The 144,179-nt window shown below is 38.9% G+C and overlaps 2 protein-coding genes and 1 long non-coding RNA gene across 5 annotated transcripts; 2 read left to right on the plus strand and 1 right to left on the minus strand.

Annotated features, from left to right (window-relative positions):
• Nucleotides 1-20,207: 20,207 nt before the first annotated feature.
• TSPAN13 (tetraspanin 13) lies at nucleotides 20,208-53,073 on the plus strand. Its single transcript, XM_035020678.1, has 6 exons — nucleotides 20,208-20,453; nucleotides 43,664-43,831; nucleotides 44,494-44,574; nucleotides 45,253-45,366; nucleotides 46,653-46,766; nucleotides 51,998-53,073. The coding sequence occupies exons 1-6, from the start codon at nucleotides 20,391-20,393 to the stop codon at nucleotides 52,070-52,072; spliced, it is 615 nt and encodes a 204-aa protein (XP_034876569.1). The 5' UTR covers nucleotides 20,208-20,390; the 3' UTR covers nucleotides 52,073-53,073.
• Nucleotides 53,074-53,510: 437 nt separating this feature from the next.
• Nucleotides 53,511-61,743, plus strand: LOC118020833. The gene is made up of 3 exons (XR_004682021.1): nucleotides 53,511-54,848; nucleotides 59,422-60,866; nucleotides 61,416-61,743. It is a non-coding gene; the product is annotated as an uncharacterized LOC118020833 (long non-coding RNA).
• AGR2 (anterior gradient 2, protein disulphide isomerase family member) lies at nucleotides 60,135-71,692 on the minus strand. Of its 3 annotated transcripts, none has more exons than XM_035020679.1 (8): nucleotides 71,528-71,691; nucleotides 68,846-68,991; nucleotides 68,534-68,597; nucleotides 68,367-68,419; nucleotides 66,924-66,997; nucleotides 64,769-64,832; nucleotides 62,347-62,430; nucleotides 60,135-60,429 (listed from the first exon to the last, which is right to left on the minus strand). In XM_035020679.1, exons 2-8 carry the CDS (start codon nucleotides 68,982-68,984, stop codon nucleotides 60,380-60,382), a joined length of 528 nt encoding a protein of 175 aa, XP_034876570.1. In that variant the 5' UTR covers nucleotides 68,985-68,991; nucleotides 71,528-71,691; the 3' UTR covers nucleotides 60,135-60,379. The 3 variants fall into 3 exon arrangements, with proteins under 3 accessions (XP_034876570.1, XP_034876571.1, XP_034876572.1); XM_035020680.1 differs by having other exon boundaries at nucleotides 60,326-60,429; nucleotides 71,545-71,692; XM_035020681.1 differs by lacking the exon at nucleotides 71,528-71,691 and adding an exon at nucleotides 71,347-71,478 and having other exon boundaries at nucleotides 60,340-60,429.
• Nucleotides 71,693-144,179: the final 72,487 nt, after the last annotated feature.

The following is a 144,179-nucleotide window of genomic DNA, read 5'->3' on the forward strand; positions in this document are numbered from 1 at the left end:
TCTGGGCAAACAAGCACATGCTTTTTTTTTTTTTTTTTTTTTTTTTTTAAAGATTTTTTATTTATTTATTTGAGAGAGAGAGAATGAGAGACAGAGAGCACGAGAGGGAAGAGGGCAGAGAGAGAAGCAGACCCCCTGCTGAGCAGGGAGCCCGATGCGGGACTCGATCCCGGGACTCCAGGATCATGACCTGAGCCTAAGGCAGTTGCTTAACCAACTGAGCCACCCAGGCGCCCCCCAAGCACATGCTTTTTAAAGGAAGATAATCTATCAAAAATAGACTAGGTAAAAGTACACAGATTACTAGGAAACCTCAGTGCTACACCTACCCAGTTAGGATCATGTCTAAAGTTTCTTACAATCTTGATGTCCTCATCTTCAGCTCTTCCCTGTTAGAGCCAAACTGGGAATCATGAGTATTTATCAATCTTCCAGTCAAGAGAATCCCATGGATACTGATACCATGTAAAGAGGAAGCTCCAGGGCGCCTGGGTGGCTCAGTTGGTTGGGTGGCTGCCTTCGGCTCAGGTCATGATCCTGGAGTCCCAGGATCGAGTCCCGCATCGGGCTCCCTGCTCAGCGAGGAGCCCGCTTCTCCCTCTGACCCTCCCCCCTCTCATGTACTCTCTCTCATTCTCGCTCTCTCAAATAAATAAATAAAATCTTTAAAAAAAAAAAAAAAGAGGAAGCTCCACTTTTAATCATTTGTTTAACAAATATCTAGTGTTCGATGACTAGGAGACCCATACTGTGATCCATGGTGGGCACTCAGCACTAAGGAGACAGACCTAGTCTGTGACTTTGTGGAACTCAAGTTTTACTGGGAAAGAAAAATATGTAAATACAAAAATGAATACTTAATTGCAATGATTGGAAATGGTTTGAAGGAAGAATACAAGGTGTTAGAACATTTATTAGATGGACCTAATTTAGTATGAAGGTAACATTTAACTTGAGAAGCAAAGGGTGCATGGAATTTAGTCAGGCCAGCATGACAGGGAGGTGGTGCAGGGAACAGGGACATGGGGTTGGGGGAGAAAAGATGGGAGGATGGATGGTTCTGGCAGAATGAACAATGATCCTGCATGAAGGCCACACAGGAGATCAGATTCAATGTGGCCTAGAAATAGAAAAAGGAAAAAGGTCAGTGAAGACACAGAAGCAGGGGGAGTTAGGGGAGAAGGTTGAGAAATGAGCCTGTAAAAGTAGACTGGGCCAAATTAAACAATTTGGGTTTTATTCTTAGAGCAAAAGAGATATCTTTTTTTTCCAGCTTCATTGAGATATAATTGACACAGAACATTGTGTAGGTTTAAAGTGTGTAACATATTGACATGATACATTTATATATTGCAAAACGATTACCACCAGAGCATTAGTGAACACCTCCATCCTATCACATAATTACTATTCTGTTTTCATGGTGGGAACATTTCAGGTCTGCTCTCGTAGCAACCTTTAAGTATATAATACAGTATTATTGGCCCAAACCACTATGTTGCACAAGGATCCTCAGAAGTTAATGTTATAACTGCAAGTTTGTACCCTTTGACCAATACTTCCCCATTTCCTCCATTCTGACCCTGGTAACCATCAAGTCTAAGAGAGATCTCGAAAGCTCTTGAGCAAGAGTGAGTTCTAACCAAATTTATGTGGAGGATGAATTGTAGGAAAAGAAGAGCGGAAGAAAAGAAGATGGTCCAAAGACCATCCTAGCAACCCAGGTGCATACAAGGGGTACTGAAGCACTGTGAAGACAAAAGGGACCTGGGGAAGGAGACAGATTTCCCAAAAGTAAAATCAGCAGGACTTGATGATGGAATGTGGGGGTAGTGTGAGGTACAGCAAGATGTCAGGAGGTTTTTCGCATGAGTCAGTGGCGATGATGTTTGCTTGCAGTGATGAAGGTACCTTGGAGGAGACAGCAGACCCAAGAAGAATGAAGTTGAATTTTGGGGAGGTATAAAAATCAAGAGTTAAGTTTGAAGTAAAACAACACATGTAGTTAAGTGTGTAAGTCAGAAGAGAACTGTGGTCATTTAGACAGTGTTCAGTATGACAGGAGACTAGCTGATCACCTAGGGCAGAGGTACTCAATTCTGGATTTTCATTAAAATCACCTGGAGGGGTGTGTGTGTGTGTGTGTGTGTGTGCATTTAATATGGACGTCCAAGACCCAGTCTGAAGCAATTGGCTCAAAATAGATTGAAGTGAAACCCAGAAACCAGTATGTTCAAAAGCTTTGGGGTGCCTGGGTGGCTCAGTGGGTTAAGCGTCTGCCTTCGGCTCAGGTCATGATCTCAGGGTCCTGGGATCAAGCCCGGTGTCAGCGTGGGGCTCCCTGCTCAGCAGGGAGTCAGCTTTTCTGGCTGCCCCTTCCCCCACCCCCACTTGTGCTCTCTCTCTCTCTCAAATAAATAAATAAAACCTTAAAAAAAAATGTGAAAGCTTCCTCAGGTGATTCTAGTAAGCCACCAAAATTAAGAATTACTGGCTAAGATGAGCAGAAAGCTAAAATTAAGTTGTTTTTCACCTTATGTTCAAATTTTCTCATCTTGTGATAATGATATCTTCGTGCTAACATCCCTTAACTGATGATAACTTCATTTCCTCACAGACGGTTTCTTTTGTCTCCATTATCCCCGTACCTGGGTTTTCACTCTTCCCTAGCGCTTGGATTAAATCTGGGGTCTAACAAAAACAACCACATTTTACAATGGAAAAAATCAAAATCCAGGACATCATCAGTGGGACAATTTGAAGGTTTAAGGATCTTCGGAACAATGACTATTCAGAGGTCTCCTTAGAGAATGAATGCCTGTGGATGACATTACCAAACACAAGAATCACGGGGGAAAGAAAAATGCTCTTGCCATGCTGTGTCACATCTCTTTTCAAAGGCAAACATCTCAGATGCTGGGGTATCTTTACTCATTCTAAAGAAAAGGTGGACAGCCTCAGACTGTGCCAGGACTTACTTACCCCATCACCTCCGCTCTTCAGTCACTGCAACCGAAAGAGTAATTTTCTGCCTGGTGAGCTGCTGTGGCTTGAAAATTTAAGTATAAATAACAAGTGTCAGAAAGTCTTTAATCAGCAAATTAGCATTTCAAAAGATCAAAGATAATAGACCTTGAAGTCTCTCTCTGCTCTATAGAGCTGTCACCAGGCTAATAGTTTAGATACTCCTGTCTCCTTCCTTTCTGTCTCTTCATAGCTGTCCTGTGGCTCAGAGTGTGGCACCCCCCCCTCCCCCCCTGCCAGTTTAAGGAATGTGCTGCTCATTCCTTTTCCCTTTGTGGTTTTTCTATGAATGTCTTTTTCTATTTTCTGTTCTTGCCCAGTTGTCCTTCCTCCTGTACCTTTCATGACACAAATATTTATTGTCTACTTTGTTTTAGGCTCTGTGCTAAATTCTGGATATTTAACAAAAAATAAAACAGATATGAGCCTTGCCCACGTATGTATATATCATGTTTGCATTTTCCCTTTCCTTCAGTCTGTCTACTTTTTCTTCCTATTTTGTTAAAAAGAAAACCCCAGGCTCAAAATGGCATCCGGTTAAGGCCCCAAGTCAGTAAACCAAGACTTAATACCTAACTTCACTGCAGTTCCAACCCCCCAGAAATGTAACCTTTAACTAGCCAACATGGGAAGTTCCTGGTCAGCACGAGGAAATGTACTGATAGTTCCCTTCTGTTTCCCTTAGGAGGGCCACCCTGCCTACAACAATGGAATCTTTGCTAATAATTTCCTTTTTTTTAACTCCCTCTCTACCTTCAGAAACCTTTCCTTTTCTGTAGTCCTGGAAGCTGCCCTCTACTTTCTAAAAAGGATGCTGCCTGATTCATGAATCAATTAATTAAGCCAATTAGATCTTTAAAATTTACTCAGTTGAACTTTTGTTATTTAACTTCTTACATCTACATTAACTGGCTATAATGTGGCATTAAATTCTTTAGAAATGCAATTTATGTGTATTGAATCTAATCTCCTCCCTTTCACTGTGCCATGTTTTAATGCTTTTTTTCCTTCAAAAATTAAAATAGTCACTGAAGCTAACTGAGCAGAGTCTGGGATCTTGTCTGGTATTCAAGCACATTAATAATTCTCAGTAAAATGTGTTAAAATTATTCACAGCAAGTGGAATAAATAAAAGACTACACTTAGTCTCATGTCATTTTAGGTTGTTTTGCTACAGAAAGAATCTCTGCACCAGACTTAAAACAACTTTATAATTTTCAGAGCTTTTTAAATTTTTAGAATAAGAATAAAGGACTTTGGATTTGCCCAGCACATGCCTGCCCGTAGTAGACATTCCTAGAAATATGTGTGGAATGAAATTTCAACTACTTTATTTTCTTGGACACTAAAATAAAATATGTACATCACGTAAAGATAAATATAGTTAAAAATAAGAGGCTTGATTCTCTCTGTTGAAAATAAGAGATTTTCCTCCCTTTCTTTTGCCAGAAAAGTTGTAATTGGAAGTACTTCTCCTCTCTTTGAAATGCATAGAAATTCTTTTGAAGACTAGATTGGCACTTAGTCAGTGGTATGACAGAGAATGTGTTTTTCAAGGACCTGGGAGTCATCTCTTTGAAATGTGAACATCAAGGGAGATAGGGCCCCTCTCAGGTTCCATGGGATGATGGTAGCCTAACTTAGGTGGGCACCTTGCTCCAAGTTGCAAAACTACTTTCTGTCATAAAGATATATGTTTTTCTTCTTGATAAAGCCTATTAGCTAACATAGATGGTCCTCCCATTACCAGGTAAAGTTAGGATGAACTATGTGTGACAGATGGTGCGGTCACATCTTCTTAGTTGAGGACTAGGTATTATTTTTCTTGCAAATATGCACATGATGGGTTGTGTCTGCTTAGCTCCATAAAGGCATCTGAGTCCTTTCTGTTCTTGCGGTCACTTAGAGGGTTGCCTATGACGTGTTTCACATCCTGGTTTAATGTTTATTCAGTGACAACAACAAAAAAGATGTTTCTCTACTACCTTTGTGGAGAGGATTTCTGGGTTGAAAGAGGATTTTGTTTTTAATTCTATTTCCCCAACAATTTATACCATGATATAGTAGCCACATTTTAAAGATAATGTTCAGGGGCACCTGGGTGGCTCAGTTGGTTAAGCTTCTGACTCTTGATACCAACTCTGGTCTTAATCTCAGGGTTTGAGTTCAAGCCCTGTATTGGGCTACAATGCTGGATGTGGAGCGTACTTAAAAAATAAAGAGAATGTTCAGCCAATTTTAACTCCTTCCTAACAAAATGTTTGTTTGTTAATGATAAATTTCAATTAATGGTAAAGTAACTCCTTGCATAAAATAAGGGCAGTTGATAGGTGCCACTTGTAAAAGTCATATGTGTACCTCTTAAATATTGCTGCATAAGTCAGAGACTGCTGGGATGGAGTGGGTAAGGAATGATATTTGAGTAAAATGAAAGAAAAGATAAGGAAATTTTCTGAAGTCAGGAACAAAAGGTAAAGAGAGAAAAGGAAAGGATCAGGGCTGAGCTTGTCTGAGAGGTTATTTAATGAGTATGATGGTTAATTTTATGTGTCAACTTGACTGGACTATGGGAGGCCCAGAGGGCTGGCAAAACCCTATTTCCTGGTGTGTCCCCAAGTGTGTTTTCAGAGATTAGCATTTGAATTGGTAGACAGAGTAAAGATCTACCTCACGAAGGCGGGTGGGGGTCATCCAATTGTTTGAATGCCTGAATAGATCCGAAAGGCAGAGGAAGGTCAAATTCACTCCTTTTGCTGGAGGTCGGACATCCATCTTCTCTGGAACCTTGCACATCAGCACTTTTAGTTCTCCAGTTTTCAGACTCGGACCTAGATTTAAACCATTGGCCCCTCTCTGATTTTGGGGTCTTTGGACTCAGACATACCATTGGCTCCCTTGGTTCTCAGGCCTTGAGACTCAAACTGAATTATACAAGGGCTCTTACTGCTTTTCCAGCATCAGACAGCAAATAATGGGACTTTTTGGTCTCCATAATTGTATAAGCCAATTCCTATAAATAAATCTCCTTCTCTCTCCCTCTCTATGCTATTGGTTCTTTTTTTTTTTTCTGGACAACTCTGACAAATACAACAAGCCTCATTACAATGTTCCTGTAGAGTTATCAATTTTAATTCAGTTAAGATCACAAACACATGTGTTCTCATGTAAACTTCGTTTTATCCAGGCCTTTGAATGAAGTTTAATTGGTCACCTCACTGCATATATTTGAACTTGCTGTAACTATTGTAGACCTGCAGGTATTTTCTGAATTTAAAATTCAGAAATATCTTTGGTTGCGCAGAGAATACTTGACTCAATGGCCTTATGAAGACTTATGCAAGCTCCTGTGTCTGCAAGTTCAGAGGAAGTACAGGGCTTCAGGATTGACTAAATCCAGTGACTCAGGCTATATTTCTTTGTTATTCTATTGGTTGTGATTTCTTTGTGTTACCATCATCCTCAGGTTTATCACGGCATGTTTGCTTTACATCTGCCTACTATGAAAGGAAACTTTTGCCCAACTACTTCAAGCAAGACTACTGAGATTCTCCTTAATCAGACCATTTTTTTTCACATGTCTACATCTGAATCAGAGCTGCTGGCCAAGGGAGGCTATTAAACCACCAAAAACTCATCCTTGTAGATAGAGTGAGATTACCTTCCTCTGTGTTACATGTGCTGCTTGGGAAATTAGTGTATACTTTTATCAAGGGAGAAGGTAGTTGGAGTAAATGGATACTGGGGAGGTACGCAACCCATAATGCATAGTATAGGCCAACACATGTCTGTTACATAAAATTGTACAATGTGCAATCTACCAAGGAACCCAGGAGTTTGCCATACTAGATTCTATAAGGTTGTTTTAAAAGAGATTTTATTTATTTTTGAGAGAGAGGGAGAGCATGAGTGGGGGTGGGGAGGGGGAGAGGGAGACACAGACTCCCTGCTCAGCAGGGAACCTGATGTGGGACTTGATCCCAGGATCCTGGGATCATGACCTGGGCTGAAGGCAGATGTTCAACTGACCCAGAGCCACCCAGGCGCCCATGTTGTCCTAGATTCTAGAGAAGACTCAGGGTATGCCTGCTTTGTGTATCTTCTCATAGCAGTATTATCATACTTGCAATGAGTCATTACCATGTGACATGCCTGTGGGTGACAGGCACAGTGCTGACTACATTTGGTTTTCTGGGCAACTTCATGGTCCCTTGCAGTAGTTACTTTAGAAGATGATCTATAAGAAGTGGCTGGGGCATTTAAGACGGGGGTAAGTTTGCCATGCTCCCTCTTCCTGTGCTATGAGAACCTTAGAAGCCTCCATATTGGGATACTCACATCACTAGAGGATAGAGCCTCCATGAACCCCAATCAGGTTACAGTACAGAGCAGAAGGCTCTTCTGTCTCTGATGGGACAGCCTGAGCAACAAATAAACTTTGGTTTCATTAATCCATGAGATATCCAGGTTAATGTTACCACATTATAACCTAGCCTATCCTGATTAGATATTATGTCATTATTACATCATACATGGGATTATCTGAGTACTATTATAACTTTCAAGTGTTTTTATCTCCTATTTATCATGCAATATTTATATTGGTGGATGTCAACTGCTGGTTTATTGAAACATTTTCTCTTTATGGTCCAATCTTTGTCGCTTTTAGAGCTATAAATTAATATATAAAACATCCTTTCCTTACCCAGCCTTGCCACTGGGTCTATAGTTTAACAACAGAAGTATATGTTATTTTTATGACTAAAATTAAGTTTTTAAGTCTGAGTTTCATGGTTAAGGATTCAGTAACTACTATAAGAGTCCACTTAAGAGCACAAATGAGTTACACTGAAAATACTGCTTTGTTGCTCCTAAGTTGAGAATATATAACAAGGTTTTATATTCACATACTGCTTTCACATTTTTAGATTTTTTTCTTTGTTTTATCTTGTTTTCTCTTCACTGTGATTTAATGAGGTATTACAAGAAGAGTATAATTGCAGGTTATAGATGAGTAAACTGAGGGTCAGGCTTAACCAAGGTCTAATCCGTGGCTAAAACAAGATTTATAGACTCCCAAATCAGTGGTATTTATATCATGCCACATGTCAAAACCACTTCTCTAAATATAATAGTCGTATTTCCTATGATTTTCTAAAAAAATGAGGCAATAATTAGACTTACTTTTAGCAGCATAAACTTATTTACTGCATTTTGCCTTAAGATAATTGGTTAGAACTGGAAGTTTACTTTATGCTTGCTAAGAAACACAAGAATGATTGAAAACTCTCTTATTTGTGCTGTTTTGTAAGTAAACTCCAAATCTAAAACTATGTATGTCTAGAAATTAGCATTGGAATGTTTTATTATACAAATGTTAATTATGAAAAGCATTTATTTTCCGACTGAAAACATAAGTTTACAATGAACATACTTTAGGACCTGGCAGCGTAGTTAGCATTATGTATTAGATATTGTGGGTGGGGGGGACAAACCCACCCTCAGGCCCCATGAGTCACTAGACAGATTCAGAAAGGCTGCTATATGCATGGTTGTGGTTTCTTACAGTGACAAGATACAGACTGAAATCAGCAAAGGAAAAAGGTACATGGGGAGAGGGCCAGGACTAATCAGGTACAAGTTTTCAAGAGTTCCCTCCCAGGGTTGTCTCACAGGGACACACTTAATTCTCCCAACAATGATGTGTGACAACACATGCCAAGTGTTGCCAACCCGGAAGCTCACCTAAGCCTCCATGTCCAGGGTTTTTATTGGGGTTCAGTCACATAGATGAGCAGTCCAGTGTGACTGACCACAACTCAGACTCCAGTCCCTCCCCTGTCCCCATCTCCTGCCAGAACAAAACAGGCATTTACTATAAAAACAACATAGCCCATGGCCTCAGACATACAAACACACTTAGGTAAGCTATTCTAAAGGCTCAGACCATCTCTGAGAAACTGGTCCAGGGCAGTCCTCAAGACTGGCTTTTCTTTGGAATGCAGGGTTTGAGTGACTCAGGCCTGCACAAAATAATGAATCCTTTTGTCCCTAGATATAGATTGGGACCTGGAATTAGAACAAAGCAACTCTACTGTGTGCCCAATAACGAATCCCTTACAATCCCTAAAACCTCAACTTTGTGATCCTTAAAATGGAGTAAATAACATAAAATATTATAATGATCTCATTGGAGTATCATAAAAAACAAGTGAAGGAATAGGTAAAAATAAGTTTTATAACTTATACTTTATTCGGGTGATTATGGAAAGTAGGGGCTAGAAATCTTGTAATAAACACGTGATAGTGTCAATGTTTTGTGCATTTGTTTATTCATTCCATATGCATGAACCGAATGCCTAGAATTTGCTGAGACTAGGAGAGAACAAAATGTTAAGCTTTACTAATATGCTTCTTTCTCTCACAAAATTTATGATATATTAATAAAGCATAGGGAGATAGGTGAAAAGACCTGGGAACATTGTGATAAAGATGGCAATGGGGCTGGTAGATGGGGGTTGCTTCGATGAATAATGTGACCAGGTTAGTGGTGTCCAGCAATTATTCCAATTATTCGATTCATCTAGTCAAGGGACAGTGAGCAGAAGGTGCATGGATCCCTTCTGACTGGAGACTTTAACGGCAGGTGTATGTTCTCCAGGCTCTTGGGTCACTGCATGGAAGACAGCTGTTCTGACTTCGAATTTTGCATGTGTGAGCAGGCTAAAGTCTGAAGCGAGGAGGCTAGTTTTAGACGCTAGCACGGCAAACCTTAGGAAAGCTATCCTGAATGGATAGAGAGGCCGGGGATGAAGGGTGGGGGTGGGGTGGAGAAGAATATAAATAAACCTTTTCGCAGGCTTTGGGAGGGATTCTAGCAATGTGTTCAAATAGTTCAATGTTTTTGTGAAATTTGCGAACATACGATATTTTAACCCTAATCAGCTGACTCTCTCTACGCCAACTTCCCTCTCTGTTAATCTGCTCCTTCTTGTTGAATGGTTTTGTAGAAGCTGTCAGCATATTTGGATTGAGTTAGGGGAAGTGGAGTTGGGGATATATTTAGTTTGGGTTTAGTGTCAATAGTTTTGTAGCCTGCAGCCACTTCCATATGTAGTTAGTTATTCCATATATATTTCATATATAGTTTAGCCAGTCCTGTGTAGGAATGGCTTCCAGGAAAATTCATATTGAGACGGTGTCACCTCACCCCATGAAACATGAAGGTGCAGTGCCAGAAGTCATAGTGTCTTACGGATTTATCCTATAGAACCCAGCACAAAAAGAATATGAAAAACAAAGCTTGTGATGTATGGGGCCAGAAGTCTGTAGAAAATTTTTTCAATCATCAGATATGTAAAATTGTAAATGGAAGATTTTGTCTCAGCCACACCTCATCAAAATGGAAGTTTTCTCCTATCAGAGAGAATTACATAAAACTCCTGATATTTCACTACACATGGATATCAATGCAAACTTATTGAGTGTTGTCAATTCAAGAGTATTTAAGATCATGGAATGCCTTGAAATGAAAGAAACTTGTTAGGGGGTAGCAGCTAGCATCAAAGATCGTCCCCAGTGCCTGGTGGGGGCTGTGACCTTGTATAAGGGCTAAGTCTCCTCCCCTGAAATCGGGGTTGGCCATAGCAGGGTTTTGACCAATAAAGTATGGTAGATCTGATGGAGGTGACTTCTGAAGCTACGTTCTAAGAAGTCTTGCAGCTTCTGCCTGGATCTCTTGGAAAGCGTACTCCAGGAGCAGCAATACGTTGTGTAAGAAGTCCAATTACCCTGAGATTGCCATGTGAGGAAGCTCATGCTAGTCAGGTGAAGAGCCTGCATGCCCCACCTGCTTCCGCCATCCCAGCTGAGGCTCCAGACATGTGGTGAGGAAGTCATCTTGTATGTTTGGCCAGTCTGAGCTTTCAGATCACTCTTAACATTTGCCTCCAACTGGTAGCAGCAGGATGAGAAATCTCAAGTGAGAAATGCCAAGCTGAGTACACTGTGGTATAATTAAAGACAGCCACAAAATCTTTGCCACACTCCTATCAAGAGTTTGGGTCTATTTCCCTCTTCCCTTGAATTTGGCCTGGCCTATGACAGCTCTGCCCAGTAAGTCCAGTGGAGGTGATACTGTGCCAGTTCTGAGTCCCATCTTTAAGAGGATTGTTAGTGTTCATCTTGCTCTTAGAGCACTGAGCCACTATATGGTAAATTCAGAGAGACCGCATGGAGAGGCCCTGAAATGACATGGAGAAAGGATGTCCCAGGTGAACCCCAGCCTGTAAGGATGGACCCTCCAGACCAGTCTGGCTGCTACCTGAATATCGCCAAATGGCCCTGTCAATACCATATGGAGCAGAAGAATTGGCCAGCCAAGCCCTGCTCAAATACTTGACCTATAAAATTGTGAGATATAATAAAACGGTTATTGTTTTAAGCTATTAAATTTGGGGGTAATGCGTTCTGTAGAAGTAGATAATGATGAGAGGTTTTCCACAAATTTATATAGCATTACCAATAATGAATTGTGACTGTAAGTTGTAAAGCAGAAAATGCTCATCTAAATTATTCATAATAAAAATAAACTTCAATCAACCATGCTGGAGGAAGATTGAATTACGCTTCTATCCTTTTTGTTGAAAATGCTACAAAACGGTTGTCATATAAAGAAGAGAGTAAGTAGACAAAATATAGGGAAAATGTATTATAGAGTTGTATAAGGTGGTTAATAAAACAATATTTTTTTGGCATTTTGTGAGGTTTGTAGTACTTATCATTTATTTTAAAAATTTAGAATTTGTTTTCTTTTTCCATTTTAGACAATTATTTTTTTTATACCTAAGTTCATTTTTTTTTTTTTTTTTGGTACTTTGGTATTCTTTTTCTTAATGAGTTCCTCCAAGTTTTCAGAAAACTGAGGTCAAAGGGAAGATTTTACAAGCTTCCAAAGAGAAAAAAAAAAACAAATTATCATAAGCAAATTATCAGGAGGGGCGTCTGGGTGGCTCAGCCGACTGAGTGTCTGGCTCTTGATTGATTTCAGCTCAGGTCATGATCTCAGCATTGTGGGATCAAGCCCCGTTCAGGCTCCATGTTCAGAGTGAAGTCTGCTTGAGATTCTCTCCTTTTGCTCCTCCCCATGCTTGCACTCTCTTTCTCTCTTTCTCTCTCTCTCAAATAAGTCAATAAAAAAAATCTTCAAAGTATCAGGAATCAGAAAGACTGTGGACTTTTCAAAAGCACTGCAAGATAAATTTATTAGAGAAAGACCTTCAAACTTACAAGGAGAAACAATTTCCAACCTGGAAGTCAGTATACTAGGAGCTATTAATAAAATGACAAAGAAGAATGAAAATATTTTCTGACCAGTGTATAGTCTCAGAAAATTTACCATGCTCCCTATTTCAGGAAAGTTTTAAACAACGTGTGCCAGTATATTTAAACTTGTGTAAACAGGATATGACCTAACTCTGGCACACTTTTAATTCCCAAAACTAGGTCTCTTTGCCCTAAATTGTACCTGGTAGACTTTGCCAAAAATATCATGAAGACACAGTTGGCACTTTATGGCAATAACTGCTAATATACAAAACCCTCTGATGTGAAAAGACAAGGGTCAATTTATCAGCTCCATTCCCTAAAAAACAGTTACCGTGCAAGTGAAAAATTTGTGCTAGAAACCAATTTTGAAAAATACACATGGTTTTACGATTTTTTTTCTGGAATAACAAGAACATTGTTTATATAATAAAAAATCTGAGATTACTTCAGGTTGTAAATTTTTCTCCCCTCCTCCACTATTTCACAGTGTAATCACAAAGGGATCCTCTAGGACCATTACTCACACCCCAGGAGTGCCCCTTTACCATTTTCCAATCACTCTTTCCACACATACCTCCTCAAATTCTTGATTCTCCTGACATTTATGGTTCTCAATCCCTTGCTTTTATTTCTAGTTTGACTCTTTGGCACTCATCTCTAAATATTGCATTAGAATTGGTGTTTTTGAGCTTTATATAAAAGGAATCATACAATATACAGTCTTGTATTTCTACTTTCTTTTAACCCCGTGTTTGTAAGACGTATGCTGTATTTTGTTCACTTTCAGTTTGAAGATAGATTTCCATTATGTGATTGTAGCATGATTTCATTATCCATTTCCAGTATTGATGGATATCTGAGTGTTTCCAGCTTGAACGATTTCTACTGTACCAGGAGCTGCATTATACTATATCAGTCTTACTTTTAGAACTCATAAGCTGTTTATAGATAAGAGGCAAAAAGATACTTTTTTAAAAAATTTAACATTTGTTCACCCTTATAAATGTCCGGTTTCCTTCTATTTTCCTCAAACATAATGACAGCTTATTGAAATAAATTCAGTTGACCCCTTTAATTGCATCTTTTCCTATTCATTTTTACCTATTGTTCTCTGATATATGTGTATTAACTAAGACAGTATTATTAGCTTTCAGATATAAAAATTATGCATTTACTGAAGTAGCCTTTGGACTAAATAAATACAATACATGTGGATTTACAATACTCAAAATGGAAACAGATTCAGGCCTTAGAATCAATACAGTAGATTTCCAGAAAGTTCTTTCAGGTGTGATGGAACCTTAAAAATATCAGTTCATTTCAAATTGTACTCTCATTGGTACATCACTAACATAGCCCATGAAAAAAAAATTTGGAAGGGAGGATGTGGAGAAAACAGAGGCAAAGAGTAAGCGGATTATCCCCTCCTGAAAGCTGATTGTACCCCCTCATTAGAGGCAGCTGATCAATGGTCTGGTTGGATTTGTCTGGCCGTCAAGCTGGATTTGCCAATTAGGCCCTGGAATTGTATGTAATGCTACCATAGCTGAATATGCCACTAAAAATAGTCGCAGAAATTCAGAATTGAGATTTTAATGCCATAGCATATGACAAGATGGTCCTATATATGCATACTTTTAGTCCCGTTGACATCAAATGGAAGGAAAAAAAGAAGTTGGTAAAAGCCAAAAAAAAAAAAAAACCTTCAAGTTTAATTTGTGGTCAGAAGAAAAAATTTTCTGTAAATGAATTGTTATTTGAAATCCTTTGACATTAATAGTGAAACATCCTGCATAGCAAAAGGGAATCAATATTATTGTAGGATGGAAGAATATGTTGTATTCAATTGCTAAGGTCTGGCATAACATCAAAAAGGGTAACACAGGGAAAATAGCAGAAGAGATAGACTTGGAACAAGAGGAGCAGCTATTGATCAGCTTCTTTGTCTTATTCTTGGCCAAGTAACTCCCTTGTTATGCTTCACTGAATCCAAAAGATTACAAATCATTTCAAAGGAAAGATTCTGCAGTTCTTTCCTTTATTTGTCCTGCAGACAGAAGAATATCAGAGGAATAATGGATGAAAAAAAATGTGTAATAAAATATCTATTGGTCATTAAAAATCATTTACCTGGATCAATTTTAGTTAAAACCATTGACAGACATTTTAAAAATTGGCATTTGATATATTTAATAATATTTCAGGAAACATACAGGGGTTTAGCATAGCAAGGTGTACTGTAGTTGAAGTGATTTTAATTTGCTATATCACAGATATTTTATGTGACTATAAAATGTGCATGAACAATTTCATGTTTATCTAATTTCACGTTTGTATATCTGAGAAGCCCAGGAAGTCTTTTGGTAGAGCAGTTAACAATGCTGTACAAAAGCTTAGGAGTCATTTTGCTTAAGATTTATTGAACACAGGGCGCCAGGGTGGCTCAGTCGGTTAAGCAGCTGCCTTCGGTTCAGGTCATGATCTCAGGGTCCTGGAATTGAGCCCCGCATCGGGCTCCCTGCTCCGCAGGGAGCCTGCTTCACCCTCTCCCTCTGCCTGCAGTTCCCCTCGCTTGTGCTCACTTCCCCTCTCTTTTTGTCAAATAAATAAATAAATAAATCTTAAAAAAAATTTATTGAACACAATGAAGTCCTTGTATTGAATTATTAAAAAAAATGTTGACCTTAAACTTGAATGGCAAAAAAATAATAAAAAATTAAGACAATGTCAAGCTCAATCTAAACCATGAAGAGTTTTTATTAAAATTTTTTAACAGCCTTTTTTTTTTTTTTTTTTGGTAAACTCTACACCCAGCATGGGGCTCGAACTCATGACCCCAAGATCAAGAGTCACATGCTCTACTGACAGAGCCAGCCAGGCACCCTCATGAAGAGTTTTTAAATGTTTGTTAAAACCTGAAATGGATTACCCAGAGGAAGTTAGAGAATTTCCTTCCCTGATAAATGATGAGGACTGAAAAATTGAAAGATGTTTTGAAATGTGACTACAGAAATATTTTTAGGGCATAAGGGGAAAATGTATTTAGAATTATTTTTCAAGAAAATGCACATCTCAGATCTATTGTGGACAGCATAATTGAAGCTAGTCTCAATGTTATACTTTGATATCCATCATTGCATTTATGCTGATGTTTCCAGCCAATGACTGAGTATGGTAGGGATACTGAGGCAGCTACATTCCAGGGGAATGTGCTAGATTTTTTGGACATCTGACCTTGGCTCAATGACACTCTTCTGGCCTTGCCAAATCTTAAAACTTCCCTGAAGTCTAACATCTTTCTCTCTCCCTCCTCCTTCGTCTTTCTTCTTCCCTTCTGCCTCCCTCTCTCCTTCCTCTCTCTTCTTTTCTTCCTTCTCTACTTCACAGAGGTCAGAACTCCATTATGTTCTCACAACTTCCTGTAACTCCTAGGAAAGCTCACAGATGTGTCTTCCAATAAATTTCTTGCACATCTCTTCCAGTCCTGGTGTCTGCTTCTCAGAGGAATTGGACTAATGCATAAGAATGCTGTTTCCCTGGCTCAAAAAAAAAAATTAATTAAACAAAGGACTAGGAGGAGAAAGGAGTGTACCAATCTTCTGAATTGTTAAAAAATTATTTCATATTAAAGATTTATTTAAGGACCAAGACATTACATGTAAGACTGATTAAATTTAGTTTATCTTTGTTACTCCCATTTAAAAATTCTTAAAAACAGTTTGCTTAGGAGACCCAATTTTTAAAGAAAATAAATTTCAGTTATCCATTCTATTGATTTTATGGCCAAAGATAAATTTATCATATAAACATAAAACTTCCTCTTCCACTTAATAAAATATAGTCTCTTATCTTAGTCTCCATTGAAACTCTGAGAATTACAGTCCAATGTCCTGTTCTTTTTCTCACATAAACAAAGGTAATTTGTAGGGTGGCTCAGTCCGTTAAGCATCTGACTCTTGGTTTTGGCTCAGGTCATGATCTCATGGTCTTGAAATTGACCCCATGTTGGGCCCTATGCTGAACATGGAGCCTGCTTGATTCTCTCTCTGCCCTCCCCCCAACACTTGCACTTGCTCTCCCTCTCAAAAAAAAGGAGGGGGGACAATTTGTCAATAAAGTGGCAGTTTGGAGGCATAATATGGAAAAAGGACATTACTTGTGGCAGATTTTATTTTTCAAAGATACACTGCAGTGTTTCCCATATATGAGCTCCTCTGTAATGTGACCTTGCAACCCTCCCATCATAGGTGGAGTCTGTGTTCCCCTCACGTTGAATCTGGGCAGGCTCATGTTCCTTGGATCAGTAGGGAATGGTGGAAATGACCATTCTTAGATCTGTGGGTTGATATCTGTTACTAAGTTTAGAAGATTCCTAACCATTATTCTCTTTATATATGTCTTCTGTCACATTTTCTTTGTCTTCTCCTTCTGCACACACACTACTCGATTTTGTCCCACAGATAACAGAGGCCCGGGTGCTTTTTTTTTTTAACTTTTTATCTTTGTGTTTTAGTTTGAGTAATTTCTTTTGACCTGCTTTCAACTGATTTTTTTCTTCCATTTTATCCAGTTTGCTTAAATCACATTTAAAAATTTTTCTGAGTGTATTTCTCATTTCATTTAAATTTTTTCCAACAATCTTGATTTCTGCTGAACTTCCCCATATGTTCCTGCATGTTTTTCACTGAATCCTTTAACAAATTTGTCACACTGAGTTTTCAGGACCTGTCTGGTAATTCTAACATCAGGATCATCTCTGGGTCTGATTCTATTGACCATTTCTTCTTTTGACCATAAGCCCCAATTTTTTGATTATCCACATCTTTCATAATTTTTGATTATGTGTCAGATGGTATATATAAAAGAACTATTGAGAATGAATTAAGGAATATTTACTCCCAGAAAATGGTACATGCCTTATTCTATCAGGTTGCTACTCTGGGTGCCTAACTCAGTCTAAACTATAGTTGAGCTGGGTCAGAATTTGTTACAATTTTAATTAAATTCAATCAGCCTTGGCTTCAAATATTTTTGAAGGCATGATCAAGACTTTTCTTCTACAGGAAGGAGGCCTGTGTAGAGAGCTCTTGTACCTTATGCCCAGTCACCAGCTTTCTGAGCCTTGGAAGGTCTCTGTGCTTTACAACATAGTTGTTAACATTTTGTTTGCTGGGGAGTGGTCTTGGTTCTCCAGTCATGTTCATTCATGTCCTTGTGAGATTTCTCCTTATCCTGCTGTTCTGTCTCAGATTTGGAGGGCTGTTACAGTATACCATAGAGGGATTTTTCTTAGTCTTCAGCAGTCAATGCCTTGGATTAAAGACCTGGATTGCTCTGTAGGGGTCTTTCTCACCTTTCCTGTCCTGACCCCAGCTGTTAACCACTATTTTTCTTTTTTGGTATTTGGGAAAGATCTGTGAATCTTGAGATAGTTGAGGAAAGAGCACTCTTCTCTGACCACAGACTTTGTTTTTGTTTTTGTTTGTTTGGTTTTAAGATTTTATTTATTTATTTGATAGAGAGCAAGCACAAGCAGGGGGAGCAGCAGGGAGAGGGAGAAGCAGGCTTCCTGCTGAGCAGGGAGCCCGACATGGGGCTTGATCCCAGGACCCAGGGACCATGACCTGAGCTGAAGGCAGCTGCTTAACCGACTGAGCTACCCAGGCGTCCCTGACCATAGACTTTGAAACATGTAACCCTTGTACTAAGTGAAGGTTCATGGGTTAAAGCTGGCAAGTAGTTGTTGACTCATTCTGTGGCTGGGGCCTCCTGGAACTGTCATACTAGTTCCCATATGGGCATTAAAAGATGGTTAAATGATCAACTAGTTTCTCTTTGTCTCTCATTCCATGCATTCTGCTTTCTGCAACCAATGCACACAAGATAAAAGCAACTGTGAACTCTTCTTCCTAAGAATGTCTTATTTCTCCCTGGATTTTAGTTCTTTTAGGTGTCTTTGGGTCTTCAGTTCTCTGATAGTTTTTTTTTTTTTTAACTGAATTTGTAGTGTTTCTGGCTCATTCTTGTTAGGATGGGACTAAATGGTCTTTTATAAATCCTAAAGAGAAATTCATTATGTTCATTTTTTTTCTAATTTGTAGTAGTTCCTTGGTTTTCTCTATTAAAGCCCATAACTCTTCTCAGACAATGCTTCTACAGCTACAGCTCTTGCTAGACTTTTGTAATTGTTCCCTAAATTGCTGTTCAGACTTAAGGGAAATCGCAACTACCTGTTCTTGCTAGATCTGAGCTGCTCCACTATCCTTTGTTGGCTTCCTTTAAACTGGTCCACACTTTTAAAAATAATCTCTTTACTAAACTCTTTTTAATTATGCTATTTCAATGAGCTATATCCTTCCTGCTGGACCCCTCACCAATATATTGGTGGCATTTCTCTGAGATAAAGAAAGAGATTCAACCCACACGGAGATAGGTGAGGGTATTGTGAAGAAGTCAAAGAAGAGTTGCCATGGTTGGGGGAGCAATGAAGTGGTAGCAATGTTGGCAGCATCCAGGAATGAGAAGAGGAAAAATAGATCTCCCTGCTAGTACCTCTTTAATAAGTCTCTGGCTTTTTAAAATGGAAAGCTGAGCAGCAATGTATTGGTTGGGTTGGAAGGTCATTTTCCAGATTGATTTTTGGAATACTTCTGGGTATGTACAAAAGGTTAATGTGGAATACAAAAGCTAAAGAATCAATGGAGCCTTCTTGGTGTGGTGGGGTTTGGAGAGGTAAGGAGAGGTTAGAAGAGGGAGCAGAAAATTAAACGAACACTATTTTGATCAGCTGCAGTGTTCTGTTTAACACATATTTAGCATTTGCTATCATATAATTTACTCAACATGAACCTTTAGGCTTCACATAAGTATCTGAACATTTCTTCATATAAAAGGAACCTTTTTTTTGGTAGAAGGTACTAGGAAACAACCAAGCCTTTATTGGCTTAGTTTACTGCCTGGAACATAGCAGGTATTAAAAAACTGTTAGATTTACTAATACTAGCTGATATGTATTGAGCACTTACATTGTGCCAGGCACTGTGCAGAAAGTGCTTAACATAATAACTCAATTTATGGTTGGGGAATCTGAGGATACAAGATGTATTTCCACAGTAGACAATAGTGTTAATGGACTGACTGAGGTGAAGACTTATCATTTAAAAAATTTTCATAATCCCTACTGGTGAAAAAAGAGAAGCTTATTGAAATTCAAGATTGAAAGACAAAGATTATCTCTCTTGATTTTCTCTTGCATGCACATATTCATAGTTATTAGTATTTTGCAAATCCCCGTAGAATAAATTTGACCTGACAGGAGTCACATTTATAGGCCATGTACTTGACCTATTTTCTAAGAGTAGCAGAGATTTCATTCTCTCCTTTTATTCTTTCACTTATTTTCTTCCTTTCATTTTCCCCCACTTCATTGTCCCTTTTAAATCTTTCACATTCATTAATTTATTTCTCCGCTTATTCCTTCATTCAAACAAGGCCAGGTGCTTAATTTTAAAATCTCATTCAAAATGGTGCCACGTCATTCACCAGGGTCAAGAACCGAGAGGTGCTGTCATATTTCTCTCTGCCAGCGTGGATCTCCGTCGAGCCCCGCCCTCTTCTCCTCACCTGCTCCTCAGGATACGACCGCGAGGCCACTGTCACACGCTCTGCCCTCGAGCTAGGTCCCCTACGGCCTCCGCCCCCTCCCCCTCGCCCCCGGGCCGCCCCGCCCCTCCCGGCTGCCTGCTGGCGGAGCGCATTTATTTGCATATTTCCTACCTTTGTTCCCTGCCGGCGGCCAATCAGCGCGCGGGGCGAGGCGGGGGGGCTGGGCGGGGCTCGGGCTCCGGCTCCGGCTCCAGCTGCGGCGGCCGCAGGTTCCAGAGCGGGTTCGAGCCGCGGCGGGCGCGCAGCGCACTGCAGCCCCAGCCCAGGGCCCCCCACCCCGGCCTCGGCCAGGCCCCACAGGCAAGGACAAAGAGGCTGTCCCGGAGGCTCCGCCCGAGCCACGGTTACCTGCGGTTGCGGGCACCACAGGCGCCAAGATGGTTTGCGGGGGCTTCGCGTGTTCCAAGAACTGCCTGTGTGCGCTGAACCTGCTCTACACAGTGAGTACCCTGAGCCCGTTCCTCCCCTCCCGGGGGCTTTCCACCTGCTCCGTTGCTCCTCGGTTTTCCTGCCTGACCAGCGACTCTGACTTCATTCCGCACCCCCTTCCCGTCTTCCCACGCTCTGCGCGCCCCTGGCCTCCCCATCAGTGCCCGCCCGAGACCAGGAGCCGGCGCTTGTCGCAGTCTCTTCCTCTACCTCATTGTGAAGCCGGCGTCTTTCTGGCTCACTGGCCGCGTCTCTGCCACATTGCTCTACCCCGCCCCCTCACCCACCGCCTTGTTTTTCAGTCATTTGACCAGACCTTCCCATCGCTATCCCTTCTGATACTGCCTCCTGGCTTCCAAACCCATCTGGGGCGGGTTTGGAGGCGGGAGAGCCGCCTCAGGTTTGAGGACAGTTTTGCAAAAATAGCGTGGTCTGAAACTGACAAGGCAGCATATGGATAGTGTGCATCTGGTTAGCTCTACGTGCTCTTGTGATTTGAATTGAGGTCACCGAGTAGGTTCACAGGATATCCGCAGCTTCCGAAGTTTGTTTCATTGCTTACATAAAGGGTTCTCTTTTCTTTTCTTTTTTTTTCTTGTCAGTTTGCTCATACTGGATGCTTTTTCCATGTGGTCTCCCGTCTTATTAATATCCTAACTCCATTTTAAGCGAAATCTTCCAGTAAATAAGCAAGCCTCCACCCAAGTCATTTCTTTGCTAACAAGCGTGGGCCTTTTGGTTTTAAGGTGCAGTCTATCTCTACGATTTTTGAGGCGCAATTCTGGGCGAACAGGAGAATGGGGGAGCAGGCTGAGGTTTATCGATTGCCTACCACAACCCAGGATTTCGTTTCTCGTTCTGACAGCCATCCGAGGCAAGGGCCATTGTCTACATTTTATACGTAAGATAACAAACCAAAAAGGGTTTTTAATAAGTTCACATAGCTGGTAGTTGGTGAGTGAGGAATAGGACCTAGACTGTGGGATCCAGATCTTTCCCCAGGCTTCTCTCCCAGGTGGAAGAAACTTCTGTCATCATCCCTCCATCCTTCTCTTGCTCCCTGGCGGTTTGCAGCACCCATCCTGAAAGCAAACCCCCCTCCCCTGCATTAGCAGAGAGCTAGGCCATCTGTGCAAGCTTAGGTTACATCCTTGGAATGGAGAGGATGCCTTGTGGTCACCAACAGGAGAGCGAGGCTGGATCGTTTTACCATTACTGTTCCTTTGTATTTGAACATGCTTGCAAAGCTCTGAAGGCGAGACAGTGGAATAAAGTATGCTTTTCTGGCTAGTTAGTAGGAATCTAATCAACTTGGTCACTGATAGTAGACATGGGGGGAGGGGAATTGTAAAACACCTGGTGATTCAGCTCCTTGTAATTGGAGAGCTGTGTCAAGTTTCCAAGCAAAATCCACCTTTGTCTCATCTGAAGCATGTTGATCATATTGATTGTTTATTAAGTGCTGACCAATTCTCCAGGTATTTTCTTTTATTAGCATGAATGGCCTACTTAGAACTTCAAATTCACCATTTTGTGTCCTGACTTTTGCCCCGCCCCCATGATTTAGTCATCTGTTCACCAGACATTTAGCCTTACAATGTCTGCTTACAGTAGAAGGTCTACTTTGCATGCTTACTTGACTGAGAGGTCTATATAAATTAATGTGCAATATATATATAACACAGTTAATTTATATAGATTAATGTGCAATATATATTAAAAGGCAAGTTATTTTTAAGTCTAGTTGTTTTCAAGATATGTCACTTATAGTTGTGTTTACTATGTATCAGGAAAGCGAGGAGAAAGGTGATTCTAAAGGAACATTTTAAGACTTTTATAGCTAATCCAACTTATTGACCTTCAAAGTGTATTCTATTGATTTTAATAGCTATGCAGTAAACCTCAATTAATTAGAAATTCACAAGGTTATAAAATGGTTAGCATCCTTTTAAATTCTAAACTTTTTAGATAAAAAGGATATTTCTTAAGATGAATTAATGTCTACTTATATATTGTGAACAAGCTTAAATAAGGTCAGCAGTTTAAATTGGAGGTGAATGAAAGGTAAAAGTTGGACTGTCTTAAATGGATGATGAAAATGAGCCACTACTCTTACTTAGATTCTGTATCTTCCCTCGTCTGTCCCTCAACAATTTAAGATGAGAAATGTGAAGTAGTCGGGGGCAGGGTTGAAGTTGAAGACTTGGGAGACATTTCTTTCTAAGGTACAAATAGGTGGACCTTTTATAGGTTCCAATCCCACCAGGGTAACTACCTCTAAAATATGCACAGAGTTGCAGGATTGAGTCTGAGGTCATTTCTAAAAGTGTTAGTAAAGCCAGGATTGCATATGGGAGTAGCAGGTAAGGCCACGGCCGGCAGGACTCTAGGAGCCAGACTGTCGACATGCTCAGGTGGCCTGTGGATGAGCCTCAGATGCAGAATTCATGATCGGGCCAGAAAGCCTGTCACTAAAATAGCATGGAAGGAACATCCCCCAAACTTGTCATGGACTTCTGGTCATTAGCCAAAGGTGCAGTTGATTCTTGTTATTTATGGTTTGGTCATTTTAATCAATAGAATCCCTAGTACTCAATAAGTTAGTGTAGTGAATATAGACTATTTATAGATATGGTAGGAAGAGGAGAAGCAGAATTCTCTTCCTTGTACCTTCATGGTGTTGTAAGAAAGAGACTGGCTTCAGAACTTTAGTATATTTCAAGAAACTGAACGTTTCTTTACTCAATAAATATTTATTTATTTATGACAGGCACTGTTCTCAGTTTGGGAAGACATCAGTGAACCAAACTGGGCTTTAAAATCAATATGGCTTTATGAAGCCTCTTTTTTTTTTTTTTTTTTAATTTACTATCTTTTCTCCATATGACCTCAGGAGCTTTATTTAGTCAATAAACATTTGCCTAATGTGTATACTCTGCTGAGAACTGTGGGAAGTAATAAACACATACAAAGGCAAATACCTGCCTATTCTGGGAAAACAGGATCTAGCTGGGATTCATGGAATGGGAAAATTAAATGTTATATAAGGGAATGACTGACTTTAGGTGCCTTAAAATTTAGGACGAGGGGACATCTTTGTGGGTTAGAGAAGTTGGGGGAGTGAAGAAGGTACAATGAAATTGGAGAAAATGTAGAAATAGCATGTATCTTTTTCAAACTCCTTAAGATATAAATGCAAATGAAAATTACTTTGGGGAAACGGTCTATTTTATGTTTAATAGTTTTTTTTCAGAATACTTTTGATTGAAAATGTTTTGACAAATAGTCACAAAAAACTTTTTAAAATTGTATGTATGATTTCTGGGGAATTTTAAGAATATGAAATAAAGGTTATTCTAAAATATGTTAACACTTAGAAGATGTATAACTTATGTCCTTGTGCTTCCTAAGCAGAGAAGAGACTTTTAGGAGTTGCACTGCTGATTTTTAATATATGTATTAAGTATTACATATATAATACATATTCCTTTATATGAATAGTTTTAATTGAGAATGTAAAGAACATAAATAACTGCTCTTAAAATGAGAAGGGTCATTTCAGAAGTTTGTTTCTTTTTCCATATTCATTCTCCTGAATTCTTTCCAAGTTTGTTTTATTGATTTTTTTTTTTTGCAGTTTTTTTTCCTATACCTTTGCTTGCTTTAGGAAAAATCCCCATACAGCATCAAAAATTATACTGATTTACATCCATTCCCAGACCCTGATTTATAATAATTTACATTTTAATATCTCTGAAACTGGATTGTCTTAAAACAGATAAAACATACCATATGTAAAGGTAAAAAAAATTATCTCTGCAGTCTATAGGGAGAGAAAGAATTGGGTTCAGGAAGAAAACTTAAGTTTGAATATCAACTCTACAACTTGCTTGGAATTTAACCTTGGGCAAACAGCTTACTTTATTCAAGCTTCAGTTTTTCCATTTATAAACTGGTGATATATTTCATTCTTCCCTCATGAGTTTTTAGGATAAAATGGAAAAATGTGGATAAATGCTTTGGATGCGCTACAGAAAAAAAAATTAAGTTGTTACAGCTTCAAGAGGAAAAAGTTTATTTTAAATTTCTGAATTACAAACCTGCTTGTGATAATGAAGATTTTTAAGCTATTGGGATTTCTAGCCCTTAACGCTAGCTGGTGTTGACTCAGGCAGGCCCTATGGAGGCAGGAGTTCATACCCTCAAAGTCGTAATATTAATCTTTTATTGTATGAAAAAAATGACTGAGGTACAGTAAGTAAAAATATGGAATGATTTACCTGTACATTTTTCTGAGTCCCATTCTGGTTATTAGAGTGCTGGAAAACTATAATTTTGTTCAGTGTTAACTCCAAAATAAATGAGAAACACTAGTACTCCAGCCAAAGAAAGATCTCCTCATTGCTGTTACTTCCAAATGATTGCACTGATGTCATTTTTCAAAATTCCGATCATCAGTTTTCAAATTATTCTTGTTTAATATTTTCATGTGTGGTTAGGTTTATGTTCTTTCTCTCTGTGTTCTCGTTCAAACTACTAATGAATTTAAAATATCTAAGTGGTTCCTGGTTATTTTCTTGCATTTTGATTTAAAAATGATTCACTATTTATAGAACCTGAGATTTTCATGTGATGCTGTTGTGCTGATATTTATAGTCTGCCGTTTTGCCAAGTTTGTTTGTAAAATTTCCCAACTTTTGATTTAAAGACGGTAACAAAAATGTGCTATTTATGCCATTTCTCACTTGAAGTGAGGTTATTGACTTTCATAAAGTTTAGCGATGTAAGAGGTATTACAAAGAAAGAAACAATTCATTTTGGGAAAAATTGTATTTCAGCCCATATTCAAAGTGTGAGATTTGAATATTTCAGTGGCTTGATTTACATACAGTTTTAAGTGGTTTTAAAATGGGCCGTTATCACTTCAAATACATTTGAAGGACTGGTAAAGGCAGGTTAGGTTTAGATCCTCTTTGTTCATGTCACATTTCATCTGAATTTATACTCCACATTATTTTACCACTGTAAAACGAGTGATCCAAACCCATTTGTGATAATAGATGAAAACTCTTGGAGAATCAACCCAAATTCTTTAGCATGCTCTTCAAGATCTTTCACCATCTGCCCGTCCCATCTGCAGCCCTTGACATCTTTTAGCCACAGAGAATTCCCCACACAAAATGCCCTTTGTTGCCCTTCTGTTTTTGCTGATCCTCTGCCCTCAACCTAGAATACTTGCTCTGTGTTAGTAAAGTTACTCAAATAAAGCCTCTTATTTCTTAAGTCAGAAGGCATTGCTTCCTTACATTTTTACGCGGGAATCTTACTATTTGAGTTCCACTCCAGACTAATTCAGTCAGATCTGGGGAGAAAGGGAAGACATGTGATTATTTTTTTCCTACCTAGTTCTAAATTACAGTGAGGGCTGAGAGTCAGTATTGTAAGATTTTGTTTTACTTTGTCTTTGCCGTTGACCATCCTGAGTCTCCATATCGTAGATAGCTTTGTGTTTGGTCTTTACGCCACCTAGACCATTAACCATTTTTTTGTTGTTGTTATTGTTGGCAGAGATCATAGCTTTCTCTTTGTTAGATCCTTCAGTGTGTAGCATTTTCTTTAAAACAAAACAAAACAAAAAAAACCCCACAAAAACCAGAAGCTATACTCCCTAAATACTCCTGAGTTAAATTTACAGAATTGGTTATTCCCTTTTCACCAGGGGCAAAACATACCTAATGAAAACTTCATAAACATGATAAAATGATTATAATATTGAATCATAAAAAATGATTAAATACTAGGGGTGCCTGGGTGGCTCAGTTGAGCATCTGGCTTTTTTTTTTTTTTTAAAGATTTTATTTATTTATTTGACAGAGAGAGACACAGGGAGAGAGGGAACACAAGCAAGGGGAGTGGGAGAAGCAGGCTTCCTGCTGAGCAGGGAGCCCGAAGTGGGGCTTGATCCCAGGACCCTGGGATCATGACCTGAGACAAAGGCAGATGCTTAATGCCTGAGCCACCCAGGTGCCCTGAGCATCTGACTTTTGATTTCGGTTCAGGTCGTAATCTCAGGGTCGTGAGATGGGGCACTGTGTTGGGCTCTGTGCTCAGTATGGAGTCTGCTTGAGATTCTCTCTCTCCTCTCCCTCTGCTGCTCCCCCTGCCCTCATGCTCACTCTCTCTCTCTAAACAAATAAATAAAATCTTTAAAAAAAAAAAGATGATTTATTCAAAGTTAAATCTAGAAGGCAGCCAAGTATTTTAAAACATTAAAGTTAGCATTGGGTTAAAAAATAATAAGTAGGCATTACTTTTATATATCCCTGGTAGGATCTAATATGTTTCTTGAAATACTCTTTCATCCTCTGTTGTTGGCCAACCTTTCATACACTTCCCAGGTTTTCCTATAACGTTTCCCATGGACAAATCCACTTCCTATAAAATTGTACTCTAAATCATAGTTGGCTAGGGTTTTTTACCTTATTAGTCTAATACATTATTTTTAGTCTTATGTAAGATGAACCCAGATAATGTTTTCTTTTATTCATTCCAATAATAAATATTAATTGAACATCAAGAGCAGTAAACAAAACCAAAATGTGCTGCTTTCATGGGTTTTACGTTTATGGGATGCAGTAGATGGTAAGTGAATAAGTAAGTAAATTATACATCGTATGAAAAGGTAAGAAAGTGCTGTGGAGAAAAATGGAGCAAGAAGAATGAAGAGTGGTGAGGCCGTGGGTGGATAGGGGAGGATAAGTACATATTTAATATATGGCCAGGATTGCCCTGCTTGGGAAGACAACACTGGGACAAAGATTTGAAGGCAATGAAAGACAAATATCTGGGAAAAGTGTTTCAAATAGATGGAACTTTGAAAAGATAGAGGAAGGAGAGTATGCCTTTTATGCAAGGGACAGAGATGAGTCCATTATGACTGGGACAGAGTGAGCAGGGGGTGGAGTGGTGTAGGATGTGAGTCAGAGAAAGTGTGAGATGCAGATGATGAAGGGCCTTGAGACCACTGGAAGGATGAGAGCTTTTATACAGAGTGAAAAGGGTAGCCATTGGTGGCCTTGGGCCTGATTTTTCATTTAAAAGATTGTCTGGCTACTGAATTGAGAATGGATTATAGACAGCCACAGTGGAAGCAGTGAAATCATATGTAAGGCTACCGCAGTAATTTAGGCAAGAGATGTGGAGAGCTTGGACCAGTGTGATATCAGTGTAAGGAAAATAGTCCAATTTGGGGTGTATTTTGAAAGTGGAGCCAGCATAATTTTCTGATGGATTGGAACAGGACATGAGAAAAAAAGAGGAGCCATGGATTACTCATGTTGTATGGCCTAACCAACTGGCAGGATGGATCTTCTATTAATAGGAATGGAGAGACTGTGGGTGGAAAAGGCTTTGGGAGGAAGAAAAGGGGTTCGATATTAGATGTGATGCCAATCAGATACCCAAATGTAGATGTCACATGGCAGTTAGGCTGACAACAATGGAGTTCAGGGGAGAGTAGTAGCTGGAAGTTTAAATCCTGGGAGCCATCAACATAGAGAATGGAATTTAGGGTTGATGCTGGATGAGATCCACAAGTTAGTGAGAATAGATAGAGAAGTGCACTTCACTCTGTGGAGTGAACCAAGGACCCTTTTACAATAAGAGCTTCAGAAGACAAATGGGAACCAGGAAAGGAGCCTGAGAAGGTCAGAGGAAAACCTGGTGGAGGTCGGTGTCCTAGAAGCCAAATGCAAGTCATTTTAAGGAGGCAGAATTGAACATCTGTCTCAAATGCTGCTAAGTAAGATGGGGACTAAGACTTGGTTCTGGAATTGATCAATGAGGTCGTTGGAAAGAGCATTTATCCTTCTGCTTTTCATAGGACAAACTCTGTGCCCCTCAACAGTATGGACAGGGTCCTCATCACTTTTCCTTTTTTGACTGCCCAACACAGCCCTGGCATATGGTTGACATTTAGTTAATTGAATGACAGAGTCGGTGCAGGGCTGTTGCACCCGTAACCCCACTTCTTGTCTCCCAGAACTGCCCCACAGCAGGCAGGAGTAGGGGGCGGTTGGCACTTGGTTGGCAGCTGTGCGTGCCACCTCGAACTGTTATTCTTGGAACATGACAAGTCAGGATCCCTTACTTTTGAATTCTTTTATATAACTTCTTCTTAGCAGATATTATGTAACATGTATATGTGTTTTGTGCCTGGTAAGTAGAAAATCTGCTTGGCACCATGGAGAACATAAGGAAGGAAAATATGTGACAATGGCATGTGAGGCTTCTTTGTGTCATTTGAAGAATGAAAATGAAACAAGGAACTCAGGTCCTGGCTTCAACACTAAATGTCTGGATATTTAGCAATATCTAGATTATTTATAGAATTTTCAAATTTCTATCCAGATGTTTGGCATCATAGAAACACATGCTTGATCATCGCTGAGTTGTTCTTCAGTTTTCCACACTGGGCAGAAGTTCAGAGGGAGAGTTTAGTGTTCAAGTGTAATTGCTCATGATGAATGTTGAAGCAGATACAGGGAAGACGGTCTGGGGCCTTTGCTTTCTTCATGTGTCTGTGGATGCTGGGGTACGTTTTGGTGGTACAGTCCCTCTGAGTCTTACTCCTGTTTTAAATTTCTTATCCTCCACTGGTATAACTTTTCTCTCTTATTTTAGTGCTGACAAAATATTTTTGAATAATTTAATACAAAATCGAATCCAGTTTTGTCAAATGTTCTATATTCCTCTTTCATCCTCAAAGCAAATCATTTACCCTGGTAGAATTCAGATGCTAAATATATATATATAATATATATATATATTTTATTTTATATTTTTTTAAAAATAAAAAAAAATATATATATAGAAGTAATGAGAAATATTTTAAGAATAGTTCAAGTTGGGGCACCTGGGTGGCTCAGATGGTTAGGCTTCTGCCTTCTGCTCAGGTCATGATCCCAGGGTCCTGGGATCGAGCCCCACATCGGGCTCCTTGCTTGGTGGGGAGCCTACTTCTCCCTCTCCCTCTGCTGTTCCCCCTGCTTGTGCTCTCTCACTCTGTCAAATAAATAAATAAAATCTTAAAAAAAAAGAATAATTCAAGTTTCTCTTTGCATTTTGTTTTGAAATGTGGATATTTGATGGAAGAATGAAAATGGTTTTTATAGGTTATATAGAGAAAGAATAATCTGGGACATTAGGCTAAATTTCTTTCCCCCAAATATTATATTGGTTAGGGAAGAAGCATTTACCTGTCCTTAAAGCATCATGAGCAATTTCATGAGCTCTTTGATTCAGCAGTGTATTTTGAGTACCTCTTCTGTACCAGGCACTTAGCCAGGTGCTAGCAGTATCAGAATAATATGTGCTTTGCTTATATGGCACTTAAAGTATAGAAGGCTCGTTGGAAGAATTTGAAGTATGGCTGGAGGTGGGGAATAGTGGCTAATGAATTACCTCCTGCCGTAATCCAGGCTCTTCGTACCTTGGATTTGTTAGCCTGGGATTTGGACTTTATTCTCAGATTAGAAGCAACAGATCACTAGCCTGGGAATGACCAGATCTTACTGGCTTTGGAAAAAGATCAAAGACCACCATATTAGGAATAGAATCCAGCTCTAGGTAATAGAAACCCAGCTATCCCTGCTTTAAATAGTAAGCTTTATTATTTTCATGTAAGTAAATGTTCAGAAGTAGGTAGTCCAGAGCAGAGGCATGATTCAAGGATCTTATCAAGGTCCCAGTCATCATTGTTTTCCTGATCTACCATTCTTGGCGTGTAACTTTCTTCCTTTCCACCAAATCGCATTGGCAACTCTAGGCATTATGATTTGTTCCATTCCCGAAGAAGGAGGATACCGTAAAATGCTTTTCCTTGGAAAGGTGTGTCTTTTGTTGAAACAGTTTTATTGAGGTATTGTTTACATACCATAAGCTGCACATGTTTACAGTAGAAATTTAGTAAGTTTTGATACATACGTAAACCTCTGAGCCCCATGGCCACATTCAAGACCTTGAACATATCTATTGCCTCCTACAGTTTGCTTATCCTCCCTTGTAATCCCTCCCTCCTGCTCCACAACCCCTGCTCCCAACCTGCAAGCAACCACTGACCTGCTCTGTGGTAGAGTTTAGGCTGGAGTTAAATTTGGTAAGTCTAGAGATGGTGTTTGCAGACAGAAGATCGTGTAGGGCATTTCTCTGGATCACTGATTTACCTTCTTGTTTTGTCCTTGAAGTTTCCAGGAGGTCTTTTCAGCTAAAAGGAAGTGCTCATATTTTTTAAAAGCCTACATTCAAGGTGAACGACTTAGAGTTAGTCGAGGTAGGGAAAGTGGTTTCGATTGTGAAGGTAGACAAAGTCTCTGCGAGTTGGAAGGTATTAACAAATTTATGATAAACACTTGGAAGATGAAGCTTGTATTAACCAGAATTCTTTATGGGTTATAGATGAGCTTAGAAGAACACGTTTTTGAGAGAGCACAAACTCTTGAAAGCATACATAGAATTGGGACATCCAAACAGTTGGATTGTCAAGTATGGCTGGATCAAGGGGCTCAGAAAAGGTCAGAACTCTCTTGCTTCTTTTATCTACTTCTCAGCTCAGCTTGACACTGCCTAGATTCTTTTTGAAGATAGAACTTGCCATGTGCCAAAATGACCACTGGCAGAGTCAATTTTAATTGTTCTTATAGCTTGGTATGCCAGAGGAACCCATTTATTTTTCTTTCAATATCTTTTCATTATGGAACGGAACAACTGATTGACACCATTGGTTTATGGACCCATCCCATGGACCAATCACTGTGGATAGGAGGATGAGCAACCATGATTGATTGATAGGCCTGTGTTGTGTGTCTCTGCTGCTAGTGGTCAGATGGGGCTTGTGAAACACCATGATTAAGCGGTTTACAAGAGATGAATGTGCTGGATTGTAAAGGCAACATGCATCTATTACAGAGGTCATTCCTCTTCTGGGTAGTAATTTGGTTCTTCTATTCCTCATTCTAGAATATTCTAGCAACTTCATCATTTTAAAAGCTTAGCGTAGTGGTTTAATATTTTAACAAACACCTGGGGGCGCCTGGGTGGCTCAGTAGTTAAGCGTCTGCCTTCGGCTAGGGTCGGGTCCTGGGATTGAGCCCTGCATGGGGCTCTCTGCTCAGCAGGAAGCCTGCTTTTCCCTCTCCCGCTCCCCCTGCTTGTGTTCCCTCTCTCGCTTTGTCTCGCTCTGTCAAATAAATAAATCTTTAAAAAACAAAACACTTAAGCTAAATTATAAAGATCATTATGCACAACATATTTTTTTCTTTGTTCTGTAATGGCGTCGCATGTATCCACAAATGGACAAATACATGCATGCTTACTAGTTTTGAACAATTTTATGTGCTAGAGTACTGCTGAAGATAAACACTTTTCATTCTTGCTCCCTTACTCCGGGCAGGGCACTGTGCGCTTTTGTGTGAATATAGGTGTATGTGACAACATTTCTGGATTGGGTGAAAGGAAAATAAAAGCACAAAATGAATTTGGTAGTTGACAAATGGAAAAGTCATATGAGTAGAAGACTTAACGGTTCTTTTGATACATGGTTATGTATCCAGGTCTCCTAGAGAGTAAGTTAAAGAGATGCTGTGCAAACCAAGGATCTGGCTACAAAGCAAGAACTGTGTCTTATGCATGGTAACATTGTCGTTAGTATTATATCTCAGTGTTAAAAATTACTTAAATATAATGCCACGCACTATGATACGGTTCCACAGGGAGAAAAAAAAACGCACCAAGCACGGGTGCCTGGGTGGCTCAGATGGTTAAGCGTCTGCCTTTGGCTCAGGTCATGATCCCAGGGTCCTGGGATCGAGTCCCGCATCGGGCTCTCTGCTCCTTGGGAGCCTGCTTCTCCCTCTGCCTCTCTCTCTCTCTCTCTCTGTCTCTCATGAATAAATAAATAAAATCTTTAAAAAAAAAAAAAAAAGCACCAAGCAGAAAGTTTGCCACAGTTCTGCCTCTGTGTCATTGGCGTGTAATTTTGCTACTCTGATTTATCACCTGTAAAATGGAAGGAAATAGATGACTGGCCGGGTAGGGTTGTGCCTTGGTGTTCTGTGAATTTCTGCTGACTCGTGAGCCCTGCTTGAGTGTTGCCATGCCCCTTCCACTAGCACCTTCCTCACAACCCATCCCCGCGTGAACTGTTTGCTTCTGCCCCACCACCTCCTTTCAGGGCTTGGTTGGGCAAAGTCATGCCAGTTGTAGATACTTTACTAATCCTGCTTTGGTGTGTCTTTTCCATTACAGCTCCTCTAATCTCTCTTTTTAGAAGCTCTACTTCTCTTTGTTTTAAAGAGAAAACAGGAAAGGTTGGTGCTTCCTGCTCATAAAAACATTGCTATCAACGAGTTAATAGATCCATAATCTGTTTTTATCAGTATTTCATCTCCCAAAGGAAGGAAACTATTTGTCATAGGTCTAAATTTACTTTCTATTACAATTGGTCTCATAGGAAACTGTTGTTATTATTGAACAAAGGATTCTTGCAGTTCCTTTGTCTACCAAGTTCTAGTGACAAACTTAGGCTTTTTAATTATGCAGTTAGAATTAATTTTATTGGAATCAGTAATTTTTAGATCACTAGTTTGGAAGACTTCGTATAGCTCCATTCTCTTCAAAATTACAAACCAACCAGAACATATAATTACCACTACTCAGAAATAAATAGTTTCATTACTATCTTTAAAGGGCTTCTTTACAGTAAAAGTTAAAGAAACTCTGATAGGCAAATTTAATTAAAGGCCTATCATAAACCTTTGGGTGCTATTTCTAATTTTAAAAATTAATTATGAATGCTTGAGGGCTTCGTGTTGCAATGTGTTAGCAACATTAGCCACAGAGAACGTAACATTTATGTTGTTTTCAATTATTTTATTAAAAAAAACCTAATGTATTTTGGGGGTTTATCAGAAAATTGACTAGCCCAAATAAATTTATGTTTGGGCAGTTTTACTGTTGTAGTTATAATTGCAGAATTTGTTTGGGATTGGACAGTTAAGTCAATGTTCTCTCCCACCTTACAAATGAGAATGTGTATTCGTGGGTGTGCCAACATACCTGTGCTTGGGAGTTGGGTGCAAGAAGGAGAGACAGGGTGGTGTCTTTTTCACACATGAGACCATCCAAGTGTGATTGATCCAGAACTTGGCTTTCTGTTGTAAACAAGTGGAGATACAACAAATCATTGGTACTGTCTTCAAGTATATACCGCCTTCATTCGAAAGCCTTTCTTTCTCCTAACTGGGAGCCCATCATAGGAGAGAATGTGGACAGTCCTTGAAGATGTGCAGATGAAAGTTAATGTGAAATATTTGAGAGATGAATGAGAATATCTTGATTTCTGTGGCTTTTTTTTTGGGAGAATAGTAGAAACAAAGGCTAGATGAGGAAAGTTGGACCAACTGACAGAGGAAAGCAAAGCAGGAGAATTTAGACTTAGCGCCATGGTAGGAAAGGGGCTGTTAAATTTTCAAGGCTGGTTTTAATTGGGAAATATTTCATGTGCAGAGAAAATACTGTGGGAACCCAATATCTTGGGAACCCAACAGGCTGATTCCCCAGATGCCAGTGTTTTTGCCACATCTCCCTGTTTTTTAGAAGTTCGGTGTTAGACAGCGAAAGGCCCACTCCATCCCCGTTCCCATTTTCCCCTCTCAGAAGTCGTCACTATCCAAAAATCAACATCTGTCATTTCCGTGCACGTTTATATACTTATGACAATTTGACCTATACCACAAAGACTATAAGGTGACTTTTTGTGGGGCATCTGGGTGGCTGAGTCAGTTAAGTGTCCGACTCTTGATTCCGGCTCAGGTCATGGTCTCAGATTCATGAGATGGAGCCCTGTGTCAGGTTCTGTGCTGGGCGTGGAGCCTGCTTGAGGTTCTCTCTCTCTCTTTTTTTCCCCTCTCTCTCTCTCTTAAAAAACATAAATAAGGTGACTTTTTGTGTGCTTGAAAATTTATTAAGTGGTGTGTCTTATCAGTATTTATATAATTTGCTTCATTTCTTTTATGTTTGAAATTTATTGATTTGATAGAAATAGATCAAACTCATTTGTATTCTACTCTGTGAGCACATCAGGGTTTACGAATGCAACAATCATGGTTTCTGAGGTGGTTTTCAATTTTTTTTTGTGACAAGGCTGCAGCAAACTCCTGACGTATGATGTCTAGTTGGGGATGTGGGTATTTCTTTTGGGTATTAATCTCGAAGCAGAATTGCTGGTTTAGTAAGGGATACATATTTTTAATTTCCCTAGGTGCTTCCAGATTGTTCTGTGAAGTGGCTGCAAAAATTGACACGTTGACTTGAATGGGTTCTAGATTCTCCACATCCTTGGTATCATCAGGCTTAATTTTTGCCGATCTGGTGCATGTGATATGCTATCCCATTGTGGTGATTTTTGTTTTCCTGATATATAAAGAGATTTAACATCTTTCAGGCATTGATTGCCTTTTGTATTCTTCTTTGGCGGATCGCTTCTTATTACCTTTGGCTGCTTTACTGTGTGCTTTTGTCCTTTTAAATTGATTAGTAGGTATTCTTTGATATATATGTGCTGGAAATATCTTCTAGTTCTAGGCTTATCCTACATTTGTCTGATGATTTTTATTGTGTAGAATTTTTAAATTTTAATGCGGTGTATAGTGTGATAGGTAAGAACACCGAATCTGCAGCCATACAGCCTGGGTTCATATCCCAGTTCTATCCCTTCCTTGCTGTGTAATCTTGGGCAAGTTACTTAACATCTCTGTGCCTGACTTTTTCCACATCTGGAAAATGGAGGCACTACCTACCTCTTAGGGTTATTGTAAAGATGAAACTAGCTAGTGAGTGTAAAGCACTTTTAGAGTACTTCCTTGCACACAGTAAACACTACGTTAGTATGGTCCTTGATTTTGGGGGGTTTTGTTAAAGAAGTTTTTTTTTTTTTTTTTTTAAAGATTTTATTTATTTATCTGAGAGAGAGAATGAGAGACAGAGAGCACGAGAGGGAGGAGGGTCAGAGGGAGAAGCAGACTCCCCGCCGAGCAGGGAGCCCGATGCGGGACTCGATCCCGGGACTCCAGGATCATGACCTGAGCCAAAGGCAGTCGCTTAACCAACTGAGCCACCCAGGCGCCCTAAAGAAGTTTTTCTGTAACTACAAAGTCAAAACATTTTTCTCTATTTTTTTCCTAAAAGTTTAAGTTTTGCTTTTATATTTAGGGTTTAAATCTATGCTGTGAGGTAGGGACTACTACTACTCTTTTTCAGAATGCAAAGGTATTGTCACAGGGCTGTTAATTATATAGCTGCCTCTCTCCTTACTGATTTGGAATTCCATCTTCCTCCAAGCCTACTACACTTTTGGTTTATTTAGATGTATGTCAACTACTTGGTTTTAATTATGGAGCCATTACAACAAGTTGTGATATTTGTTTGGATTTTTAACTTATTAAATTTTTTAGTTTTATTTGTATGTTTAATTTTACTAATTAAAAAAAAGTAAAATCTGTCCGAAAGATGTAAAGTCAGGCCCAGGTTTTGCAGAGCATGGTGAAAGCAGCAGCAAAGAGAGAGTCTGGAGGGCGCCTGGGTGGCTCAGTTGGTTAAGCAACTGCCTTCGGCTCAGGTCATGATCCTGGAGTCCCGGGATCGCATCCCGCATTGGGCTCCCTGCTCGGCAGGGAGCCTGCTTCTCCCTCTGACCCTCCCTCCTCTCATGTGCTCGCTCTCTCTCTCGCATTCTCTCTGTCTCAAATAAATAAATAAAAATCTTTAAAAAAAAAAGTCTGGAAAGGTTAGTTGAAGGCACTGACAAAGGTTGATTGGCTACTAAGAGCGTTTCTTAGGCATGGTGCTGGTGAGAGTGCAGCTTGGCTGAGAAAGAGTGAAGCAGACACGGCCTTTCTGTTTAATCTTAAAAATGTTCTAGACCTTTGGCGACAGGGGACACTTATTCTTCCATGGAAATTAATGAGTCATTGTATCAAGTTCCACCCTAAGAAACCTTATTGAGACTTTAACTGGAGATACGTTGAATTTGTAGGCTAAATTGGAGGTGAATTGATGTATAGTGTTCCCACCCCTGAACGTGTTATGTCTCTTCATTTAATGCAGTTTTCTTATGTTCTTCAATTAATTTCACAATTTTCTCCATGAAGGTCTTATAATACTTTTCTTAGGTTTACTTATATGTACCTGGTATTTGTGGGGCCTATTACAAATCGCATCCTAAAGAAATACATTAAAAACTTTTGGGGGAGTGCATCAGAATACTGTTGACATTTGTATATTGTTCCTATTTATAGCAACTTTTCTCAATCCTACCAGTTTTAAAATATTTGCAGTCTCTTGTTTTATTTTTCATGTGGATACTCCTCTTAATATGAATAATAACAACTGTGTTTCCTCTGCATTTTTGTTCAGTGTTCACTCTTACTCAGTTGTCTCAGATCTCCACTACAATGCTGAATAGAAGAGCAGAGGTGATAGCACCCTGGTCTTACTCCTGAATTTTGAAGGCAATGTTTCTCAGGTTTTATCATTGAATATGATTTTTGCTTTGGGTTTTTGATAGCTATTCTTAATCAGTTAAGGACATTTTGGGGGAATTTAGCCTTATTCTTTTTCTTAAAAAATAATTTTGCTGAAGGCCTGTCATTCTCTCCTTTTTAAAGGAAGCTTTATTTATCCTTCCTATAATATGTTTCTCTTCTTTCTACTTTCTTTGGCTTTGCTCTGTTGGCTCTTTTTCAAGTCTCTATTTTTTTTTTTTTTTTTTTTAAGATTTTATTTATTTGACGGAGAGACACAGCGAGAGAGGGAGCACAAGCAGAGGGAGTGGGAGAGGGAGAAGCAGGCTTCCTGCCGAGCAGGGAGCCCGATGTGGGGCTCGATCCCAGGACCCTGGGATCATGACCTGAGCCGAAGGCAGACGCTCAACGACTGAGCCACCCAGGCGCCCCGACAAGTCTCTATTTTTAAATATAGTTTCGTTTTGTCCATATTGTTTTTATTCTTTTATCTTTTTAGTCAGTTTAAACATAATAATTTTAGTCTCATTTGGTTAGTTCTATTACCTCAACTTCTTGGGGGCTCTAATTCTTCTGTGCTGTGTCTGTCTTATCTCTCTAGTTGTAGATTTTTTTTTTCCTTATGTGTTTTACTTTTTTCTTTGGGAATGGTTTTTACCATTTACCACCTCCAATTTAGCCTACAAATTCATTTTGGGAATGGTGTGAGGGCTAGGATTAGCAGATGTCCCTCCTGAATCATTTTGGATTTGCTTCTGTGAGTTTTCCTTCCCTAAATCCCATCACTGCCAGTGATCAGCTTTTATCTGAATTGCTTGGCTGATTTATCAGAATCAGCTTCCTGCATGCCTGTGTAGTGACATTTAGACTCCAGACATTTAGACTCTAGGCTTAGAGTTTCTCTTTCTTGCAAAAAGCTTTTTGAAGGGACTCAAAAATCTTTGCTATCTGCCTGGGTGTGGTGGTGTAGTTTTTCTGTAACGCCTTACACTGAAAATACAGCTTTCTAGAAATGCTTGTCAGTGGTCTTAGTTCTCCTTCCCAGTCCTGCCTGGTTTGAAACCCAAGTCCCTCCTCCTTAGGGACTGCTCTGATCTAGGAATTCCTTCCTACCCTTCCCATCCAGAACTCCTGCCCCACCCCCACCAGTTGTATGCTTACACTTTTGACTTTGCATTTTCCCTTCTTTTCTGGCCTGTAGGACCTTCCCATTGTTTCTTGGTGCTCAGGTATATATTTAAATAAAATATTGCAATCTTTTATAATATTTTAAAGTATTCGGAGCAGGAAAGATTCTATTGTAGCCAAGTTGCCAATGACCCCAGAACCCTCTAAGGTAGCTGAATAATATCCCTCTGTCCCCAAAGGTGCACGTCCTACTCTTTGGATATGGATCGTTATGTGTAGCAAAAGGTACTTTGCAATGTGATTAAATTAAGCATTTTGAGATGGGACGATTATTCTGGATTATCTGGGAAAACCCTATGTAATCACAAAGGTCCTTATGAGGGGGATGCAGGAGGGCTATACTCAAAAGAAAGAGATATGCTTAGGGAAACAGGTTGTAGACTAAGATCTGAATATGCCACACTGGCTTTGAAGATGGAGGAAGTGGTTACAGGCAATGGAATGCAAGGGTCTTCTAGAAGGTGGAAAAGGCTGAGAAAGGGATTTGCCCCCAGAGCTTCCAGAAGGAATGCAGCCTTATTGACATTGTGATTTAGCTTAGTAAGGCCCATGTTGGACTTCTGACCTCCAGAATTGCAGCAGAATAAATTTGTGTTGTTTTAAGCCACTAAACTGGTGGTAATTTGTTAAAGTGACAAGAGGAAACTGATAAACTCTCTTCAGTGTTTTTAAAGGAGGCGCACTTTGTATTAGCGATAGGGATAGACTGACACCTATGTGAGAGACACAGAGTGAACTTGGTGAAAAATACTTTTGACAGAGAGGTCTATTGACGGGAGTAGCCTCTTTTTTCCCCTACTTAGAACAAAAAAATCAGAGCAGAGTTACTTGTGAATGTTCTAGATAATGTTTTCCATAATAGCATAATGCCTGGTCTGAGACCTGGAAGTTCTTTTTGCTGTGATATAGTATTCCTCTGTTTTAGTTGTAGATGCTATTTTTCAAAAGTTAAAAGATTCTCATTATTAATGACCCTGTAAGTTGGTAACTGAGAGAGCAAAAGATAGTTATCACATTTTACTGAGATGTTGCTGCTATAAATAAAGGATTTGGTCTTCTAGGAGGTTGCTGACAAGGATACCTGAATACTTCACTCCAGCCGCACGGTAGGACTCCATTAGTGGTAAAATATCAGACAGCTTTCTGTACTAGTTAGAGGTTCCTGACTTGTCCAGTGCCCATTGTGTGAATTGTTTTGTATTAGTTTCCTAGGGTTTCTTGGACGAATTACCACAGACATGGCGGCTTAAATACAGTAGAAATTTATTCCCCCAGTTTAGGAGACCAGAAGTCCAAAATGAAGGTATCATCAGGGTTGCACTCTCTCTGAGACCCCCGGGGGAGAATCTGTTCCTTGCCTCTTCTGTCTTCGGGTGACTGAGGGCCACACCACCCTCTGCCTCTGTCATTACGTGGTCATCTCCTCTCTGTCTCCTTCTGCCTCCCTCTTAGGAGGATACTTGTGATGACATTTAAGGTCTACCTGATAACCCAGGATATGCTCCTCCTTTCAAGATTTTTAATTCAGTCATATCTTTTGCCATATAAAATAATATTTATAAAATGCTTTATAAATATTTTATTATATATTTATTATAAATAATAGAATATTTATATCCTTTTCTTTTGTTGTTTAAGGTAAGATTCACAGTATGGTCATTTTTTTCAGCCCATGACCTGCTCCTTTACTATTTCTTTGCAGTCTTTGGCCTATTCTGTTTATCTGGATTTTTTGGATTATTGTTCTGTCCTCTGACCCATCTTGTAAAAATATCTGGTAAAGCAACTATTTGTCCCATTTTAACTTTTTAGTCTCTGCTACCCTGACTTCTAGAGCAAGGGTCAGCAAACTATGGCTCATGGGTCACATCAATTCCAATGCCTATTATTGTATAGCCTGCCAACGAAGAATGGCTTTATATTTTTAAGGGATTAAAAAAATCATAGGACGAATAATCTTTTGGTGCACATGAAAATTACATGAATTTAAATTTCAGTATCTGTAAATGAAGTGTCACTGGAACACAGCTCTGCCCATTCGTTCACTGCTGCTTTTGTGTTACAGTGGAACAGTCTAATAGTTGTGCCAGAGACCGTGTGATCCACAAGGCCAGATGATAAATATCTGGCCTTATGCAGAGAAGGTCTGCCGGCCTTTCTTCTAGTAGGGATATCTTGTCTCTGGCTTCTAGTGTGTAGTGGGCAGTAGTCATTTGTTGTTGGCTATTTGGCGTGTAAGAATTTCGTTAATATAGTAAGGATTTGGTAGGATTCCCAAAAGGATTCTTTAAAACTATAGGGTTAGAAGAATTGTAACTATCATATGATTCATGCTTCTGATCTTTTTGGCTCCAAGACTCAAATAAAGAAATAGAGAGTGACAATCCTGCCCCCAAATTTAATTGAATTAGGAAATAGGCATCAAACCCAGGAACTGAAGTTGGCAAGTGTCCTGATTAATTTTATCTGTCAATTTGGCCAGACCATGTGCCCAAAAGTTTGTTTGAATGCTAGTGTAGCTATTGATTTGAAGGCATTTTTTAGACTTAACATTTACACTCAATTGACTTTAAGTAAAGCAGATTACTCCCATTGTGGTATGCCTCATCCAATCCGTTGAAAACCTTGAGAACAATGACTGAGGTTTCTTTTTTGAAAAAAGATTTTATTTATTTGAGAGAGAGGGTGCACATGCGCGCGCAAGCAAGCACAGGAGTAGGGGGGAGGGGGGAGGGGCAGAGGGAGAGAGAGAAGCAGCCTCTCTGCTGAGCAGGGAACCTGATGCCCGATGCAGGACTCCATCCCAGGACCCTGGGATCATGACCTGAACTGAAGGCAGATGCTTAACCGACTGAGCCACCCAGGCGCCCCAAGACTGAGGTTTCTTAAGGAAGAAAGAATTTTGCCTCAAGACTGTGTCAGAGAAAACCTGCCTGAATTATCAAGCTGCTGTCCTCCTCCAAATTTTGGACATGCTGGCCCCATAATTGCATGAGCCAATTCCTTAAAATAAATCTCTTTCTAAATATATATCCTGTTAGCTCTCTTTCTCTGGAGAACCCTGACTGATAGGTGAGTTACTCTGATGTGTTGCAAATGCAGAGCACCTTCAGCGTCTGGTCCCACGACGCAGTGAGGATGCTGAGCAGAGCCGAGGCGAAGGCCTGTCCCTGCATCCTCTCACCTTCTTCTTTCACCCCTCATGGAAGGAAACATGCTATATTTGGATGCCACAGAGTCCGAAGTAAGCTCGCTGGTGACGGAGCAGAGGACTTTTTCTCAATCCAAGATAGCTGCGGGCGCCTGGGTGGCTCAGTCGGTTGGGCGACTGCCTTCGGCTCAGGTCATGATCCTGGAGTCCCGGGATCGAGTCCCGCATCGGGCTCCCTGCTCGGCGGGGAGTCTGCTTCGTCCTCTGACCCTATCCCCTCTCATGTGTTCTTTCTCTCTCATTCTCTCTCTCTCAAGTAAATAAAATCTTTAAAAAAAAAAAAAAGGTAGCTGGAAGTCATGAGACAATAGTGAGTGAGCAGATAAAAACAAGACAGAAGCAAATGGACCTGCTGATAAGGAGCACTTGAGAAAATGAAGGGGACCAAGCAATTTCGGGGTGGCAAAGATTCTGAGAATTTCTTCCCTCTCCTTCTCTCTCTGAAAACAAAAGCTTTGTATGTGTACTAACTGCTGTGGGGAACAGCAAGTCAATATAACTCCGTAACTTGGTTCTGTCATGCTATAGGCAGTTTCTTTCTTCTCAAGATCTGCTTTGTAATAAATGGATAAAAATAAAACAGGTGGGGCACCTGGGTGGCTCAGTCGGTTAAGCGTCTGCTTTCGGCTCAGGTCGTGATCCCTGCATCCTGGGATCGAGTCCGCCGTCAGGCTCCCTGCTCTGCGGAGCGTGCTTCTCCCTCTCCCGCTGCCCCTCCCCACTGCCGTGCTCAGTCGTGGTCTCTCTCAAATAAATAAAATCTTTTAAAAAATACAAATGTATTGGGCGCCTGGGTGGCTCAGTTGGTTAAGCGACTGCCTTCGCCTCAGGTCATGATCCTGGACTCCCTGGATCGAGTCCCGCATCGGGCTCCCTGCTTGGCAGGAAGCCTGCTTCTCCCTCTCCCACTCCCCGTTTGTGTTCCCTCTCTCGCTGTGTCTTTCTCTGTCAAATAAATAAATAAAATCTTTAAAAAAAAAAATACAAATGTATGTTCTTTGTCAATATTTAGCAGTTTTACTTTTATCTGTACACACGTAAGAGGTTTTAGATACCAAGATATTTAAAATTTGCATTGCTAAACTATGATTACATGTATAAAAACTAAATATTTGAGTAAAAATCCTTTTGAGTGAATGGTGATTTACTTTATGTTTAGAAACAAAGTTTATTGGGTCATGAAATGGTGCTAGAAAGCATATTTTATGTATTTTGATTTCTCTCAACTGTGTATTATACTGTCACATTGCTCCAGGAAATGGCTGACTCTCGATTGGAGATATGCCTCCTTTCTGCCCCGCTACCCCAACCCCCATCCCTCCCACACACCTGTTCCAGCTTTATCTTCTCTCAGTTCTACATCATATTTACATGGCATGTTCTTTATTTGCTATTTTAAAGAAATAATTGTAATTTTGTGTTTTACAGGTAATGACTGGTTTTGAGGAGTGCATTCTACCTCTTGGTTTTATTTTATAAGTATATAAATAAATGGAGTATAAAGTAATTTCGCCTTGCTCAGAATACCACTTTACTCAAAATAGTTAAAGTCTTAGATTGTTTTTGTCCTAAGAGTTTTAGTGACCTCTCTGTCTCTGAATTCTGAAAGGATACATGATAACATCTAAAGCAATTTTTTTCCACAATTCTTTGAGAAATTTTTGATTGTTTTCAAGGCACGGGTTCTATGATAGGTTTTGGGGATACAGACAGATGAGAAGATGGGGCTTTCCTCTAAGGATGCTCCCAAATCTCCTCCGAGAGACAGGCTTGGCAACAGACTGAGAGTGTGATGAGGGGAACAGTAGAACCATCTTCGAAGAACAGTTTATAGAGGATGAGGAAGGCATCACAGAGAAGATTATAGTCCATCTGGCTTTGAAGGAAACCTAAGTGATTTCCATGTGAAGGAATCCATAGTTGACTGAGATGTATTGGCATCTAGGAGTTTCACATATGCCATGATTTCAAAAGCTTAGGTAGAAATCATTTAGGCTTAGTAAACCAGATGACCTCTGAGGCTTCATAATAATTTCATAGATGATTAGTTTTTTTTGAAGCATGCCTGAGGATTAATTTAATTTGTTAAAATAATACTATTAAGATCTTGTTATTGAGTATGAGCAGTCATTTGTGAGATACTGAAAAATGTTTTTAATGTTATTCTATAAATTGATGTTTTCCTCCCCTCTTTCTCTTCCCCTGCCCCCCACCCCATCCCTGGCCATTTTGGTTGTTTTTGTAGTTGGTTAGTCTCTTGCTCATTGGAATCGCAGCGTGGGGCATTGGTTTCGGGCTGATTTCCAGCCTCCGGGTGGTCGGTGTGGTCATTGCAGTGGGCATTTTCCTGTTCCTGATTGCGTTGGTGGGGCTGATTGGAGCCGTAAAACACCATCAGGTGTTGCTTTTTTTTGTATCCTTTTTTAAAAGCAGAACTTTTACCCCAATTGAATTTGTTCTTTTATTGATTACTCTTTTGATTACTATAACTGATTTGGAGTTATCATTAGGAAAGAAATTGCCAGAGAGCAGCTCCTAGCATGCCCTTTGTGTATTTGTTCCACAACATTAGGAACATTTCTTAGGGTGAAATTATTGTATGCTTATATGTTCCCATTTTCTCCTTTTCACATCATGAAGAATGTATTCTGCAAATTCAGTATAGTCCTATTTATATCTTGCAAATTCAATTACATTGAACTGATTTGGTGACCTCTAGGCCCTTTCCGAAAGGTCAATATGTGGTTGAGAATTTCAGTGATTGTTTTTTAAGATTTTAATATTAAGAAACCTTAAATACATTTATCTATACTTATTTCTTGTTTTATATATGTAAGAATTTTTAATCTAAATGAAATTCTAACAGATCAGCTTTTAAATATTAGTATTTTTATTATGAAATATCTACAGTGTATTAATGAGAAAAATAACTGTGTATATTCCTTGTAAACTCTCTCTAGGTGCCATTTGTTCTGTTTTCTGGTTGAAATCCTTCTAGTACATTCTGAAGTTGTCAGTACCTCTATTTTATGTAATTTTAAGAGTATCGAGAAATACCTTAACTTGAATTCTCAGTACATGATTATTCTCTTACTTGTATTTATTGTTCAGTTTTCTGTATCATGTGCTTGCTTAGCCCTGAACCAGGCGCAACAGGTAAGCAAAAACTTTTTTCTTTTCTTTTATTAGGCCTCATAGTATGTGTAGGAAAAAAAGGGGAGAAATGATTGGAATATAAGATAATTCCTCTTTGCTCAGAATGGCATTTCACTGGAGACAGCTAAAATCTCTTGTTCCTGATTGCATTAGTGGGGCTGATCGGAGCCCTGAAGTGCCATCAGATGTTGCTTTTTGGCCCCCCGGCCCCCGCCCCCCACCCCCACCCCCACCCCCGGCATCCTTGAAGTGGAATTTTCCCTTCCTTGGGTAAAAAGTGCCACTACTGAAAGATGTTCATGCAGCCTTTTCCCACCATTATGCAGTGAAACGTTTGTGATACCATTCTAGCAATTACACTTTCTGAACTCTTAATTTGTAAAAGAATACGCATCTCTGTTTAGGGCAATGGAAAATGTGTCTTGTTTCAGTCTGAGAATCTTTTGAACTAAGTGTTTCTTTTAAAATGCATGGAAAAGTTAAGATTTTTCATTCTTGGGATAGAAGCAGTGCTTTAATTTTTGTTGCAAATTTAGGTACTACCCTTTGAAAACTTTTAATCGTCTTACAAAGAGTATTTATTTTAGGTACACTCATATTAAAAGTTGTAGGCTCTAGCTTTATACATTTTGTGCAGGGATAACACATTTCAATGTATATATTAAACGCATTTTCTAGGGTCAGCTTCTGGAAGTGGGTTGGAACAATACAGCAAGTGCTCGAAATGACATCCAGAGAAATTTAAACTGCTGTGGGTTTCGAAGTTTTAACCCAAATGACACCTGCCTGGCTGTAAGTACAAAGTATAAAATATTTTCTGGAGATGTATTACATACAGATGAATAATGATTAACATGAAAGAAATGGAATTTCTGATGCTGAGTTGTATTTTTAAAATGCTTTACATATACCTAGCTTATATTCCATGTACACCATTACATCATTTGTCTGTTCTCAAGTGTCCACTCCTGACAGTACTAAATATCCTAGAGCCCTGCCAAGCACAGATACTCGTGGTTCTTTGCCCCTAATTCCTTCCCATTCAATTCCTCCTAGAACAAGTTGTGAAAGAAAAATAAGAACAGATTAGCCATAGAGGTGCGGAAGAGCTGTAGCAGTATCTTGGTTTTGAAGTATATCAGGGTAGTAGGAGGAGAGTGGTCTATCCTAAATTTTGGGGCTCTTTAACCAGTTAAGCATCCCCAGGGAGGAGGATACATGGAAATAACCCTCTATCCTCCCTCCCTTCTTCCCCATTACAACTTCATGCTTTTTCTGTGAGAGCTGGGTTAGCGATGGACAAATCAGAGCCATACTGTTGTCCCAGGCCAGACCCCAATGTGAGGATAGACTTGGAGTTTGACTGTCCTAGGAAGTTCACATGTGTTTATATTTTGGGGAAACTCCTATTACCGTCTCTCTGAGCCCTGAGCTGGATTTTCCTTCAATGAGGCGTCTTCTGTGGGATTATTCGTTTTCTAGAGCTATGTGACACGTAAGCACCACCCACGTATTACCTCAGTCTCCATGGATCAGGAGTGTGAGAAGGCTTAGTTGGGTCCCCCACTTAGGATCTCATCTGGGTGAAATCAAGGTGTCGGCCAGGGCTGCAATCTCATCTGAGGCCTGGGGTGTTCTGCCGAGCTCAGTGGGTGTTGGCAGAATTCAGCTTCTGGTGGTTGTAATGCTTTAGTCCCATTTTATTGCTGGGTGTTCCTCAGTTCCTAGAGACTGCTCTCAGGTTCTAACTACATATACAACCATCTCACAACATGGCCGCATCCAAGTCAGCATGATAATCGCTCCATTCTGTTAAGATGATGTCTTACATAACCACACGGTAAACATGGGAGTGAGTGTTTATCATATTCACAAATCCCATCCACACTCAAAGCGGGGGGTGCGATCACTCAAGGTGTGTTTGCTGGGCTTGGGAACCTTGGGAGCTACTACTAAACAGCCAAGGCCCAGACTGGATGTAATACTCCAGCCACCCATTTTTAGGTGGCTTCAGTGTTTATCTGCTTTTTATAATTGTACTTTGAAATAAAAGTTCTTTTTTTTTTTAATTGATACAGAGCTGTTTCAAAAGCAGCCACCCATGCTCGCCATGTGCCCCAATAATAGGAAAATATGCTGGAGAGGTTTTGAGATTTGTCGGTGGCATTGGCCTCTTCTTCAGCTTTACGGAGGTATGTGCAAATAACTCACTCTCTTTCCGCTTTCGTCATAGGGCTTTCTGTTTTATATGGCAAGAGGGCATGACATTTTACCTTAGCATGGCCCTTAACTTAAGGCATGTATCGATGAATATCCTCATTGAGAACTAGTATTGTAATTAGAGGAGCCCTGGCTTGAAATCAGAAGACCTCACAGATCTAGCATGAATTTTATACAGGGTGAGATGCCTGATTATTAAATTGTTTAAAATTTAATGAACAAGTGAAATGAGTTTAGGCTGGGTTATTTCTGGAATCTCTTCTATTTGTAGAGTTGTATGATGAATTATAATTTTAGATTTAATTTTGGAATAGGTAGGACATTCGCACTGTTTAATATATATAGTATATAACACACACACATACATACTTACAAAGATATGCTTTGAAAAATGGCCTTCCAAGCCCATCCCCCATTATTTCTAGCCCTCCAAAACCTACAGGTAAACACTATTACTAGTTTCTTATTTATATTGCATGTATTTATACTATATTAAAATATACTGATTAATACATTTATGTATAATATATGTATCTGTAAGCAAAACCACACTCATTGATAATTTTAGAGGATGCTAATTCCTTTTTCAGTGTCTTTATTAAACTCTCAATACCTGTGGATGTTTTTTGATACAGCTGAGTTGACAATATGTATCAAAATTAATTTTTTTTAATTCATACATTCTACTTACAGTGCTTTATTTCATGGAGATAATCGTATGACTATGTAAAATGAATAAAAAAGAATGTTTATTGTGGATAACAGCAAACCCTTGGGCCAGCTTGTGTTCTTCAATAATGAGCTGGTTAAATTAGAGTGGGTGGGAAGGGACATTTTTCTCTGCCCTTCAAGATCCTTCTAGCTAGACTAAGAGTCAGACTGACATTAGACATATTAACAGGAGAAAATCAAATTTAATATTGTATATATAATGTATATACTGCATTTGTGTATATAATGTATATACTATATATGTATATGATGTAGGGTCAATATATAGCACATTATATATACATATATGTGGATATATATTCTATTCAGTTTCCTTCTCTTGAGAATGAAAAATTCACACTTGGTTGTTCTTAACAAAGTGGAGATAAAGACCAAGGTTAATATCTCCCCTGACATCTCTTCCCATTCTGAGCACTTTTTTTTTTTCATTTTACTTTTTCTCATGAAAGAGCTGTGTTACTTGTGGGTTGGTTTTGACAGTGATTCAAGAAAACTGATGTACTGTTTAAAAACAATTCCGTGCATTATTCCTTTGTTTCCTTTTAAAAGTACGATTTTTTCCATGAAAACTTAAAAATATAGATAGGAGAAAAACCAGGATGAGCAATCTCCATATAGCACATTAGCCAGATTTTGCCACATGGTTTCCTTTTTATATTTAGAATTTATTTTGAGAATTTAATTGTTTTGAGCAGCTCCATTTTCTTCTCATGAGGTTACATTACTTTCAGTTATGCCTATTTTTTTCTTTAAGGACTTTTTTTTTTTTTTAAGAGCAGTTTTAGGTCCATAGCTAAATTGAGAGAAAGGTACAGAGATTTCCCATATATCCTTTGTCCTTACATAGGCATGGTCTCCCCCATTATCACCATTAACCAGAGTGGGATGTTCTTTACAACTGACGAACCTACTTTGACATATCATAATCACTCAAGGTCCACAGTTTACATTAGGGTTTACTTTTGTACATCTTACGGATTTGGACATACTTATAATGACATGTATCCATCATTAGAATATAATACAGAATATTTTCACTATCCTAAAAATCTTCTCTGTTCTGCCTATTCATCCCTCCTCCTACTGTTTTTTAAAAATATTAATACTTTTAAGAATATAAACTCATAGGGGCATGACTGGGTGGTTGCAGCTCAGGAACGTCCAACTCTTGGTTGCAGCTCAGGTCATGATCTCATGAGTCATGAGATCAAGCCCCACCTCTGGCTCTGTGCTCAGTGGGGAGTCTGCATGAAGAGTCTCTCCTTCTGCCCCTCCCCCCACTCAGATGTGCATGCGTACACGCTCTCAAATAAATAAAAAAAATTTTTTTAAGATTTTATTTATTTATTTGACAGAGAGAGACACAGCAAGAGAGGGAACACAAGCAGGGGGAGTGGGAGAGGGAGAAGCAGTCTTCCCGCTGAGCAGGGAGCCCGATGCAGGGCTCGATCCCAGGACCTGGGATCATGACCTGAGCCAAGGCAGACGCCCAACAACCGAGCCACCCAGGCACCCCTCAAATAAAAATCTTTAAAAACAAAGAATATAAACTCATGAGTCTTAGGTGTCTTAAAAGCTAAGAAGACTTGGTGTTCTTTCATGGAATCCTCCTCTATATTTTAATATTTTATACACCATGTCCTTTGAAACCTGGCTAGAGATTTTAATAATAACTTATACAACCTGATATTTTCTGGATAGTGAATATTTTATAGCTATACTAACTTTAAATTTTTTGTTTTATTTAATATTTCACAGAATCATAGGGATGAAGCTAACCAATGATTTCCTTTCCTTAGTGAAACAGGCTTGATTTTGAACTATTTATAATAGCTGAAAATAAATGTAAACCATAAAAGAAACTTTGATTTAGAATCTGAAAAATAGCTGAGACATGTTAACTTTTAACATGTTAAAGTTAGCACATATTCTTTGTAGAAACTTTAGAAAATACAGAAGATTTTGAACATGAAAAATTACATGGATTTACTAACTAAAAATGACAAATAACCAATGTTTATATTTTGGCTTATTACCTTCCGCCTTTCTATATTTAATAAATAAACATAAAAAATAATGTGTAGGCTCATTGCACATATTTCTATGTAATGAGCTATATACTTTAGTGGCCTGCATATTAGGCCTAGGTTCTAGGATCAGCGGAGTTCACGATCAGTTGTAGTCAAAGTTACCCTTGAGAATCTTTAGATCATTTTAAGCAGCTTTGTAAGCTTAGAATCCATTAGTTATCTAACTTTGATCTTTTTGCATTTTGGGTGTGGCATTCCTTCCAGACTCTCCTAGGGAGGGAGGGACGAGATCATGGTTCAACAATGGGGCAAAGGAAGAGACTGTCTCATTTTGTCACTTACCGCTGAAATGGAGGAATGAAGTTTTGGTAAAATGTGGCTTCAGATGCTGAGTGTCTAATGTACCCATTTGCTTTGTTTCCCCTGTACCTTACACTATCGGCCTATATCCAGGGCTGATAATCAAACGATTTAAAACCTCAAAAATGCTCACCCAAAGCTCTCTCCCTGTGTGCCAGTGTTTCTGGGGCAGGGGGAAGGAAATGATGGTTGGGCAGGTTGGGGGTGTCAGAGGAGTTGCTGTCCACAGCAGGTGTGCACGTATCTCAGCATTGTGAAAACCAGCCTGGCTGACATGGTAGGTAGAATGTTAGCCTGAGAATGGCCTTCAGTACATCAGATTGCACATACAACCCCAGATGTGCTAGAGGGCATGGATTCCACGTTTGAACCACAGTTCTAGCACTTGTGACCTGTATGACCGCTACCCTCTTATTTAACCTCGTTACCTCAGTTCCCTTGCTGGTAAAATGAGGATAATGTTCCCATCATTCAGGGTGTTTGGGAGGATTGTTTGAATTTGTAAAGTGTGAAGAACAGAGTCTGTCACAAAGTACTCCTCATGTGTTTATTAAATAAATTCCTTTTTTTCCCCTGTTCTTTATGCCACAACCCAGGCTTCCCACTTCCTTAAATTAGACTTATCTTTCCTTGATTCAACTCACAAACTATAGTTCCTTCAGCTCTGACATGTTATAACTGTAATCACTGCCAGTCGTGAATTTTAGAGTAACACAGGGATTATTACTGTGGTAATGGAGGCAATTTTGGATTGATCCTAATTCTCTAGAAGTAGTTTAAAGGGCTAATGAGTAGTTATGAAGTCAAATAAACAAAATTTAGATGAAAAGTTGGCACAGATCTAAAGTGGAAAGTATAATTTGAAATTCATTTTGTTCCATTAAACATTTGTATCTTTTTCAGTCTAAGAATTTTTGATTATTTTAAGTAAATCATCTTTGAGGTAGCAGAAACAGAATGAATACATTTCTTAATTTAAAAAAAATTATATTGGTTAAGGCTTTTGTGAACCTGGTTTGGGAAACGACACAGTAACAACTTAGTATTTTTCTAGAATTAGAGATCTCCGGTTCTTGAGAAAGGCAGGAATTACAACATTTTTTAAAGATCTGCGTTAGCAAAATTTGTTATTGTGGGGTTTTCGTTATTACTGAATTCTTTCTCAACCCAGTTTGTTTCTCAGTTATCAAAATTATGTGATATTTTAGCTATCCAGACAGTTTAGTGTTTGTATTAAGTTCCTATTGCTGCGGGGCGCCTGGGTGGCTCAGTTGGTTAAGCGACTGCCTTCGGCTCAGGTCATGATCCTGGAGTCCCTGGATCGAGTCCCACTTCAGGCTCTCGGCTCGGCGGGGAGTCTGCTTCTCCCTCTGACCCTCCCCCCTCTCATGTGCTCTCTCTCGTTCTCTCTGTCTCAAAAAAAAAAAAAAAAAGTTCCTATTGCTGCTGTAACAAATAATCACAAATGGAGTTGCTTAAAGCAACACAAATTTATTCTCTTCTGCTAGAGGTCAGAAGCCTGAAATGCAGGCTCCCCCCGGGGGCTGTATGGGAGAAGCTGCGTCCTTGCCTTTCTCAGCTTCTAGAGGCTGCCTGTGCTTGGTGGCCTTGTCCTCCATCTTCAAGGCAGCCATGCAGCATCTTCTCTCTGACTCCGCTTCCTGCTGCTTCTGACGTCACACTGTCTTTTCTCTATGTCTTTGATTTTGTTTTGCCTGCCTCTCTTTTGTGAGAACCCTGGTGACTACATCAGTGAGCCCACCCACATGATCTCCCTGTCCCAACAGCTTTAACCCAATGACATCTGCCCAGTCTCTGTTACCATGTAAGGTAACCTAATCCCAGGTGCTGGGGATTATGATGCAGACATCTCTGGAGGGCCAGTATTCATATTAATTGTTTTTAGGGTTTCTAATTTGGGCTACTTACAACACTTTAAAGGGAAAAAGAAATCTCTTCCCCTTTGAACAAATAATGTCAAGTGCTTCAGAGGTTCCAGATTGTTTATTGATAAACTGAAGAAACAGATACAACTGTTACTTTCTCTTTCTTCTTTTTTTTTTTCCTTCCATCCATTCCAGATCCTGGGTGTTTGGCTGACCTACAGATACAGGAACCAGAAGGATCCTCGTGCTAATCCTAGTGCATTCCTTTGATGAGAAAACAAGGAACATCTTTCATATTTGGATCTTGTTCACTTTCTCTAACTTAAGGTTCAACTAATTTGCCTGTTTAAGGAAGCAGTATCTGAAAAGTTACATTATTATTGACAGTGGAATTATATATTTTTACTCTTATGTTTCTCTAAATGTTTTTCTTTTCCCATTGCTGAAAAAATTAGAAACTTGTGGTCTCCTTTAACCCTCGGTGGTACCTGTAATCTGCCGTCTTCACAGTGTCTGGCACTGTCCGCTGTGGCCTTTCTTAGCATTTTTACCTGCAGAAAAACTTTGTATGGCACTATTGTGTTGATCATATTGTAAATCTAAATATACATCTCACTGGAATAATTAATTGTATGTAGCACTGTGCTGTGTAGATAGTTCCTACTGGAAAAAAGAGTTGAAGCTTATTAAAGCCAGAAAGTATGAGATTCTATTATGTTAAATTCAGTAAGGGAAATCCAAAATCCTGCATTTTTTTTTTGTCTTTTTAGGAAAGCTGTATTGTGGTGAAAATTGTTAACATAAAAGTGATAATTTAGTTCTAGTAGTCTTTTATGATCATACTACTGTAGCCTAGAAATAGCTGTGTCTTTAGGAAAGTGTGGTCTAGCTTTTGATTTTTATAGGTAAGTACGGAGGAGATACGATCTTATGAATGTTCTGATGTGTAACATTTGCCTTCAGCTTTTGAAATGGAATGGGTCTGAGAAATTCAGGAAGTATAGCTATATAATCTTCATATTCTTTTATAATAATTTGAAGTCCAAAAGACTGCATTTTTAAACAAGTTACTATTAATGCATTGGCCCACGTAGCAAAAAGATATTTGATTATCTTACAAATTGTTAAATACCTTTTTCATGAATTTTCTCAGTATTGTAACAGCAACTTGTCAAATCCAAGCTTATTTGAATGTGAGCTCCCATAATTTGAAATTGAAATAGTATTGTGGTTCTGTATATTATATTAAAAAATTAAAGAATGGAAACCTTTCCTCGTGTATGAATGTTTCAATTAAAAGAAAGTAACGGAAGAAGTGCTAAATGGATTAAGTGAAGTGGAATTCTTTCCTTTATTGCTTTGTTTTCTTTGACTTAGAGCCGAGTGCTGCTATTTTCATGTATAATCCAGCCACTGAAATGAACTTCCAGCACTAATGTCTACTGGTAGTCCTCCCCAAATTCTTTCTTGAAAATGTGTCAGTGTTTAATATTTTCTCCATAGTGAGAACTGTTTTTTATTTATTTATTTTTATTTTTTTTTAGATTTTATTTATTTGCAAGAAAGAAAATGAGAGACAGAGAGCATGAGAGGGAGGAGGGTCAGAGGGAGAAGCAGACTCCCTGCTGAGCAGGGAGCCTGATGTGGGACTCGATCCCAGGACTCCAGGATCATGACCTGAGCCGAAGGCAGTCGCTTAACCGACTGAGCCACCCAGGCGCCCGAGAACTGTTTTTTAAAAGAGAAGTCATTAGCATTTATTTGGGGACAATATAAGTTCTTTCATGTTACTGACAATTACTAAATTCTTGTCTTGCATTTTATGTAGAATATAGTATTTTATTGGTAATTGTCATTATGATGGGTTTTAGGCCAAGAAAGAGGGCAAACTGTCGATCTGTAGAATTTTAGAGCATTCTGTGGTTGTTTCACCTCCATGATTCTGGAAGACTGGCTGATCTTTCAAGAAAACCCAATTGTGCAACTCCCATGATACAGTAAGGGAGGAAAAATAATTTCCCCTTTACTCTTCTAAGTTCTTGTCTTAGACCCTATCTAATACAAGTCAGATTAACAAGAGAAAACCAGGTTTATTAACATGCATACATATCTATTAACATGTATACGTAAGATATTACCCAAAACTGAGTAATTCCCCAAGATGGCCCAAGATACCATATTAGATACTATCTTTAGCTAAAGACTAAATAAAGGTATGTGTGTTGGGGTGTGAGAATTGGAGGGAAGGACAGTTAGGGTTACCAGGAAAAGCACTATAAACAAAAGTAAGACTTGTTACATAGATTTAAGTCAGTGACTTCTGCAGTGCTAAGTTTCTTGTGATCTAGAGTCATCCTCTTCCTGGTACAGAGAAAAGGAGACACTCTTACATATAGAGATTTCCTTTATAAGTATAAATTTCCTTTAATGAAGGGTTAAATTCTCTGTTTACAGAGCTCCTCCTATGTCTGCATTTTTTCAGAAATAATGAGCTCAAAATAATCTTGATGCCAGAGAGTGGCATAGTCTGCTATCCTTCAATGCCATATTGAGCTCTGGGCAACCCTAACAATGTTCCTACTTATACCGTAAGATGAGATTATAAGTGACACATGGAGCAAGTGAGATTTTTGCATACTGTCTTGTCATTAAGGCCTTCTGTATTTTCCTTGTTTGCTTTATTACATCTTGAGGTTCCCATGAGATTCTGGTGCCTCTTACTGTAATACTTTTCTTGGTACAGATGACTATATTGGAAAGAGCTTTTCCATAGCTTTGGCTTGTGCTCTAATTGCAGTGGCCTTATTTGGGTCAACCCAATTACAAATCAGGGCCTGGGAAGCATGAATCTTTAGGGCTACTGAACTATAGGATTATGAGAGTGGGTCATAACTAATGACTCGCCACTCAAGAAATAATACATTTTCAAGTACCAAGAGTAGCCTTGTTAGATTAATTTGGGCTTTCTGTTCCCACAGGCATATCTGAAGATGATAGATTGTCCTGGGAGGTCTCCTGCGATCTCGGTTTGTGTCCGTGTGCAGAGGTACAGCTCACGTTGCACAGTTTATTATACACCTGCTGGAAAGGCCTCTGAATAGGTCTCTCCTGATTCCCAAGTGGCTGCTAATGAGGCTGCAGAAGTCAGGCTGATCCCAGGATTACAGGAGCGCTGCTGCCTGTGTGCATAGAAATGTTGCCCGTAAACACACGGGATCAGAGGAGGGGGTCAGAGGAGGGTCTGTCCTTGAATTAAAACAAATGTCCATAATGCATACTCAAGAGCGCCTCTCTCTCTCACCACCTAGCATTTATTTAAAAAGGAAGCTCTACTCATTTTTAAAATTTCTCTTATTCCCTATTTACATATTCCATTTGCCCAGTCAGCTTTGGTGTGAAGGGTGAAACTTTAGTTAATAAAATGCTAATACAAAGGAAAAATGTTAGGCTACAGTTTCTAAAATCAGAGTTCATGTGGCATAAATTCATCTCAGACACTCTGTGATTGAAACAACCAGTTTGGTCTGAAAACCAGTTCTGCATGTTCAACCCAAGTCATATGCTGCTGAGAAAAACCTTTCAGAGAGGGAAAAGAATCCAGAAGTGGGGCTTTAAGTTCTTAGTTTCCTTGAACCAAAAACCTCCTCCTACACTTTTTCTAAGTATTTGTTTAACCCTGTTTAAGTTTATTCATCCTTTTGAAAATGCACCAAGTAAATATATGAAACAATTTCACTTTATAGCTGGTACTGAACAAATTAGAATTGCATTTTTTTCATAATATTTCATAGGAGAAAAAACACTTCCAGGCATGTGATTGTACAAATATGATCATTCGCACGTCAGTTGTTTTATTAGAGTGGACAATAAAGTTAAAGACCGGGCGCCTGGGTGGCTCAGATGGTTAAGCGTCTGCCTTCGGCTCAGGTCATGATCCCAGGGTCCTGGGATCGAGTCCCGCGTCGGGCTCCCTGCTAGGCGGGGAGCCTGCTTCTCCCTCTGCCTCTGCCTCTCTCTCTCTCTCTGACTCTCATGAATAAATAAAACATTAAAAATATATATATATATATATATAAAGTTAAAGACCAAGTTGTTCAGGTTTCTGGAAATGTGGAGGGGATAGTTACTAGGCACTCGTTATGTTTTGGTCTGGCAGTTAATTTTTACACCTGGCTATGCCAAATGCAATTACGGTATGTGTTGTTGGTCAGTGTTTTCTAAACAACTTTAGGGAGCAATCCAGTAATGCCTTTTACCCCATTTCTCCACTGAACCCCCCAGGGGGAGACAGAAGAGAACAGAGGTCTTCCTCTGTTACAATTACCCATCACAACTGGATAATTGTAGTCCTTGACATACCTCCTGAGACAGTGGGCAAGAGGGAAAAATCAGACTCTTCTACCATAGGCCAGGCTACTTCTCATCCACTCTCCTCAGGAAAATCCGCTTTTGGAATTCATTTTCAAATGAGGGCGGGAGGGAGTTGCCTGAGTTAGATTATATGGCAAACAGTGGACCGTGATATCACTTGGAGGGTGAAACCACCGTTGTTTACTTTCAGGATCTGGTTTTTACGGTTGATGAGGTGACAACTTGACAAGTGGCTTTTTAAAAAGTTAGGCTCGGGGCGCCTGGGTGGCTCAGTCGTTAAGCGTCTGCCTTCGGCTCAGGTCATGATCCCAGAGTCCTGGGATTGAGTCCCACATCGGGCTCCCTGCTCGGCGGGAAGCCTGCTTCTCCCTCTCCCACTCCCCCTGCTTGTGTTCCCTCTCTCACTGTGTCTCTCTCTGTCAAATAAATAAATAAAACCTTAAAAAAAAAAAAAGTTAGGCTCACTTGGATTTTGAACTCTGCCTCCTTGGTGAGTAACTGAAGGAATTTCTGTTCTTGTCTTAGAGCTTTTTTTTTTATCTCCCCCCTCCCCCCACCCCCCGCAGCCCCCGACCCCCACTCCTGTGCTCACCAGTGACTGCTAAATATAAGGACCTTAGAAGCTACTTAGGATTAGTGAATGCCTGAAACGCGCAAAAACCCAAAGCAGAGCTAAACAGTGGTAGATGATTGAAGACTGCAGTTCTCAAGCAGGTGAAAATGGTTTAACCCGGCATGTTGATCATCTGTGTAAATGACTCACAGATGATTTATGTTACCAAGTTTTTTCTAAATTACCCTTTTTCCCCCTAAGATGAGGGGCCTCCAATAAAACTGATAAAACATTCCTTTTTTTTAGCGTGGTAAAATACACATAGCATAAAATGTATCATTTTATTTTTTTTTAAGATTTTATTCATTTATTTGACAGAGCGAGTGAGCGCAAGCAGGCAGAGCGAGAGGAAGAAGCAGACTCCCTGCTGAACAGGGATTCCCAACACGGGGCTTGATCCCAGGACTCTGGGATCATGACCTGAGCCGAAGGCAGACGCTGAACCGACTGAGACGTCCAGGCGCCCCTCATTTTAACTATTTTTAAGTGTGTAATAAAGTGTCATTAAGTGCATTCACAGTGTGACCCAACCACCATCCCCACGAGCTTTTTCATCTTCCCAAGCTGACAGTGTGCACCTGGCAAACAATCCCCCCACCCCCTTCCCCCTCTTCCGTTAGCCCCTGACAACTGCCATCCTCCTGTGTCAGTGAATCTGACTCTTCCAGATCCCTCATGTAAGTGGAAACACAGTGTTCGTCCTTATGTGACTGGTTTCGTTATTCACTTAACCTAATGTTTTCAAGGTTCATCCATGTTGTAGCAGGTGTCAGGATCCTTCCTTTTAAAGGCTGAATAGTGTTCCCTTGTTGGCATATGCCACATTTTGTTGATCCACTCAGCCGCTGATTGGCTTCCACCTACTGGCTATTGTGAATCATGCTGCTACAAACGTGAATGCACAGATAGAGTTTTTTTCCTGCTTTCAGGTGTTTGGAAGTGGAATTACTGGATCGAATGGTAACTCTATGCTAAAGTTCTTGAGGAACAGTCACATTGTTTTTCACAGTGGTTATACCATTTCGTGTTCCCACTGTTACCAACATTTTGCTTCCGTTGTTTGAAATAATGCTCTCTAGGCTCACAGCTTTCTTCCAGTTCTGTGTAATTAGAGAAATAGTCAAGGTATGCTTTCACTTCAGTTTATTTGAACACACAGGAAAGATTGTGGGATGACAAGAATGAACAGGCTTTGCTAATGATTTCCATAAGCTTCAAGCAGAAGTTCTTCTCTTTACAGCTTCACTTCTCACATACTTCCTGGAATTACAATTACAGCACAGAAATACCTATATTCTTGTTCACTTATTCTTTCTGTTTCTTCACACTGTTTATGTTTATAGATGACGACATAGTGCACTTTGTGTTAATACACGATGTAACCACTATATTTGGTGGTTGCCATTTTTTTTAAGTATGTTTCAATAATGTTGCCATCGGCATCTTCACAGAACTTTGTTTTGGATGATTTCCTGATTTGCAGGAGGACAAATTCTCAGAAGTAGAGGAGACCATGTCTTTGTTTAACACTTTTCTTTTTTCTTTTTTTTTTTTTTAAGATTTTATTTATTTATTCATGAGAGACAGAGAGAAACAGAGGGAGAAGCAGGCTCCCAAGGAGCGGGAAGCCCGATGCGGGACTCGATCCCAGGACCCTGGGATCATGACCTGAGCCGAAGGCAGACGCTTAACCATCTGAGCCACCCAGGCGCCCTGTTTAACACTTTTCTAAGGGAGATTTATCTTCCTTGCAACCTTAACATTTGACTTCCCAGAGATGTATTTATATCTTAAAAATTATATATGTTGTTCAAGTAACATTTTGTCATTCAACAAACTTTAAGGACTTAATTTTATATCAGCTTGATAAAAAAACCAATTTTTTAATTTTTATTCTGCTGTACTATAGAGGAAACCTGAACATCTTAGAAGTTGTCATTCAAAATATTTGTATATAAGTGAAAACTTTTTTCCCCTTCATTAACTCTCAGAGAACTTTCTAAATATAATATTTAACCTTTTTAACATATGTACCTACTTGTTTGTTTTTTCGTTTTGTTTTGTTTTTAAGATTTTATTTATTTATTTGACAGAGAGAGACACAGCGAGAGAGGGAACACAAGCAGGGGGTAGTGGGAGAGGGAGAAGCAAGCTTCCTGCTGAGCAGGGAGCCCGATGTGGGGCTCGATCCCAGGATCCTGGGACCATGACCCGAACTGAAGGCAGACGCTTAACGACTGAGCCACCCAGGCGCCCCAACATATGTACCTATTTGTAAGAAGAGAGCCCAATCCCTCTGCCAATATTTTTACTGAGGATTTGTATGTCATTAAATCAACCATATGTACACAGACCCTATTAGTACATAGTTTTTTGATAGTACTGTGAAAGAGAAAAGAATTTAAAATGTATATTCTGCCCTGGAAAAGATAATAATGCCAAAGAAAAGTTTGTCAAGACAAGCAATAGATAATCAATATATCAATATTCAAAGCATGGTACGGACCACCATAGCCATTCATGGGCCAAAGAAGTCAGTGGGGGCTGGGTGATAAAGAAATTCCATGTGACAATGAATGTGAGATTCAATATGTAGTGAAGAAATTAATACACAGTTCTAATTTTTGTCATTCAGAATCAAGAGTTGAAAGTAGCGAAAGCTTCTCCCCTTTTGAAAGCCACCACCTCTCTCAACTTCTCCAAAAGTAAGTGGTGACCTCTGACCTCTGCTCATAGACATGATGTCATTACCTTTGCTCTTCTCCCAGCTAGTCACGTTTTAGTGAAGATGGGAACAACTCAACTAAATTTATTCCAGGGCGGTGCTCTAAAATCTTGAGCGACCAAATGTATTATAAGGCGAATTCTTAGGCTTTCATTAGGGTATGTTCATGGGTACAGATGTTCTTTGACCTTTTCACAAAATTAGGGCTCTGATGGAGAAAGCTATCTGTCAGAGACTTTCTCTGAGAGGGTTCAATTGTGCAAAATCCAACTAAAATTGAATTCTTGAAGTAAAGTGTGTACATAGGAGTTTCTGGCCTGGGTGGGGAGGGGTTGTCTTCAAGGAAGTACCTGATCTTCTTGGGGTGCCTTTCTACATATTCTTTTAAACACATACTCTTTTTTGATACTTATATTGACTAAGCTCATGTCTACTTCTAGTCACGCAGTGAGAAACTATATAGTGATGTGTTAACTTGGACTGTCTTTGGTCTTCATTGCTCCAGATAAGTCAGTTTTTCTCCTCTTTGAATATTTCGTGTGTCCAGAAGTCCTATTTGGTGAATGAACTAAATAGGTTTTCTCTGAAGGACTAAGTTGGAGGAAAAATAACAGTCTGAACACCCCCAAAAGGATTTATTTATTTTTTTTTAAAAAAGAAGCATGGCTTACTCTGGTAGTATGCAATATTGTTTTCATGCATATATACTTGAAACCAGATTTTTAAAAAATAGCTGTTGTAACAATAACCATAATCCAATCAGCATGTCCATCAGTGTGCCTGCATTCTCCAGTGTCTTCTAGCATCTCCTCTGGTTCTAAGTCTCAGGGCCGGACAGAGAGGGAAAAGCTTGCAGACGTTTTTTTCTCTACAATTCAGTCTTCAGCAACTTGAGAGCTTTCTTCATGTTGTCGAGCACTAATGGGGAAAAAGTTGCCACAGTCAAGATGCCACCAGAAATTATATTGATAGCTCTAGTTAGCCCCTAAATTTGGGTACTTTATTCATTGTTGAATGGGGTGCTATTTCATGATAGGGTGAATAGTTGGTAATTTTGTGAGACATTTTTTTCTAGAAGTATGTGACATGGTTTTACTACAATCCAGTTCTCTTCCAATATTTATCACGTGTCTTTTCTACAAAGCACTGTGATATTACCTGTGCAGGATACATGCCTTGAAGGAGTCCAAAGTCATACTAAGAAATATGCCATTATCTCGAGAATGGCCAGTACTTGGCATGTACTTCCCTGGTCCTCCCGCACCCACTGGAGGCATCGCTCGCTAATGGACCATGATAATCTTTGCTGCGGCCGAGATGCAGCCTCAAGTCTTCTCCCCAGCATGCTGTTCTAGGTCAGTGCCACTCAGTAGGTATTCTGTGATGGTCAAAAATATTCAGTGCCTGTGTGTTGAGTACTTAAACTGTGGTTAGTGTGCCTGAGGAATTGAATTTTAACTTTTTTTTTTTTTAATTTATTTATTTGAGAGAGAGAGAGAATGAGAGACAGAGAGCATGAGAAGGAGGAAGGTCAGAGGGAGAAGCAGACTCCCTGCTGAGCAGGGAGCCCGATGCGGGACTCGATCCCGGGACTCCAGGATCATGACCTGAGCCGAAGGCAGTCGCTTAACCGACTGAGCCACCCAGGCGCCCCTGAATTTTAACTTTTAATTAATGTAACGTTAAAGAGCTACATGGAGCTCATGGCTCACTTATTGGGCAGTACAGTTCCAGGCAGCTCTAGAACTAGTCATTGAGCAGGATTGGTTCTTAGGACGGAACCCATTTGTCTTCCCAGAAGGACTAATTCGATGTCACACCTATAGCTACAGTCTCCTGTTGAGGTGCTTTGTCTGCCCTGAGTTTCTTTTTTTTTATTCCTTTCCATTTTATGGCAACTCCAGGGAAAGTGAGCATCTTGCCAAGTCCTGGGAACCATCTTTCCTACTGATCTTTAAAACTGAACTTAAACTCAACATCAACGCACAGAACTACGTTATTTCACTTTCATTATTTGGAAGAAGTATTTAGGGCATGCAGATTCCTACTACTGGTGTAATAACACAGTTACCGTTGCCCTTGATTCTGTGGTAGGACTTTGTACGAGAGGGCGCCTAAGGAAACATTGAAAAGCAGGTAATATGGTCATAAAATCCTTCTAGAGAAAAAGATACCCAATCTAAAGAATCTTTCATTGAGATTTAAATAAATGAGACCACAGTGATGGGGCGCCTGGATGGCTCAGTCCTTAAGCGTCTGCCTTCGGCTCAGGTCATGATCCTGGAGTCCCAGGATCCAGCCCCACATCGGGCTCCCTGCTCGGCAGGAGGCCTGCTTCTCCCTCTCCCCCTCCCCCTGCTGGTGTTCCCTCTCTCGCTGTGTCTCTTTCTGTCAAATAAATAAATAAAATCTTTTAAAAATAAATAAATAAATAAATAAAAATAAAAATAAAAAAGCTAAGTTATGGCGCTCCTGGGTGGCTCAGTCATTAAGCGTCTGCCTTCAGCTCAGGTCATGATCCCAGGGTCCTGGGATCGAGCCCCGCATCGGACTCTGTGCTCCGTGGGAAGCCTGCTTCTCCCTCTCCACTCCCCCTGCTTGTGTTCCCTCTCTCGCTGTCTCTCTCTCTGTCAAATAAATAAATAAAATCTTAAAATAAATGAATGAATGAATGAATGAATGAGACCACAGTGAATATGATCTGCCTGAGGGACACAAGGCTAGTCAGTGTCAAACTGAGTCTCTGTGTGTCGGAGCCCAGCTTTCTCCCTCCTCATCATGGACTCTACTCTTAGTGCAACAGCAATAGACATGTTCACAGGAGGTGACACTTACGTAGAGCTACATCTGAAGGTTCATAAGCATAGAGACGATTCGAGTATCTTCCAGTGATGTCAGCTCTAACTGTCAGGGATGGGTCTGCAAAGAAAAAGCAAACAAGAATGGAGTCGATGTTTCCAAGTAAGCTCTGTTGCATGAGGAAGCCCACATACTTGTCCATGGCCAGGGAAAGGAGCACAGCGTGCGATCCGCCTCATGGAGTTCTAGTCCGTCTCCTCTGCAACCAGGCCTGTGGCTGCCAGTCCCCAAAGCAGGGCCCGGAGCCCTCGACAGCTGCGCAATGCTATTTGTGGGAAAGGTTATGAACCCTGCTGTCCTATCTATAGCAACCTGAAGACAGAAGAAGACATCCCGGCAGGGGGGTGTTGGGTGCTTTGGTGAAAACACTGGCATTCTCTACTAAAGAACTATTTTAAACTTTTGAAATGCCCATGTTGTAATCTCAGTGTATTACCAAGAGCAACCTAGATAATTAGAAACCCACATCCAATGCTAGTTTTTAAAACCCAAGGTTGTTTTTAATGAGTAAAGGAACACAAACCCGTAAGAGTGGCAAAGGTCAAATAAGCATGTAGGGCCCTCTCTATTTTTCACTCTATTGATATCTAGCTGCATTTAAAAAATAAAGATTTAGGAGTCTTCCCTTATGCACACCTACATCCCTAGAGGTTTAAATCCATTTTTCCATGTTTTATATTTAATTTGAGGCTATCAACTAATGAGAAAAGAAGGCATTTTGAAAATAAGGTGTATCGCCAGGGGAGGTACTAGGATCTACACAGGCCTAGAAACCTTGCCTTGTCAGGGAGGATTGAAGGGGCCTAAGGTACACGTCCTGAAAATCAGATGAAGGAGGCACGGGAGAACCAGTGGCTTGGATGCACGGTTGGCCACTGGTACCTTAGTGGACAATCTGTCATTTCAGAATGTTGGAATGGGCCCCACTGACGTTAATTACAAAAAGCAGACATTTATTTGTTCAACAAAGACTTAAAACCTATTATACTTCTGCTACGTGCGGAGGATACAAACGCAGGGTCTACTCTTTGTAATAAATTAACATAAGAAAAGCTTTTGAAACAGGCAACGATGGGCTCACAGAGCTGCCCCCTGCAGCTGGCTGCAAACCTTGAACCACCTCCAGACCTTCAAGAAATACCTTCTGCCTCCCATCCCGGCAAGATTCTGATTTAATTGCTTTGAGGTGTGGCCCCGGCAGCTTGATTTTTTAAAATCTTCTAGGTGATTCTAATCTGTAGCCAGCGTCTACACTCCTGAGCTGGAGTTGGTTCTTTTGGAAGGAATTGAATGTGCGTTAAAATGCCCTTAGACGGGAATAAATCCTATGAAAAGAACTCCTGCACAGAGTGTCACTGGATGACCTATAAAGTCCCAATTTAAACGTTGTAGATTTTCTAAATCTGAACATAACTGAATCTATAAAATTAGCTCGAGTTCAGCCTTCCTCCTTTTGATCCTTCACTTGTTCCTCTCCCCTGTTCTGTGCATTTAGTGTGAACTTGGATGGATCACACAGGTGCACCACTTGATCAGGTGAGCTCTGCCATGTGATGGATTTATTTATTCATTGTCCTTAAATCAGTATGACTTGGCTCAAAGTCAGTCTCAATTCATGTGTCCAATCATTTAACGAATATTTATTGCCAGCCTACCACAGGGTCACGCTAAAAATATGATGGTCAGAAGAAACACAGTCCCAGCCACAAAGAGCTGCATATTTCCCCCTATGGGGGAAAAGAGATACTAAACAATCACCCAATAAATACAAAATTGTATCTGAGAAAAGAGTGACTATTGAGAGGAGCACAGTGCCGCAAGAGCACATTAATGGCGATTGTGCCAGGTCAGGGAATGACAGTGATGACTAGGTCATGGGCAGGTGCATGGGGGAAGCAGGAAAAGCCTTCCAGTAGAGGGAACAGCACATGAAAAATACCAGTGGCTGGAAGGAGCATGGCTCCTCTGATTTCTTTTCTGCCAGCCATATTCCTAACTTGCCCACAAATAATTACAAAAAATGTCAGAAAAAAAAATCCAACATACAAGTTGGAAGTTTGCCTGATGAAAAATAAGAATTTACTGGCCTGATGTATTCAGGAAAATGGGCAATACATTTAAATAGTTAACAGGGTGCTTCCTTCTCTGATGTATTTGTGACAGGACATGATAAGTTTACTTTAGTAGATGAGAAACAAACGTGGAAATAAGTGGAAGCTTGAATTTTCTAATGAAGAAATGTGGAGAAATGTAAAGGAATGTTCTACCCCTTGCTAGGCCGTGGCAATGGCATTGGCCATGATGGAGTGGCAGATGAGGGAGGGGGTGTCGGAAGACGAGATATCACGGCACTTGGGCAATTATCAGTGTGCTTAATCTCATTGTCATTTTTACTTACCAACAAACATGATCCTGGGGACATATTGGCCATCAGGAGAAAGGTGTTTGTCAGTTGTTTCATACTAAGATTAAAAGAAAAGACAGCTTTTAGTTTGTCTATTCTTGAGGTATTGTCAAACTTGTTAATACAGAAATCTGTCCATTACTGGGGGAGGCGTCTCGAGATACTGTAAGGCACATCTCTTCCACAGAGAGTTAATAATACAGATGAGGGGCAAGCTACACACATGAAATAATAAACAAGAGAGCCAACCATAATACAGAACCTGAGGTAGAGAGCTGAATGAACATGATAAAGAGCAAAAAAGTTCAAGAAGGGAGACTACGGAGGGAGTTACGGCATTTGGGGAAGACGTCTTGGATGAGATGGGAGGAAATAGAACAGTGAAAAAAACCAAGTCATTTTGGAGAAATTACAGAAACAAATAGGCTTATGGCACTCATCTTTAAGGAATGCACGTCAGTTGAGAGACACAGGTAAGGACGTGAATACTGAGGATCCAGTTGGTGCGGTGTTATGAAGGAGGACGCGAAGGTGCCGTGGGTGACCAGAACAGGGCATTTAACCCTGTATGCAAGGTCGACTAAGACTCTCTGAAGTGGGTGGGGAGGAGTCTTAAAAAAATGAATAAGAGTCAGGTACATGGAAAACAAGGTTACTCCAGGCAGTGGGGAGAGATTGCACAAAGGTAGAGGAAAGGCACGGCACTTTCTGGGAGGACCATGTGTTTTGGGAGGATTGAAAGAGGACGCACGAGGCAGTGGTGAGAGAAGATGCTAGAGAGCTGCTTCCGGGGCCGGCTCGTGAGAGGTCTTGCACGCCGTGCCAGTGTTTGCGTGTGTTCATGAATAGATCAGAACCACTGGAGGGATTTCGAAGTACCATGATCCCAGTGTGGTTTTTAGAGTCAGTCCCCTGATGGCCACGTGGGATTAGCTGGGATTTATTTTGTAGGCAGGGAGCCACTTAGTAATACTGTAGTAAACTAGGCAAAGAGAGAAATTCTTACATTAAACAGTGGTCCTCACTTGATAGGGAAGTGACCTACAGCAAGAATATTTAGAAGTTAGAACCACAGGGTTTCTTGACTGCTGGAGGTGAGTAGGAGAGCGCAATCTCGAATGGAACTTTCAGTGAAACGTGGAATAAAGAACAGAGAGCTGTTGGAAAATCCTGCACCAAGCGATAAATTCAGTGTTGAACACGTTGAGTTTAAGCTAATAATGCAAAATCTGGGCCACGGCTGCACACACAAGTTGGAAATTGTTGCGTGTTCAGGTAAGGTTTGGCAATTACCAGTGCGTGGGCATTGATTAAAGGCAGATGTAGATGAAGTTATCCATAAAGAATGTAAAATATTAAAAAGAGAATATAAAATATTGAGAAGTAAGTCAAGCAGAGATTCACCAAGTCACTAATATTAAAAGGTAGGAAGAGGAATAGGAGCCTGTGGAAGGGAGGTGAGGAAGAACTGATGCTTCTTTGAAGAAGCCAACCTTTGTCAGCTTGTGAAGAGCGGAGAGAGAGGGAAAGGGAGAGGGAAGGGGGCAAAGGGGGAAGGAGGGAGGGAAAGGACATAGGGCTAGGGAGAGTAGTTTTGTGAGTTGTTTATTGTTCGCTTGTTTCCTTTTGGAAGGAAAAGTGGAACCTATTTGTAGCTGAATAGAAAGAACTTGCAGACAGCTCGACCATCAGGAAGGGCACTGATGGTGGAATGCACATGCGAGGGGAGGCTTAAGCCCCTGCACTGATTTGCTTTAGACAGCCTGGGAAACTGTCACTCCTGGGAGAGAGGAGCCAAGGACTAAGAAGGGGTGCAGGGAGAGAGAAGCCGAGGTCTAAGAAGAGGTGTAGAGCACCAGGAATTTAGGGAAAAGGGCACAGGAAGAGATCTGCAAGGACAAAAGCCTTCCAATTTTTACAGCAACTGAGAAAATCCTGACAGCCTAAAATCGTCAATTACTAAATAAAAGCACAGCCATGCAAGATAGATTATTAGTAAAATATCTTTTTCCTCCGTAATCTGTGAGATGAGATCTCTGGAACAGACCCCAGTCAGTGCAGTGTGACTAACAGGCATAGGAAAAATGAATCATCCATTTCAAATAATGAGCCATGGAGAAATGTCAGTGATGATGAAAAGTGAACTTACAACTAGATTGAGGAGGACAAACTGCTCTGCCAATTTCTGGATTTCTTTATTTTCAGCAAACACTTTCTTTAAAGCTAGAATAAACAGAAGAATCGGTAAGTATCCATCTCCTCGCTGACTGACACCATTGCTCTCTCTTATATTTTAAGCTGAACTGTATTTTTAATGTAATATCCAACTTTGCCTTTTTAGCAAATGAGTAGTGAAGTAATATCTAGGCCATTGACTACCTTTGCTGATTGCCATTCACTCATTCAATCATTCATTCATTTGTCCTTTTTTTTTTCAATCCATATTTACTGAGTGATTATCATGTGGTACAACCAGTGTCATGAAAAAAAAAATAAGAAGAAAGAAAGGTAATGTGCTGTCTTCCTAAAGCTCAAATGCTTATGTGGGAAACAGACCATAAACAAGTAAGCAGATTATCTAATAACTTCAGGTGGAGATACGCACTTTAAAGAAAAATAAAGCAAGGCAAGAGGTTTAAGAGCTCTAGAATGTTCAAGGTAGAGCTCTCAGAGGAGGTGACATTAAAGGAGAGAATGATCCACTTGAAGATTTTGGGGGTCTGTCATGCTAGGCAGAGGAGGCTGCAAGAGCAATAGCCCTAAGGCAGGAATGAGCTTAGGTCTCAGGAGGAGGAAAAATGCAAAGGCCAGGCTAGACGGAGTAGAGAAAAAACAAGGGCAGAATGGTAAGAACGCAAAGATAGCCAGGGGCCAGATTATGTCCAGCCTTGTAGGCCATGATCAGGAATTTAGATTTCATTTACTTGTGATAAGAAGCCACTTGAGCACATGAGTGAAAGGGTCTGATTTATGTTTAACAGCCTCACTCTGGTTCGGTATGGAGAGCTAAGTGCACGGTGATCAGTTAGGTGGCTGTTAAAATAGTCTAGACAAGATGTGATCTTGGCTTGGATCAGGGCGGTAAAATGAGTCAATAGGAAGTGGCTGGATTTGGGCAGGACCTACATGATATATGGAGCCCAGGAGAAAACAAAATTATGGAGCCCCTTACTCAAAAATTACTACGAATTTTTAAGACAGCAACAAGCAGAGTTTTAAATCCAGCATAGGAAACTTCCAGGGCCTTGTGTGACTGCACAGCTTACACACCCATCAAGCTGGGGCTGGCTTCTGGATATATTTGGAAGGTAAAGCAGTGGTATTTGCTGATGTAGGAGATACAAGATACAAGAGAAAGCAAGAAGTCAAGGATGGATCCTAGAGTTTTTTGTTTTTTTTTTTCAAAATGTGCACCACTGGTTAACACAAAGTATGGAAATATTTGAATTTACTTTAAAATATGTGTTATTACATAAGATATTCTGTTTTATTTAACTGTGCTAGGCACTAAGGATAAAAAGATGAGTGACCTGAACCTTGTCCCTAAAGCTAAAAGCCTATAAAGGAAATTATATTTAGAAGAATAAATTACCTTGACTGTGTGGGCATTCATCCAAGTGATGAATAATCATTAAGGGCTTGTTGCTGTAAGAGACAGAGATGGGGTAATTTTTAATTAGTAAGATTTTATGTAAAGCTACATATCACTAGAGGGTGCTCCTGGGAGCTTTAAGAGAACTCTGTGACCCTCGTCTTTACCTTGTCTTGCATTTGTATAAAGCTTCTTCGTAGGTCTGAGTCCAGATGAGTTGATCACCCCAACCTAGAACAAAAGGAACCAGTATATTTAAAAGCTATTGCAATTTCAGACTAAAGCTGTTGAAAAGCAATGGTAAAGACTGGGCTAAATATATACTAGATACTAATCGAATGCAAAACCCTCTAAAGAAAGTAGAATTAATGATAAACTTTGATACATTTAGAAGAAACACGTTCAAGAATATTTTTGGCACACAAGCCTCAGCTTCTCAATGAAGTGGCACTGAAAGGCGACCAAAAGCTGACTCGTACCTCTGGAGAGGGTCTGGGGCAGTTTGGGTCCAGAGTCCTTGGTGTCTTTCTTAGCCCCTGATTTTGCTGTGATATCTTTGGCCAGAGTGTAAGAGAGGGCGACAAGGAGCAAGAATGCTGACACCGAGATCTTCTCCATGGCAAATCTGATATGGAAAACGAGGAAAATATCAGTAAAACAAAAGGGAATTAGCAGGCTTCACAGCCTTCGGACTGTATCACAACCCTGGGATACAAAGGAATTGATGCTTAGTTGAGACTGAAAACATGCAGCTGGTATGAAAAACTCCCTTGCGCAGAATTTTCCTAAGAGTGCTAGTGTGAATATCTACTGACTTTTGACTCTATCAACAGATACAGACGCATGTAGATATAAATATACTGATGGAGCTCTCCATAGAAACCTACAGTATAGAAATAGGTATATAGATATATTTATGAAAATAAATGTATATACTCTTACAGCTAAGGGAATTTACATTTAAATTTTATATTTCAGAAATTTTACTACTGGAAGGCACCTTAGGGGTTACCTCCTCCATTTCTCAGGAGATGGGTACAGAACCTAGTCCTCCGGATCTTGCCAGTTTGCAGTGCTGGCTCCCATTTTCCCCTCTTGAAACAATTCCCCTAAACACACATACTTCTTTAGCCTTCTGTTAAAATGGGGCTGTTGCCATTAAAGAATAAGATCTAAGTAAAACGAATCCTTATTTAAATTCAAACTGCCAACTTTGTCACTTAACTGAAAACTTATACCCAGCTAACTCTCTCCCTAGTGTAACATTTACTCAAATTCCATTTATTAGTTCTGAGGTGACGAAAATCTGTCCATGCAAGTTCATTCCACTGAAACAATTCTCTGACTCTCTCCATGGGCTTGTTATCGGTAGGTGATCGTGGGCATGTATTTTTGGGCACAAAAATATCCTGTGGGGCTTAGGACACAGAGAAACCAAACCCGTGTGTGTCTCTTTGTTAATTTTTTTTTTTTCCCTTCCAGTATTTCACAGTTGATTCTTCAGGAAAGTTACAATACTACAAGGCAGAGGCCTGTAGACAGACAGGAAAGGGACCAGTTAGATAAGATCGATGAGTGAGTGGGAGAGTGCACTAACTAGGAGAGTTGCACTAGTAAATCACTGTGGTTATCTCTCACGTGCAGAATTAGAGATGGATTCCAGGAAAGACAAAGACTGAAATTGCTTCACAAATACCACGCTAATATGGGTGTAGGTCTCCATAAACTTGCAAAGGAAGCAGGATGGGCTGTCAATGCTTAGTATTTTTAAGGGGGGTGAGTTTCTCACGTTCTGATAGCTTGAGTGGGAATCTTTGCTAAGCGTTAGCTGTTTTTAAAAAAAGCGTTTGAAGTACCCAATTCTGATGATGCCTTGGCTTCAGCCGACCAGTTATCATCTATCCAAATCCTAGTATGTGGCCACAAAATGTCTAACTCAAAAAAGACATAAACAAAAAGCAAAGATACACTTTCTTCATTTTCTACTCGGATAAGAATGTGTACTCTAGGTCAGCAATTCCCAGCCTTCTTAGTGCAAAGATTTCTTTTTAACATAGAGGAGAAAAAACAAAATAAAACAGGAACTTGGATGTGAGCATAATTGTACCTTTAAAATAGGAGTTGATTCAGAACCATATCATGGCAAATAACTACTTGGAATTTATCAACAAACATTTGACTTTGTATTTTATTTATAGCAACAGCATCTCTTTATATCAGAAAAAATCGTGACCCCCGGGTGAAGCATTTTATCTATTTGGCTCATCGATGGTTCTTGCTGCATGCCCCCTTGTCATCGCTCCGCAGCTCACCGGTTGGAACTACTGACATAATCCATGTGTTTATGGCAGGATGACTCACTGAAGCCTAATGCCACTCCTGCTGTATAAATATACTGCTGTAGGCTCACTTTCTGAGATTCGTTCTATCAAGTTTTCATAATAAGCGGACTCGGACTCGGCTCTGCAAGGGTCCTGCCTAAACCACCTCAAAACAGAACGCTAACCATGGGAGATAGAATTTGGATGCACACGTGCGCACACACACACACTCCATGGAACCGCCTCTTTTTACTGGTCACTGTGTCTGCTTATCTTTAGCAGGGAATGAACTTGCAGGAGGTGTCAGGATCCCTGTTCATAAATGCTTCAGGAAAGCAGCCAGATCTCTCCTCTTAGAGCCCACCCCATGAATTTCAAGACTGAAGATGTAACAAGAGTATCCTTACAGCAGATGGAGAAAGAGAACTGTGTTTTCTGATGTGCAGTAATACTGTGAATTGCAGCTCCTAGCGGGCAGTCCGAGCAGAGATTTGCCAGGCCTCTGGGCCTGTGCTCTAGCCAGTGGGTGAGAAGCAGAGCAGTTGATGGTGAGAAGTGCACGGTGACGTGACAGAAGACGCTGGGCCCTGTCCCAGGCCTGAACACGGTTAGAGCTCACCCACGCTTAAACCTCTTGTTTCCAGAGGGAGAGAGCTTACCTTGAAACAGCTCAGGAATGCAGCCCTCTACCAGCTCCGGCCAAACAAAGGCCCCAGTAAGCCTTTGATGGAAATTCCATTATTTCCCCTCCAAACCCCTGGGAACTACCTTGCACTTCTCTCTCTGTTGATTCCTGCAACTTTACAAAGTGATCAGAGCGAGTGCCCTGCGGAGCCTTACCTGATGTCCCCACCCACCTGTCCGTGTGAGCCAGCCGGCCTCAGTGCGGTCCAAGCCTCCTAGTGTGCGGGCTCAGCCCGAGCCTCTATTTATGCTCAGAGCACACCTCAATCCCACCCACTAATCCCGTATTTACATGTTGCAAACTCAGAAAGGAGCTTTCCTTTTCCCCAGCAGTGATCTTCCCTGGGCTGAAGAGTTCCTTGTTTTTAAAAATAACATTGTGAAGGATATGTTTTTCAGTATGCATGTTTTTAACTGTTTGTGAAAGTATATTGTTAACAGATTTGGAAAGATGGGCAGAGTGCCAAATCCAGGTAAACTTTAAATGAAGACATTTGATTTGCCTGAAGGCTGATTTGTCTTTATATGATTGGATGGAGTGTGTGGTTTGTAGGTTTTTTCCCCTCCCCCTTGGGCAGATTGCTTTTATGTAGTTGAGAACACACAAGAGATGAGTCACAATTCTAACTCCTCCAGTCACCTGACCTGCTACCCTCCATTGTAGTACAAATTATTTTCCACCATACGTTTCCTCTTCCTGACAAACAAAATGTACATTCACAATGGCTATGAAGAAATTACAAATCAAGTGTTCACAAAGTATTTCAAAGCTGAGGAAGTTATTGAAAAAAGATACCTAATACTATGAGTTTTTATTAATTACATTGTAGTTGAATTTATGTAGCAACTTCCCTCGAAAAAGTTCAAAAGTAATTCACAGGTATTCTCTCATTTAACGGCAAACTTTCCTGCAAGGCCTGTAGAACGTAATTTACCTCATTTTTCAGACCTAGAAACTAAGGTCTGCAACTAGTTTATTTCACTCAAGATTATGCAATTATTCACTAAAGATTTTAAGACTGATTTTCTATAAAAAATTTCAATCCTGAGTTTTGTTCATGAAGCTATACGCAATCCTTAAAGCTCAGAATGGGTAAATCTTTAGCAATAGAAAATTAACTAATGGGATACAAACCCTATAAACATAACTTTTTAAAATGAGTTAAGATCATAATATTTCAAAACATTTTCAAGTATATACATATATATGTATATTTTATTGATCTGACAGAACGAGAGCAGGAGAGCACAAACAGTGAAAGCCGCAGAGGGAGAGGAAGAAGCAGGCCCCCTGCTGAGCAGGGAGCCCCATGTGGGACTCGATCCTAGAACCCTGGGATCATGACCTGAGCCGAAGGCAGACGCTTAATCAACTGAGCCACCCAGGGGCCCCTCAAGTATAAATATTTTTTGATAAAGCCAAAATTCCCATGGGCAAATAGTGAATTTTCTTTCACTTCCAAATGAGTTTACAGAGGTAATTTCTTTAGAAGTTTGACCAAAGACTGGTTGGCTCAGTCAGTTGAGCTTCCGACTCTTGATTTCTGCTCAGGTCATGATCTCAGGGTTGTGGGATGAGCCCCACATGGGGCTCCACACTCAGTGGGGAGTCTACTTGAGATTCTCTCTCTCTCCCTCTGTCCCTCCCCTTCTTGCACGCATCGTGCACTGTCTCTGTCTCTCTCAAATAGATAAATAAATCTTAAAAAAAAAAAAAGTTTGAAGACAATGATTTGAGCTGAACTTTAAAACTGCAAAGGCTTTTATATAAACCCTTAGTCTATTCAGCCCGTAGAATATTCAACTCAACCCCCTCAACTGTGCAGATGAAAAAACAAAGATGTTAAAAAGCTAATGACACTGAAGATCCCCACGACTCCTTTAGAGCATTGCTGGGACCAAAGCCCAGGGGTCCTCTAATCCATCACCTGCTCAGAGTGGAAAGTGGGCAGGATTTGGGGTCACAAGATTTCAAACTGAATCCTGCATCCTGGTGCATACTCACCAGACAAGCAGAGATACCACTTAACTTCTCTGAAACTTCGGTTTTCTTTTCTATGAAGCGGGGATAGTGTTAATGGTATATAACTGTTTTGAGTACTAAATGAGATTTTAATGAATTAAGAAATGAGAAAGTCCCTGGTTTTATTAGTTTGCTAGATGTGCTGTAACAAAGTACCACAGAGTGGGTGGCTTAGACAACAGAAATTCATTTTCTCACAGTTCTGGAGATTGGAAGGCTGAGATCAAGATATTGGCGAATTTGATTTCTTCTGAGGCCTCTCCTGGGCTCCTCAATGCCGTCTTCTTCCTACATATTCACATGGCCTTCCTTCTGTACCTGTGTCCTAAATTCTTCTTCTAAGGCACCAGTTATCTTGGATTAGGGGCCGTCCTAATGACTTATTTTACCTTAATTACATCTCTAAAGACCCTATCTCCAAATATGGTCATATTCTGAGGTGCTGGGGGTTATGATTTCAACATGTGAATTTTGAGGGGACAACTCAGCCTGTACACTTGGTAATCAAAAACATCTTGCATTTGTTATAATTCATTATAATGGTATCATAATTATTCAACTGTATTCCTGTGCCTGATCTCGTGTCATTAAATACCGAGTATTTGTCGTAGTGACTAAGGTATGACAAGGAGGAAGTAATTATTAGAACATACCTTACACACATCATGATGATTGTGGTATCTTCGGCATACGTAGCTGTCTTGGTGTGAAGCAACGAGGGTTTTGTAGATGGCGCAAGTTTTTCTTATATGTTATCATACATCATTACTTTTAAAACTTATTTTTTTTTAAGATTTTATTTATTTATTTGACAGAGAGAGAGATAGTGAGAGCAGGAACACAAGCAGGGGGAGTGGGCGAGGGAGAAACAGGCTCTCTGCAGAGCAGGGAGCCCGATGTGGGGCTCGATCCCAGGACCCTGGGATCATGACCTGAGCCGAGGGCAGATGCTGAACAACAGAGCCACCCCTCAACCATCATTACTTTTAACAGTGACATCATGTAATCAGTCTTTCAGATTTGCCAAATACTGTAAAAATCTGCTGTTAACAAATTATTTTGTTTTTTTAAATAGACTCCACACCTAATGTGGAGCCCGACATGGGGCTTGAACTCATGACTCTGAGGTCAACACCTGAGCTGAGATCAAAAGGGAGATGCTTAACCGACTGAGCTACCCAGGTGCCCCAATAAATAAACATTTTGATTCCCCAAGTAGGATTTGGTAATGTGATATATAAGATAATGTTTGGCAAGTGAAACTACACATAGTACCAACGACCTTAACAATAGGTTAATTAAGTGCAGGCTATAGGTTTGTGTTTTATACATTTATGTCATCATACTTTTAGAGGTGTTTATTAAAGCAGATTTTAAAGTAGATTATTTTCTATTTTTCAGCAGAATTTGGAGACTTACAACAATAAGTAGCAATTATTGAGTATCCGGTAGGCACTGGGCACTTGACTATTTCATTTATTCATACATTCTTTTGTTTCCTCACCAAATAGTCATTGAAACTATTTGTGTAGCAAATAGTATGCCAAGAAATTGTCAGTCATTGAGGTAGCCAGACATATACACAGAAAATTGTCATTTAGGGCAGTAAGCCATGTCATGGGAAAACCTAAAGAAGTTGAAGGCATTGTCCCTGCCCTAGGGTTACTTATGATCTGACTGAAAAATGAAGATAGAAACTCACTAAAAATTAACCATCCATGTGAGAATATCATGCAATAAGGGACAAGTAATTGATATAGACATCAGCTGTTGTTATTTTAAAGAGAAGGTAGAGATTGTTATCCGCTAGAATGTTTACAGTGATAGCGGAAAGCAAGATTTCCAGCTGGAGAAAATGATAAAGAATTTGCAAAATATGTTTGTTAGATATTTTTGTTTGTTTGTTTATCTGTTGGATATTTAATGGGACTAGTCTACCAGAGTGAGATCTATCTGGGTAACGCATAAACAATAGGTTCAGAAAGTTTTGAGGCTATGTGCCTGTATCCTTGGATGTCATTATAAGTTTAGATTTCACCCTTAAGAGGAAGTGTCCTGCGGAGGTAAAGAAGGCCAGTTGTAGATTCAGAGTGGTTTGAGTTCAAATCCAGCTTTATGATTATTGCATTCTCTAATAACCTCTGCAGATCACTTAAACTCTCTGTACTTTAGTCATCTCACTTGTAAAGTGGGGATAGATAGCAAAACCTGCTTTCTATTATCTGTGGAAGACTATATAAAATAACTGAGTGCTTTGAATGATACATAGCATATAGTAAGGGTTCAGAAATATTAGTTACTGTTACAGAATGTATAACTGGCTTCTCTGGGTCACAGTCGTTTAGGTCTCAGTCCATTAACTCCATTATGTAATATTAAGTTGGTGAACTCCCTGACAGCAGAATCTTTGATTCCTCTTTGATTATAGCCTATCATGAGGCTTAGATTTTCAACACACACTGTTGGAAAAATGAATTTGTTATCATAACAACCTCACCAGACACGATTCTTTTAAAGAATAAAGAAAATAAATTCAGATGTGTGGACGTAATTGACCCAACGACACAAAACTGATGAGTGGAGAGATGACCGAGAGCCCCCATAATTGCTGATAATTAATCCAATATTCCTTCCTGTCTACCAAGCTGCCTTCTGATGTCAGGAAGAGATAAACCTGTAAGCAACTGTTAACCCTCCCTCCCCCAAACGGAATAATGATGAGCTTTATGTAGAGGAAAAGGAGAATAGCTTCTTGTCCTCAAGGACTTCGCCTCTAATGGAGGCTTTTCAAAAATATTTATCTAACTGCAGACCAGGCTGCTGAATGAATATGCTTTCCCTAAACTCTAGCTTACAGAAAATAGACATATAGCATTAGTGTTTTGACATACAGGATGAGTTGATTGCTGGTTTAGTTTTTCTTGATGTTTGATGGGGGCTTTTGCATATAAAAATAATTGTTTCCCACTTTGTGGGGTTTAATTGCTATTCAGTGTATTAAAGGTAAAAATTTAAAGCCTAGCTTTTCCTAAATCTACAGGTTTAAGGATTAATTTCAGTAGATTAAATTTACCAGATCAAATTTAACCTATGTGACTTCAATAGATTCAATTAAATGATCACAAATTGATTTTTCTGAGTCAATAGATTTAAATTCAGTGGATCAATAACCTCTTTAACAAATTTTGCTAATGGGGCTCCCCCAAATACTTTTAACTACAATTTACAAATTTAATACTGATATATCTAATTCTCTTAAACTTTTAAAATGCCCAAAAGGGCAGATTTGCAGACATAATTAGGAAAACCTTTCTAAGCACTTTAGCAATTCTTGTAAATATCAGAAATAGAAATTACTGGATCTTAATTTCAGTTCTATGAACCTTTTAAATATTGCTCACAAACAGTCAAATATATCTTTCAAATTAAGATTCTAATTTTAGTTTATTTTTAATGAGCCACAGACTCTTTAAAATATCAGCTTTTCTTATATCTTACAAACACTTAAATAACAAACACATGAAGGTTATCCCAATACTTTCAAAACTTATTCTTCGGCTTCACACATAGAAGTCTTAATCCTGATCTGAGGACTAATAAGATCTGAGGAACTTCATCAGTTTTAGTCTTATTTCCATTCCTTCCAGGGGCCGGCAAAGAGCAGATTTACCTCTCACAGGGACAAAGTTTCCTCGGTCTAAAGTCTGGGACTTATGATACGCATCAAAGGCTGCAAAGTAGTCATTGACATGTTATATTTAAGGTTGTACGATTGGATGTGTTTCTCAAGGGAAAGTATAGAGCAGACAGCTCAGCATGGAGCCTTGGTAATACTCGTCCATTTAGGAAGGTGAGAAAAAAGTGCTTGTAAAGCACAATAAGAAGCAGTCAGAAAAGTCTGAGGACATCCAGGATAGTGCCATGCCCTGAATCCACGTGCAGCAGGACCCACAAGCTCGAGTCAACAACAGGCATGAAACGCAGGTGAGACAGTTTAGGGGGGTCGGAGAAGGGCACCCACAGGCTTTTAAGCATTCGAATGGTTTCCAGAGCTGTCTGATTTGTAGCCAGACACTTGAAGAAGACATCTGATTGCATAAAATTAATTGCCTTAAATCAAAATTCATGAATGGCATGGGTTGAAATATTGAAAAGCCAAATTCTCTGCTAGAGTAGTGTATTATCTTCTTGGATCATGAATACAGTGATTCTTTGTCCCAGTTTGTCCAGAAAAGTCTCATTTTAGGCCTGTTGCTGAGTATAGTAATTAAAAATAGCTCCTTTTACTCTCAGAAGTAGTATGATTTGGACAATTATTCATATGGTCTAGATGATGAAATCTATCAATGTTCTCTGTAGGAAAAATGCTCACACACGTTCCTCCTTTGAGGAACCCGTATACCCCAGCTTAAACACTCTTGTTCAAGTGTTCATATGTCTATTAGCCATCTCAAGGAGTCCACAGCTTTAGAATTTTGCATTTAGCTCTCTATACTTGTTTTATAGCACAGTCTAACATTTCTTCCTGGTTATCAGAAATGTTATACCTTGTACTCAACTGGAAGGAATCCTAGTCTCATAGGCATTAGAGTCTCTTGTTTTACCTGAATAAAGGTCCACATTCAGAAATCCTTTTAGATCATGGTAGGGATGTGCCTTATAGGGAAGAAGACATAAAAAGTAATAAAAAAAAGTTTGGAGGGCGCCTGGGTGGCTCAGTTGGTTAACCGACTGCCTTCAGCTCAGGTCATGATCCTGGAGTCCCGGGATCGAGTCCCGCATCAGGCTCTCTGCTCGGCAGGGAGTCTGCTTCTCCCTCTGACCCTCCTCCCTCTCATGCTCTCTGTCTCTCATTCTCTCTGTCTCAAATAAATAAAAATAAAAATCTTTAAAAAAAAAAGTTTGGATAGGCTGGAAACAGGGATAATTTAAAAATATATAAATTTGGATCTAGTAACTTCTTTAGCCATATGTGAAAGACGGAGTTCAAATACATTAAGGAGACGTGTCCTTAGCAGTTGGAGTCTGACCCTAGAGTCAATATTGTTACATGACAAATACACTTCTGAGGGTGAGGCCCTGAACAAGCAGAGATGTCGTCTGAAGCTGTCATTCCTCCTTAGGCAAGTGACTTTTTAAAAGCCTAATCCTGCCTTCTGAGATACATTTACTTTGACTTCAGTTCTAGGAAATTTCTTCTGGGAATTTTTCAAGCTTTCCTCCTTCAAAAACTATTAAATCATTATTTTCTTATCCAAAGTGAACAAGCACATTGTTGTGTGGTCACGACTAGAGTTTTCTCTCTTATTATCCGGCTGTCTGTGCGCTGACATGGCAGGTGTTTTGTAAGGGACAGTGGTAAATGAACCCCAGCGTAGTATGGAAACAACAAAAACGTTACATATGAATAGTAGCTTGGTAAATAAAACACATGGTATACTCTATCATATGATATAATACTTCAAAGTTGGCGAAGTTTTCTTTAACAAGCAAAAAACTTGTAAATTTTAATATTTTCACCTCCAGCAGAAAACACTCATTACTATTAAACAAGTGGGCTCAAAAAAGAAGTACTATTATGCTTATAATTTTCTCATCTGTCAATTAGTATAGTAATAAATAACTTTCCAAACCCTCAGTATTTTTTGTGCATATAATTGAATATATAATTGTGAATATATTTGATCTTTCTTGGAAGATCAAAATAACCCTTTGTGATCTATGATTCTAAATTTGCCTTGAGTGTGTTTGTGTGTCTTTTACATACCAATTAATTCTGTTATATTGTTTCTCCAAATGGAAGAATTGGTTTCAAAATCTGAGTTTGGGGATAATTTTGAGTTTAAAAAAAAAAAACCTTCTCTAATGGTTATTTAAAGAAATGCAGAGGAGTCTGGGTGACTCAGTCAGTTGAGGGTCTGTCTTCGGCTCAGGTCATGATCCTGGTCCTGGAATCAAGCCCACATTGGGCTCCCTGCTCAGCGGGAAGCCTGCTTCTCCCTCTCCCACTCCCCCTGCTTGTGCTCTCTCTCTCTCTGCCAAATAAATAAATAAAATCTTTTAAAAAAATGCAATTACTTATTGCTTTCACAAATTAATCTTTTTTGGAACACTTTGCAGTATCAGATTTTTATGTTTTGTCCTTAAAGTTAAGTACCAATGAAAGAATAACACGTACTCGTGTTCTCAGCATTCTTCTATTTGCTGTGTTTTCCAGGTGACTCATTCTGTAATAACTTTATTCTCATAGTCCTCAGCAATAAGTCAGCCCTGAAAGCAAACAGAGAACATTTACTTTCTTCCAGATTTCTTTAAGACCTCGTCATCATTTCAAGCCTAAGTTTTGTGGTGTTCACCACATTGCATTTTTTCTAATCTGTCCTTATAGGAAAATATCACATTTGTTCATTATTTATAGCCTTTTAGACTCTGCACAATGGGAAAAAATGGGTTCTAATTCAGTGAATATTTAGGCTGTAATTTTAGAAGTGTGTCTTAATTACACTTAAACCAGTTTTCTATTATTCTTATTTTATATTGGATTGGCAAATGAAAATCTTTAAGTAAAAGAACTCCTACCAATTAATTACTGTAAATGTTAAGCCATTTGATGAACTTGGTCAATTTCCCGAGGCTGTAAAGATAGTTTAAGGGATTTTGAATGTCTCCAGGGCACGAAATGCAGATATACTATAAGGAGGTTTTCATATGGAATCATTCAGGTCATTTTGTTTAAAATGCTAGAATTAATATTAGGATAGTTTTTGTTTTTTAAGCACCAAACTATGGATAGGAAATTTCTAAAAAACTCAAATGGATACATGGACATCTTATATACGACTTAAAGTCTAGTCTTATCTGACTCATTTCACTAGTCCTACTCATGCTCATTTTATACTGCTCTTAAATGAAAATCTTCATTTCCTCAAAGTGATTGCAAAAGATTTTTATGTGACATGTCCAAAATTTGTATCATCTGCCGCTCAGATTGGTTTAGGAAACTGAAGTTAATGGCTTTCTGAAGCTGGGGAAAGGAAATAAAGCAAAAAAATCTGTGAAAATAATTAAAATTTCTGAAATCATACATTTTAATGGATGTCTTAAGTTGTTATTAATAACTACTGCTGTGATTTCTGAAGTTTTATTAAGGTGCTAACATAAGCACAATTTTCTCAAAATGTAATTGGCTACTCATCCTGTGTTGAATATTCTCTTGATTCTTGGTAGTAAATTGGGTGCCATGGTTAGACCATTTTCCTCTCTCGGCCCCATTTGTCAATGTTTATCACAAGTTTTTCCTGCATAATTTTGCCTATTAGAGCCGTTTAGATTGTTTAGAACTACTGGACTATGGAAAAGTGGATAAAAGGACTTAAAATGATCGCTTTGGGATTACTAAACTAACCCATTAATTTCAATGAAGAATTTTCTTTCTGCAAAACTACTGTCAGAAGTAAAAATAAATTTTTTTCTTTTTATTTCTATTGGCTTTGGGTGTTACTTTTGTAACCATTTCAAATAGTATACCTTACTGAATTTTGGCAAAGCTGCCTCCCTTTGTTGACTAATTACATGTTCTGAGCTAGATTAAACCAGAGATCTAGTATGAAGTAATATAATATTTATTTTTGGCGTGTGATGCAAGAATGACTAAATTTAAAAAAACTAATCCCCAAAGCGTATTGTACTGGAAACAATGGTACATCCTCTGACATCCTGTCACTAGGAAGCACTTCAGGTTTCAGTGGAACAACAGACTGAGCTAGCTCACAATTTTTTTAAAAAATGACAGATTTCAGAAGGAGCTTTGCACACCATTCTGAGTTTCTGATTCTGTGGCCATTTTCCCTTTTGCAAGGCACTCGGGAGGAATATTTCAGGTTAGGAGATAATGCAACAAAGATGTATTATGCTCAGAAGAAGGACATCACTGATGCAAAAGTGGTGCCCAGGGGGCTACTTGATGCTGGCTTATTGCCAGGTGCTGGGTAAATATAAAGAGTTTAATATTTTCTTTCCAACCACAGGTCGGCATCAAAGATATGGCTATAAAAACACGTTGTTTAGTCTGTCTTGTTATCTAAAGTCCAAGAAAAAAGTAATTCTTGGGTCATATATCTGTACTCAGCCCTTATTGCAAAAGGAGAAGAAATGAGACAGTGCTTCTTCCCCCTACCAGTGAGTCCCAGAAGACCCCTGGGCCCTCTTTGTACCCTCAGCATCTGTCTCAGCAGCTCAACTTGCTGTCCTCAAAGCTCCTCCTCCAAGGATGCCTCTGTATTCACTAAACAGAGCACTATGTTATAACAAGAAGTTGTGTAAAACAGAACTGAGTCGGGATCCTCCTATGTCATTCTTCTGTCAGTATCATGCCCCTGGGGCTCTGAAGAGAATTATTGTGCTTTCTCATTGCTATAAGTGGGGCAGAGTGCTGCCCTTTGACATCTTGGAAAAGTTCCTTTTTATAGAATGCAAATGGACTCACTTCAGGTTTTCCTGGAGAGCACCAGGGTCATGTCCCACTTTCACCACCCCAGTTCATGGATACGGTATGCACTGATTATTTGTAAATGATGTGATTTTTCATTTCTAGAAGTTTAATTCAGTTCTTTATTGGTCCACTTGTTTATAGCATTATACCATTATTGTTTCTTTCCTCTTAAATATTTCTTTAACAATTTTAAACCTCCTTATTTGAATTGGCAGTGCTAAACAAAACGTTTATTTGTTTTCCTTGTTGGGGAGCCTTTTTTTGCAGAAGTCTATACTCTTGGGAACTCATCTTCCGTTGGGATGATTTTTCTGTGGGAATCCAATTGCTGGGTGTAGATAAATTTCTATAGAGGAGTTTTGAGTTTGTGTATGGCAGGTGCCTGAGTAGTATCTTTGGTGAGGGCAGTTTTTATGTTAGTTGTTCTCCTCTAGAAGATTCCAGCACAGTGGGGATAGTGTAAACTTCATTTCCATACCCACACATAGGATAAGTGAAGAGCTTTGCTTTCTCACAAGACATTTGTTTTGACTTCCTTTACCAGGTCTCTGCAAAGACAAGTTGTTTTCCTGTGTTTCTTGGCCACAGGATGGAATTTTCTAGCCCCTTTTCCCTAGGACTCTAGTTTCAGCAGAGCTCTCAGTTTTAGTTCTCTAACTTGAACCAAAATCACTTTTCCTGAACCATGGCACTGTCTGGACCTGTCAGATGGAGATGAGTAGGGTATAAAAGCAACTTGCTATATCCAGATCTCAACTGATTTGTTTTCATGGAAGCTCTTGTGATTACTTTTTACTCAGTATTTGCTTGAAGTAATAGAGGATCCTTTGGGACCGTGTAGAGTGTGTTGTCTAAGGCATGATTGTTGCCATGGTGATGAGGGAGTGTCTTTATTTAAGGTCCTGGTGGAGCCAGCCCTAGGCTTTACTCATTGATTGATGAAAGGGAGACTAAGGAGGGGAAGTAGGTGAGGAGGGGAGCTGGCAGCAAGCCTGGGATGAGCCAGGGGGTAATTACAAATGTACCGCGCAGCAGAGGGGTACCCAGATAGAGGCCTGATTTGGGGTGGGTAGAATGACGATACTATCTAATTCTTTCCTGCTTTTATATATTTAGTCTCAGAATGAGAAGTGATAACATTCAGGATATGTGTACCCCAGTGTAAACATCTAAGAAAGTAAGCTAATGGGATAGAGCATGAGTTAGAATATTTCCTAAGATGTATGTCTTTATTCCAAGAACACTCAGTGTTTAATATTAATCATGTTCTTAATATATCTAATATACTATCCAGGAGTATATGTGTGTGTGTGTGTATACATATATATACATATTTATATGTGTGTATATGGCTCTATCTATTTCTATATCTATGTACATATCAAGTGCATAAGCATTTTTGGTGGTAATGAATCATTAATAAAAGTGAAGGAAACTTCATTCAATCAAAAGGTAATTGTGATGTGCTACCATTTCCAGGTACTTTTATAAAAAGCATTGGGATTCTGTAGTGATTAAAGCAGCGACATTCTTGGCCTCATGAAATTTACGTTCTAGTGCAGAAAGCAGACAATAAATAAAATAAGTTAGCCATATAGTGTGTTAGATGGAGGTAAGTAGGATAGAGGAAAGTAGAGCAAGTGAGGGGACATGGAGCGCGACAGTGGGCATCTGTAATTCTAAATCAGCTGTATAGGGAAGCCCTCACAGAGTAAAAGTAGGAGGGCCAGCCAGGCAGAGGCAAGAGCAAGGGCACAAGCGCTGAGGAAGGAGTGTCCCTGGAGTGGAGGAGGCCAGCTGGCTGGAGCTGAGTGCACTAGGAGGGGAGAGTAGGCGACAGAGCCAGGGAGACCCCGAGGGGCTGTGGAAATTTCCTGATGCAGCAGAAGGCACCACATCCAGTCTCTATGGAACTGAGAACAGCTGTAATGTTTGTGCGAACGAATTCTTCAGATTAAAGGGAGGAGCAGGTTCTGGGTGGGTGTTGGAGAGGGCACACTTTGTCCCCAGGGTTAGCCCTAGGAATGGCAGAGCCCGGGAAGCTTCTCGCTGGAAGCCACGTCACTTCCTGTTTCAGCAGGGCCCGGCCTGTCTGGCATCCCTGGGGCACTGTCTCAGGATCCTCTCTCTGCAGTGACCAGAGTCATCTGATAAGCCTGTCCCTGCCTCGGTCCTGGCTGATATTAGTCTCAGATTGTCACCCACTTCGCCTCTTTAGGATGCTTGAGGATAAACGTCCTTTCAGACTCAAAGAGAATTTAATTTGAGTCCTTGCACTTAGAAATTTACTTTTGCATTTCGTCAAGTGTATGGCATCGTGCTAGGTACCTCAGGGAGGTACAGAGAGGAACGAGACGTGAAACCTGCTCACAGGGAGTTTACTGTATAAGACAAGGATGAAGGGGCGCCTGGGTGGCTCAGTTTGTTAAGCAACTGCCTTCGGCTCAGGTCATGATTCCGGAGTCCTGGGATGGAGTCCCACATCGGGCTCCCTGCTCAGCGGGGAGTCTGCTTCTCCCTCTGACCCGATCCCCTCTCATGCTGTTTCTCTCTCTCTCTCAAATAAATAAATAAATAATTAAAAAAAAAAAAAAAGACAGGGATGAGGGAGGAGAGAGACTTGCACAAACAGCCACAGATTCTAGTGACAGAATTTCAGGGGCGGTTACCCACAGTATGCGAGCTCTATTTTGGGAGGGAAAACATACTGGTAATTTTTAAAACATAAAAACATAAGCAGCTGTAACACTTGGTCTATGTGGCGCTGTGGTCATCCGTGCCTTGCATCAGCCTGCACGGTGTGCGGTCCCGCAGGACAGCAGGATGCCGTGTTCCCAGCATGGGACATGAAGACAGCTCTTGGGTTTGAATCCTTGTTACTAACTGAGGGGCCGGAGGTAACTTGCTAATCTTTCTGTGGTTCAGTTTCCTCATGGTAAACTAGGGATAAAATAGTAGCTACTTTACAGTGTGTTTTAGAAGAAAAAAATGAGATCACATCTCTAATGTACTAAGAACAGCTGCTGGAACATAGCAAGACCTTTGCCAATGTTTCATATTATCCCAAGCAACAGTTTCCCTCCTCCTTCCCCTTTCTAACCATTACTTTTCTCTAGTTACACTATCTTCACTGACAACATTTATTGCCTAAACAAATAACACAAGTCTTGCTCTATTAAAAATAATCTGGAGGCTTTTGAGAGATAAATATATGGAGAGATCCTATAAGCCTTGGAAAAAACGTTCTTAAGTCCCCCAGTTGTTAAGCATGACAGAAATTTCTGGAAAGCTTAGCTTCTAGAATTTAACTTTTTTTTTTTTTAAAGTAGGTTTTATGCCCAGTGGGAAGCCCAACATGGGCTTGAGCTGAGGTCAAGAGTCAGACACTTAACTGACTGAGCCACCCAGGTGCCCCTATAATTTAAGTTTTATGGATGTTACACATAGTGTGTCTGAGGGGTAATGGAAAATAAAGATTGAAAACAGCCGTAGGGAAGCAGTGGAGGAACTTTGGTGAAAGGGTTTTCCTTGATAAGGAGGTGGAGTATCTTTTCTTCAGCAGCAGGAAGAAATGTGGGGAAGGAGAGGGTAGCAGATGAAACTCGATGTGATTTGTTTTCATCTCCTTTGCCAATGAGAGATGATTTTGTCTGCTTAAGTGAAGTTGGGAATTGGAGAAGGAAAAGATTCTTTCATTCATCCTAAATGGTCAAAATCCACTTCCACAATCAAAGTAACTTGCACAATCTACAGGTTGGGGATGAAGCACAAGATGTCAATGGGATGAGACACAAATAAGAACGTAGAAAACAAGGGTCAGTAAGGGCCCAGCTGAGGGCAGAGCATGACTTAGAAGTGTTTTCAGAAAGCTGCCATTTATAATCTTTCTTCAGAAGAACAAATTGCTTTTGAGTTAGACAAATCATGCCGCAATTCACTCTTAGTGACTTCGCCTGTGTGTTTTTAACCTAAGGTTTTCAGTTTCCTGGGACTTTATTTTTCTCTTTTTTTTTTTTCACAATTTCATATGAGTATGAGATAAGCTGAGAGCATATTTCATGGATAATTTAGCAGATAATTGGGGTAAGGGGGAAAAGATATTGAAAATAGAGAGGGAAAGAAGAATTTCTTATATATTATATAACACAATAATATTTTTTATTGTATGCACTAGATTCATATTCTATCTGAACCTTTTTTTCCCTGCTAGGATTAAATCTTCTTTGCACAGTCAATTATACTTTGGGAATAAAATGTTTAAAAAGCTAAAAATGTCCAACTTGATTTACTTCTCACTTGACGATGGAGTAAGGGTAATGTTGATGGTTATGCTTGATCATGCTTGGGGCCTCAGCTTCTTCATTTCTAAGAAGAATATGATAGTAACGAACTAATTTGGGTTGCTAGGAGGAAGATAAACAGTAAGATTGTAAAGGGTTGGCTAAATATTAAATATTATACAAATACCTTTGGTGCTGCTATTCAGGAAGAACTCATGACCTTTAGATAAAGTTTATTAAATTTCTGACGGAAAAAAATGAATGAACAATAAAGCAGGCATTTGCAGTTGGAAATCAGTCCCCTGGTACTTTACTGATAAGTAAACTGGTTTTCAGTTATACTTTTCCTTTTGAGGAAATGCAAACACTTTAGTAACATGATCTTATGAATAGTCCTAGTCTCATGAAATAGGAGGCCATTTTTACAGAGAAGGAAACTGGAACAAAGAATACAAGTAACTTGATAAGGATCAGCAATATGGTAGGCGAGAGGGAAAATTCACATGAACATCTGTTTTTGTAGGTAATGAGTTGCTTACTCCATGATTCAACCATGGTAGCACCAAGAACAGCTCCTGGTACCTAGTCGGTGTTCAATGAAGTGTTTATGGCTTGAGTGGATAGTGTTTCCAACACATCCTACGGTACGACCAGCAGTGTGTTAAACAGTGTGAAATACGCTCATGAACGGATTGGTTCATGACTGTGGGTTTCATATGTGTTTTAGTACATATGAAATGTGAAATAAGAACCATCCTGAGGTCATAATCCACAAATAGAATGAGCAGTGGTTGGAGTGGAGTGAAGCAAGTGGTGTGGAAAGCAGTCTCTTTCCTAAGTGTGACATCTTACCATGTGCAGAACATGTTTATATTCATTTTCTCTGTTGAGCCCATGAGGTAAGAAGGGTAGGTATTTGTTCCATTTTTCTGAAGAGGAAACTGAAACAGGATACATCCCTGCCTAATGGGTTAGGACTAGTACTTTGTGAGAAATTAGTTTGACTAGAAAGGAAGTTTCCTGATTCATACCCTCATGTTCTTTTCCCTTCCTAAAAAAGATCCTCAGGTAAAAACAAACAAATGAACACATAAGTAAAATTTGAGAGTCGGTCCTTTAATAAAAGGATCACAGTACCAAGAGCCTCTGTTAAGTCAAAATAAATTGCCTAGAAGAGGTCTATCATTAATACTCATGGAATTTTTCTGTCATATTGGTTGGAACAATAAAAATAGGAAATACTATGTACCAGTCTCAAAGTGCTCTACAAATATTCACTAATTTAATCATCACAATGACTCTATGATGTAGGTACCGCAAATATTCCTTGCTATCAAATTTATTTCGTGTTTGGGTAGCAAAGTTGGATAACAATGGATATCATACCATCAAAATCAATTTGGTTCCTGATTTTCAGGCAGCAAGTAGTGGGAGTTTGGATTGAAAGGGATTTATTCAAATTTATTCAGTTCCTAAATTTAAATAGTAAGGATGCCTCTCTTATTCTCTTTACTGTGGGGGAAATTGAGGCCAGGGAAAATGAAGTAACTTGCCTAAGGCCACCAAGCTAGTAAATTGTGGGTGCTGAACCTAGGACTCGAATCCAGAGTCACATGAGTTCTTATTTACTATTCTATGCTCTCTTTCACTAGGATGCCCAGTTGGGTCCCAGGAAGTTTTAGGATCTTAAGTGTTGAATAGAAAAGCAAAAGAAGCAGAACATGAGATAATAGAATATGGGATTAGGGTGTAGGGGGCGGATGAGAAAGGAGAGCAGCTCTGTGATGTGGGTGGGTAAATTTTGGCCAAATGACATCAGCTTACCTCTGCTTTTACTTTAAAATCTGGGAAGCAAAAAAAACAAAACAAACAAACAAAAAAAAAACCCAAAACCCAAAAAACACTAGAAAACAAAAGCAAAAAACCAAAACAAAACAAAAAAAGCCTAGTCTCTAAAATAGCTCCTGCCCAGAAGCCCTATTTAACTTAATGTTATTAGAAAAGTGATTAGCCCAGCTGGACTCAGCATCAGCTCCTGTGGCTTCTTCCTGTGTGTCTGTCTGGAATTCCAGCTCTGAGGCACATGCTGAATAGGTTCTGCTTCATTCAGCAAGTTGCACCAAACCCCCACATTTTTATTAGTGCTCCGTTTCCTAATGATACTCAGTGGACATTACTGCCAAGAGATGTTCCTTAGGAAAACTGTTCTATAGTCAAATAAACTTAGAAATGACTGCATTATACGATGACCTTAGCATGTTGCACATTAGCATATTAAAGGCATTGGGAAGTTCCATGGGAGAGAGGTCTGTCGAACTTCTCTTAAGCAAGCATTTTTCCAAACTATCTGATCAAATAAAATTTGTAAGGGGTTTTATTGTTGCTGTTATTTGCATAACATCTATTAACATTCCATGGAACAAACTTTAGGAAATCTTGCACTAGTGTAAAAACATGTTTTATCAAAATAGGTATTTTATAGAATCGGACTCCCGCTTAGTTGATAGGATAATGTGCAACCTATTCCTAGAAAAATAGAGCTCCTTATACATTTCCACGTCAATATGCTTCTGTGTGCACAAAGTTCTTTTAGGGACATCCTACCATTTGACTCTTAAAACTGTTGTTTGAGAAAGCAGGGCAGCTATCTTTACCTCACTGGATGTCAGGAAAATTATGGCTTGAAAGGGTGGGGTCACTCTAACTCCTCATACATCCAGAGCTATGCTGATGGCTGTCACTTTGTTTCACAGATGGGTTGAATTCCTGCTGGGGGTACTTGTGATTTTGAGTTGTATTTTTCATCATGGTGACTGGTTTGCATTGATCCGTCAACATCTTTTGTGGTGGTTCCCATTAATAGTCAATGGGATACATCTACAACATCTGACTGATGAGGAAAGAGAAGTTTATGGCCATGAAGCTGAAAGTAGAAAAATAAATGTTCTATGAGAGAACAGCAGTATTAATGTGTGTTCTGCACAGTTGAAATAGCTCGATGCCACTAACGCACTGAAAATTTTACAAAGATTGGTGGTTGTGAAGTTGTATTACCTTTCAGAAAAAATACTAGGCATTGAGTAATAACCCAGAGCCAACAGGAATTATAAATAATATATTCTTCAAACAAATCAGGGCTAGAGATATATCTCTAAAATATTTTCAGTAGGAGCATGGAATTTTACATTTGGAAATGATTTTAGAGATCAGTTGCTCCAGATTCTTTATTTTACAGATGGGGAAATAGGCTCAGAGGAGTTAGGGGGTCTGCCAAACACTTACTGCTTTAGCACAAGACTGGGCAAGATCTCAGTTGTCTCACTCATTCTTTTTGATGGCTGAGTAATATTCCATATATGCCACATCTTCTTTATCCATTCATCAGTCGCTGGATATTTGGACTCTTTCCATAATTTGGCTATTGTTGATAATGCTGTTCTAAACATTGGGGTGTGTGTGCCCCTTTGAATCAATATTTTTGTACCCTTTGAGTATTTGGGTATCCTAGTAGTACAACTGCTGGATTTTAAGGTAGTTCTATTTTTAACTACTTAAACATTTTTAGAATTCCATTTTGAGTTATCTATAGTATTTCTGAGTGTATCTGTTTTCTAGTTGTAGCTCTAGGTATTAAGTGATATATACACACAGTTTACTGACATTAGTATTTTACCAATTTGAGTAAAGGGTACAAACTTTACTTCCCTTTGAGTCCCTTTATCTTCTTTAATATAATAGTCTTAACATATTTCCTCTACGTATCTTGAGCACCACATGATATATTATAATTTTTGCCTCAGGCATCAAACATAATTGGGAAAACTCAAGAGAAGAAAGCACATCCATTGCATTTATCCATATTCTTACTCTTTATGTTCTTCCTTCCTTCTTGAAGTTCCTAGATTCACTCTTTTAACATTTGCATTGTTTTAAGAGTTTTCTTTAGCCATTCTTTTAGGGTAGGTACTGGCAAAAAATTCTCAAGTTTCCTTTACTGGAGAATGTCTTGATTTCCATTTAATTCCTGAAGAATATCTCATGGGATACAGGAGCCTGAGTTCACAGTTTTTGTTTTTGTTTTTGTTTTTTTTCTTTCAACATTTGAAAAATGTCCTCTTCCTCCGACTTCCAGGGTTTGTGATGGGAAATCTACTGTCATTTCAATTGTTTTATCCCTACAAATAGTTACAATAATGTGCCGTTTCTCTGTTGTCAAGACTTTGTCTTTAGTTTTCAGATGTTTCATTGTCATATGTCTCAATGTGGATGTCTGGATTTATCCTGTTTGGATTCTGTAGGTTTATGTCTATTGCCAAACTTGGAATTTGTCAACTATTACTTTTTCAGACTTTCAATCCAAAAAGTCTCCTTTCCTTCCAAGATATCACTGACATGAATGTTAAATCTTTTGTTATAATCCCACAGGTCCCTGAGACTGTGTTCATTTATTTTTTTCAGCGTATTTATTCTCGTTGTTCAGATTGAGTGATTTTTTCCCCCTTCTCTCTTCAAGTTTACTGATTTTTCTGTTTCTCTCTACCTGCTATGAGTCCACCCATTTTTTAAAATTCAGTTGTTGTGTCTTTCCATTTAAAAATTTCTTCACGTCTTCTGTTTCTTTGCTGAGACTTCCTATTTTTTTCATTTATTTCAAGTATGTTTGCAATTGTTCATTGAAGTATCTTTATGATGACTGCTTTAAATTCCTTGTCTGATAATTCCAACATTAGTGTCATCACACTATTGACATCTATCGATTGTCTTTTTTTTTTTTCTCATTCCAGTTGAGATTTTCTTAGTTCTTGGTATGATGAGTGTTTTTATTTTTCTAATGGATTTTGGATATTTTTTATATTATGCTATGAAATTCTGGGTCTTATTTAAATCTGTTTTATTAGTGATACAATCTGATACCATATGGATGAGGGAAGAGGGGAACCATCTCCTTACTGTTCAGTGGTGATGGAAATCCAAGTTTTCCACTCAACCTCTGTTAACACAATCTTTAGGGCTGAGTACCTTGTTACTGCTATGTAGGGGTGGGACTTCTGACTTCCCACTGGCCTCCTGCCTGGGAAAGGAAGGGGTACCTCATTACTCTTCTCTACATAGCCTTTACTGACAACCTGAGGGTGGAGAGATGGGAAGATGGGTGAAAGTTCTCACCTCCCACTTGGTCTTGACACCATCGCACCTGGGAGAGGTGCCACATTATCACCAAATGGTGGTGGAAGTCTCGGCTTTCTGCTTAGCCTTTGCCGACAATGGTGATAGGGAAGCTACAAATTTTCCCATAGTGTTTGGCTAGAGGAGAGTGGTTACTGTCTAAAAGTTTTCTCTCTTGCTGGGTTGTGCCTTTTCTGGTCCTTTGAGTAGAAGGACAGGTTTTTCTTGGAGCTTATTTTGCGTGCATTCATTAGTTGTTTCAGGTTGCCAACTTCTTCATTCCCACATTTGGGATGTTTGAGGCAAAAAAGAAAACCCAGGGAACCCAACACAGTGTCATTCCTTGGGTCCTAAGGTCTCTCTTTCTGTCTTTAGAGTCTCTGTCTCTGTCTCTCCGTCTCTCTTGGTCTCTCCCTGTCTCTCTCTGTCTCTTTCTTTTTTTAAGATATAACATCCATGGTTTTTAGCTGTACTTAGCAAGAGAAATAAGAGAAGCACAGATACTTTATCCTGTCCCAAACTGGAAGTTCAGAATGAGATCTTTATCCTTGCATAGACTGAAATAGCTCAGCTTAAGACTAAAACTTAGAATTAGGCAGAAATAACACAAAGGGCTGCAATAATATTGTTCCCATCCATTGAGAGTCAACTCTGTGCCAGGAACATACAATTATTTATTTCTAATTCTCACAATATGATTATAAGGCAATTATTCTTCCAATTTTATAGATGAAGTAAATAGGTTCCTGGAAGTCAGTAATTTGCCTAAGATTTCACAACTAGTAAATGTTGGAGCCAGGAATCAAATCTTTGTCTGTCTGATTCTAAAGGCTGAGTTTTTGTTTATATACTAAAATATCCAGATGAGGTGGGCATAGAGGCTGGACCTGCAGATAGAAAAGAAAATGAGGACCCCAAGTTTCAAACAATTATTAAGCACTATAAATGTGAAAGGGTAAATATTCTATAAAGCACATATAGACAGTGTGTGTTGGAGTACGTGAACAGGTTGGCAGAAAATATGCCTATTAGTGACAGGTGAGTACAATATTCTCTTTTTTTTACACTTGGATTGTTGCAATAAAGAGCTCTAAATATATGAATATTAGGATGGGATTCAGTTCCATTTGTATGGCTCATGATTCTTTGTAGCTCATAAATGGTAACATTGGTAATATTGGATAAACATTTATTGTATAAATAATCATCATAATCAAACACTTGTTAGGCTCTGAGCTAGGTGCTTTGCTACACTATTTGTCTCCCTTGCAACGATATGTTAAGTGGGTATTACTTATTACTATTTGTTACATAAAGAAGCAGAGGCTTTGAGACAAATTCGATAACTTATCTAAACTAACAGAGGTTAAAAAATGGCTGAACTGGAATTTGAGTCCAGCACCACTCAAAATATGTGTGCTTTACCACAACACACAGGGCTAAGGAGTGCCGAAAGAAGCCAGAGGTGTGACCGTGAATCAAACAGTCAGCGGAGCATTCCTGTAAATTGTCCTTTATTTAAGTGAATAATCAGATTTTTAAAAAATAATTTATCTATTTATTTGAGAGAGAGAGAGGGAAAATGTGAGAGCACGCAAGCAGGGAGGGGCAGAGGGAGTGGGAAAGAGAGATTCTCAAGCAGATTCTGCCTTGAGTGTGGAGCCTGATGCAGCACTTGGTCCCAGGACCCCAAGATCATGACCTGAGCCAAAATCAAGAGGTAGATGCTTAAGCGACTGGGCCACCCAGGTGCCCCAAGCGGAGAATCAGATTATTTTGTTAATTAACACCTGTCAGTGGAACTCTTAGGAAGGCACTTCAAATTTGACCTTTTAGGGAGGATTGTGGTTTGCCTTGACGCTAAGACCCAAGGATGTTTGTCCCAAGTTTATTTTAGTCTATGAGTTATTTCTGGAAAGCCCTAGAGTAGCTTCATGACTCCCAAGGAGAGGGCATCATTTTTACAGACCATTGTTTCTCTCTGGTCCCTTTTTATTCTTTTAATCCAAATCTTGGCCATTGATGAATCTGAATTTTTAGGTACAGTAGAAGGAAAAGAAAGTTAACTTTGCCTTGAACACTTTTATAATGCAACTGTATAAATGGTAAGTACCACTTTGGAACAGTGCCTTTGTGCTGCCATGAAATCACACTGTCAATTTTCATTAACTCGGACTTGATGATAATGAACATCCGGCTAGGTTGACGTTAAACTTTGATATGCCTTTGGAAGAGTGAGTCTATGCCAAAAAATGGTGTAAATAAGATTTCAAGTGGGAACATTAACCTATTTAAGACAATAAACTAATTAAAAACTTGAGCAGTTTAACATAAAACAGTATCAGTAGGTTGAGATAAATGCTTCTCATACAGTTTATCTCATATATTAAAACCAGACTTTTTATCCGTTCTCTATTTAATAGCCGGATCCAGTGATCTAAACCTGAAAATAAACTACTTTCTTTTTAAACTAGGTCTCTTTTATGTTATGTCCTACAGTATGAATGAGGCATTCACTGAGGATCTGGGGGGAGTTCCAGATCTGTCAACTACATTCAACAGTCTTTGTCAGTCTACCGACTGATGGTGTTGATGGGTGTCTATAAGGCTCTGAGAGCTCTGAAGGTAGCAAACAAAAACGACAAAAAAACTATGTGTAGGGAATGGATTGGAAAGCCTGGCACTGTTTCTAATCCAAGGGGATTTTCCATATCCTTTAGTATATATAGTTCCTTCTAAAAAAAAACTCTTCTAATAATTCTTGGGCTTCTCTGAAGCTGTGCTCAGCATATGAGGATGGGCTTCTGCTAACTAACCAGTTACCTTCTCCTTGGGTCCCATTTGTAGTTCCAAATCAAAGCTTGAAAAAATGACTCAAGTATGTCCTTCTCAATAATGGATGTGAATTTAAATCCTTGGGTGCAAATGAATAATGATGTTCATTTCCCAAAGAGAACATTTTTCCTATTTTTGAAGGTGCACTGAAGATGGTAAAGCATGGCCCTTTGAGTAGCCATCATTTATAGGAGGGTGAACCTTCATCAAGTGTCAGGATCTGAAATTATCTTTCTTTGTAGGGAGTGGCTTACAGTAGACAGAGCACTTATATAAACCAGGAAGCATGGATTGGCCTCTGATGGTTTTGTTCAAGTCCATCCATCCTGGGTCAGATGAACCAGAGGGAAATGGCAAAGACAGATCTCCTGGTAATCCCTTGCTAGCTGCAGGAATATTTTAACTGCTATCTTTCCCTCCCCTTTGGCAAAGTGGTAAAACAAACAAATGAACACATTCTTAATTGATTATTCTAGATTTTGAACCTAAAGCTTAAAAAAATCATGTCTCAGATATAGAAGCTTTTGAATAGGATTTAAACCACCAGTAACTAGCAGTAGGTAATATATAAAGATACTTAAAAGAGAGAAAGAGAGGGGCACCTGGGTGGCTCAGTGGTTAGATGTCTGCCTTTGACTCAGGTCATGATCCCAGGGTCCTGGGATGGAGCCCCACATCGGGCTCCCTGCTCAGCAGGGAGTCTGCTTCTCCCTCTCCCTCTGCCCCTCTCTGCCTCATGCGCTCACTCCCTCTCTCTTTCAAATAAATAAAATCTTTAAAAAGAGAGAAAGAGAGAGGGCACCCTCTTGTTTCTTCACTTACTCTTACACACACTGTGTGTGTGTGTGTGAGCACGGGCGCACGTGCATACATGCCCACGAAGCATTTAGAATTACTCTCATGGGGAGATTTCCAAATCTGTGCAATTAATAGCTTGGGTGAATCTGGCGTTTTGTTTTTGAGTGGTATTATGTGAACCGTTACTGTGAGAGGCTCCAACGAAGAGCTTTCCCCCCTTAAATAGTCAGAACTGGCTTATTTGTGGGAAGAATGTAATTCAGTACTCTAAATTTGCTTTTGCATTTTCTGCCATGGACCATACCTGTGAGTTGTTTTCACTTCACAATGGAAGAATGAAAAATTTCCCCTCACTTCTTGAGTAAGATGTTAGACAGTAGCCGACACTATAGGAGAGCTTAATGCACTACTTAGATGAAAGTATCAGGATTAGATTATTTTTTAAAATTTCAGTCCTATCATTTGTTTTGTGTTGTGACACATATTTTAAAAAAAACACCTGAGATTCCTTTTGGTTTAAACATCAAACCACAATAAAATGCCCTTATTGCACTGTCTGTACAGAAAGCTTTCTGCATAAAAAAAGTTTCACTAGCTCAGTAAAATAATTTATTATCTGACAGAAATCTGGAAGGGCATGTTAATTAGGCAGTGAGAAAAATGCAAATGTAACTATGTCTCTAAGGAAAGTTCAGGTTACAGCCTAAGAAGTTAAAAAATAAAGAAAAAAGTGGGCCTATTGAAAAAGAGTCTGCCAGGTTAAAACTTTTGAAAGGTTTTCCTGACATCTTCAGGAGCATTGATTTAACATCTATATGTATTTTTCTAGCTAATTAGCTCAGTCAACTTCAGATTTCTGTTTCTCTTACTCATCTGTCCCTAATGATTTCTGAAACTACCTATGAATATTTATACTTTTTTGTTCAAAAATTAATGTTTTGTCTCCTTAAGAAGTCTCCCTGAAGATGTCTGTTTTCTTTTTGAAGTTCATCATGTTTCTTTCTTGGTTCATGCTCCTCACAAAAATCCTTTCAGTCAAGTCAGGCCTTGTGTGATGGGCCCCTCTCGAAGCGTGTTGCCTCAAAGGCTCGTTGGTCTTGCTGTTGACTGGGACATTCAGTGCCCTCTTCTTTAGAATGTTTTTGGTAGTTAAAAATATAAAGCTTTCAATAGTACTTTGAATTCTATTTCCCTGTTTCAAACTCTGGCCAGAAGTGTCTATTTGGTGAATCATGGAACACTACATCAAAAACTAATAATGTACTGTATGGTGACTAACATAACGTAATAAAATAAAAAAGAATGAAAAAAAAAAAAAGAAGTGTCTGTTTGGTACTTTTAAGTGTCCTCTACAAGATAAATCAAATCAAAAGCATTGTGTAGTAATGGAAAGTGCAGAGAATTAGGGATCAGGTAGAAAGGCAAATTATTTAACCTTTCGAGGCTTAGCTTTCTTACCTATAAAATGGGAGCAATGATACAAATCTCATAATGTTTCAAAGATAAGATATGAAAAAGTAAATATTCTACTAGAGTACATTGCATGCAAATGCACAAGTCACTTTTTAAATCATATAAATTCTTTAATTTAATCTTAAAAAAACCCAGAACCCTCATGACCAGAGTTGTTTTAGCTTGCTTTTCTAGGCACATGTTAGCTCTACTGAATTCCTCTCCTTACTTAGTGTATGATAGGTCCTGAGTATCTAGATATCTAAAAACAACTTTATTTCTTCTTAGCTTTGCTCAGCTTAGTTTGAAAAGCAACTATGAGAATTTTGTTAGCACCTGCTCTCTTTCCAAGTATATGAACATAATAATCTTTTGACAGTTCTGAGTTTCTGCACTGGGGTGGTGGTTACTTGACATTTCAAAATGTCATTAAGTGTCTCTCCCAGCTGTTTTGGTGCTTGGCTAGGCCATAAGAGGTATTCGCCTTTCAGGTTGTCTTAGTGTTTGTCTCTGCCCCTCTCGCTTTGTCCCAGTCTCTCTGGCAGATGGTATTTTCCAAACAGCTTGTGACAACATCTCCCATTTCACTTGCTCTTCTTCCAATGTGACTTTGACATTCCTTCCGTTAAAATGTGGGCTCTGTGTTTGCTCTTCGTAAATCTGGTGGTGCTCTGTGACTTTATGTGATGTCCAAAGCTGGGTTGTGAAAGCAACACAATTGCTGCCTGACTCTCTTGGGATGCTTGCTCTGGGAACCCAGCCACCGTACTGTGAGGACACCCCAGCCAGTGCACGCTGGCAGACCATGAGGAAAATATACATGCACATTCTCTGGCTGACAGACCAGCTGAGGTCCAGGTGACAATCAGCAACAGCTGCCAGACATATGAGTAAAGATACCTTAAGATGGTTATGGCCCTTGGGGCACCTGGATGGCTCAGTCGATTATACATCTGACTCTTGATTTTAGCTCAGGTCGTGATCTCAGGTTGTGAGATCGAGCCCTGCATCAGGCTCTGCGCTGGGCATGGAGCCTGCTTAAGATTCTCTTTCCTTCTCCCTCCACCCCTTCCCCCTCCCTCTCACTTAAAAAAAAAAAAAAGAGAGAGAGATGGTTATGGCCCTTGACTGATGAGTTACCCTCCCCCAACTGCAAGTCTTTCCAGCTGAGGCCCCCAACATCATAGAACTGTGTTCCGTGTGAAGTCCTGACCCCCAGAATCAGGGTACATAACAAAATAGCTCTTTTAAGATACCAAGTTTTGAGGTGGTTCCTAAATTAGCAATAGTATCTAGAATGCTTGCCTTTCCTACTCCCCCTTCCAATGGGCATGAAATAGAACTTAATTCTATATTACTTACAGGTGTATTTTGAATAGATGTGAAATAATAATAAGAGCTTCCATTTACTCAGTGCTTGGTATGGGCTAGGCACCATTTATTCCGACCACTTTACACACCTTACTTTAGTTTTACAACAACACTGTAAAAGAGCCATTATCATCTTTATCTGTTATCTTCATTTACAAATGAAAAAAGCCCAGAGGTGATATCGCTTGTTCAAGGTCAAACATCTATTAAGCATTATCTCAAAAACTTTTCATTCTACATTGGAAAAGTGTAGAGACAAGTGAAAGTAAGGTTAGAGTGAGCTTGATTTACTTTTTCGGTGTATAGATTGAAAATGTCCAATTCCAAATATACATGAAGATATTTTATTCATTTAAAACTACCTCTTTTGAACTTTAAGCAAAATACAAGAAGTCACCTTTTAGTAACTCAACTAGTTGCTGAGATCCAGGGAACTGTGAGTTAGTAATTTTTTTTTTTATTTTTTAAAGATTTTATTTATTTATTTGACAGAGAGAGAACACAAGCAAGGGGAATGGAGGCAGAGGAAGAGGGAGAAGCAGGCTCCCCACTGAGCAGGGAGCCTGATGCGGGGCTTGATTCCAGGACCCTGGGATCATAACCTGAGTCAAAGGCAGGCGCTTAACCAACTGAGCCAGCCAGGCATCCCTGTGAGTTAGTAATTTTCAGCTGAGAAATCAAGGGTAATAGGGGTGCCTGGGTGGCTCAGTCAGTTGAGCATCCAACTCTTGGTTTTGGGTCAGGTTGTGATCTCATGAGTCGTGATCTCATGGGTCATGGGATTGAGCCCCACATCAGGCTCTTTGCTCAGCAGGGGCGCAGTGTAGAGGGATCTGCTTGAAGGATTCGCTCCCTCTGCCCCTCCCCCCCACTCACTCTCTTTCTCTCTCTTTCTTTCTAAAATGGATAAATAAATCTTTTGAAGAAAAGAAATCAAGATTAGCACTACATTCTGTCTTTGACAAACATATCTCTTCTATTCTAGGAAGCACATTTTTCAGTGTTTTACCAGCTCTGAAAGGGGAATGCTTTTTACAATTGATCATGTGTTATAGTTGAATTACCAACACTTTTCATTGTTTTTAGTGTTGTATATACATATGAAATCTTTCTTACAATAGATTGTATCTTACTTTGGTAAAATGCACGTGTTACATTTTCATTTATATTTCAACCTATCAGATGCTGGAATTTGGCATACGTTGTTGCAACAATGGGATACATAAACAGGGAAATGACAAAGAACTCAAGAACCATTTTAAATGGTTGAAGCAATGCTGAACTGAATAGTCAAGAACTGTCCAAGATCTAGCAGGCTCTAAAATGAGGCCAGCATTAGCATCCCATTGTTGCCTTGCAAATATATGTATTTTTGCTCAAAGAACTGTCATCGTATAGACACTTAGTAATCAATATTAACTGGGTCTCTGCTGGAATGAGTTCTCACAGGGACACAGCCCAAACCCAGTGAAATGGGACAACTGCTGGTGTTGCCCATTACTTCCCTCTTCTGCAATTAAAGGCATCTCCTTCATCAAAGGTTTCTGGTACCTTGTTTTATCCTGACGTTACTCTTGTAAAATTTACTTTCCTCTACATCAATTATCATAACTTCAGCTTTTCCCCCCCAAAATATCATAGCATGTTTGTAAGCTTTTATACCCATTTATAGTTTTGAAATCACTGTGGTAGTAAATGTGCTAAGTATTGCAGATTATTGTTTTCATCCACAGTATCTAATTTTCAAAGATCAATCATCTTCTTAAAAGTTTAATTTAGTGATTTTACACACTACAACGGATCAGTCTACATTCTCGATATTCATAAAAGGAATGATCGCAATATAGTGAGAGTTGGGATGCTTTCAGACGGTGCTTCTGATCAGGTGGCAACATGGCTGCCCGTAAGTGGGGTTACCGCATCTGCCATGCCGTTGCAAACATGTCTCTGGCTCAATAGCTCCAAAGGTGTTCGTTTATATTTCTTCTTTTAGTGGGGTTGTTGCTGAAATAACAGGACTTCTTGTCTGCTGAAGAAGCAAGGTTTCAAGATCGGTTCTTTTTATGCTCCTCTGAGATTGGTTCTTAAGCAAGAACCTTGCTTCTTTTCTTTCAAAGGGGAAAATGGCAAATAGCTATTTTAAAGTTAAATGAAACCTCTATTTCAACCAATAATATATAAACTGTAGTAATTAAACGTAGACTGAACTTTTAAGTCATTCTACCGTGTGATGAAATCTCTCAGAAATGTAGTGATTTCTAAGACCCCATGGTTAGAGAGCTGGTGTGTATAACAGTCACAGTTTATTGAATAAATCACAGCAGAAGAGACAGTGTTCTGAATTAAGATCAGAGGAACAGAAGGAATCGGCTGCGTGAAGAGCTGCTGGAAGAAGAGTGATGTAGGCAGGAGCAGTGAGTGCAAATAATCTGAGGTGCCAATGAGCTTCTTGGCATGAGAGGGTAACCAAAGGGCCAGTGTACCTGGGTATGGTGAGCGAGAGGGACACAGGTACGAGACTGCTGGAGAGAAGGCCAGGAGATGGGAAAGAGATAATTAGTACCTTACAGGTCATGAATCGTGGACATTGTTGGCTGCCTACCTAACCTCCGTTCTCTCCCCTTGTTCTGGACTAAATGTTTATGTCCCCTCAAAATCCAAAAGTTGAAATCTTAACTTCCAAGTGTGATGCTGTTAGGAGGTGGGGCTTGGGGGACGTAATGTGGTCATGAGGATGGAGCTCTCAGGAGTGGAATTAGTGCCCTTAGAAGAGACTTGAGAGTGCCCCCTCCCTCCCTCCCTGTCTCTCTCTCTCTCTCTCTCTCTTAGTCTCTCCTTCTCTCCCTCTCTCCTTTAGTATCTTGTGAGGATACAAGGAGAAGACAGCTGTCTGTAAACCTGGGAGAGGGCTTCATCATGCTGTCACTCTGATCTCAGACTTCCAGCCTCCAGAGCTTGAGAAAAGAATGACTGTTGTTGAAGTCACCCAGTCAGTGGTGTTCTGTTACAGCAGCCTGAACCAAGGCATCCTGATTTTCTGGCTCTTATCCCTCTTCATGCATTACCCTTGTACCTCAGTGGGAAGCTAACCCCATCTCTAGCTCCATGAATGGGCCCTGGTTGGCTTAGGCCAATCAGCTTCTTCTAATCCTCTGGTCATAGTCATTGTTTCAAGGGTGAGCCTGTGACCAAGGGATCAAATTAGGGCAAACCACTGGACCCTTGCTTCCTCTTTTTGGACATGAACAAGAAAATCCAATTGTGTCTTATAGACTTCTTAGGAGCTCTACTGGGAGATTATTGACCACTGGGGACAGCAGCAGAATGCAGAAAATCGAACTTTGATGAGATTTTTAAGGTGTTTTACTTCTAGATTTTTAAAATTTGAATCAATAAATTCCCTTTGTTGTTTAAGCCCATTTGATTTAGGTTTTCTTATTTCAGCATGCACAGCCACAGTCCACTGGAAAGCCATTAAGTGGTTTTATGTCAGGGAGTGGGTTACCCTTGTTTCATTTTTTTAAAAAGATTATTATAGGTTAAACAATAAAGGGGATTTATTAACTTACAAAAGGAAAAATTGAATCAAGAAGAATAGTAAGAGGCAATTGTAGTAGTTTATGTGAAAGGTTACAGTATAAGCCTAGGGGGTGACATTGGGATAGAGGAAAGATCATATAGAAAGAAATATATCTTGGCAGTACAATCAGTAGGACTTGTTGAAGGGTGGGCTGTGGGAGGTAAGGAATAAAATAATTATGGATGACTTCCCCAAAACCCTGGGAAGGTTTTGGTGGTAACAATTAAGATGGTGTCATTTACTGAAATGAAGAAGCGGCTGAGTTGGGTGGGGGGAGGTGGAAAACAAGGGTTTTAGTTTGAGATATGTTAAAGTTTGAGATAACTGTTTTTGTTTGTTTATTTTTGTTTTGTCTTGTTTGTTTTTAAATGAGGATATGTTGAGCATATAGTTGTGTGTATGAGTCTGGCATTCAGTGGAGAGATCAGGGCTGGAAATGAAATTTGCAAGTCATCAGCTTATCGGTGGATTTTTAAACAATAGAAAGAGATGAGGTAAGTTATAGAGAGACTGTAGATAAAAAATGAGAGCGCTTTCGAAGTTTGGGGATTGATTAAAACTCCTGGGAAGATATTAGGGAAGGTTGGCCAGAAAGGCAAGTGGAAAATTTGCAGTATGAAGAGTTTAAGTAACAAAAAAAAAGAACATATTTCAAAAGAGTCATCCATTTTGTGGAATTCTCCTGAGAGTCTGAGTAGTAGAGAGAGAACTGCCCATTTATTTGGGCATGATGCAAGTCTGAGATATTAGAAAGCTCTCAATTATCAAAGAATTTATTTTTTTATTTATTTAAGACAGACAAGTTCTATAGCTATGCTTTATTATTTTTAAGATTTATTTATTTATTTAGTGAAGAGAGAGAGAGCGCCCAAGCAAGCGGGGAAGGGGGTGGAAAGGCGGAAAGGGAGAGAGAGAATCTAAAGCAGACTCCACAGTAGGCACAGAGTCCAACTCGGGGCTAGATCCCAGGACCCTGAGATCACGACCTGAGCTGAAACCAAGAGTCAGATGTTTAAATGACTGTGCCACCCAGGTGCCCCTAATATCTATGCTTTAAATATAGTTTAATTCCCTTTTCTTTGCTCCTTCTCTCAAAATTGTAGCAGAGGGAGAGAGAGAAAGAGGCAAGGGCAGAATGTGTCTCTCTCTCCTGGTATTTTCAGAGTCTTTCCCAGATACTCATCCTTGACTTTCTCTTTTCTTCCACCTTCCTCCACCTTTTACCATATTGCCTTCTCCCAACAGGTGCTGAGATTTTTGGTCTTAGTAGCCATTTCAGCCACTCTTGAATGATTGGAAGATCCAATCACTGCATTTCTCTGGAACTTGTTTCTGAAGGGAAATGCAAGAGGCCTCGACCTTCTTTCTGAAGGGAAATGCAAGAGGCCTCTTGGAAACTGTATCTCACTCTGATTGCTTTTTCCTTGTAGAGAGATTCAGATGAATCAAATTATCTTCCTTCTTCTATCTAATTGTCCAGTCATGCTGGATGGGGTTTATGGGTCAAATTATTTTGCTTTTTGGAGGAGTATTCACTTAAATAAATTTCCCACTGTTACTAATTTTCAAAAGTCAAAATACCACATTTTAGAGGACTTCAAATTTACTGCATTTGTGAAAATAGTTTTCATTTCATTGGCTGATTCTTGCTTTTCTTGTGTTGCTGCTTTGGAGATTATCTGTTTTCCATAATGTCATCATCTTATTGAAATCCATCTGTCTCATTCCCCCCTGCAGTGGGACAGCTCTTTCAAGTTCAGCCTGGAAGCCACATTAAATACGAATCTCCACCTTTTCAATAAGTAATGAAAAACAAAAGCAAAAAAGCCAGGTCCACATGGGACAGGCATGCATTCTTGTGTTGTAAAGGTATAATGTGAAACTAATATTCTGTCAAACCTGTTGAACACTTACTCAGGTTCCTTCATCAGTGCATTCACATTTAGGATAAAATATGACCATGTCATACTGTGGAAAGAAACAACATAGATTATCAGAGAAAGTAAACTAGATTGGCCACACTCTTTGGCTCAGGTTGGGAACTTGACTAGTATCCTTTTACTAGAGCTAAATTATGCTTACACCGTATACTTCAAAGAACCCTCCCGATGGGAGAAATCCCAAATACACCGCACGACACTTCTGCCTTCTGACCATTTTCCTTTATTGGTTAGGGCAGGATTTAACCAGAAGAAAAAGCAAAGAAAGGACTCATGGCACATTCAGCCACCTCCTACAACAGTTTAAATGCTGAGGTGTCCTAAAACTGCAGCTATTCTTTAGAAACTAAGCTGACGAATGTTTTTCTTATTTATTCTGGTCCAGTGCAAATATTTGTCTATTGAGAAATATATAATACATTAGAATCATAAGCCCACCATCTGCTTAAAGTGAGCCAACACCCACCTGGAAGGAGACGGATACAGGCTGGTGTCCTGTTCCTAAGTGAAGGCAGCTGACGCTAAGGAGCCCTGCTTTGTTTGAGCGGCCCCACGCTAAGATTCCCTGATAAAATTACAAAAGGGTGTGTACGTTTTCTTTCGCAACCTGTAAAGATTACTTTCAGGTTCTCTTAGAGAAATCTTTTTACAGTAATTGGATCAAAAAGAGGCTAGTAAATACCGTCAGCTTTGGGTATGTGGGTGCATTTGTGGATTCTTCATGTTAATGATCTCATACAAGAAATGAAATAAAAGAATAAGTCACCTCAAGTTTTGCAATTATGCAAAATTATGCTGACTGTCCACATTAGCTGAGAGGGCTCTTTAGTGGTGGAAAGAAGGACAGCGAAAAAGGACACTATACTCACAGTGGTTTGTCTTTTTAAATTACCGTAAGTCCTCATTTTAACGGACAAAGACATTTAGCGGATACTTGACCTTAGAGTTCTCCCTGAAATGCTTGCTCTTGCTACTTAGCAAAAACATAGAATCCGGAAAAGGAATTTGTAGTGGAGCATTGTTCTTGAAGGAGCTTCCATTGCTTTTCGAGGAAGTCTTCCAAAAGACAAAAATTTCAGGATTTCAGAATTTCACATCACATAAAGCGTTCCCCTGAGGGCCTTGCCTCTGAGATTGTCCTTCTTTGGGAAGACATTAACACAAAACAAAGACAGAAAGATGACTAGTTATTACATTTTAGAGTTTGAAAGTTTTGAAACAAATTACCAAGGAATTTTTATGAAGATTTTAGATTGGTATTAACATGCCTGAACCAAGAGACATAATTGTCTATGACTACTGGGTGATTTATACAGGTTATTTGTTAGATATAGGTATGATTTAGCAAATCAAGCTAAACCTCTTTTGGGACACACTGCTTTACTCTGACACTTAGGATACCAAGGACACATGATTAATGTAAATAAATTTTTTTAAAGATTTTTATTTATCTATCTGAGAGAGAGAAAGAGAGAGAGAGAGAGAAAGAAAGCATGAGCAGGAGGAGGGACAGAGGGAGAAGCAGGCTCATCGCTGAGCAGGGAGCCCAATGCCTTCAGGGCTTGACCCCAGGACCCTGAGATCCTGACCTGAGCGGTGCCGAAGGCAGACACTTAACCAACTGAGCCACCCAGGCACGCCCGTAAATAAAATTCTTAAGTGCCCCCTCAGGATTAATGCAATGGGAAGAAACTGACTTCATTAGGACAACAGATGCAGGTTTTCAGGTAGACAGAACAGGTGATTTTAAGAAGTAGTTGAAAGCCCACTTACTATTAGTACCTGGAACCTTTAGAGCTTTGAAATCTCCAGCTTTCCATTGTTTTTTTTTTTTAAGATTTTATTTATTTATTTGAGACAGAGAGAATGAGAGAGAGAGAGCACATGAGAGGGGAGAGGGTCAGAGGCAGAAGCAGGCTCCCTGCCGAGCAGGGAGCCCGACGCGGGACTCGATCCCGGGACTCCAGGATCATGACCTGAGCCGAAGGCAGTCGCTTAACCAACTGAGCCACCCAGGCGCCCTCCAGCTTTCCATTGTTAAACACGGACACTCAGGTGGAAGCGTTAATCACAAATATCTTGAGGAGAGCAAAAGCAGCTGAAGTAAGGCTTCACCCAGAGCCTGTCCAGTAGGGAGGGGTTCTGGGTAGTGCAGAGTGTCGAGGGCATTGTGTAACTCAGGAAGAGGTCTCCAAGAAAGTCAAGAATGCCGCCAAAGGTAAACTGTCTTCTGTCAAATTTTCCTGTGGGTACGGTGCATGAAGTAAGAATACTGGGTCATTTAGGTCAGGGATTTTTATTGAGGGGATGTGCTGGGGGTTTTGGAGTCACACTATCCTGTTCTTCCTCTGTTGGCCACCAAGATTCTCAGGTTGAGCCTCACTGAGTCACCAAGAGCTGAAAGAAGCTTGTCTTTTGGTTTGTTGGGGGTGGAGCCTCAATTATGGGAATGGTGAGACTGCCTACGATTTTTCTATGAAAGGTTAATTGAAAGTCACGTGAACTGCCCTTCTTTTATGAAGGACATACTCTGAATACTTTCAGTTGTGGCACAGTGATAGTTTTGATTAAATATGATGTTTTTCACAACCTACAAATCCAAAGCAGAATAGTACGGTCGTTCGGGGTGTTGACCCTGGAGCCAAATTTGCAGGGTTTGACTACTGGCTCCACTCATGAGCTGTGTGACTTTTTTTTTTTTTTTTAAACCAAGTTATTGAACGTCTTTAGGTCCTGGCTAAACCGTAAGGAAAGTGAGGATAACAGTATTTCACATTTGTGGTGAGGAATTGAGGAGATGTTCCATGAATGGACTTCAGCAGAGCCCTGGGGCACAGGAGGGGTTCTCTTTATATCTGCTTTCACCATAACTGAAAATACCAAAATCATACCTTTTTCTTGGGGTGTGACTTTGGCTTTGGAATGGAAACCACAGCATTGGTTTTGGGTATTTCCCCCTCACTAGCTTCATCAATTTTATAAAGCGTCTTGAGTACTGAAATAACATTTAACTGGGCTGAGAAATGTGTTTGGAGGGTAGAATTGGAACCTAATAAACGTACTGTAAAAAATGGTCCCTCCATTCTAGCAAGGCTTTGTAAGTGTGTGATGAGTTGTGATGTTTTCTTATGGATCCTGGAAATCCTGCAACTTGGGGAGGGGAGGGATAGCACCTCAATTGTTTGCCAGGGCTCTTGCAATGAACCACCAACAGTGGAAATGTGTTGTCTTTAGCTTTGGAGGCCAGAAGCCAGAGAGGAAGGTGTTGGTAAGGCTGGTTGCTCCTGAAAGCTGTGAAGGAGAATCCGCTCCATGCCTCTCTCCTAGCTTCTGGTGGTTCACTGGCAACTTGTGGTGTCTCTTGGCTTTTGCTGCATGGCCTTCATCTTCACATGATGTTCTCTCTGTGTGCATGTCTCTGCGTCTGGATACTTCCTTTTTGTAAGGACAGCAGGCGTGCTGACTTAGAGGCCCCCCCCATTCACTATGACCTCATCTTAATGAATTATTCAGTGACTATTTCAAATAAGGTCAGATTCTGACAAACTGAGGGTTTAGGACTTCAACCTATGATTTCTGGGAGATACGATTCGACATGTGACACCATTCCTATCCTGGAAATACGATGGTAGACTTAGAGAATTTACAGTAGTCAGTACTCAACAAAAATCCGGTTACATGATTACAAAGCTGTGGGCAGTGTATTCATTTCATCTCTTATGAGAAGATGTTGATAAATTGGCATTCATGAAGTTAATCACTGCAAACAGCAGGGGAGTTACACATTTAATGGCATCCTGTTGTGGATGCTTGCCCAACATTGAGATAATTTATTTTGTCAGTGGGGGTTTGTGTGTGTGTGTGTGTGTGTGTTGGGGGTGGAGACAGAGACCGAGAAACTTTGACTTTCTGCTCCAAAAGGCTTTCTATTTAGCAAAAAAAAAGAAAAAAATAGACATTACGTAAGAAACAATTTTTAAAAACAGCAAAAAAAAATGCTTATCTGTCTTTACTAGGATGTTTATGATGTACATATTGTGTAGTTTACATCATTTTAACTGTAGTATGTTCTAAGGACTCGTACTATAAAATCTCAAGCACATCAGACTGATTTCTTTAATGGGGGAACAGTCTCTTATCATTCAAGGTTCATGAGTGCTGCGTCTTGTGGGAAGACAGACAGCTCTCATTAGAGGGAAGGACCATCGCTTCCCTGCTCGCCCTGTCCTCCCATTACATTTCACGAGTTGTTGCCCATCAGTTCTCTTGCCACTAGATTCTGAATTCCCCATGAGAACAAAATTGCCTTATTTTTATCTAGACCGTCTATGGAGCCACAATACCGAACGCAGTGACTGATACAAAATAGAAATGAAATGTTTGAATAATTGGGAAAGCTTAAATGTTATAAAACAATTGAGTTTTTTTTAACTCAGAAATTGTGAAATTGATTTGAAGTAGAAATGTCGCCATTTTAGGCAAAAAATTAAGGAGAAACAGAGGAGAAGGAGAAGCATCTAGTAGAGCAGTTCTAAATTAAGGTTGCCAGTGTTAGCAAATGAAAGTATAGGTCACCCAATTAAATTTGAATTTCACATATGCAATGAATAAATTTTGGGGATAAATATGTCCCAAATATTGCATAGACATACTTGTACTAAAAACTGTTTATTTCTAATTTAAATTTAACTGGATGTCCCTTACAACCCTATTCTAATCTCTTTTTGAATATGTAATTTTCTTTACTGTTTTATCTCTGAAATGCAAGACAGAGCTCAGCTCATTTATAAAAATGGCATACATACAGAATTGTGCACACTATTTCAGGTAGTCGATGTTAGTAATTCTTAACACTTAATGTGGGGGGCACCTGGGTGGCTCAGTCGGTTAAGCATCTGCCTTCAGCTCAGGTCATGATCCTGGGGTCCTGGAATGGAACCCTGTGTCAAGCTCCCTGCTCAGTGGGGCATCTGCTTTTGCCTCTCCTGCTTATGCTCTCACTCTCGCTGTCAAATAAATTAAATCTTGAAAAACAACCAAAAAACATTAAATGTGTTAAAGGAGGAATAAAGAATATTTTGGAGGTTCCAAGGCTAAAAGTAATGGAAATAAAGGCATACATACATATATGTATTCTAAGCATAGTCCTACATTTCAAAGCAATAGAATCTAAACCACTAATTTTTATAAAGGTGAAGAAATTAGATAGAAATATCAACTAGGATATAGAGTTTAATTGTGGAAGTAGGGTAGAGAAGGAAACTAAATTGGTTCTAGGCCACACTAATAAAACTAATTACCAAGTAATTATATGTATATCGAATGTTAGTGTGTTTATACTCAAATTCATAATCATAGGTATATTAAAATACAAAGGAATATTCACTTTTATGATCTTTGATATCACAAGAATGGACTGACTGGCTCTCTTGAGGTTTAATTCTAACACGTAGTCTGTTCTCCTCGGTGGTCCCAGATTTAGTGATCATAAAAAGTATTTGACATCTCTGTTAAAAACAACGACAACAAAAAAGATTCTGAGGTGCCCCAGAAATTCTCATTTTGACAGGAGCTATGCAGTTCATTTTTCAACACTACCGTTACCACCAACTGCAGGGATTCTCATTTGTGAATAGCGCTGTGTGGGGGGCAGCACTGAGGTAGGGCGTCACTGACCCTTCTCACAGGCGCAGCTCTACCACTGTTCAAGATAATTTGCGAATACTTTCATGCTGGCAAATCCTGAGGTTCGTATGTATACAGTCCATTAGAGTATCTTCCAGTTATATCAGCTCTGACCCTTAAAGAAGGATCTGCCAAGAAAAAATAAGTCACTGATAAAGTAGTTAAAATGTTTCTAGGGGTGCCTGGGTGGCTCAGTCGGTTAAGCGTCTGCCTTCTGCTCAGGTCATGATCCCAGGGTCCTGGGATCGAGCCCCGCATTGGGCTCCCTGCTCAGCGGGGAGCCTGCTTCTCCCTCTGCCGCTTCCCCTGTTTGTGCTCTTTCTCTCTCTCTGTCAAATAAATAAATAAAATCTTAAAAAAAAAATAAATGTTTCTAAAATCATTCTTGCCTCTTATACTGAACAAATGTTAGGCCAGTATTATAAGCAAAATCGGTTTACATACAGGTGAATTCATGATGAGGTAACCTACATTCTCATTTTAGTGTGTCATAACTCTGTCAGGACAGTTTGGGGACTGTACTGAAAGTACATCGGAATATTGGTTTAATAGCATCCATCAACTTAACAAATATTTAAAATTTATGTATCATAGATATAATGAATTTTGATTATAGAACCTATAAGAGCTGTTCTTGACTGGGTTGGCAATGACTTCTCTTTAAAAAGAATAGTACTTGAACTAGCCCTTAAAAATAAATAAAAGCAAGATGCTACTGGGTTTGCAAAACTGATGGAATGAGATTACATACATACCCACAAACATGATTCTAGGCATATATTGTCCATCAGGTGATAAATTCTTAGTGGTCTCATGCTAGCAAGGGAAGGAAAAGATGTTATTGAATTGGATTGTTTTTGACAATTGATTCCAAAAATATTTTATGTGGACATTATTTTCAGTATATTGTATAATTTTGACCATTTACAATTGCATATAACATTCTGTATTCACCAACACTTGATACCTTTTTTTGGTCTTAATAATAGCAAAAAAAGTTCAAAATTTCCATTAAATTGTGATATTAAGAAAACATTACAGAGGTCATGTACCCTGAGGTTCAGCATGATGAAATTATTCTGTACCATTTCTTGTGTTTATTTTGGGTAAACACTTTTTTAGTGCTGTGGGGGGAAACAAAATGCCAGTTATTTTTATTCTTGTAACAACTCATCATAGAAACGATCTCAGTAAGAGTTCCTTCTCTATGCATTTTTCAGTGTCATTTTGATTTTTAATCTTGTGAGAAGTTTTTATGGTAGCTAACTGATTACCCTGCTCTTTAGAGTAAGATAAACATTAGAAGATTAACTCTAGTAAATGATTTAAAAACGATGATTTGGATATATAGGATGTTTTTAAAAATGTGTAATTTTGAGGGGATTCTGAGTATAGAAAGGGACTCTAGAGTCTGTATCTTAAGCATAAATCTTTTAAAGAACAACGGAAGTAATCATAAACTACTTGTCATTTAATAACCCTATTTTTTAATTTTAGTCTCAAAGTGTTAAATAACGAACTTGGAATTGTTAATAATTAATTCTCAAACTTGGAATATAAATAAATTTTAGGTAGGAATGAATCCTACAACTCAGCTTTTCAAATTTATGATGTAGATAGAAAGCTAGCATTGCCAACAATTTCAAACTTGGTGGTGAAAAGCCTGGAAATCTGATGAATATTATTTCTGTTTTTTATTTTTTATTTTTTAAGAAAACTAAGCCCAAGAATATATATTGGCATTTTTTAGAGGCAAATATAGAACTCAGACCTCCCAAATATTAAGTAAGTAATCTTCCTACTAGATAATTCTTCTTCAAGTTAAACTGTGGTAGGTATAGGTGTCTTGAGACACAGAGCAATTTAATAACATGAGTCTTGAACTTCAGCCACCATTTCTTCCCAGCACCTGCCCAACAGCTGGGAACAAGGACAGCTGTGTATAAAGAAAGGCGTTGATGTAACTCTTGGAAAACTAATTTCAGCATCAGATTTCTGGGCAATTGGAGTCCAAGAAAACATTTATCAAGACCACAGAATACTCAGTCTTAACAGTTTAGCTATGAATGGGTTGTTCAGACATGTAAACCAAGAGACTATTCCATTTCAGGAAAAGCAGGAAGTGCTTCTATTTCTGGTAAACATTCAAGTGGGGAGGTCTAAAAAAGATATTAAAAACTTTTTTTTTTAAGATTTATTTATTTTAGAGAGAGAACACCCAAGAGAGAATAGGGGGCACCGAAGGGGCAGAGGAGAGAGGAACTCTCAAGCAAACTCCCCGCTGAACGTGGAGCCCTACGCAGAGCTCAATCTTATGACCCTGAGATCATGACCTGATCTGAAATCAAGGGACACTAAACCAGTTGAGTCATCCAGGCACCCCAACCTTAAAAATGTTTTAAGCCAAGAAGCAGAGTAAATATTTAAGGTTTTGCAGGCCATATGGTCCCATTTGCAACCACTCACCTCTGCCCTTACTGGACAAAAGCAGCCCTGGATAATGGATACGATGTAACAACATGAGTATGGCTTTGTTACAGTAAAACAATTTGTGGACACTGAAATTTGAATTTCATGTAACTTCGATGTGTCACATAATATTCTTTATTTAAAATCTTATATTTTAAAAAATTTGAGTATAGCTGACATACAATGTTACATTAGTTTCAGGTGTACAACTTAGTGATTTGGTGAGTTTATACATTATGTTACTTTCACCACTAGTCTAGCTACCATCTGTCTATTACATTGCTATTGCAATACCATTGACTGTATTCTTGTACTTTTTTGTTTTAAAGATTTTTTATTTATTTATTTTACACAGAATGAGAGAGAGAGCGCGCACACGAACAGGGGGAATGGCAGGCAGGGGAGAAGCAGGCTCCCCGCTGAGCAGGGAGCCCGATGTGGGGCTCAATCCTGGGATCATGACCTGAGCCGAAGGCAGCCGCTTAACTGACTGAGCCACCCAGGTGCCCCATTCTTGTACTTTTTTGATTAAAAAATTTTTTTAAATGTAAAAATCATTCTCCACTCAGAGACTAACTTAAAGCAGGTGGTCACTCATCTAAAATCTCATGAACCAGTCCAGCAGATTGAGAAACAGTAAACATTTTGGTGGCTGAACTTCTGAGAGTCTCTAAAACTAGAGCCTGCCAAGTCTAGCTGCTTATCAGCATCATTTGGTGAATTATCTTTTAAAATTCCACATTAAAGAATAGGTTACAAATTTAGATAGTTTAAAATCCAAAAGGTAAAAATTCTTTTTCTCATTTTCCTTCCAGAGGTAAGAAGTGTTAACATTTCTTACATTTCGTTCCAGAGGTCGTCAGATCACATAACTGAATATGTATATGGATATGTATATACAATAATGGATATGTGTGTTTATGTATGTATTTATGTAAATGTATAAGTTATGAATAGGAACTGATATGTTTAATGCATATGTATATGTATATTTCTTAAAAATACAAACACTAGCGTACTATAGACAGGTATTTGCATTTTGCTTTTTAAAAAAATTTTTTATTGTTATGTTAATCACCATACATTACATCATTAGTTTTTGATGTAGTGTTCCATGATTCATTGTTTGTGCATAACACCCAGTGCTCCATGCAGAACGTGTCCTCTTTAATACCCATCACCAGGCTAACCCATCCTCCCACCCCCCCCTCCCCTCTAGAACCCTCAGTTTATTTTTCAGAGTCCATCGTCTCTCAGGGCTCATCTCCCCCTCCGATTTCCCCCCCTTCATTCTTCCCCTCCTGCTATCTTCTTTTTTTTTTTTCTTAACCTATATTGCATTATTTGTTTCAGAGGTACAGATCTGAGATTCAACAGTCTTGCACAATTCACAGCGCTTACCAGAGCACATACACTCCCCAGTGTCTATCACCCAGCCACCCGACCCTTCCTACCCCACCTCCCACTCCAGCGACCCTCGGTTTGTTTCCTGAGATTAAGAATTCCTCATATCAGTGAGGTCATATGATACATGTCTTTCTCTGATTGACTTATTTCGCTCAGCATAATACCCTCCAGTTCCATGCACATCATTGCAAATGGCAAGATCTCATTCCTTTTGATGGCTGCATAATATTCCATTGTATATATATACCACTTCTTCTTTATCCATTCATCTGTCGATGGACATCTTGGCTCTTTCCACAGTTTGGCTATTGTGGACATTGCTCCTATAAACATCGGGGTGCATGTACCCCTTCGGATCCCTACATTTGTATCTTTGGGGTAAATACCCAGTAGTGCAGTTGCTGGATCGTATGGTAGCTCTATTTTCAACTTTTTGAGGAACCTCCATACTGTTTTCCAGAGTGGCTGCACCAGCTTGCATTCCCACCAACAATGTAGGAGGGTTCCCGCCAACATCTGTCATTTCCTGACTTGTTAATTTTAGCCATTCTGACTGGTGTGAGGTGGTATCTCATTGAGATTTTGATTTGGATTTCCCTGATGCTGAGCGATGTTGAGCACTTTTTCATGTGTCTGTTGGCCATTTGGATGTCTTCTTTGGAAAAATGTCTGTTCATGTCTTCTGCCCATTTCTTGATTGGATTCTTTGTTCTTTGGGTGTTGAGTTTGGTAAGTTCTTTATAGATTTTGGATACTAGCCCTTTATCTGATCTGTCATTTGCAAATATCTTCTCCCATTCTGTCGGTTGTCTTTTGGTTTTGTTGACGGTTTCTTTTGCTGTGCAAAAGCTTTTTATCTTGATGAAGTCCCAATAGTTCATTTTTGCCCTTGCTTCCCTTGCCTTTGGCGATGTTTCTAGGAAGAAGTTGCTGCGGCTGAGGTCAAAGAGGTTGCTTCCTGTGTTCTCCTTTAGGATGTTGATGGACTCCTGTCTCACATTGAGGTCTTTCAACCATTTGGGGTCTATTTTTGTGTGTGGTGTAAGGAAATGGTCCAGTTTCATTCTTCTGCATGTGGCTGTCCAATGCATTTTGCTTTTTTAACTTAATAGTATATCTTGGATATAATTATTTTGTGCTTCTATACAATATTGCATTATATGTGTGTTCTTTAAGTTATTTAATTAATCCTTTGAAGATCAAGACATTTAAACTGGTTCCAATCTTTGTGCTTAGATTGTTTCCAAACCTTTACAAGCATGGCTTCAGTGAACGTGATGTTATTTATATATGATTTTGAACACGGGTGAATATATTTGTAAAAAAAATTTCCAGAAATGGAATTTCTGGGTCAAGGTGCATGTGCATTTGTAATTTTGACATATATGCTTTCCATTGAAGCTGTACCAGTTTATATTCTCTCTGTAATTATTTTCTCTACTCTCCCTAAAACTGCTCATGAAACTGTTAACTCTTTCATCCAATAAGTGAAACGAAGGAAGTTAATGTAGTTTTACTTCCTTAGGAAAAACAGTGACTCTATGATCCAGCAATTCTACTTCTCGAAGAGTTATTTGCACTCCCATGTTCAGTACAGCATTATTTACAATAGCCAAGATGTGGAAACAACCTGTTTGTGTTGATGAACTTGTGATAACATGGATGAACCTTGAGTATATTACACTAAGTGAAGTAAGTCAGAGAAAAACAAATACTATATAATGTCAATTATATGTGAAATCTAAAAACAAACAAAACAAAAACCACACACACACACAAAATGAACTCATTGAGATTGGTTGTTTCCAGAGGGTAGGGGAAATGGCTGAAGGGTGAAGGTGGGCAAAGGGTACACACCTCAGTTATAAAATGAGTATGTTCTGGGGATCTAATGTACAGCGTGGTTACAATAGTTGACAATACTGTATTATATACTTGGAAGTTGCCAACAGAGTACATCTTAAAAGTTCTCATCACACACACACACACACAAGATAACTATATTAGGTGATGGATGTGTTAATTAACCTCATTGTGGTAATCAATTCACAATATATACATATATCAAATCACATTATACACCTTAAACTTGAAATATGTTATGTGTCAATTATAGCTCAATAAAGCTGTAAAAAATAGGCTTACTCAGATTTAGGTTGCTTATTTTTCTTTTACTTTTGTATCTTTTATTTTTTAGGGGAAGACAGAGATCACAAGAGGGGGGATGGGCAGAGGGGAGGGAAGGAGAGAGAGAGAGAGAGAGAGAGAGAGAGAGAGAAATCAAAATCTCTCAAGCAGCCTCCAGTGCTGAGCATGGATCCAGTGCAGGGCTCTATCTCAGGACCCTGAGATCATGACCTGAGCTGAAACCAAGAGTCGATGCTCAACAACCTGAGCTACCCAGGTGCCCCTCCTTTTGTATCTTTTGGTCACTTTTTTTCTATTGACTTGTTGACCTTTTTCTTATTAATTTATATGAAGACTTTGTATAATAGAGAAATTCACGATCATGATATGTGCTACAGTTTTGTTTGGGTTTTTGTCTTTTTTTCTTTATGGTTCTGATTATGTAGAAATTCATGTAATCAAAAGTATTAGTCGGGCACCTGGGTGGCTCAGTCGTTAAGCGTCTGCCTTCGGCTCAGATCATGATCCCAGGGTCCTGGGATCGAGCCCCGCATCAGGCTCCCTGCTCAGCTGGGAGTCTGCTTCTCCCTCTCCCCCTGCTTGTGTTCCCTCTTTTGCTGTGTCTCTCTCTGTCAAATAAATAAATAAAAATTTAAAAAAAAAAGTATTAGTCATTTCTTTAGGCTTTTTTTTTCTTCCTTTGACAAAGCCCAAACTAGGAGGAGGGTGAGGCAAGTGCTTTATTTTTGCATCAGAGGTGCCCCCCATGTCTAACCCTAATATCAGCCTTTCTCTACTCCAAGCATTTAAAAAAAATGTTTTGTAATAGTATCTGCTAAAATCTTACTGCTTTAATTTATAAATAATCTTTATAATTTATTTTGATATAAAATGTGAGGTATAGATCTAAATATATTTATTTTTCCAAGAAGGCTACCAATTTCTAATAATAATTATTTTATATACTATTATCTCCACTCCTAATTTTGAATGCCACTTTATTGTGTAAAAAAATTTCTGTAGTATCAGTTTTGTTTCCCTATGTACCATTTTTTTCAATTCATTTATTAGTAACATTGTTTTAACAGTTATATAAAATGTTTCATATTGATAAAGGGATAGTCCTCACTGATTTCTCTTCAGAGTGTTCCTAAGTATGACTATTTTTTCATTTCAGTTTTAAAATTATTATTTTTCTTAATTCTTGTACCAATTTATTGTGATTGTCTTAATTTTTTAAATCTGTTGAGTCTTCCAATTCAAGATTATGTATATCTCATAGGTTTAAATTTTTTCCTCAGTACATTAGGTTCATATAGATTTTGTAATTTCCTGTAAAGTTAATCCTGGGATATTTGATCTTTTTTTATTGCTACTTTAAGTGGAGTATTGTCTAAGTTTCAATTTTTTTCTCTACATAAATGCTATTGATTTCTTTTTTTAAAAAATGCTTTTAATTTCTATGTATTAATTTGGTCTTAACTGATTTAACTAAATCTTTATTCTGAATACTTGGAGTTGATTCTGAAGTTTTACATTTATATAATCATCATCTGCAAGTGAAGATAGTTTCATCTTCTCCTTTTCAAGTTTTGTACTTCTAAATTTCCTCATCTAATTGTATTGGTCAGTATCTCCAGAACAATGTTAATGGTTGTGGTGGTTGTAGACATCCTTGTCTTATCCAGAGGTCAGCGGGATACTTTATTATTTTTTTATTTTTAAATTTTTTTTTAATTTTTAATTTTATTTTATTATGTTATGTTAATCACCATACATTATATCATTAGTTTTTGATGTAGTGTTCCACGATTCGTTGTTTGCGTATAACACCCAGTGCTCAATTCAGTACGTGCCCTCTTTAATACCCATCACCAGGCTGACCCATTCCCCCATCCCCCTCCCCTCTAGAACTCTGTTTGTTTTATTTATTTATTTGAGAGAGAGAGAGCACAAGCAGGGAGAGGGGCAGAGGGAAAAGCAGGCTCCCCACTAAGCAGGGAGCCTGACATGGGCTCAATCCCAGGACCCTGGGCTCATGACCCGAGCCAAAGGCAGACACTTGACCCACTGAGCCACTCAGGTGCCCCTCAGTGGGATACTTTAATTTGTTTTCAGTAAGCATGATGTTGGCTTTTTTGCTGCGATAGATATTTCCTTCTTAGGATAAATGAAAATAGATTAATATAAAAGTGTTTCTTTTTATTTAATTTTAATTTTATTTATTTATTTATTTGACACAGAGAGAGAGAGCAAGAGAGGGAACACAAGTAGGGGGAGTGGGAGTGGGAGAGGGAGAAGCAGGCTTCCCGTCGAGAGGGAGCCCGATGTGGGGATCGATTCCAGGACCCTGGGATCATGACCTGAGCCAAAGGCAGGTGTTCAACGGCTGAGCCACCCAGGCACCCCAAAAGTGTTTCTTTTTAAATTTAAAAATGGAATTGGAATTCTATTAAATGCTTTTTCAGCCTTTCAGGAGATAGGAGATACTTATATGATTTGTCTCCTTATAAATATTATTTTAATTAATAGATTTCTTACTCTTGAATCTTACTAGCATTCCCAGGAATCTCACTTCATCAAGGTGTATTCTTTAAGTGTCCTGCTGGATGCCCTTTGCTAATTTATTGCTTGTTACATTCCTATTTGGAAATTAGATGACTCTGTAGACTTTTCTCTGTTGTAATACTGTCCAGTGTTGAGACACTGTTTTGCTCAATTCTCATTTGGAATCTTTCCTTCTTCATTAATGAGTATTGGAATTGAATATTCTTTAGATACTTGGTAAGTTCTTGGGGAATTTTTAAAAACGGAAGTTTCTCAGCTCCATCCCCATTTAATTTTCAGGGATAGAAATGGTGTCACTCTCAGTCATTGAGTGGAGAACAGTGCCTGGCACATAGCATTGGATCTCTGTAAGTACTTGACTGATTGACTTTGAATATCAATTTTAAAGAAAGCTTTCTGAGTTGTTTTGATGATCAGACAGGCTTTTGAAACTGCTGGTCTACACTATTTTCCTACTGAAGCTTGCATAATACCTAATGAGTGATGCTGTTTTATTTATGCAACTTATATTCAAAAGCTTGCTTGGCTGATGTTAACTAGACTTGCTGTGATGATCTTTTTGCATTCTATACAAATATCAGTCATTGAACTGCACATCTGAAAGTAATATTATGTCAACTATACCTCAATAAAAACTTGCTTGGGTAATTAAGAAATCAATGCAAAGATACATAGAGGTCTTGTTCATAAAAAAGAACAAAACAAAGACATTCTAATGGCAGCTATTAGTCAAAACAGCAGAGCAAATATTCTTATCCTTTTAAAAGCAATTATGCTAGTTTTTAGCTGTTGTATGAGGAGGTATCTCTGTCATTTACCAAAAATCACTGAGAGGTGTTTTACCTTTTTTGAATATGAAAGAGATCTTCTTCATAAATCTGTACACAGGTGATGTCATCTCCCAATCCTAAAACAGAATACAGAAATAAGTGTATTAATTCAGGACCACAGAAGAGCTCTGGAATGGGCAGTGTGAGAAGCAGGTATCTATCTACACATAGTTAGCTAAGCTACCAAGCAGTTGTCTGACATATGGTATAGAGGATACATAATTATAACTAGATATGAAGAGACTGTGTCCTTCAAATGATAGTGCTGAGGTTTTGTGACTGGTTCAAATCTCAAGGCCCATGTAGGTGTTCAATCAGTGCGTTATGATTAGTGGTGATTGAAAGAGAATCTTTTTTTTTTTTAAAGATGTTATTTATTTGAGAGAGAGTGAGCACAAGCAGGGGGAGCAGCAGAGGGAGAGGGAGAAGCAGGCTGAGAAGCAGGCTCCCTTCCTGACATGGGGCTCGATCCCAATCGTGTCCTGACACTTAACTGACTGAGCCACCCATGTGCCCTGAAAGAGCATCTTTGGACAGTGCAGAGGTCTTTCAGAATGTACAGGAGGAAATAACAGTTAATCTTTGCATATTTTGTAAATATATCTTGAATACTTTGGATTATTCAGTACAGTGCCCTTGTATCTTGAGTGCCAAGAGATTGCCGACCCTTTCAGAGTCAGAATACATAATGAAAAAAACAAATTCCAAATTTTGCTTTGAGTTCTGACATGGAAAAAAAAAATCTGGTGTGATAATTTAAATTGAGAGACACAATAAAACAGGTGTATTTCAAAAGCATCCGAAAGAGTGGAGGAGAGGGAAATAGAACATAATGAGTAGGAGATGCCATTAGCCTTTAAAAAGGTAAAACAAGTGGTAGGAGTATGTTTTAGAGATGGAAGAATAAAAATCATTGAGAAGAATGCACAAAACATTCAGAAATACTGCATATGCCCTACTCCACTTGGCACTGGGTGTACCAGGGTAAAATAGTATTATCCCTGCTCTCCATTCATATCCTTGTAGCAAAGCCATATTGTATTTTTTTATACACTTTATCTCATAATAACAATAGACTGAAAGTGGTTAGGAGTTTAAACTTCAGGGTCACTGTTCCTTACCATAATTCTGTCTCTAGCTCTGGCTATGCTTATCTGTTTTCTGAGATTTGATTCATTCTCTAGTATGTATTTATTGAGTACCTACTTTTTGCTGGGCATTGGACTGGGTGCTGGACAGTTCTTTTGATTCAAAAGGAAGTTAGGATCTGGGCAGGGGTACTTTTTTTTTTTTCCTTGAACCATTTATTATCTTTTTCCAATTCATCTTCCCTTTTCTTCCTAACATACTTAACTGTTCGGTGCGGCCCTCCGCAGATCTCCATATGCTACTCTGTACCCTGTACTCAGACTTCCCTTTCACCCCTGCTTTTAATCCTCATTGATTCTGGATTCCATTTTCTCACTTGTTTCCCAAATGCTGCCAGATGGTAAAAGGCTTAACCGAATGTAAACCAATTCCTAATGAAGTTTCCAGATGATGTCAGTCATTTTCTCCATTAAAATCCTAGTTTCTTAACTGAAATAACAGACTCATCCAGTTATTTAAAATTTATGGCACAATTAGAGTATATTTTCATAAATTTCACCAAGAAGTGTTAATGGGTATTTGAAAATGAATACACAGAATGTTGATGCTTTATGTTACAGCATCCTGTTTAACCCAGTCCTGGAGGGTCTTTAAGGGTAGCAACTAGTTTATCTTTAGTACTTTAAGTTACTGAGCTCATTGTTTTATAACTATTGGTTTTATATAGAGGCCTGATAAATTATACTTAGGAAAATATTTCTCTTTGAATTTTTTTTATTTTTTTAAAAGATTTTATTTATTTATTTGACAGAGAGAGAGCACAAGCAGGGGGAGTGGGAGAGGGAGAAGGAGGCTCCCTGCTGAGCAGGAAGCCCGATGCGGGGCTCGATCCCAGGACCCCGGGATCATGAGAGCCGAAGGCAGATGCTTAACCAACTGAGCCACCCAGGCACCCCTCTCTTTGAATTTATTTTGCAAAAGTATATTGCTTTTTTAGATATACAATTTCTGTGATTGTTAAAAGGAAGTAGAATTAACTTGGGTGAACATTGATGGATAATTGACTGGGGCTTAATACATCTGGTAAGGAATGAATGAGCTTGGAAAGAAAGTATTTTAGAATTTGAAATTATGCTCTTGTTGGTCTCTCTTCAGTCTATTGATGTTACTATTCTAAGTAGTGGTCAAGTGTTTTGTGATCATACTGCTAATTTTTAATTGGTTATGTGGAGGCAAATGATTCTATTCCCATTTCTGTTAGGTGGAGATGTAGAAATCAATTTTGAGAATTCTCTTGGTAAAATATTTCTTTATAAATGAAGATACATGTATTTGTTTCTTAGGTCAAGGTAAAAGAGTAAGTACAAAATAGAAATGTTTTCTAAACATGTAACCAATGACAAATTTAGATTATGAGGTCTAAAATCACTGCAGCTGTTTACTGGAGTCAAATTAGCAAATACTTGTTTAGCTAAAATTCTTAGCAAGTGGGATAAAGTATAATTTTCTGCAGATCCTTTTATAAAGTCATTCTACAGTATTTTCTGGCCTTAATAAATACAGGCCAGGGGATTGGAGCAGATTTTCATGGATCTTAGTTGTTTTTAGAATATCATTATGACCTATCAAACACTTATTTTCCAGGATTCTGACTACAAAAGTTATAGGCAACCAAATCAGTAATACACTATTCCTATAAAAGAGTGTACAAATTGTTACTGTCTTTCGGTTTTTTAGGTTCTCACTTTAAAAACATCTTTTCTGGCTTCCCCCCTCATTTGGAAGTGGTACATAACAAATTATTCCAGGTAATTGAGTTTTCTTTTTAACCAGACTATGGATAAGAGACTAGATATTTTAAAACAATCCAAATGACATAATTTAGAAAGAAAATGAGATTTCAGTATCTCTTGAGAGTGTCTGGGGAGTTCTATTTTTTTGTTGATTGCAATGGCAAACTTGGAAGGAACTGTGATGAGTGAGAAGCAGAGGACCAAAGCTGACTGTAACATCATGGCTTCCCAAAAATTCCTCCCACGAAGCTAGATGGTAGAAAATAATTTTCAGAATCTAGTAGGTGACTTAGGTTGTTATTAAAAGACACCGATTACAAGTCAGACGAAACCTATGCTGACAGATTGCTCTGAGTATTTAAGTTCAGATGGTACAACCACTTAGAACTTTCATTCACATTTTATTTCAAAAATACTTAAAAAATACAATCAACTCAAAGTTGACTTGGTGAAAAACCACATTCTGGGCTTCCTGGGAGCAGTACAATGAAGTTGGAAAAGAACTGGACCAGGGCACCAAAAGGTTTACTTCTGGCTGCATGTCAGTGCTCATGGCAAGGCAGTGAAACTCAAGGAAGATCGTGCTTATTAAAGGCCTTGCAACTGTTAAGTGCAAGGTAAAGGTGACTTTTGGCATTCAAAAATACTCTTTGCCTTTGGATTCTTCTTAATCTAATAGATTAAAACGCCATTTTAAATCTATACCAAGATAATAAGATTAGGCATGAACAAACATTACTTAAAATAGAATTCAGAGGGAAAACAGAATACGGAGGATTTTTTATTTTTGAGTTGCCCTGTAGTCACTTACCTTTCTCATCCTTCCATCAGTTACTCAGCCTTTTGCTCTCCAACTTACAACCCTGCGCTTCTTGAAAATCCATCCTTTCATTCTAGTATCTTCCCCTTGCCAGCAGTGTATCCCTTTAGAACCCCTCCAGGTTAAACATGGTTGCGTCTCTGGGTTGGCTCTATTTAAATTACTTCCCTCCCTAATCTGCAGTGGACCCATTAAAAAAGATTTTTTTTAAAGATTTATATAAGTAATCTCTACACCCAACATGGGGCTCAAACTCAAGAGCCTGAGGTCAAGAATCAAACACTCCTCTGACTGAGCTAGCCAGGTGCCCCTGCAGTGGACCCATTTTAAAATTTGTCTCCCCACATTGGAAAATCCTGTTAAACATTAACCATGGTGACTGATAAGGATCTCAATTTAGGTTTCTATAACCAATACCATAAAGCATTTCAGCATGCCATCTTTACCTTATGGACTGGTCATCTTGTACCTTAAAGACTGAAACAAAGAAAGGGTAGATTTTAGTAAGGGGTAGGGACAGCTCAATCTGGAGCACAAAGTCCAATGTGGGAAGAGGGCAGGCTCTTTGTCAGTTTAAAGTTGCAGTGGAGAAAGGGAAGCAACCATCTAAGGCCGGGTCTTCACCTGCAACCAGTGGGCTTCTAGATGGTCTATGATAGGGCTACCAGAAGCTCAAAAAGCCCTGAAATTAAATGTAAAATTTTATGTGCCTCTGTTCATTTTCTTGGGGGGAAGAAACCTCCTAATTGCCTTAAGATTCTTCCAGCGGTTTTGTATGCAAAGAGGAGTTAAAAATAAAAAAGGTAAAAATAGAACTCCCCTACGACCCAGCAATTGCACTACCAGGTATTTACCCAAAGATTACAAACATAGTGATCTGAAGGGCACCTGCACCCCAATGTTTATAGCAGCAATGTCCACAATAGCCAAAGTTTGGAAAGAGCCCAGATGTCCATTGACAGATGAATGGATAAAGAAGATGTAGTATATATATACAATGGAATATTGCTCAGCTATCAAAAGAAGGGAAATCTTACCATTTGCAAAGACATGGATGGAACTAGAGGGTACTATGCTAAGAGAAATAAGTCAATCTGAGAAAGACAATTGTCATATGATTTCACTCATATGTGGAATTTAAGAAGCAAAACAGGATCATAGAGGAAGGGAGGGAAAAATAAGATGAAATCAGAGAGGCAGACAAACCATAAGATACTCTTAACTATAGGAAACAAACTGAAGTTTGCGGGAGGGGAGGTGGAAGGGAGGATGGGGTAACTGGGTGATGGGCACTAAAGGAGGGCACTTGATGGAATGAGCACTGGGTGTTATATGCAACTGATGAATCACTAAACTCTACCTCTGAAACTAATAATATACTATATGTTAATTAATTGAATTAAAAAAAAAGTTTGGAGGAAGCTTTAGAAAAGGTTTTTTATGGTAGTGTCAGACCTAAGTGGGTGAAACCTATATCAAAAGAGAGAAATTATAACTTCACCATTTTCATATTTTAAAACTGCCAAATTTAGAGTTTGCAGGACTCGATTCTAGGACCCTGGGATCTTTTTTTTTTTTTTCAAATTTGAAGTTATGATGTATTATTGTCAAAAACAGTTCAACTTAAGGGCGCCTGGGTGGCTCAGTTGGTTGGGCGACTGCCTTCGGCTCAGGTCATGATCCTGGAGTCCCGGGATCGAGTCCCACATCAGGCTCCCTGCTCAGCAGGGAGTCTGCTTCTCCCTCTGACCCTCCTCCCTCTCATGCTCTTTGTCTCTCATTGTCTCTCTCGCAAATAAATAAAATCTTAAAAAACAAAACAAAACAAAACAAAAAACAGTTCAACTTAAAAAAAACCACCATATTGGTTTTCCATTTTACACTGATACATTTTTAAAAAGTTATCTAATATATTCTATGACCAAGCCAATCAATTTATATATTATGATTTTTAGATGAATAGTACTTTCATTGGTAAAGTAGAATGGTAACTGCTGAAGGTCCTTAAATACAAATGCAGGAGTTAAGCTACTCGGGGGAAACAGATGAATATGACAGGGTTATGGCCCTGGATCAACTTGTAGTGTACTCAGCAGGCACATAAACCAATGGCTACGATTAGGTGTTATAGACATTGGCTAGTTAGCATTTTCTGCCACTAGAATTTTACTTTTCAGAGGTAATTTAACATAACTCATTTACTTAGATATTATATTTTTTAAAAAAATCTCTATTTTAAAATAAAACATAAAAACAGGAACAGTTGTTACTTGTAGGATAATTTTTTAAAGGGTCATCAGTAATATAAGTAGAGAATAAAAGTATGAAGCTAGTGGAGGAAATCCAGTTCATTAAAAGAAGAATTAAAAAATTTCATTTAGCTTTCCCCACCCCTTACTGAAGACCTCACTTCGGAGTAGTGACTAATTGATCATTTAAATGTAACTGAGCTTCGGGTCGTGGTCCCAGGGTCCTGGGATCGAGTCCCACATCAGGCTCCCTGCTGGGCGGGGAACCTGCTTCTCCCTCTGCCTCTGCCTCTCTCTCTCTCTCTCTGACTCTCATGAATAAATAAAAAAAATTAAAAAAATAACATTTAAATGTAACTGAGCTTGACCAGAGATTAAATAATCTGGAAATTTTGTTTGCTTACCTGAACTAGCAAGTGTTCTTGCTGGAAGTATATTCTGGATATTTCTGGTTAAAAATGAGTGTGGATTTATAGACACACACACACATACCTGATCAACAGCCCCACCTGCATTGAAACAAGAGCACAGTCACCTGCAAACTTAAAAAATAGGCTTGTCTGAAAAACCCAAACTTCTTTCCAGTTCTCAGGATTCTCACACTAAAAAACTTCTTTCTCTTTCTCTAAGATTGAATGTCCTCATAAAATGAGGCCAAATGTCATCTTGGGCTTTTTTCTCTTCTACCTTTTTTACTTCCCATGGTAATTTAATGTTTGGCTAGAGTTCAACACCAAAAAGAAAAAAAAGAAAAAAAGAAAGGAACTGGTATGAATGTAGGAACTGTGTGTACACCATTGTTCTCGTTCTTGCTGGAAGTTCAGTGAGGCTTGCAGATTAGATAGAAAGCATGCAGAAATTCCTCAGGGTTACTCTGTTTACAGGAATACAATTAATAGCTAAAGAGAGCAGGTTTTTTGTTTTTTTTTTCTAAGAGAAGTATAGAGAAATAAAAATGCTGTTTTAAAATTTAATGCTTTTGGGATGCCTGGGTGGCTCAATCAGTTAAGTGTCTGCCTTTGGTTCAGGTCATGATCCCAGGTTCCTGGAATTGAGTCCTGCATCGGGCTCCCTGCTCAGCGGGGAGTCTCCCTCTCCCTCGCCTGCCGCTCCCCCTGCTTGAGCGCTCTCTCTCTGACAAATAAATAAATAAAATCTTTTTAAAAATTTTAATTCTTTCATAATTTTATAAGTTGATTACTATTGACAGTCTTTTGGTAGAACCTTTTACCTTTCTATGCAAAAAACAGGAAAACAGGCAGCTGGATAAGTTTGATGATATTTATCTAATAGTTAGATTTTAAAAATTTTTATAATTCACGATTATAGTAAAACATTTTTAAAGTACAGTATTGGGTCAAAATAAAAAGTGAAATTCTCTTCCTCATTCACCAGTACTGCCTTTGTCTGTCCATCCCACCCCCAGAACGCAACCCTAACCAAGTTCTGCTTTCTTGAATTAATTACAGTTAAATGTAGGGCAGGTTTACCAAATCTGTTTTGTTTTGTTTTGTACAGCCAAGGAACAAAGATTTTTACATCTTTAAATGATTAGGGAAAAATTATATTTTGTGACATGTAAAACTTACATGAAATTCAAATTTCTGTGTCCACAAATAGAGATTCCTGGACTGAGTGCAGCCATATTCATTGCATATTGTCTATGGTTACTTCTGCATTCTAACAGCAAAGTTGGATACTGTGACAGGGACCCTACAGTGCAAAACACGAAATATTTACTACATGGCCTTGTACAGAAAAAGTTTGTGATCCCCAATCTTGGGTATTTTCCATGAGTTTTTCTCCCTCTCTCCCTCCCTCCCTTCTTGTTTTTCTCTTCTTGTCTAATTGTTCAGTATATTAACAAATGCACTGCTAAAGAGCGGGGGTGATGTTTGTCTTCCTTCTAACCTTAAAGAGAGCATGCTTCTAGTATTTTAACTTTAGACATAGGGCTGGTAAGGTAAACATTTTTCCTATATTGCATCTCTTAAAGGAAAGAATGTTGGTTTTGTCCTTATGAAGATGGATGTGAGTTTTCTCATTTTTTATAATAAATACATTGTTTTCCTAACTGAACCTTCCTTATGGTCCTAAAAGAAACCCCATGCAGCCGGGTTGTATTATTCTTTTATGATTCCACTGGTTTGTGTATTTCGTTAAAAGTGCTTTCTTCCTGGGGAGCTGGGTGGCTCAGTCATTAAGCATCTGCCTTCAGCTCAGGTCATGATCTCTGGGCCCTGGGATCGAGCCCCACATTGGGCTCCTGGCTCAGGTCATGATCTCAGGGTCCTGGGATTGAGCCCCACATCAGGCTCCCTGCTTGGTGGGAAGCCTGCTTCTCCCTCTCCCCCTCCCCTGCTTGTGTTCTCTTTCCTGCTGTGTCTCTCTCTGTCAAATAAATAAATAAAATCTTAAAAAAAAAAAAAGTGCTTTCTTCCTTACATGATGGGATTCTCAAAGGGAATCTTTCTTGGAACATGGTATTCAAATAGAATCCTTCCTGTTGAAGGTGAAGAAACTTGACTTCCAATTTTAGTTTTAAATCTAGCATTTACAAAGCAAAGGAACAGCTGGGCAGTGATCCCTAAATTTGCTTCCTACAGAGGAACCTTATTCTTGACAGCTGGTGATCTATGAAAAAAAAAAAAAAACCTCAAAATATTTTGACATCCCTGTTAAACTCCTTACATGTTCTCTATCTTAAAAGATACTGAGATGATAAGAAAGAGGAAGTCAAGTATCTGAAGGGGTAGTGAGGTCAGGTCCCGTGTTATCTGAGCTGATGAACGTTATTGGTTCTCACCCACTAGGGTGACCACATAATACATTCTCTAAACAAGGACAACTTTGAGAGTAAAAGGAAGTAATAAGTCATTGGAATTGTATAATTTAAAATGTTTGTCAGCCGAATTTGGTTTTATTGTATAACACATCAGAAATCATTCAATTAATGATTATTCTCAAAAGTAAAATTCTTTAAAAAATATTCAAGTACATTATAACAAAATTTTTAAAATTATTCCTTGTATATGCTAACATTATTATTATTATTATTATTATTATTATTATTATTATTATTATTTTTAGTAGACTCCACACCCACTGTGGGGCTTGAACTCATAACCCTGAGATCGAGTCGCATGCTCTACTGACTGATCCAGCCAGGTGCCCAAATATTCATCAGTTTCTTAATAGTACTTTTCTTTTCTACCAGGTGCCTGGTATTTTTCTAAAGATTTTTCTGATATTATCAGAATTTATTTTTCAATGTGATCTTTTTTTTTTCTCATAAAAATGTCTGCAATTATCTTCAAAGTTTTCCTTGTGATTAATATATTTGGAATGTTCATCAGCTTTAATTGGCATTTCTCTATAGACTACTATTTTTAATTAAGAAAATGCTTTCTGTAGGTGCTTGGTTATCTGATAAATTAAAGAAATTTTCTGTTTCAATGGAGGATTATCTTTTTAATCTTAAAGTCATTCTTATCTTATTGAGAAATTATCTCATACTTTATTTTTGTCTTTGTTTAGAGTCACTTCAACAGAAATTTTATACAGTGAAACATGCAAAATAACTTGTTTCTTTTTATAATTATTTAAAATGTTTCATGAAATTTCCAAGCTACAAAATTGTAGGTTCTTTCTATTTCATTAGTTTTGGAAACATGATATAAATTTATCCAATTAAAGAAAGATTTCAATAAATCAAGATAGTACCACTTTAGGGTTCATTCTTTCAAGGGCAGTGACCATATTTTTATAAGATTATTTGGTCCCATAAATCATAAATTGAGTTTAGGGTTAGGATTACCTATCCATTTAGAGTGTGAGTATATATTTGTATGCATGTATCCATCTGACTGTCTGTTTCAATTTGTCAGTCTCTCACTGAGAAAAAAAATAAATAGTATGAAAGGTCAGCAGGGGAACTAGGTCTGCCTCCTATCTTCCAGTGTATGGGTCCCTTTCCTAGGCGCAATAGTTTTTACCAACTTATTGGGCCTTCTTCCAGAAATACTTTCTCTATATTGAAGCATGTCCTTATCCATTTATATCCATCAATCATCTCTGTATATACCTACCTATTATATTTGTTTGTTGTTTTGTTTTTATTTTTTAAATTTTAATTCCAATATAGTTAACATGCAGTGTTAAATTAGTTTCAGATGTACCATATAGTGATTGTGTAATTCTATACGTTATTCAGTGCTCATTATGATAAATGTACTCTTTAATCCTCATTGCCTATTTCACCCATCCCCCTCACCTCCTCTCTGGTAACCATCAGTCTTTTCTCTACAGTCTATTTTTTAGTTTCTCTCTCTTTTTTTTCTTTGTTCATTTGTTTTGTTTCTTAAATTCCACATAATGAGTGAAATCAAATGGTATTTGTTTTTATCTAACTTATCTCACTTAGCATGCATACCCTCTAGATTTATCCATGTTGTTGCAAATGACAAGATTTCTTTCTTATGGCTGAATAACATTCTATTGTGTGTGTGTGTGTATACCACATCTTTATCCATTCATCTATCAATATCTCAGTGTGGTTTTGATTTGTATTTCCCTGTGATGAGTGACACTGAGCATCTTTTCATGTGTCTCTTGGCCATGTGGATATCTTCTTTGGACAAATGTCTGTTCATGTCTTCTGCCCATTTTTAACTGGATTATTTGTCTTCCTGGTGTTGAGTTGTAGAAGTTCCTTATATATTTAGGATACTAACCCTTTGTCAGATATGTCATTGTGAATATTTTCTCCCATTCCATAGGTTTCCTTTTAGTTTGTTTATTGTTTCCTTTGCTGTGAAGAAACTTTTTATTTTGATGTAGCCCCAACAGTTGTTTTTGTTTCCCTTGCCTCAGTAGACATATCCAGAAATATGTTGCCATGACCAATGTCTGAAAAATTACTGCGGTGCTCTCTTCTGGGATTTTTATGGTGTCAGGTCTCATATTTAGGTCCTTAATCCATTTTGAGTTTATTTTTGTGTATGGTATAAGAAAGTGGTCCAGCTTTATTCTTTTGTATGTTGCTGGTCCAATTTTCCCAGCACCATTTATTAAAGAGACTGTTTTTAGCATTGCATATTCTTTCCTTCTTTGTCGAAGGTTAATTGACGACATAATTGTAGGTTTATTTCTGGACTCTCTGTTCTCTTCCATTGATCGATGTGTCTATTTTTGTGCCGGTAATATACTGTTTTGATTACTACTGCTTTAAAATCTGGTATTGTGATGGCTCCAGTTTTGTTCTTTTTTCAAGATTGCTTTGGCTCTTTGGGGTCTTGTGTGGTTCCAAATACATTTTAGGATTGTTTGTTCTAGTCCTGTGAGAAGTGCTCTTCCTATTTCGATAGGGATTGCATTAAATTTGTAGATTGCTTTGGGAAGTATGAACATTTTAACAATATTCTTTCTTTCTTTTTTTTAGATTGATTTGTTTATTTTATTTTTTATTATGTTAATCACCATACATTACATCATTAGTTCTTGATGTAGTGTTCCACAATTCATTGTTTGCATATAACACCCAGTGCTCCAGGCAGAACGTGCCCTCTTTAATACCCATCAGGCTAACTCATCCCCCCACTCCCCTCCCCTCTAGAACCCTCAGTTTGTTTCTCAGAGTCCATAGTCTCTCATGGTTCGTCTCCCACTCCAGTTTCCTCCCCCTTCATTCTTTCCTTCCTGCTATCTTCTTCTTCTTCTTCTTCTTCTTTTTTTTTTTTTTAACATATAATGTATTATCTGTTTCAGAGGTACAGGTCTGATTCAACAGTCTTACACAATTCACTGTTCACTATGTGCTACGGCGAACAATATTCTTTCAATCCATGAGCATGGAATATCCTTCTATTTGCTCATGTCATCTTCAATTTCTTCCATCAGTGTTTTATAGTTTTCAGAATATAGGTCTTTCACCTCCTTAGTTAAGTTCATTCTAAGTATTATTATTATTATTATTTTTAATTTATTTTATTTATTTGAGAGAGAGAGAGAGAATGAGAGAGAGAGCACATGAAAGAGGGGAGGGTCAGAGGGAGAAGCAGACTCCCTGCCGAGCAGGGAGCCCGATGCGGGACTCGATCCAGGGACTCCAGGATCATGACCTGAGCCGAAGGCAGTCGCTTAACCAACTGAGCCACCCAGGCGCCCCTAAGTATTATTTTTGGTATAATTATAAATGGGATTTTTTCTTAATTTCTCTTTCTGCTGCCTCATTATTAGTGTATAGAAATGCAGTGAATTTCTGTATATTGATTTGTATTCTGCAACCTTAATTCATTTATCAGTTCTAGTAGTTTTTTGGTACAGTCTTTAAGGTTTTCTATATAAACCTACTTATTATATTAACACAAATGATGCCATTCTATCAATACTTCTGAACGTCCCTTTTTCATTTAATATTATTGAATATTGTACTATATCAGATAAGGTATTTATGCAGCTATTCACTAAATGAAAGAAAAAAAAATACCCTATAGAGACTGTTTATCTGTCTTTATTTTCTAAATCCTGTAGAGACAGATACTTTAAAAATAGTGTTTTCTGGAAAAAAAAGATTCTTTGGTTTAAAGGAATAGATATCTCCACCATTTGTTATGGAGCAGTGTTATTTTATACCGAACATTTTAAAAGCATAGTATTTTTATAAACTGCTCATGTTAAGCATCTGCAAACTACAGATTCTTGTCATGTCAAGAATGATGACATTTCCCATTGCAAAATAATATCCCTTTCATTTCCTTGAAGCATCTCAAGTTCCTAAACCTTTAGGACACTACAGCTAAACACTTGGTAAACAATTGGTTTTTTCACAATATGGATATAAATGAGATTTATTCTTTGGTTTGCCCTAGGGCTACTAAAATTAGAATTGTGCATATACCTTTTGGATTTTACTTTTATCCATAAAAATGTTCCTATGCCTTGAATAGGCAGAGCATTTTTCCTCCCGTAGAGATCAGGGACTGAGTTTGGTCGCTCAGTTTCCCCAGATCTAGTTTGGGGAGGTAGCCCTGACAGGTCTGCAGATGGCTCCCAAACTAGTTTTCAAATGGATAAAGACCAGATCAAGTGGGAAAAACAAAGCAGAACCAACTAGTCACAGAACCTGAGGGAGGAGAGAAGTAAGCAGTGGGTCTGGGGAGTAAACAGGGGCAGGGCTCTTGGATGATGTGTGGGACAGTTGGCTCCATCTAAGAGCTGGCGAGAGTGTGGATATGGCCTTATCATGAGTTTAGAAGATGAGGAATCTTAAGATGGCAAATATAATGTTTATAATGAGATAAATTTGAGTTTTAAAACTTAGGATTGTGTCTGCCAAAACTAAATTATATTCATAAGCTAATGTGAAAGTACCACGATACAGAATATATTATGTTTTTAGGGGAATTATACATCTTTGTGCAGGCAATCATTTTATTTTGATAACTCTAAAAAATATTCAAAGAGGAGAGTTCCCTGAAAGAGAATACAGCTCTTCCAGCTGGTCCTCCACTTCATACAGCTAAATGCAATACTTGGGCAATATTCTTAGGGGCAAAATATTACATACAAATTCACAATGAAAATTAATGTTGAAAGAGCTACTTCTCCAAGCCCATTAAATTGTGTTTTATCATTCTTCTATGTATGGACTGATATTTTGTGTGCTTCATAAGTGAACAATATACACTAAGAGTCCTCAGTCCTGCTAAAGATCTTCATTCATCTTCCCTCTGTTGAGTTGAAGATAATACAAGATTTTAATTGCATATTTTACATTTGCTGTATATGCTCTTTTAGAGAATTACTCGACTATATACTGTGGGTTGCTCACTTAAGATTATTTTTCTTTCATACAGGCCTTTTTTTTTTTTGAAAGACACTGATTTAGTGCAGGTACTCCTTTTTTTTTTCCCTGTGCTGTTCTATATTTAGGGGAGGTCGGCCACATAGTTAGTCCCAGAGGGAAATCTTGATTAGTCTATTGCAGTGCCTTTCAAGCAGAGACATTTGGCAATGTCTAGAGACACTTTAAATTGTCACAACTGGAGAGGGTGCTACTGGTACCCAGGTGTAGAGGCCAGAGTTGATTTTAAATGTCCTACCATGCACAGGACAGCTCCCACAGCAAAGAGTTATCTAGCCCCAAATGTCAGCAGTGCTGAGGTTGAGAACCCCTGGTCTATTTTAACCCAGTATGGTGATCCCATTCCAAACCAGTCAATCCCAGTTTAAGTATGAACATGTGATTGATTCTGGCCAAAGAAATAGGAGAGGGAATCTAAGGTTTTTTTTCCTCATTAATGAAAATCAGTAAATATGAAAAAACCGGCCCCCTTTGCCATCATTTATGATCATGTTTAGATGTAACGCATGTAACTATGATGGTCACCTTGACAGCATGAGGGCGGTTAAGAAACACAAAGTTGATGTACTTTAAGGAGCTTGATAGATGAAAAGAATCTGTGTATATGTGTGTATGTGTGTGTGACTGTGTGTGTGTGTGTGTGTTTAAATATCAGAGTCATGGCTTTGACCAGTCTTACAACCATCATGATTTAGGGCTTACTCAATTAAAAAAAAAAAAATTCCTATTGTTTAAACCAATAGAGTCAGTTTTCTGTCACTTTTAGTCAATAATGTTCTAATTGATAAAATTTAGTATTTGCGGGGTGCCTGGGTTAAGCGTCTGCCTTCGGCTCAGGTCATGATCCCAGCGTCCTGGGATTGAGTCCCGCGTCGGGCTCCCTGTGTGGCAGGGAGCTTGCTTCTCCCTCTCCCTCTACTGTTCCCCCTGCTTGTGCTCTCCCGTTCTCTCTGTCAAATAAATAAATGGAATCTTTAAAAAAAATTTAGTATTTGCGGGATGCCTGGGTGACTCAGTTGGTTAAGCGTCTGCCTTTGGCTCAGGTCATGATCCCAGAGTCCTGAGATTGATCCTGCATCTCCCAGGGTCCTGGGATCAAGCCCCGCATTGGGCTCCTTTCTCCGCGGGGAGCTTGCTTCTCCCTGTCTGCCACTCTCCCTGCTTGTGCGCGCTCTCTCTCTCTCTGTCAAATAAATAAATAAATAATCTAAAAAAAAATTAGGATCTGCTTGTCTCATAATAAATTTTTCAATGTTTTTTGACATTTAGTTTCATTGGTTTCATTTCTCATTGCTACTTCTCTATGTCATGTTTTTTTCACTGGAATTTTGTTTTGGTTTGTGAAATTTTTGAGCAAAAGTACTTGTGTTGTATTTCTTGATCTGCGTAAGTCTAAAATGTCTCTATGTTCCTCTCATGAAAATGAGGGCTTGCTTGGATGTTGAATTATTCCTGGTTTAGTGATTTCTGGTTGTATTTGTTAGTATACAGTATCATCTAATTGTTTAGTGTAGAAGGAAGACTTGAGATGAATCTGGCTTTTTTTTTTTTAAGATTTTAGTTATTTGAGAGGGAGAAGGGGAGAGAGAGAGAGTGAGAGAGAACACAAGAGCAGGGGGAGAGGGAGAAGCAGACTCCCGCTGAGCAGGAATCCCAACATGGGGCTCGATCCCAGGACCCTGGGATTATGACCTGAGCCAAAGGCAAATGCTTAACAGACTGAGCCACCCAGGCACCCCGAATCTGACTCTCATGATAAAAAAAAACTTAAGATATTATCAAGTATAATTTTGCCTAAAAGGCTAAGAATTTGTCTAATGTAAATACCCAAGGCTGTGTTCTTATCCATAGAAGGGTTTTTTTGTTTTTTTTTTTTTGTACTATGTAGCTGGTTATTGATTTTCATTCTGTTAAACTATTTCTTTCTTGAAAACTTGTTTTATATATATTGGATTTCTGACACTATTATCTATGTTTCCTTTGTAATTATTATCTCTTTAGCCTTTTACTCAGAGAATTTCTCATTTATTTATTTATTTATTTATTTTATTTTATTTGAGAGAGAGAGAATGAGAGACAGAGAGCATGAGGGGGAGGAGGGTCAGAGGGGGAAGCAGACTCCCCGCCGAGCAGGGAGCCCGATGCGGGACTCAATCCCGGGACTCCAGGATCATGACCTGAGCCGAAGGCAGTTGCTTAACCAACTGAGCCACCCAGGCGCCCCTCTCATTTATTTTGTGATGTGATTTTTGTAGTATTGAATTTATCATTCACTATTTCCATTACAGTAAAAAAAGTTAGCTGTCCTAGTTTTCAATTATAAACCTCTTTACTGTTTTGAAATTGTTCTCTTTATGACTGCAGATCTTGTTTTCATATATATGAGGTAAGATACCTTTGTAGAGGTATATCGAGCCAGATATTAAACCTTCAGAGTGACCTCAGTTTCTTAAGCCAACATCTTTCCCAGATTTATACTGTGGGTGTCTTTGTGACTTCCCACTATGAAGTCTCCAAGTTTTATTGCACTTCCTGGAAACTCCAGCAGAATTTAAATTTACTCCCACCTACCATTCCATAACTAAGCCTTATTTTCAGGACCCACTGCAAACCTGCTGGATGGGGGTTCCTTTCATTTTCACCCCTGAAGGCACACCTTGATACGTATTAGATTATGGGCGTATCAGTCCTTCTTTCACTCTGGCCTTGCCTGTACTTGATTTTTCAGTTTGGCTAACTACACCTATCTGTAGTTACCAAGAAGGTATAATTTTTCCCCCTATAATACTCAGAGAAGAGTTTGGAAGAACGTGGACTCCACTTGGCATCTTGACTTGAAAGTTGCCATTGACCCCACCTTAAATTGAGCCTAAATGTGTTCAGTGACTTGGCCAATCTCACAGTAAGTGGCTCAGACTTAGGTTTTTGAACCCAGATTTTGTGTCTTCTCCACTAAGGGAGACCTCACACATAGTGCATAAGAGTGGAGGACCTAGGGAAGAGGAATAGACAGGTTCTAACATCTGGAAGAGCAGGCCTATGATGGGCCAGTTTGGGGACCTGAGTTTCCAGTGCTGACTGGAGGGAAAACAAAAACATGAATGGGGGACTTTCATTTTTACCATTATTCTTCACAATGGGACCAGTGATCTTAATCATGTATTTCATCACGCCTCATCTAACATTTTCATCATTGCCTTAACAATTATCTGACAGCTTATTACTTACAGGAGTCACTTGAGAAACAATGATCTGGGGCCATTTGCCCTCTGCATTCACCCTCCCATTTTCCTGCTCCAAGCCCCGGATGTCTGTGTTCAAATACCTCATTAGTAGCCCCTGCAACCCAAGGCAAGTCATTAATATAAATAGAAATGATGATTATGTTCATCTTACAAACTTGGTGTGAGGATTAAATGAGTGAGGACCTGAAAAGTGACAGGAAGTGAACTCTACCTTCCCAGACATGTTCTACTCTGAACCAGGCTCTCTTATAGTTAATGGAAGTGAGATAGAGAATACAAAGGTCAAGTTGTTCTCTTTTTTGGAAGAGATGATAAATGCATATAAAAATAACGTTTGATGAAAACCCGATCTCAGTTCCCTTATTTATTACTACAACTATTATTTGAATGAGCCCACTAAATCCAGAAATTAAGAAAACTCTTTATCAACAGGACAGATGGATGTGATGTATTAGATGTTTTCCAAAAATACATAATTTTTAAAGGGGAGACTTCTCTCAAGAAGCAGCCTGTTTTGAAAAATTATAATTTAAAGTGTTTTAAGTACTAATTCCATTTTTATTTTAAACAAATTTAACTGTGTTTTAGGGAGGTTTCTCATGGTCAACAAGTTATTTTTGTGAACTCTGTCCTGCTGAGACGGTGAGGTTATAACCTGAACCGCCCAGTTGGTTGGGAAGCTCCACCAGGGCTGAGCTGAAGATATTCTCTGGTTCTGACATTAGATGTCACTGCAATCAAGGGAAAGCAGAGCAAGCAATGAGCCGTGAAGTGGAACTTGAACATGGAGAGAGAAAGATACACGTTTAGATTGTGGTATGAAGTATCTGGAGAAGAACCTATGACATCAAGATTGGCTTATTCAAGTTGCCATGGCAAAAAAAGAGAACATCTTATTATATGTAACAACATCCCTTTTCCTAAAGCTGATTAGAAATACTAACTACTTTGCATGTCTTGCTATTTCTTCCCCTCATAGATGATAAAACTGATGGTTAGAGGATCCCCAGGATTTTCAAAGCCGTATAATACTAATAGATTATGAATAAGAATTTCAGAGGCCAACTATGAGTCTAGTTCTTCCAATTGAGCTTAAAGCTTAAACTTTAAATCTTCCTTTAAATATATTTTGATTATGTACCTTATCAAGTGCTTCAAAAGTTCTTTTGCTTGATAATGATATTATGAACCAAGAGATTCAGTGACCTTAAATTAAAAATTTATTTCTTACTTGGAAGGGAGTGTTTTTTTTTTTTTTTCTTTCTTCCACATCACTGACATTTGTGTATTACGTATACAGTTATCGGGTACATTCACATTTGTTTATTTAAGTAAATTACTTACAAACGGAGAGAATGGAGCCCATCTAATGTTTCCCTTTATTGTTAGGCAACACAGTAAATCGAAAAGTCCATACTCCCAAGAGGTGTATTGAATTCATCTTTCCATGTGTATGCATTGGCAAACACTGTTGGAATAGATTCAGAGTATTAACAACTGATATGCTGTAGGTACTGATGCATCAAATGGGTGCTGACTCTGGTGCTGTCTGGGGAATCTAGGGGAGAAAGGAGTGTTCCTTTTGTGTGCGTGCTGGGACTCACGGTGAGCAGTTTCTGCAGCTTTTTATCAAACTCATGATGTAATTGAACATATTAACAGCTGGGATGGCAGTATCTGGTTGAATATCAGCTTCATGTGTATATAACTTGACTTACCAAGGGCCCACGAGATCTCTGGTTTAGGGTCCAAAAACAAGCACCAAAATGTAGTCTGGCTTCCCTCTTGATTATGGTCCCTACTGCATAGGAGTGATTTCAGTGATGGGGAGCTTGCACCTGGGAGAAAACTGTGAGAGATACAGAGGGAAACTTGGTCTATGCATTTCTATAACCTCTTTCTTCCTCAAGCTGTGATGGAGGCCTTGATTACCCTCCTCTCAAGATTTTTTTGGGCATTATGAGGTTAATGCATTGGCAAAGATGAAGAAAGGCAGATTGGTATTTGACATAACTACATTACTTTTTGTTATCCTGGGGAGGATATGATATTGGGGATACAAGTGGGGCTCTCCATACTGTAAACAAACACAATCTATTTTAAGGTGACTTGAGCACTGATTTCTTTGTTCCACCTGATAACTAATATACCAACTTGCATTATATGCAAACTGTTATTTTTGTATTTGTCAGAGAGGGAAGACTAGATGGGTATGGGCCTCGAGAGCAGGCACTTGTCACATTCAAGGGGTCTCTGCATCACTTGCAGTGCCTAGATTATGAACCCACAGTAGTCGTCCGAGTCTGATTTGATATTGTATTGATAGTTTTGTTTTCTTTCAGTTGTTCTCACTGAAAAGAACTGGATGTATGGCATAACTCTGACCAGTGATTCTAGTATTGTTTTGAATCTGCTATAATTACTGAAGCTGTTCTTCTGCATATCTGTATTATGATCTGCTTACAACTAAATTATCCAGGTTATATTAATCTGTATATTAGCATGCCTTAGAATTGTTAATTTTTTATAACAGGAAAGAGTGAAGTATCTATATATGTCTCAGTCTGCCTCTGCCAAGCTGTTTCAACAATTATGTTCACTGCCAAAATTATGGATGTGTCATAAAATTTTAAGAGTATGAACATTTTAAAAGTATGAACATATTCTTGGGCACTATAACTCCAAGAATTAATGATGATCTTCATGATTAGGGACTTTGTCTACCAACATCAGGAGCCTATTGATGTCATAATTCACTGTATTTTTCACTATACAAAAAATTAGCTTCTTTTAATTCCAACATTTAGCATTCTTTACCCACTTTCACTTAGTTTGTTTCTCTAAATTTCAGTGATACTGGTATACTTTTGTTCCAAAGTCTTGACAATTTCACTTCTTAAGGTTGATCCCATCATACATTTATGGATTTCACAGTATAACACACAGAGAGAAGCAAGGGGAGAGATGGTCTAAATTAGTATGACTTGGATGAGATGCAAATGGATATACTTCCGTGTGTTTACCTACTCATCTATTGTTGAACATTAAGGTTGTTTCTAGCTTTGGGTTATTATGAATAAGCTGCTGATTAGCAGCCAAGTACCGGGCTTTGTGTGGATATGTTTTCATGTCTCTTGGACAAATACCTGTTTCAGAGTCAGATGGTAAGTGTGTATTTAGTGTAATAAGAAACTACCAACCCGTTTTCCAAAATTGTTCTAATTTCCATTGCCATCATTTGTTCCGCACACTTGTCAACACTTACTATTGTGAATCTTTAACTTAAGACGTTCCATGGATGTTTAGTGATACCTCATTATGGTTTGTTATTTTTCTAATGATGAATGATATGGAGCACTTTTTCATGTACTTACTGGTCATTTATGTATCTTCTTTGGTAAAAAGTCTATCAATATATTTTCATTTTTAAAAAATTAGGTTGTTACTGAGTTAGGAGTAGTTGTATATTCTGAATGCAACTTTTTAAATCAGAATATGGTCTTCCAATGTGTAGCTTGCTTTCTAATTTTCCTATGACTTACTAAGAAGTTTTCATTTTTATGAATTCCCATTAATTTTTAACTTTTTTGTTTTTTTGTATTCTAAGAAATCTTTGCTTACTCCAGTTTTACAAAAAAAAAATCTTTTCTGTATTTATTCTAGAAATTATATAGTTTTAGCTGTTAGGTTTAGGCCTGTAATCCACTTTACTTTGGTATATATTCCATGTGCATATATTTTGTTATTCCTGGGTGGAGGGTTCTGTAAATATTAATTAGATCAAGGTAGTTGATAGTGTTGTTCATATTTTCTATATCCTTATTAATTTTCTTCCTACTTGTCTATCAGTCATTACAAGAGAAATACCCCCTCTAATCATGAATTTATCTCTTTGCCTTTTGAATCTGTCAGTTTTTGTTTCATGGATATAAAACTCCATTATTATATAATATATATAATATAAACTATCCATTTAGGATAGTTACAACTTTATGACAAATCCACTATTTATCTTTATGAGTTGTCTCTCTTTACCTATATTAAGGTCCTTGTCCTGCAGTCTACTATTTCTGATAATAATACAGCACCTCTTTCTTAGGATTTGTATTGTATGGTATATGTTATTTCTATCTTTATACTATAAACCTCCAGTATTTATAGTTAAAGTGGGTTCCTTGGAGAGAAGAAATCGTTGTGTTTGCTCTTTTAATCTAGTCTGATGACCTCCGTTTTAATTGGATTGTTTAGACAACTTGCATTTAATGTGTTTATTGATATGGCTGGGCTTACATCTACCATTTTACTGTTTGTTATCCATTTGACCCATCTGTTACTGGTTTCTTTTTCTGCTTTTGCTTTTTCAGTTGAGAATTTACTGTTGGTTTATTAACCCTATCTGTTTTTTAGATTAGTTTTTAATATTTGGTCTAGTGTTCACAATGTTTATCTAACGTATCACCGTGTACCTTCATATATTCTGCTTCCTGTGGAATGTAAGAGCCTTACATCCATTTACTACCACTGCCTCTTAACTTTTGTTTTATCCTGGCCATGTGTTTTATTTCGACATACATTTTCAACACATAGCATGTTGCTTTAATTTCTACTTGTCTTGTTGAATCTTGTAACAGCTACTCTTTATGGAAAGAAGTGGAATCTGTTTCTAATGCATATTTAATGTTTATTTTGCTCTTCTATTCCTCCTTATCCACAAATGATGCTCTTGTTTTTTCCCATCCTTATAAATCTTGGTCAAAACACACACATTATGTTCCACTTGCTTCTTCCATTTGTTCTATGTCTAACATGGTTCACAGGTTTCTTGTTATCTATACTGGATACCTCTTAACATGTATTTCCATCACGTTTGTTTTTCTTCTCTTCAGCAATGCTATGTGTTTTGTGCATACATTTTTCTAGTATGTATTAAGAATTGTGATGACAACTATTAGACAGTGATCAGTTTCTTCAAAGATGTGAGCATGTGGCTTTGTTCTTATATATAAGGAAAGATCTTTGAAATATTTTAGTTGGTTAAAACCATGGTGTATTATGATGGTATGCTCATGGTATACTCATTTTTGGCTAAGTGATACTGACATGATTTTTTCCTATGAGGGTTATTCAGGTTATTACAAAGCTTACTTTATAAAATTGTTCTGAGTTTATCAATTCTTTTTTCTGCTAGAATTGATTTTCTAATGCTGGCAGACATTTAAGAAAAAAAACAAAACTCCTGTAGGTGCTTTTCATGCATTTGCTAAATCTTTTTGGTCTGGTTGGATGCAATTGTGAGAAGAGAACTTAGCTTGAATTACTCTGTTGCTAGGATATTCTACCCTTCTTGCCAGTATCTACCTCACAAATTCCAATCTCCTTAGCCTCCATAAACTCTGATCCCTTTCTTCTAGATGTTTGAAAATTTTTTTTGACTCACTCTATTCTTGGCAAGGTAGATTTCTGATATGGATCAAGGTCAAAGTTATTACTGGGCTATTGTACTAAAAGTGTGGGGATTTCTTTGTGAAGCTTGAAGGGTATAAGTTTTTGTTTCCTCATGGTACACTCTGTTTGGTTACCACCCTCCTGCTGTTCACATGAAGCAGACAAGGTGAAACAGCCCAAAGTGCTGCTTTCTTCCTTAGCAAGGAAGATCATGATAACTGGCTTAGCTTTTCTCTCCCTTATTGCATTTTTTCTTGGGTTTATCTTTTTTTTTTTTTTTTTACTCTTTTTGATACAGTGGCAAAATGCTAAGGACCAAGATAGGAATGTGAGTCCGGATGCCAAGAGACCATTGGTTAAGACTTATCTAGGCCTATTGCCAAGGCACCAATGCATTTACAGACCTCACCAGAGCTGGCTTTTTTATAGAAGACTTTGACTTCAATGCCTTGTAGTCACAGAAATGTACATTGTCAGGTGTGTCTCCTTGGTGAATCTTCTTCACAAACCAGTGCAGATGGTAACAGGTTGGTGAAAGTTTTAGCATTACAGAAATCTCTTTAGCTTAGCTTTTTCCACCACAGAGTCATGGGTAAATTTTGACATAGTTTGACAGATTGCCATTACTATGGGCAAGATCCACATATCTGTGAAGCAAAGTCCCTCATTAGGGGTTAGAACTCTAGCATCAGAAGCAGCTTCTGCTGTAAATACCATAACCTATAAGTGTTGTAATTGCTGAGTACAGTTTGTGAATTTGGACTGATGAAAACATTAATTCTGAACTCTTAGGTCAACGTTCCATACAGAAGAACAAGCTTAACAAGGGAGAATGTTTTGATTCCTGATTCTTGTTAGTGGAAAAGTGGTGCTAGTTAAATATTTGGGGGACAGGGACAGAAAAGGCTCATCTCAAAACAGGTAGCATTTAAACATTTAAGTTTTGGACTTTGAATTGATGGTGCCATGATTGGTGGGTTGTGCAGGATTTGCTAACCTAGAATAATGTTCTGTTTCAGCTTTAGCTTTGGTTCCCTTATATCAATGCAACTGATAACCACCTGCCAACATCTAGGACCAAAGAGGCAGTCAAAGAAAAAATAATTTTCTAATTTCCCCCCTCTTCCATGGGCTGTCAAATTAACTCTGATTTCTTTTCTTTTTCCTTTTTTAAAGATTTTTATTTCTTTTTGAGAGAGAGCGCGCAAGAGCTCAGAGGGAGGACAAGCAGACTAACCGTGAGCAGAGAGCCTGACACAGGGCTCAATCTCAGGACCCTGAGATCATGACCTGAGCTGAAGGCAGATGCATAACTGAATGAGCCACTCAAGCACCCCAGCTCTGATTTATTTCTTAATTATTTTTGATTTCTGTAATTGTGTATGAATAGAGACAAAGAGAAGAAATATAACCAAGTTGTGGTGATCTGAACTGCTTGACTATGTGATATCCAAGGATTCCAGTTCTGATCAGGGGTCTTTAGTGGACATTTATGAACACTTGCTCATAATTGTCATTTCAGGGACTCAGAATATAGGCCAGCTATTTATGGATAATGAAGCTGATCAGTAAACAGATAAAGACTGAGGGCATTTATACCAGGCATGTTTATACTACTTGGAGTAGAGGTAAAAGAAAAACTTGGCAGATTGTAAACCTAAAGTTAAAAATTAAAAGAGGTTCTATGGGAAAAAGAAAAGAAAGGAGGAGGAAGATACTCAAGCTGAACACACAGTATTTGCACGGTACAAGAAGCAAGATAGAGTATTTTTTTAAAACCAACTGAAGACATGAGGGAAACACCGGATTTTCAGAAGAAAAGCTCAACCTTCCTGTTGTACGAATGGAGGCTCGATAAAGTTGTTATGTCCCTGAGTGAAGTGGTGAGTACTCAAAGTCAGAATTGAATTGTTGAGGAAAGGTGCATCTTTGAGAGAGAGCATATTATAAAGGACAATTTGGTTTTCATGGCTCATAACAAAAGAGGCTTGAGAGGGACAGTGTGGAGCCTACTGGGCTATTAACTCTCTTTTTTGGAATGCTATCTGTTAAAACAAGGGGTAATCTGCTCCTAAGAGCTCAACACTAGTTTCCTGAATAGAATCCACTGTTAGCTGAATAGGGAAGTGGTTGAAATGCAAGAGTAAAAATGTAACTGGAAAAAGGAAAGATGTAAAAATATCTAGAGTGGCTATTAAGTACTGAGAAGGAAATTTGGGAAATGAATAAGGATTGGTGGTATCACCATTGCAAATTCTGACTTGAGGAGAAAGCTAGTATATTTCAGATGTCAATTTCTGAAAGATGGCAATGAGATTTTCTCAGAGAGGCAAATGTAAAATCAGAGTGGCACCATTTACCTCTTGATAGGAGATTTATCTGAAGTCCAAAGTCATTTGACTTTACTGATGGGAGACTATGGAAAATGAAGACTTAACTGCTAAACTGGCAGAAAACAAAACCATAGTCTTTCTTTTGTCCTTCTGTTTTCTCTGGAATCATTTCTCTCAGATAACAGAGCCTCTCGGCCATTGTGTATAGTTGACTCAGTACTCTGCTTCAACATCAGTTTGGTAAAATTACACTGAACGAGCACTACCACCCCTCCATCCCCTACCCATGCAGACCCTGCTCTATATCTACTTAGATGTTGGATATTGGGAGGAACCCTCTAGCTCTGAGCACTGTCTTCATCAAGGGGACTGGGGTACCTAGTTCTGCTCAGCTACTTTCAAATGTTCATTAGCTTTTGCTATTTACATTAGCATCTCAAGGCCTCTGTGATCACCAGAGATACTCTTGACCTACAACAATTCTCAAAGTCCCTATTTTAATATTCTGATTATTTAGTGTCTAAATCATTGGAGAAGGAGTTGTATGAACAGTACTATAACCTAGCACAGAGTATTAACGATGTTAACTTTGGGGAATATTATTATTTGAGCTGAAATTAAGATGTTCACTTTAGTACTCCCAGGATGTCACAAACTAAATAAAAATCACGAGTCCAAAAGCCAGAGTGGTTTCAGTCTTCGCTATGTTACTCCAGCAATTTCTGGGAAGTCATGACTATTTACTATGAGGAGTTGTAGAACTGGTTAAAGCATTTCCAGAAGCACATCAGAAAGTGTTAAAATGTGTGTTTTAACATACACTATATGCTATGGGTACACAGTGGTCTGGAACCTGGTCTGCAACTTTGGAACCCTAGTATCTCACAAATATGAAATATGTGGATGAGGTCTCTGTGCTGGTGATACCAAGAAAGTTGTTGCTGCAGT

The sequence above is a fragment of the Mirounga leonina genome, unplaced genomic scaffold, assembly GCF_011800145.1.
Source record: "Mirounga leonina isolate KUSES-001 unplaced genomic scaffold, KU_Mleo_1.0 Mir_174, whole genome shotgun sequence".
In the NCBI taxonomy this organism is placed as follows: domain Eukaryota; kingdom Metazoa; phylum Chordata; class Mammalia; order Carnivora; family Phocidae; genus Mirounga; species Mirounga leonina.

Excerpts from the sequence above, each read along its gene's own strand:
- TSPAN13 (XM_035020678.1), top strand. The coding sequence starts at position 20,391 with ATGGTTTGCGGGGGCTTCGCGTGTTCCAAGAACTGCCTGTGTGCGCTG. Across the intron at positions 20,454-43,663 it reads CGCTGAACCTGCTCTACACA|TTGGTTAGTCTCTTGCTCAT; the intron begins GTGAGTACCCTG and ends TTGTTTTTGTAG. Across the intron at positions 43,832-44,493 it reads ATCAGGTGTTGCTTTTTTTT|TACATGATTATTCTCTTACT; the intron begins GTATCCTTTTTT and ends TTGAATTCTCAG.
- AGR2 (XM_035020679.1), bottom strand. The coding sequence starts at position 68,984 with ATGGAGAAGATCTCGGTGTCAGCATTCTTGCTCCTTGTCGCCCTCTCT. Across the intron at positions 68,420-68,533 it reads TTATACAAATGCAAGACAAG|CAACAAGCCCTTAATGATTA; the intron begins GTAAAGACGAGG and ends TGTCTCTTACAG. Across the intron at positions 62,431-64,768 it reads CCCCAGGATCATGTTTGTTG|ACCCATCCCTGACAGTTAGA; the intron begins GTAAGTAAAAAT and ends TTTTCTTTGCAG.